Source organism: Bos indicus x Bos taurus, chromosome 5 (genome assembly GCF_003369695.1).
Source record: "Bos indicus x Bos taurus breed Angus x Brahman F1 hybrid chromosome 5, Bos_hybrid_MaternalHap_v2.0, whole genome shotgun sequence".
NCBI lineage: Eukaryota > Metazoa > Chordata > Mammalia > Artiodactyla > Bovidae > Bos > Bos indicus x Bos taurus.
Window position 1 is genome coordinate 26480322 of NC_040080.1, and position 144179 is coordinate 26624500.

A 144179-nucleotide genomic window follows, 5' to 3' on the forward strand; every position below is an offset into this window, starting at 1 on the left:
TAAAAAACTTGATTAGATGTTCCTTAAGGTCCTTTTTAAGTATAACTGCTTGATGATTCGGATTCATTTCTATGTGAACAAAATCCATTATGCCGTGTACAGATCACTGACAAGGTTTTAGAAATCTCCACTCAATTCCCTACAGTCAGTCAGTTCAGTCGCTCAGTCATGTCCAACTCTTTGTGACCCCATAGACTACAGCACACCAACCTTCTCTGTCCATCACCATTCCTGGAGCTTGCTCAAACTCATGTCCACCCAATTGGTGATGCCATCCAAGCATCTCATCCTCTGTTGCCCACTTCTCCTCCTGCCTTCAGTCTTGCACAGCATCAGGGTCTTTTCCAGTGAGTCAGTTCTTTGCATCAGGTGGTCAAAGTATTGTAGCATCAGCTTCAGCATCACTCCTTCTGATGAATATTCAGGACTGATTTCCTTTAGGATTGACTGGTTTGATCTCCTTGCATTCCAAGGGACTCTCAAGAGTCTTCTCCAACACCACAGTTCAAAAGCATCAATTCTTTGGCACTCAGCCTTCTTTATGGTCCAACTCCCACATCCACTGACTAGACATTGACATTGACATCCATTGACTAGATAGACCTTTGTTGGCAAAGTAACCTCTCTGCTTTTTAATATGCTGTCTAGGTTGGTCAGTTTCCTACAGATACCTCAAACTCATTTTATGCAAGCATGTTTGCATCGTTTTCACTATCCTGGTCCCCCATCCTCCTGTATTTCTTTCTTTAGATGAGTGGCATTAACAGTCAGTTTGTTGCTTGAATCAGAAACCTGGTGATGATCTTGAACTCTTTTTCCTTTGTCACCACCACATCCAATTAGTATAGCTTAGTATTAAATATATGGGCTTCCATGTTGGACTCTAAGAATCCAAGTCCTAATTGTGGGGAAAATGGGCAAGCAGCTTGGCTTCTCTCTGTTTCACTTTCCTTATGTACAAAATGAAGACAAGAATAATTCCTAGATCATAGAGAGGTTGTGAGAGTTACGTGAGATTATTCAGTCCCAGTGGAAATCCAATAGTTTCTTATTATTCTGCTTTTGAATCTCTGATGTTTTTCCCATATCCCACCCACATTTTTCTACCCTAACCTCAGATCTCCTTATCTTTTATAAAAAGTTAATTTATTTATCTTTCATTGCTCTGAGTCTCCATTTCTGGGCATGAGTTTTCTCTAGTTGGGTTGAGCTGAGGCTGCGTTTTGTTGCAGTTCACTGGTTTCTCGTTGCAGTGGCTTTTCTTGTTGTGGCTCCCAGGCTCTAGGCTCGTGGACTCAGTAGTTGTGGCAGACAGGTTTAATTGCTCTGCAGCATGCTGGATCTTCCTGGACCAGGGGTTGAACCTGTGTCCCCTGCATTGGCAGGTTTAGTCTTAAGCACTGGACCACCAGGGAAGTCTGGATCTCATTATCTCTTACCAATACTCACTTACACATAGTGACTATCCTGAGCTAACTTTTGTCTGCCCCTACCAATTGATCCTCTACATTTTTGGACTGAGTGTTCTTTTTGAAACACAAATCTGTCATGTTATTCTGCCCTCGAATCTTGTGCTCCAAACAACTGCTCTTGTCAAAAGTCCAAATGACTTGCAGTTTTCAGAATAATCTGTGCTGTTTTGTACTTTTCCATGTTGCTTATGCTACTTCCCAACGTTACCTGAAATGCTCCTGCTTCTGCCCTTTGTCTAACAGATATCTGTTCTTCTTTAGACAAAAAATGTCCATAATGACATTTGGGGTCCCACGTGCATTTCTAGAGTCTTGCTACTTCTTATGAAGAGTTGGATCCAGTTTCCCCTCTTCACATCTAGACAGGGTTCTCTGATTACTTCAACAAACAGAAAGCAGTAGAAGCGATGCTGTGCAGCCCCTGGCTAGGTCACAAAAGATGATATTGTTTCTGCCTGGCTTTATGTCTTTCTGGGGATACTTGCCATAGGCCACCAGCCATCAAGTTTCAAAGAAGCCCAAAGAAGCCCATGTAGAAAGACATGGAGAAGCCCAGTAACTGGAATGCTCCTTCTGTACATGGATGTAACTATATGTATTTGTGTATAATTGCATTGTGTCCTACTCTTTGTGACTCCATGGACTATAGCCTGCCAGGCTCCTCTGTCCATGGGATTTCGCAGGCAAGAATGCTGGGGTGGGTTGCCATTTCCTTCTCCAGAGGATCTTCCCAACCTAGGGACTAAGCCCATGTCTCCTGCTTGGCAGGCAGATTCTTTACCACTGAGCCACCTGGGAAGCAAGTATATGTATATGTATAATGTGTGCGCAGTGTCTTCAGTTGTGTCTGATTCTGTGACCCTATGGACCACAGCCCACCAGGCTCCTCTGTCCTTGGGACTCTCCAGGCAAGAATACTGGGGTGGGTTGCCATGCCTTCCTCTAGGGAATCTTCCTGACTCAAGGATTGAATCTGCATCTCCTGTGGCTCCTGCACTTCAGGCAGATTCTTTATCACTGAGCCACCAGGGAAGCCCATATGAATATATATACATACATGTATAGGTGGAGATGCAGTTCTCCACAAACATTTCTGTTTTCATGGACCACATATTCTCTATAATCTTATGGCCACAGGTAGAAAATAAAGATCCTGTAATAAAATAGGTATCTTCAATGAGGCAAATACCCTTTTAGCTAGACTAACTCATTAATGTGAAAAATCATTTATGATGTAGCATGGATTAGCAAAGAAAGCTGGAAGGAGAGAAGTCCTTGGATTTTTTGCACCTGCTCATCTAGCCAGTGAACTTCATGGACAGTTATGCATGTAAGCTTCTTGGTAATTTAAGCCTTCTCTTGTGTGCTGCATACGGTGATCTGGGCCAGCCGTCTGGGATGTGACTCCTGCTTTGAGAGTAATGATAAAGTTTCTAGCACTCAGTGTTGTTGTGGGAGGCAGACTGTTGTGGGAGGCAGACTGTCGTGGAAGTGTTATTATTAATGAGCATTACTACTGGACAGCTTGAATGAGGGGATAATTTATTCTCTGTGAACTTCTAATTGCAGTAAAATGGTTCATTCACTGCCACACTTGTCCATCTTGTTTGTTCCCGTCTTTCAGGCATGGTTGGCTGCAAAGAAATAAGGCAGAACTGTATAAGCTGCACGAAGACAGAAGTCTGCATTTCTGGAGATACTGTAGAAACCAGTCAGGAAGGTTTAACCCATGTGAGTGAGGCATGGGAATGCATTAGGAAGCATTCTGTTATGCTCAAGGGGGCCCTCATCAATTCAGGGAAATTAAGGCACTTACTCTGTGCAATGCATCCTAACCCAAAATGGAAGTTCAAGTTGTCCAGTAGTAATGCTCATTAATAATAACACTTCCACAACAGTCTGCCTCCCACAACAACACTGAGTGCTAGAAACTTTATCATTACTCTCAAAGCAGGAGTCACATCCCAGATGGCCGGCCCAGATCACTGTATGCAGCACACAAGAGAAGGCATAAATTACCAAGAAGCTTACATGTGTTCCTGTCCATGAAGTTCACTGGCTAGACAAGCGGGTACAAAAAAATCCAGGGGCTTCTCTCCTTCCAGCTTTCTCTGCTAATCCATGCTACATCATAAATGATTTTTCACATTAATGAGTTAATCTAGCTAAAAAAGGGTATTTGCCTCATTGAAGATACCTATTTTATTACATGGGAAATCAGTGTCTTCAGATGATGTCTTACTGCTCTGGCTTCTAAAGCTCACCCTTCCTCTCCGGCATTTCTGACAGAGAGCTCTTTCTCTTCCTTAAAAATTCAGCATGAGAATTCAGCATAAGAATTCAAAATTCTCTTGACTCTCATTTTTTTTCCAGAGATGGCTTTGGGAAAATTAAAACTGTCCATAATGATGGTGCGTGTGCTTTCTTGATAGTTTCTTCGATGTTCTGGTGACTTCCCCCTGCTTCTTGCCAAATTTCTGCCTCCCACTGATTCCATTTTTTTGCCTTCTTTTATCCCTGTTAGCAGTGTTGCCTTGCTCTTAGCATCAGTGTCTTCAAATGTGCTTCTGACTTGCTGCTACCACTGTAAAAGACACTTGTCATCAGCTATTGACTCGATACTGTGTTTAGACAAGGTTTGGTCACTTGTAATTTAGCAGGCTTAAGTATTATAACAACCTGATTCCCAGCCAGTACATGGATTCAAACGTGTCTAAGATGGATGACAGATTAAAGTTTGGGTGCTGATAGGGGACTGGAATGCAAAAGTAGGAAGTCAAGAAACACCTGGAATAACAGGCAAATTTGGCCTTGGAATATGGAATGAAGCAGGGCAAAGACTAATAGAGTTTTGCCAAGAAAATGCACTGGTCATAGTAAACACCCTCTTCCAACAACACAAGAGTAGACTCTACACATGGACATCACCAGATGGTCAACACTGAAATCAGATTGATTATATTCTTTGCAGCCAAAGATGGAGAAACTCTATACAGTCAACAAAAACAAGATCAGGAGCTGACTGTGGCTCAGACCATGAATTCCTTATTGCCAAATTCAGACTGAAATTGAAGAAAGTAGGCAAAACCACTAGACCATTCAGGTATGACCTAAATCAAATCCCTTATGATTATACAGTGAAAGTGAGAAATAGATTTAAGAGTCTAGATCTGATAGATAGAGCGCCTGATGAACTATGGAATGAGGTTCATGACATTGTACAGGAGACAGGGATCAAGACCATCCCCATGGAAAAGAAATGCAAAAAAGCAAAATGGCTGTTGGGAGAGGCCTTACAAATAGCTGTGAAAAGAAGAGAAGCGAAAAGCAAAGGAGAAAAGGAAAGATATAAGCATCTGAATGCAGAGTTCCAAAGAATAGCAAGAAGAGATAAGAAAGCCTTCCTCAGTGATCAATGCAATGAAATAGAGTAAAACAACAGAATGGGAAAGACTAGAGATCTCTTCAAGAAAATTAGAGATACGAAGGGAACATTTCATGCAAAGATGGGCTCATTAAAGGACAGAAATGGTGTGGACCTAACAGAAGCAGAAGATATTAAGAAGAGGTGGCAAGAATACACAGAAGAACTGTACAAAAAAGATCTTCACAACCCAGATAATCATGATGGTGTGAACACTCATCTAGAGCCAGACATCCTGGAATGTGAAGTCAAGTGGGCCTTAGAAAGCATCACTGTGAACAAAGCTAGTGGATGTGATGGAATTCCAGTTGAGCTATTTCAAATCCTGAAGGATGATGCTGTGAAAGTGCTGCACTCAATATGCCAGCAAATTTGGAAAACTCAGCAGTGGCCACAGGACTGGAAAAGGTCAGTTTTCATTCCAATCCCAAAGAAAGGCAATGCCAAAGAATGTTCAAACTACTGCACAATTGAAATCATCTCACATGCTAGTAACATAATGCTCAAAATTCTCCAAGTCAGGCTTCAGCAATACGTGAACTATGAACTTTCTGATGTTCAAGCTGGTTTTACAAAAGGCAGAGGAACCAGAGATCAAATTGCCAACATCTGCTGGATCATGGAAAAAGCAAGAGAGTTCCAGAAAAACATCTATTTCTGCTTTATTGACTATGCCAAAGCCTTTGACTGTGTGGATCACAATCAACTGTGGAAAATTCTTCAAGAGATGGGAATACCAGACTACCTGATCTGCCTCTTGAGAAATCTGTATGCAGGTCAGGAAGCAACAGTTAGAACGGGACATGGAACAACAGACAGGTTCCAAATAGGAAAAGGAGTACGTCAAGGCTGTATATTGTCACCCTGCTTATTTAACTTATATGCAGAATACATCATGAGAAATGCTGGACTGGAAGAAACACAAGCTGGAATCAAGATTTCTGGGAGAAATCTCAATAACCTCAGATATGCAGATGACACCACCCTTATGGCAGAAAGTGAAGAGGAACTCAAAAGCCTCTTGATGAAGGTGAAAGTGGAGAGTGAAAAAGTTGGCTTAAAGCTCAACATTCAGAAAACGAAGATCATGGCATCTGGTCCCATCACTTCATGGGAAATAGATGGGGAAACAGTGGAAATAGTGTCAGACTTTATTTTTCTGGGCTCCAAAATCACTGCAGATGATAACTGCAGCCATGAAATTAAAAGACGCTTACTCCTTGGAAGGAAAGTTATGACCAACCTAGATAGCATATTCAAAAGCAGAGACATTACTTTGCCAACAAAGGTTCGTCTAGTCAAGGCTATGGTTTTTCCTGTGGTCACGTATGGATGTGAGAGTTGGACTGTCAAGAAGGCTGAGCACCGAAGAATTGATGCTTTTGAACTGTGGTGTTGGAGAAGACTCTTGAGAGTTCCTTGGACTGCAAGGGGATCCAACCAGTCCATTCTGAAGGAGATCAGCCCTGGGATTTCTTTGGAAGGAATGATGCTGAAGCTGAAACTCCAGTCCTTTGGCCACCTCATGCGAAGAGTTGACTCATGGGAAAAGACTCTGATGCTGGGAGGGATTGGGGGCAGGAGGAGAAGGGGACGACAGAGGATGAGATGGCTGGATGGCATCACTGACTCGATGGACGTGAGTCTGAGTGAACTCCAGGAGTTGGTGATGGACAGGGAGGCCTGGCGTGCTGCGATTCATGTGGTCGCAAAGAGTCGGACACAACTGAGGGACTGAACTGAACTGACCTGAAGGTCTCTGAGTAGACTTGTGACAATGTATCACTTGGGGAAAAGATCTTGGCTGTCAAATAGTATCGATTAGACCATAGACAATGGATGCTAGACCATAGACCATAGTCCACCTCAGTTGAACACACAGCCGGATAGAGGGAGGAAGATAGATACGGAGAGAGAGAATGAGTTTGTGTATGTATGAGAGACAGATAGGCAGAGTGAGACAGAGAGACTGGGTCTTGTCATCACAGTGCTCCGTTATCTTTGACACTTTTACTAAATTTACTGGAGGAATCCCAGGAATGTCCATATAGAGGCTAAGGAAGTGGAGACTAGTTGGCCTAAGGTTCCATCTTGATCTAACAATGACTGTCAATTGAGGAACAGACAGCTTAAATGATAGATTAAGGAAAACTCCAAAAGGATCCCTACAACAATTTCCACAGAGCCTGAAATTCTGCCCTTAGAGTCATGCCTTTGGATTTAAGCAGAAGAGCAATAATTATTCACAAAAGAGAGGGAGGGGCAGTCCCTGGGGTTAAGAGTTGATGTTGTTTGCATCCAACACTTACTGATGGAAGAAGTCCTATTCTTTTGTGCTGGGACAGAAGATACTGAAATGCCTTGGGCCAAGGCACTGTCTTCCCTGGAATTGCCCTGATAATATATAAAAATCTATTGTAGGCAACAACTCTAGTGAGGGGCAGTTCCATATAAAGGGCTTGCCTCTGGAGTTTGTAATCAGGCTCCCTAGGTCCAAATTTTCACTCAGTCCATGCTGCTTGTACAACCTTTGTAAAGTTATTAACTCCTCTGTGTTTCATGTTTTGTATTTGTAAAATGGGATTTACCATTGTACTTTCAGAGTATTTATTGTGATGACCAAATGCTTGTGCACATGCTCAGTCGCTTCAGTCCTGTCTGATTCTTTGTGATCCTTTGGATGGAAGCCTTCCAAGCTTCTCTGTCCATGAGATTCTCCAGGCAGGAATTCTGGAATGGGTTGCCATGCCCTCCTCCAGGGGATCATCCCAACCTAGGGATCGAACCCACCTCTCTTATATCTCCTGCATTGGCAGGTAGGTTCTTTACCACTAACGCTACCTGGGAAGCTAATGATTAAATGAATTAATATTAAAAAACACACACACAAACACAACAGAGCCTTGTATTTAGCAGTACTACAGGAGTCTTCACCATTATTAATAATATTTTGGAGGGTAAATTTGCTTTCCTTAACCTGTTCTTTCCTAAGGCCTTTGGAATTGACTATAGCACATCTGGGGGCATTTTGTTGCAAAGGGAAGGAAAGGATGTTTTGAACCCAAGACCCTCTTTCTCAACCCCAGGGTGTTCAGTCTGGGGGTGTCTTTTCAGTGCAGTGCTCCTAAAAGCCTAAGATCCACACAAAGACAGTGGCTGGCTCCATAGAGGGAGCTAAGGGCTGGGGAAGAGATGTTAGAACAATGCTGTTCTGGGTAACCATTCTGTCAGAGTCTCTAACCCCAGTGGGGCTTCCCAGGTGGCTCCATGGTAAAGAATCTGTCTGCCAATACAGGAGACATGAGTTCAATCCCTGGGTTAGGAAGATCCCTTGGAGAAGGAAATGGCAACACAATCCAGTATTCCTGCTTGGAAAATCCCATAGATAGAGGAGCCTGGAGGGCTACAGTCCACGGGGTCACAAAAGAGTTGGACACGACTTAGCTACTAAACAACAGCGGACCCTTATGTGGTCTTTCCTTTCATTCTTGTTCCCTTTGGGATGATGTGGAGAGTGTTTCACCCAAGTGGCTGGGAATCATCTGCTGTTGGTGACTATTATGAGTGTCTTTTGTAGAAGGGGCTGGCACTTTAAAAACAGACAGACCAAGTGCACATCTTGAGACATCCACTATCTCTGTGACTCGATTATTCGCAATGTCTCAGAGCTGCAATGTCTCCTGTACGAAACGGGCTTGCCAAAATGTGTCTATTTCCCAGGGCGGTGCCAACCAAATGTGATGATACATGTGACAGCAGCTTGTAAACTGTAAAGGGTGACACAGATATGAGTTGTTATTATGAGTGGTTCCTCTAATTTCCCTGTTCTCTACAAGCAGACCTGAATGTTAGCAGCACCTGCGTGCTGTCATCACTCAGCTGTTGATTTCATTTAAGGACCTTGTTTATAAGTCTGTGGCTGGTGATTGTATGTCAGCTTTTCTAGCAGTGGTGATGGGCTATGCCCACCACCGGACTGGTTCAAGGTGCTAAGGCTGAAGCTGTTTTGTCATACAGCAAAGGGATCCTGTGGTTTTTAGGAGTCTCCCTCCTTCAATTTGTAAATCATGTAATATTAATAGGAAGCATTTTGGAATCATGAGCTGTTTTTTGGTGATACTGTTACTCTGATAGTCGATAAAACACTTTCAGAAACCAAGAGAATTAGATTTTGGCCAGGGTGGAATGAATGCTATAAATCAAGATTACCTAAAAGGGATATGAGGAAGTATTAAGCTGAGTCCAAGAGATAATGAGGGGAGGGACTTCCCTGGTAGTCCAGTGGCTAAGACTTAAGGGGCCCAGATTCAATCCCTGGCAGGGCAACTAGACTCCACATACCGCAACTAAAAATCTGGCATGATGCAACTAAAAACATCACGGGTGAAGCAACTAATACCTGATTGATTAATTAATTAACAATTAATTAATAAAAAAGAGAGAGACAATGAGGGGAAATATCCAAGAAGCTTGAAAAAGTTCACCAGCTTCCAGGAGCAGATTTCTAACTGTTATCTAAAAAGTCACTCTGATGGGAACATTTTCACTGGCAGATTCACATCATAAGACAGTGGTTTTCTTAATTTTGTATACAGTTCAATGCAGGGACTTTTGGCTGCATTGGATTGAAGTGTTACAAGAAGAAAAGAAAGAGGAAAGAGATGTAGCTGTCAGTTGTGGACAGTCAGCTGTTGTCAGATGTGTGCTCTGCAGGTCACAGGAAACATTTTCAAGTACCTCATCTTTCAGGTCTCGGTGGTGGACAGAAATAAAGCACAGACGGTGATTCTTAGGAAAGACTTCATCTTCCCGATGTTTTACAGCTGAAAAATGGAGCAAACGAGTGTCTGAGTTCAGACCCTTGGCAACAAGTGACTGGGAGTCAGTGCAACACTGCGGGGACACAGAACTTTGCCTGCCACTGAGCATATTACTGGAGAAATACTGTACAGAACCCAGCAGGCTTCTGCAAACAACACATCCCTTTAAGTTAATTGGTGTTATAGAGAAGCTGAAATGCTCTGCTTATTTACAAAGCTACAGATTTATGTAAAGCAAAACCAATTACACTTAATGCCTAAACTATTCCAGGTGCTCAGTGATAATGTTGCTAAGCACTAGACAAGAAACTAGTGTGTGAATGCCTCCTGTTTCCAATGCAAGTGTGTGTAGTCCCTGCAATTTAGCTAATCACGAGTGTCATCCCCAGTGTGAGAATTCTAAGCTCTTTTGGTGTTTGCTTGGGGTCATCTTTATAATTCTGTAGATCTTTTTTTATCGCTAATGACGAGTGAAAGCATAATGAGCACTTTTTCCTATCATGATGTAGAAATTAAGGAGACAAAGGCAAATTTGGGAGGGGTGGACAACAAAATAAAGCAAACCCTATTTCTAACAGTGAGAGGGACTGTTGGAGCTTCTGACTTGTTCTGAGATGAGGTGTGTTTAAAGGTTTTTTGATCTTTGGAGCATTGATTAAACCCAAATCACAAACTCAGCATTTAACCTTTTACAACAAAGAAATTTTCTAAGGCAGATCAGGGATCGGCCTCACTGTTTCATCAGAGAACAAATGCCAAAAAAAAAAAAAAGAAGGATTCGAAAAAGTTACAGGGCAAGAATTTTTGTCTGTAAGGGTTTGTCTTTTCACTGTCCTCAGAACAAACAAATGAAAAATAGTTTGAGTAAGAGAAACACCTGGTGCTTTACAGCTGCTCTTTTGCAATTAAAAATGCATATCACACCTCATCAAGATGTATAAATCTTTTATTCTGCAGATCTAAAATGTTTTAGATATACACAAGGGAGGTGCTTTAATTGAAGAATCATTTCCAATCAACTGATAAAACCCACCTCTCCTATCCAGCTTGAACTGTCCCAGAAAAGAGTGGTGCTCAGATTTTAGAGAGCATAAGAATGATTTGGGTGGGTTTGTCAGAACTGCCAATTCCTGGGAAAAGTTTTGCCTTAAAGCAGTCTGTGGTTGGGACCAGAAAGATCTGCCTAAAACTGGGGGTCCTCACAAAATGTTGATAAACACTGCTACAAAGATTTGGGACCCTAGTTGTATTTTTTTAATGAATTTTTTCACATTTATTTGCTTATAATGGTAAAATCTCTTTTGGAAAACAGTTTTCTGAATGCATCTGAACTGGTACCAGTGGAGACCAGGTTAGGGAATCTCTTTAAGTATCTTTGATTTGATCACTTGCCCTTTCCCCAACACTCATTTAACCTCCTTAATTTTCTTCTTTTCTTTAATCTAAATAATTCCACCACTTATATTTATTTTACAATTTCTTCAGTATGTGAATATTCACTTTTGGGCGAAGGATCTCTATTTTAGTAATGCTGTTTTTTAAAAAATTTTTTTTAAGATTTTTTTTTTAATGTGGACCATTTTTTAAAAGTCTTTATTAAATTTGTTACAATATTGCTTGTGTTTTGGCTTTTTGGCTGTGGCTGGGATCTTACTTAGCTCCTCAACCAGGGATCAAAGCTGCACCCCCTGCAATGGAAGGCAAAGTCTTAATCACTGGACCCAGTAATGCTGCTGTTTAATTCAGAGAAAGTTTCCTTCACTCATAACTTGATAGTGTAAGAGCAAGATGAAGTACAGTAAAACTATATAGGCTTATTATTTATGTATAATATATAGGTTATTTGTGTTTAGATTTGTTATTTACTCTGACATAAACTGTGTCTGATTATTATGCCTGGCATGTAATAAGGGCTCAATAAATGTACTGAAGGGAAGTATATTGACATACTATTATTTCAATTCTAAGGACTTAAAACTATGACAACTAAGAAGTGTCATATACATTGCTTTAAACGGCTGAACCATTAAAGTACACAGATAGCGTCCATAAGGCCACTCTCATACCAATACATATTAGCTCTTAAACTAAAAGGCATAGCGTCCAGCTGAAGAAGACAGTGAATACTCCGCTCATATGATGGGTTGAGTCGAATAGTTTCACAGGGCTGTTTCCTAAAGATCAATACTTGAAGAAAATTCCAGTGTACTGCCGTAAAATTTCAAAGACTTTTCCTGGAGGGGAAGGGTTTCTTTGAGATTACTTCCACTGGTGTTCTGGGCATTAAAATGATTTAGATTACAATACCTAAAAAAGAAAGAAAGAAAGGTTTTTTTTTAAGGCCAGATGTAGATGACTTGATAAATCATTTGCTTTCTCCCCGTGCTTGTCTCTCTTTTATTACAGTCCCGTAGATACTGGCACAACGGTGATGATTATTTAAGAGCCCTGCTCCCCAGAAGAGTCTGGATAAAACGACAAAGGGAGTTTTAGGACATGTGACCGTGTCTCACAAGGACCTTTAGGTGGTGCTGTTTTACAGTCTTCCATGAGTCTGATGGTGAGAAACGTGGAAGTCCGGAATTATCAACTTTGTACATTTAATGGCGGCAGGATTGGAAAGATTTACTTCAGTCGTGTCCGACTCTCTGTAACCTTACGGTCTGTAGTCCACTAGGCTCCTCTGTCCATGAGATTTCTCAGGCAAGAATCCTGGAGTGGGTTGCCATTTCCTTCTCCAGGGGATCTTCCTGACCCAAGGATCGAACTCATGTCTCTATGTCTCCTGCATTGGCAGGTGGGTTCTTTACCACTAATGCCACTTTAGAGTGGTCAGATGCACTAGGGGTTTTTAAATTTAGCGCTGAGACTGTGTGGAAAACACCACTATTGAAGAAGAAATCTACAAATGTGTTTCTAAACTGTGTCCCCTTATCCCTGACTTATGCAAAATCTGGATTCCCCATCTTCTAAATGCCAGACAGTAAGCCAGGGCCTGGTACTCACCCTAACTTACCAAATTCTCACTACAACCTGGGAAGGATGGAACCATTCCCATTTCATAGGCAAAAAAGACTGATGTTTTAAGAGGTTACATAACTTGCTTAGGTTCACAGGAGTAAGAGTTGACAGAGCTTGGGTTTGAAACCAGAACTCTCTGAGTCCTGACCGTTTTCCTCTATAGCATGCTGCCTCTGAAGACCAATTGTTTCTTCAACATTTCGAAGAGGCTCTAGGAGGAGAGGAATTTCAGGCTGTTTTATTCACTGCTGTATGCTACTGCTTTGACCAGTGCCTGGTACATGTTGTTGTTTAGTCGTTAAGTCATGCTCGATCCTTTTAGGAACCCATGGACCGTAGCCAGCCAGGCTCCTGTCTATGGGATTTCCCAGGCAAGAATATTGGAGTGGGCTGCCATTTCCTCCTCCAGGGTACATATCAGATGTCCAATAAATATTGGTTGAATGAACAAATGAATAAGAACCATAAGTTCAATTTTATCAAAGACACATAAGTCTCCGAGGTTAGGCTTTTTTTTAAATTTGTGAAGGTTTCTGATGCTAACTTTGCCTTCTTTCCCTTCTCAATATTGCTAAAAATACCTGTAAGAAAAGGATATGCTTTGAATAACTAGTCCTTTGTCTCTGATTTAGGTCTCTTTTGCTAATTGTTACAGGTTATGTAACAAAAGATTACTGGTATCATTAACAAATTAAGCACAATGATATTAACTTTATGTGTTTTACAATATTAGAGGGATGATGGTGTCAAGTTGTAATAATAATTACCCTTCTATTTTCCCCGGCTATAAACATGTGTGCGTGCACTCTAAGTCAGTTCAGTCATGTCCAACTCTGCGACCCCATGGACTGTAGCCTGCCAGGCTCCTCTGTCCATGGGATTCTCCAGGCAAGAATACTGGAGTGGGTTACCATGCCTTCCTCCAGGGGATCTTCTCAACCCAGGGACTGATCCCGTGTCTTTAATGTCTCCTGCATTGGCAGGGGAGTTCTTTACCACTAGTGCCATCTGGGAAGCCCAATAAACATCTATAATATCCTTTATTAATGTCTTAGCATCTGATGTAGGATGCATATTTATATTAAGGTCTATAGCAATATTCCTATAATACTTTCCAGCAAGGGAAAACATTTCATCCACCTACTTCCTTCAGCCCCAACCTGGAGAGCCTCAGGTGTTTGTCACTATTTCAGATGTGATTGATCAGATCAGATCAGTCGCTCAGTGGTGTCCGACTCTTTGCAACCCCATGAATCACAGCACGCCAGGCCTCCCTGTCCATCACCAACTCCTGGAGTTCACTCAGACTCACATCCATCGAGTCAGTGATGCCATCCAGCCATCTCATCCTCTATCATCCCCTTCTCCTCATGCCCCCAATCCCTACCAGAATCAGAGTCTTTTCTAATGAGTCAACTCTTCGCATGAGGTGGCCAAAGTACTGGAGTTTCAGCTTCAGCATCATTCCTTCCAAAGAAATCCCAGGGCTGATCTCCTTCAGAATGGACTGGTTGGATCTCCTTGCAGTCCAAGGGACTCTCAAGAGTCTTCTCCAACACCACAGTTCAAAAGCATCAATTCTTTGGTGCTCAGCCTTCTTCACAGTCCAACTCTCACACCCATACATGACCACAGGAAAAACCATAGCCTTGACTAGACGAATCTTTGTTGGCAAAGTAATGTCTCTGCTTTTGAATATGCTGTCTAGGTTGGTCATAATTTCCCTTCCAAGGAGTAAGCGTCTTTTAATTTCATGGCTGCAGTCACCATCTGTAGTGATTTTGGAGCCCAGAAAAATAAAGTCTGACACTATTTCCACTGTTTCCCCATCTATTTCCCATAAAGTGGTGGGACCAGATGCCATGATCTTCATTTTCTGAATGTTGAGCTTTAAGCCAATTTTTTCACTCTCCACTTTCACTTTCATCAAGAGGCTTTTGAGTTCCTCTTCACTTTCTGCCATAAGGGTGGTGTCATCTGCATATCTGAGGTTATTGAGATTTCTCCCGGCAATCTTGATTCCAGCTTGTGTTTCTTCCAGTCCAGTGTTTCTCATGATGTACTCTGCATATAAGTTAAATAAACAGGGTGGCAATATACAGCCTTGACGAACTCCTTTTCCTATTTGGAACCAGTCTGTTGTTCCATGTCCAGTTCTAACTGTTGCTTCCTGACCTGCATACAAATTTCTCAAGAGGCAGATCAGGTGGTCTGGTATTGCCATCGCTTGAAGAATTTTCCACAGTTGATTGTGATCCACACAGTCAAAGGCTTTGGCATAGTCAATAAAGCAGAAATAGATGTGATTGAAGAGGACTCTAATACAGACAGAGGCAGGAAACTGTTTGCTTTTGTTTCTTCTTAGACATGGAAGGTACACCTGGTCTGGCACTCTGGAATATTCCTAACTATACTTAGCTAGGGCTTCCCTGCTATCTCAGAGATAAAGAATTCCCCTGCCAATGCAGAAGATACGGGTTCGATCTCCTCGGGTTGGGAAGATCCTCTGTAGAGGGAAATAGCAACCCACTCCAGTATTCTTGCCTGGGAAATCCCACAAACTGAGGAGCCTGGTGGGCTATAGTCCATGGAATTGCAAGAGTTGGACATGACTTAGCAACTAAACAGCAGCATACCCAGTTAAGTGATTTTCCACTGACCTCAACAAGATTAGTTTGGTTCTAGGACTTACACCAGGATTGTAGCACAGTAATATAAACTTGATGGTGGGGTGCCCTTGTATGCTAACACAGACCTAATTCCACTTGTATGTTAGTGAGGGTGCTGTTTCATCTTTAATCCACTGGCCTCAGGATCTTTGGGACAAGAATAGCTTGGGACCCTCCTTGATACTTGGGACTGACATTGATAGATTTATCACCAATATCTGGCTCTGACCAGATATACCTTTGGGTTTGGTAAGAGCTAGATTGTGTTTGGAAGTGTATTGAGATAAAACATCATCTCTTTCATAAATAATGTTTCAATAATACCATCCCTGGGACATCTGTGTTTTCTCCTGTTTCCATCCTTATTGTTTGTTGTTGTTTAGTTGCTAAGTCATGTCTGATCCTTTTGGGACCCCGTGAACTGTAGCCCACCAGGCTCCTCTGTCCATAGGACTGTCCAGGCAAGAATACTAGAGTAGGTTGCCATTTCCTACTCCAGGGGGTCTTTCTGACCCAGGGATTGAACCCTTGTCTCCTTTTTGGCAGGTGGGTTCTTTACCACCAAGCCACTAGGGAAGTCCCTTATTTTTTGCCAGTGTTAGACAGAAGCAATCAGTATAGAAATAAGCTGGAATCCTGCACTTCTCATTGCAGACACTGATCTAATCACTTATATTCCATACCGTTTCTCGCTTAATGCTTTTGGTTTGGCCTCTCCAGTCCCAACTGGGAATAGATACCCAAGGCAATGTGTTCCTTTGAACTAATGTAGTTGGTTCTAGCTATTTAATCTCTATGGGCAAATATCTCAGACTCTCCTTTCTTCTGAAATGGGACAAGCATTGTTTTCTTGTGGAGGCTGATCAACAGGTGGTGCTGAGTACAGTTACTTGAGCTGAAGGAACAGTCTCCATCCCCATAGAGTTAAGGGGTCATCAGAGCAGGAAGAGGGCTCCTCCATGGCACTTAGAAGCAGCACAATTGGGACGACCCGGAGGGAGGGTATGGGGAGGGAGGAGGGAGGAGGGTTCAGGATGGGGAACACAGGTATACCTGTGGCGGATTCATTTCGATATTTGGCAAAACTAATACAATATTGTAAAGTTTAAAAATAAAATAAAAGAAAAAAAAAAGAAGAAGAAGCAGCACAATTTACTCAATTAGGTTTTCACTTCAGTGTTCTCATGTATTCAGTTCAGTTCAGTCACTGAGTCATGTCCATGGACTGACACTCAGTCGCTCTTTGTGACCCCATGAACTGCAGCACACCAGGCTTCCCTGTCCATCACCAACTCCCGGAGCTTGCTCAAACTTAGGTCCATTGAGTTGGTGATGCCATCCAATCATCTCATCCTCTGTTGTCCCCTTCTCCTCCTGCCTTTAATCTTCCCCAGCATCAGGATCTTTTCCAGTGAGTCAGTTCTTCACATCAGGTGGCCAAGGTACTGGAGTTTCAGCTTCAGCATCAGTCCTTCCAATGAATATTCAGGACTGATTTCCTTTAGGATGGACTGGTTTGATCTCCTTGCAGTCCAAGGGACTCTCAAGAGTCTTCTCCAACACCACAGTTCTCATGTATAGAGTGATAAGATCAGAGAGGTGGACAAACATGCTGCTTAAGACAGAAATGCTCAACATATGGAAAATCAATTTCTTCTCATCCTGGTTTGTTTCATCCTCTCTTTGTTTCCTTCCCTCATAAAGGATGCAAGATAAAATAAAGTATACAGGAGATGGAGAAGATTTGGTAAGAATCCGATTTCTTTCTAAATAAGCCCTACATTGGGGTTTCCTCGATGGCTCAGTGGTAAAGACTCTACCTGCAATGCAGGAGCTGCAGGAGACATACCTGGGGTTGGGAAGATCCCTGGAGGAGGGTATGGCAACTCACTTCAGTATTCTTGCCTGGAGAATCCCATGGACAGAGGAGTCTGGCAGGCTATAGTCCATAGTGTTGCAAAGAGTCGGACATGACTGAAGTGACTTAGCACACATGCACAAGCCCAGCCTACATTATCTCTTAGTCCTTTTCATCTCTGGTTCCTCCGATCTCTGGTGCTTTGTATATTTTTATTCCTGCCTCCTTCTCTGAACCCTGCTCTAGCATCTCTCACTTTATAGTAACTTACTTGCTCAACAATCACAGAAGAATAATCACACTTAAATATTTTGAGTGCTAGATGCTAGCTCCATGTAGACCAGTACTTTGCTTTCTGCAATTTTATTTTTCAAGTGCTTGGAACAATGCTTAACACATTGGTTGAATGAATGGATGAATGAATAAATGTGTGAGTCAGTCCCAGAGCTAATAGAGTTTTGGTTCTCATGCTAGTGCTACCTGAATTTAGCCCACAGTCATGGTCATCTTGGCCATATCTCAGTATGAGTCTAGGTGAAAAATAAACAGGAGGAAGAAGAGAGCATAAAGCAACACATGAGGCCATCATTATTATTATTATTGCTAACATTTTTGAGTATTTACTTATCCTCACAATAGCCTTATGGCACAGTTACCATTCTTATGGTTTCCTTTTGACGAAGAAGAAACTGAGGCTTGGCAAGGTTAAGCAACTTGCCAAGGTTTGTGCAGCTAAGCTGTAGGACTGGATTCAACTGGGCTGAATCTAAAGATTGTTTTTTTTTTTTTCAACTTTATTGACATATATTTTTTAAATTAAGATATAGTTGCTTTACAATGTTGTGTTAGTTTCTGCAGTACAAAAAAGTGAATCAGCTATATGTATATATATATATATCCCCTCCCACCCCAACCCGTGCCACCCCTCAAGGTCATCACAGAGCACTGGGCTGAGCTCCCTGTGCTATACAACAGGTTCCCACTATCTATCTATTCTACACATGGTGGTGTATATAAGTAAATTCCATTCTCTCGATTCAACCTGCCCTTGCCTTCCTCACCGTGTGTCTGCGTGTCCATTCTCTATGTCTGTCTCTATTCTTGCCCTGCAAATAGGTTCATCTCTACCGTTTTTCTAGATTCCACATTTATGTGTTAAGATACGATTTTGTTTCTCTTTCTGACTTACTGCACTCTGTATGACAAACTTGAGGTCCGTGCGCATCTCGACAAATGACCCAAACTACTTTTTGAAACACAGGTCAAATCTTACAGTGGGAGAGTACGTGAAATTGAGACACAACACAGGTTTGTGAGAATTAGCTGATGGGCGGCACTCATGTATTTGGAGGCAGTGGCCAGAGGGGAAAGAAGCCTTGCCTTCAGTTTCAGTTTTTATTGCCGACTCTGTTTTGCTGCAAAGACGGGCACATTGCTGTTGAATCCTTCTGCAAGAATCTGACTTTCTAATGAGGTAGTCGATCTAAGAACCAGGCAGGCATTTTTAAGGAGATTTTACAGTACAGAGGGTCACTTTGATAACATATACTTTGGAAGGTAAGAAATTTTAAAATTCAGGAGGCCCTTAAGACTTTTAATTTTTGTTTGTTTTTTTATTTTTGTCATTAATTCTGTCTCGCCTGAGGTCTCAGTGCTTCTCTTCTGCTGGATCATAGGCCCCATGATAGTGAGGGCATAGGTGGCATGGAACATTGACTGATACTGACTTCATGTCCTTCTGATTTACCACATCCCATGACTGAGGTTCCAAAAGAGATTTATTAGAGGAATAAAAGAATGATTCAGGCAAGGAATAAGTGGCACTAGACAGGAGACTAAATGACTAAATAGATAAATGAATGGAATGAAGTGAGGAAAATAGACATATTTAGTTCCTGCAACATGGCAGACATTGTCCTTGGTCTTTTATCAAAATTCATCTCCCCAAAAAGCCCACAAAAGTTTGCAATTATTGTCCTTATTTTACATGTGTGAAGACAGAGGCTCAGAGAGGTGAGGCACTTTGCTCAAAAGCACACAGCCATCCAAGAAGACATCACTGAGAGAGAGAGACAGGCTGGCAATGGATGGATGGTAGATGATACATATTAAGCCACTTGAATGGTCTCAGGTGACTGGCTAAATGATTTTGCACAGTTTGTTATTGACCTTGAAATGGTCACTGCTGATTTAAAGGCCTGAATGGAATCCAAATCTTAAGCCTCATTAGATTTCTAGCTATTTGTTTAATGATATTTGCTTTTAATGATAATGACTCATTCATTCTTATTATCGATATGGTTATTTCTAATTCTAAAATGGCACTGTATGTTGGAGGAAAAATATCTTGCTTTAGAATTGAGCAAAGAACTTTTTATTATAAGGACTGATGGAAAAAGTGAAGTCTAAATGGAAATTTTTTGCTCTGAATATCTGTTAAATTTCTCTAATATGCTAATTTGTCCAGTCATGGAATACAAGATTCCCATTGGCTCAGTGATGGCTCCCAGATCAATATTTCATGGACTCAGAAATTGTTCATCTTACCACACACTTACTTACCTTTGTGAAACACTCCAGAATCCCAGGACGTTCAACAATGTTAATGATGCCAAGAAGAAGAAGAAGTTTTCTAAATTGCCTTTGTTTAATGTGTTTGGAAACCAATTGCCTGTTTGGAACAAATGTAATTGTTATTCAACTGCAGAGTTGTAAGTTTCTGTGAATATTTTATCATTCCACAATTCATAGAGTTTTATTCGCTTGAATAATATCTACAGAGCAAAAAAGCACATCTGAAACTCAGAGTCAAAATTCATTTAATTCTGTAATTAACAGTAAAATAATAAGCAAAGCATGCCAAATGTTTTGAAGGTCAAAAAACTTGATTTCTATAGCACAATATAGGTATCAGAAGAACCTGATTATGCTTCTAATTTGCAAGAATCACATTTTTAATTTATTCTTATATGTTTAATATATAGAGCAGTGCTTGGCACCCCCACAAGGATTGTTTGGTAAAATATATTGAATGTATGAAAAATATTTGTCATCACCAGATAGCCCATTGCATGTACTAATTGTAAGGTTGTGAATGTGAAAGTCACTCACTTGTGTCTGACTCTGTGATCCCATGGACTGTAGCCTGCCAAGCTCCTCTGTCCACGGACTTCTTCAGCCAAGAATACAGGAGTGGGTAGCCATTCCCTTCTTCTGGGGATCTTCCCAACCCAGGGATCGAACCCAGGTCTCCTGAACTGTAGGTGGATTCTTTACTGTCTGAGCCAGCAGGGAAGCCCAAGAATACTGGAGTGGGTAGACTATCCCTTCTCCAGGGGATCTTCTCAACCCAGGGATTGAACTAGGATCTCCTGCATTGCAGGAGGATTCTTTACCAGCTAAGCTACCAGGGAAGCCCAATTGTAAGGTTAGTGAGATAATACATGTAGATACCAGATGTTACTTTGATAACTGAGATAGGATAAATCCAGTGTTACTTTAATACCACAGACCCTATTGGTCATATTGCAGTCTGTGGTTCATGTGAAGATTTTCTTTTAACCTGATGAGAATTCCTCAATTTAATACCCTTAAGTAAGGAATCTTCACCTCCTTCTGATGTCACATTGAGTATGTGCTGTGCTGTGCTAAGTTGCTTCAGTCATGTTTGACTCTGTAACCCCACGGACAGAGGAGCCTGGCAGACTACAGTCCATGGGATCGCAGAGTCAGACTGTGGTCCTCCAGGTTCCTTTGTCCATGGAATTCTTCAGGCAAGAATACTGGAGTGGGTTGCCATTTCCTCCTCCAGGGGATCTTCCCGATGCAGGGAACAAACCCGCATCTCTTATATCTCCTGCACTGGCAGGCAGGTGCTTTACCACTAGCATTATCTGGGAAGCCCCAAACTGAGTATATAGGAAATTAATTAGAGTTCAAGGTCATTGCTTTTACTATGCTATGGCACCCCACTCCAGTACTCTTGCCTGGAAAAACCCATGGATGGAGGAGCCTGGTAGGCTGCAATCCATGGGGTCGCTAAGAGTCGGACACGACTGAGTGTCTTCACTTTCAATTTGCACTTTCATGCATTGGAGAAGGAAATGGCAACCCACTCCAGTGTTCTTGCCTGGAGAATCTCAGAGACGGGGGAGCCTGGTGGGCTGCCGTCTATGGGGTCGCACAGAGTCGGACACGACTGAAGCGACTTAGCAGCAGCAGGAGTAAGTTGTGACTTTTGCTTTGGATCTTTGCTAGAACTCTCTTTTCATACCTAAATCTATATATCTATATCCCTATTATCACTATGACTTACACACACACTCAATTTTTCTTCAGTGGTGTTTAAATTTAATATTGAATATGTTCTATGAAATATGATGTATTCTATCATATACATTATACATGTAGCACTTATTTTTATGCACTACTTTTAAAAACAGCAGTAGGATCTTAGTAGTAATAATATATCATAGATATATAGTATTATGGAAGTTTAAAAGATTACTTAAAAGGCAAAATCTATCTTCAGAGAGAGAGTTTAAATTCAATTGCAGTTCTGAATGGGCAAAATAGTCAGTTCAGTTCAGTCACTCAGTCATGTTCGACTATTTGCGACTCCATGGACAGCAGCATGCCAGACTTCCCTGTCCATCACCAACTCCCAGAACTTGCTCAAACTTAGGTCCATCCAGTCAGTGATGCCATTCAACCATCTCATCCTCTGTTGTTCCCTTCTCCTCCTGCCTTCAATCTTTCCCAGGATCAGGGTCTTTTCCAATGAGTCAGTTCTTCCCATCAGGTGGCCACCTCGCAAAATATTATGCAGTATGAGACCAGGAAGAGATCATCTATGAATAATCAGCTCCTACACTGGGTGGTGAGCAATCCATCTACGTTCCAACTGACTTGATGTTCAGTGTCATCTCTGGCACATAGGTTACAGGTTGCTTCCTTAACTAGTATATGGTTTTTGGCCTCTCTCTTGACAGTGTATACTTTTAAATGGGGTTTGAATTAAATGCTTTGTTCAAGGTTGATAGTCAGCAAGTGCACAAGCATGACAGCTGTGAAGAATTGTGCCATTTCCCACTTAAAGCTGCTGCTCTTCTGTCATTTAACTTCCCAATGACTATTATTATGGATCAACCATGAAAATTATCTTGTGTCCATTATAGTCTAGGACCTATAATGAAATCTGGTATTGAGTTTAAAGCTATTTTGTAAGTTCTACTTCCCCATTTTATTAATTTGTGTTCCATTACAATAGAAATTTATGGTTTTATTGCTACATTGGCATGCTGCCTTTATCTGATATTTAGGAGAAGTTTCACTGAATGTCTGTGTCTGTCTATTGGGTATTTTGTAACCCTTTTAATGCATGTGTGTGTGTGTGTGTTTAGAAACTAAACATTTGATTGTACCTGAATGGGGGAGTCAGGGTAGAGGTCAAGGTAAGTTGAGATAGCATCACACTTACTTTCAGGAAGAACTAAACCATCCTGCTAAGCCTATTCAAACAGTCCCATTTCCTTATTTCTCGCGAATTAATATCCCAATCATATTTCTGTCCTTTTCATTTCACATCAGCACTTTGCATGTCATGCGATTATACCATTTTATCACCGTGTTTCTCTGGCTAGAGTAAGAGGAGTTTGCACAGAGTAGGCAAAGCCTCAGAATTAACATGACATTAATTCTTCTTGGAGCATGAATTTTACTCCGTAATAAGTAATTGAAAAGACTATCTTTATTCCATAACAAAGTCAGATGAGGGAGAAGAATATAAATTTTGTAAGATCTTTAAAGGTAAAACATAATATTTCTAAGAAATTGTGCAATTACAGCAAATACCAGACTATCAGGGCTTCCTAGATGGCGCTAATGGTAAAGAATCTGCCTGCCAGTACAGGAGAGATAAGAGACAGGGGTTTGATCCCTGGGATCCCTGGGTCAGGAAGATCCCCTGGAGGAGGAAGGGCATGGGAACCTACTCCAGTATTCTTGCCTGGAGAATCCCATGGACAGAGGTGCCTGGCGGGCTATAGTTCATAAGGTCACAAAGAGTTCGACACAACTGAGAGACTGAGCATGCACACACGCGCCCGGTGTGGGGTTAGTGTGCGTGCATCTCTCTCATTGGGGGTGCTGGGGTGGGCACACAAGAGAAACAGTGTCACCTGGTATTATATGCATGGGGCTGACAGGAGGATGTAGTACTTGAAAAGTTAGAGAAAGGCAGTGGAAATTTGCAAATAACACAAGATATTTTGTGACTGGAATTATTTAAAAAATAAAAGAGAACCACACCACCTAGTCAAGCTCCTGATAATACTCCTTTATTCTTTTAAAATTTTTATTGGGGTATAGTTGATTTACAATGTTTCTTAGCTTCTGCTGAACAGGAAAGTGAATCGGTTATACATATGCATGTATCTACTCGTTTTTTAGATTCTCTTCCTAAACAGGCCATTATAGAGTATTGAGTAGAGTTCCCTGTGCTATACAGTAGGTTCTTATTACTTTTCCATTTTATATATAGGAGTATTCTTTCTAAAATATGATTTTTAATGTTCATCTTTCTTCCTAATGCTGATCTCATTCTGGTTCCATAGTTTTGCCTTTCCTTCTCTAGGGGATCTTCCCAACTCTGAGATGGAACCCGGGTCTCCTGCATTGCAGGCAGATTCTTTACCATCTGAGCCCCCAGGGAAGCCTTTGATTGTGTAGCTAATTTACATGGTGTGCTTCAAGGTCAAGAAAACCATCACCTGAATTGATTACATGGAGCAAGCACTAGCATCAAGTTGGAGAGAGAGATTCTTTGTGAAGCTTAACTTTGCTTTATATATGAGATTACATGTCTATGTATGCTCTTTAGAGCTGCTTCTAAGTCACTTCAATTGTGTCCAACTCTGTGCACCCCATAGACGGTAGCCCACCAGGCTCCCCCGTCCCTGGGATTCTCCAGGCAAGAACACTGGAGTGGGTTGCTATTTCCTTCTCCAATGCGTGAAAGTGAAGTTGCTCAGTCGTGTCTGACTCTTAGAGACCTCATGGACTGCAGCCTACCAAGCTCCTCCATCCATGTCCATGGGATTTTCCAGGCAAGAGTACTGGAGTGGGGTGCCATTGCCTTCTCCTCTTTAGAGCTAGCATTGCCTATAGAAAGATATAGAAAAAAATATAGAAAAGCATTGCTAGAATCAGAGAGACTTTTGAAGTCTATTATTTAATAGTTTGATTGTTGAGGATTTGCCCAAATGCATGGCTTCAGCCTTGGTTTCTCCTCTCTAAAATGATAGCAGTACCCCCTCTCACTGAGCTGGTATGAAAAGAAAAAGAGATAATAGATGTTGAGGGTTGGACACAGAGAGGGTAACCCCATAAGCATTAGGCTATCCTTTCTTGCGCCTCACTTGAGAGGTGCTCATACAAACTCATGGAGCCTGAGCCTGATCTTGAGCCCATCTCCTGTCAGATATTTCTTCATGTTCTGTGTGCCTTTTTTTTTTTTTATCATTATCCCAGGACTGGTTGTAAAATGTTCCATTTAACATTGTCAGTTGACTCAGCTCTTAGGTACTATAACTTTATTTTAGTAGCTTATAAACTTTTATTGTCGTAATTCACATTTGTGCCATTTTTCATCTGACATTTCTAGTAGCTGATTGAAATCAGGAGCATCCTTGCAAAAGGAGACAAAGTGAAGGCTTTAGGTCTCGAATGGGACTAACGAGACTTCTCTAGGTCTTAGCTGGGGTGGACAGGAAGGTTAACAACATGAGAAAAAAATAGCCACGTGAAGAGTCTGGGGGATGACAAAGTGCTGTTTGTTAATGCTGCCAGTTAAGCCTTGGTGACGTATTTTGATATTGTAACCAGCTTGTTAGTAATGAGTGTTAGACTACTGACTAGAAGAACACTCACAAAATATTTGGCATTATTCACCATCCCCCTATATCATCTCTCACTCAGCTAGATTTAATTGTTCATTTGAAAATCATTTAAGAAATTTTTATGTACCAGGAAATGGGCATTCCATCGCTTAAGCAAAGGAGCTCATGGATTAGTAACATGAAACATACAAACAGATACACCACATACCTTGTTTTATTGCACTTCACAGATCTTGCATTTTTTACAAACTGAAGGTTTGTGGCAACTCTTGTCAAGCAAGACTACCGGTGCCATTTTTCCAACAGATTTTTTTTTTTTTTTGGCCACACTATGTGGTATGTGGGATCTTAGTTCCCCAACCATGGGAACTACGGGCCCCCAGCCGTGGAAATGCAGAGTCCTAACCAGTGGACTACCAGGAAACTTCCCCCAAACAGAATCCTTTTTAAATTAAGGTATATACATTGTTTTTTTTAGACATATGTTACTGGGCACTTAGCAGACTTACAGTGTAAACATGTTTTATGCTATACCATCTTAATAGACAATATAGTATCTTAATATACAATGTCTTTTATACATACTGTTTTAATAGACTGTATAGTGTAAACAGCACTTTTATATACACTGGGAAAGGAAAAAAATTCACATGACTTGCTTTATTGCTATATTTGCTTTACAAACCTACAGTGTCTCTGAGGTATGCCAGTAATTATTCTCGAACATTTGACTTTATAGGCACTAAATAAAATGTTTCTGTTTATCTTAAATTATCATGGTCATTTTAGAGATAAAAGGACCATAGACTTATCTAAACTAGTTCTTGTATTTTATTAATGAAAAGATGAAGGCACAGAGAGGTAAAGGGAAACTTCACTCAGTAGAACCCTCCTTTTCTTTTTTATTTTGAGCTTTTTATTTCTCTTTTTCTTAAATATTTATTTGTTTGACTGCATCGGTCTTAGTTGTGGCCTGCGGGTTTAGTTGCCCTGCAGCCTGTGGGATCTTACTTCTCTAACTAGGGATCAAATCTGTGCCCCATGCATTGCAAGGCAGATTCTTAACCACTGGACCAGGAGGGAATTTCCAGAACCTTCATTTCTTACTCTTAAAACTGTACAACTACAGCTCCCTATTGGTGCTAATATAATGATTAATTATGATTTTCCTTAGCATCTTGTCAACAGTCTAAAAACATCTGGACAGCAGTCTTTGCAATAGCTTGCTTCAAATAACATCCAAAATATCTAAGATGGTATCTCCACCTAAATCCTGGGATTGATATTCAACTTATTATGAGACTTAAAATAATTTACACTAAATTTAAGGTTTTAGGAATGGGCTTGAGAAATACATATAGTGACCCACACATGCTATGATGCTGTAAACAGCACAAAACTACTGATGTGAAAAAAAATACTTTATTCCTATTGCATCTTATGCCCTGTGATGTGAAGCCTAACATTTCATGTAATGCCTTTGTGTCTTGAGGGTCACAGAGCCCTAAAGGCCTGACCACAAATTTCCCTGCTTCATCAGATATGTTCCCCACCCAGGGGGATAGTGTCCCCTCAGGCTAGTTCACTATCAGCCAGACCAGCTACACTCCAACTGGTCCTCAACAGATTTCACTTCTCACCAGTCCTTCAACATTATTCAGCCCAGCAGTCACATCCTCGTATGGGAAGCAGAGATCACATCACTGTTTGTTGCTATAAGTCTGTTCCTCACAGACCCTGCTTGTATGCTCTCTTGCTGGGTGCAGCCCCATAGGGCCGGGCACAGCATGCTCTTGTACCCTAACATGAGCACGGGTGATGGGATAAACTGCCTTCAGTCCCATCTGCCCACGTGTTCATCTTATGCTATTTAGGCAGCAGGATCCCTCTCTCACTAACATCGTGAATAGGAGGTGACTGGGATATGCCCCCATCCCAGAAATCAAGGTCAGTCCTAGACAGAAAGATGGTATTTGTTGTTGAGCTAATGCACAGTTACTGGGGTTTTTTTTGGTGATGTTTGGGGAAGCCCTTCCATATACCCCTCTAGCCAGTACCCAGCACCAGGTACCTCTGCTTCTAAACTATTATATCAGGGAGTGGAACTTGCATAAACCATCAGGCAAGAAGTAATGGGGGCACAGCACAGTCAGGGGACATTGCATCCCAGAAGTGTAGTCTTCAGAAGTATTATAGGTGAACAAGAGTTCTGGGAGCACCCGAAAGTCAAGTATGCTTGAGACTGAAGGTTATAATCACACTGTATGATCAGAGTGTTGAAGAACTAGAAAATGGGGGTAGAGAACGTTCTCATGTCAGTCTGCTTCTCGTCGTAACTTGGGTTTTAATGGGGATCTTTAACAAAAGACTTTGGCAAAAATATGGAATGTGACTGTACTGTGCTCAGTTGTTTCAGTCATGTTCAACTCTTTGCAACACCATGGACTGTAGCCAGCCAGGATCCTCTGTTCATGGGATTCTCCAGGCAGGGATACTGGAGTGGGGTTGCCATGCCCTCCTCCAGAAGATCTTCCTGACCCAGGGATTGAACTCATGTCTCTCATGTCTCCTGCACTGGCAGTCAGGTTCTTTATCACTAGCGCCACCTGGGAATGTGACTGGAGGTAAGGAAATCCATATACATTCTCAGTTAGTAGATACTGCCTCTCAGTAAATCTGTTCCTTGAGCTTTCCTCAGTAAATCTGTTCCTCAGTAAATCAGATTGTAAAGACTCTGCTTGCAATGCAGGAGACCCAGTATCAATCCCTGGGTAGGGAAGATCCCCTGGAGAAGGAAATGGCAACCCACTCCAGTACTCTTGCTTGGAGAATGCCATGGACACAGGAGCCTGGTGGGCTACAGTCCATGGGTTCACAAAGAGTCAGACACAATTGAGTGAGTAACACACTTTCACTGAGATGAGTAAATAGAAAAAAATCCATATGAGGGAAGAAATGTGATGATAATACATATTATTACTGTTGTTTACAAAATACCCCAACACAAAATAACAAAGGTTAAAAAAATAATGATAAAATGAGAAACTCATACAGCAAATGTAAAAATAAAATAGCGGAAAAATTAATTTCAGGAAAAACTGAATTCAAAGGCAAAACCATGTCAAAGGGACATCGAGGATCTTTTTATATTGATAAAAAGCTCAATTCAAATTGCAGCTATGTAAATGAAATATAACAAGGTAATGAAACATAAAAAAAATCTGTTGGAAATGCAAAGAAGAACACAGATAGATAAATAATTCTGCTGAATGATTACATCATAGTTTGATTCATTTTTTGATAGAGTAGGCAAAAAGGAAAATAATGTAGAGAATTAGAATAATGTAATTGGCACTTTGCTGTACACCTGAAATTAATGCAATACCGTAAATCAACTATACTTCAATAAAAAGGAATAATATGATTGGTAAGAGTTTAATTAAGATTACAATATTGTTGAGTACAAAGAAAAATGTTAGAGGACTTATAGAAGTTTAGATAACATTAATGACAAACCAAATTCCTGTAAATTGAAGATTCTGCTCCTAAATAACTAGCTGGTGAAAAAGGAAATGAAATTTACAATCACAATGTATTTAGAACATAAAGAAAATGAGAAAATTGCATTTACAAATTTAAGCATACAGATTTAAATCCTATTAAGAGACATTTAAAGGCACACTGTTTTCACTTTTAGAGTAAGAATAAGCATACATGAATTAAACACTGAACATGAAAAATCAGAAAATAAAACAAATCTAAGGAAAGTAGGAGAGGAAGGAAATAGAATAGAAAGTCAATATCTTAAAGTATATTAAACAGTTCTAAGAGCTGATTCATTGCAGGAAAATGTAACAACAACAACAAAAAACTTGACAAATCCAATCAAAATATACAACAAAAGAATCAGACGATATAACAGTGTTAAGTTATGAGTATGCTAGGTTAGTGTCAAAAAATGTTCTGGAAACAGGATGATTATCTAGGAAAACGTTATTTGCCAAAATAGAACCTAGAAGAATTGAAAAATCTTAATGGCAAGAAATAGCAGGGAAAGAAACATTGCAAAGAATGATACTCAAAGACACATTAGGTCTGAATGTACCTTTTCATTTTCATGGAAGAAGTGTCTTTCCTCTGGATCTTACAGAGCAAAAGATCATCAAGTATTGATGCTACTGAGGATTGTTTATCCCATGTAGTTAAGATGATTTAATATTGAAAAATCTATTAATTAAATATACTGTAATGTCAGGAGCAGTAAGAAAAATCAAAAGGTGATCTCAAGAACTGCTTAAGAAGCATTCAATAAAATTTAGCCTGCTTCATTTAAATCTTAGAGAACAAGAAACAGAAATGTTCTTATGATAACATCCTTTAAGATTCTCTTTATAAACCTATAAATATGCTTAATAGAAAATTAAGAAAAATTCCTATTAAGGTTATGAGAAAGATAAAATGTGACTGTATTCTGGTATTAACATTGCCCTGAAGTTCTGTGTCCTGATGAGGATGCAAAGCAGAGGAGTTAATATTGAAAATAAGGATGAAAATTATATTTATCTTAAGATTAGAGAATTCAGCTGTAAACTTAAAAGGATCAACTAAAATGCCCTCATAAATTTACTAAGAAAGTTTAAGAAGTTAGATGCAAGATGAAGACATAAACATTAATAATCTCCCTATATAATAGTGATTATCTCAGTGAGTTGTAATGAGGGAAAATGATTCAGTTCATAACAGCAAAAAGAAAAAGAGCATAAAATGCCAACAATAACTCTAAGAAATGTTCAGGATATATGCAAAGAAAAATTCTTACTAAACTGAATTTTTGAACACTAATAAATTAAAAATGTTACACATTTAGATGGAACACTAATTATAGTAAAAACTTTCTCTCCTAAAATTTGCTATTGACTTCAACTTATTTTTTTAAATAACAGGATTTGGGTAAAACTAATAAAATGACTTCAAAATTCATATGGAGGTATAAACCATAAGGAATATAATTTTTACATTTATTATATTTTTATAAGTGAATCACCACAAGAAGTATGATTAGTAATACCTGATATGCACTGCATGCATGCATGATTAGTTGCTCAGTCGAGTCCGAATCTTTGCAACCCCATGGACTGTAGCCTGTCAGGCTCCTCTGTTCATGGGATTTTTCAGGCAAGAATACTGGAGTGGGTTGCCATTTTCTCCTCCGGGGATCTTCCTGACCTAGGGATCGAACCTGCATCTCCTGTGTCTCCTGAATTTTTAGGCAGGTTCTTTACCCATTGAGCCACTGGATGCATTATATATCATAAAACCATATAATTAAAAAGAGAGTGATACTAAGCTAAACTCAAGAGGGATTGGAAAGGAACAAGATGGAAAGAGATCCTTGAAACAATGCTAAGACCACCTGAGAACTAAGTCTAGTTCATTTATCCTATAGTTGTGGAATATTTTTGATTTAACTAACTTTTCTCAATATATATCAAATTATGTTGTGAAACTTGTTTATTTGAATCAAGTGTTATCTTCACTTAATACAAAAATTAAGTCCACATGAATAAGTCTATTCTACTAGAATTCCATAGGGCTTCCCTGGTAGCTCAGTGGTAAAGAATCTGCCTGCAATGCAGGAGACCCAGGTTGGGTTCACATCCCCTGGAGTAAGAAATGGCAACCAGCTCCAGTATTCTTGCCTGGAAAATCCCATGGACAGTGGAGCCTGGCGGGCTACAGTCCATGGGGTTGCAAAGAGTTGGACACGACTGGAGTGACTGAGCATGCAAAATTCCATAACCATAGATAAATGTGATGAAGTTAATCACAATGAAAAAGGTTGATAGATTTGATTATTAGTATATATCAACAAAACACATGTAAAACACTCATCTATAAAATTAAATGTTTAGTTAAAACTGGGAAAATATTAGCAATAAATGGCAATGATATAATAATATCCCTTAAGTTTAAAGAACATGGAAAGCAATAAGAAAAAACACAGATAGACTAAAAGAAAAATGGGCAAAGAACATGATATGTCATTTTATGAAGAAAAAGAGCAATGTTCCTCACATTAAAAATTTCAATTTCCTGTTCTTAAAAATACAAATTAAAGTAACAATGGAATATAATTTTTTGCTAATCAGATTGATGAAGATTAAAATAGTAATATGCTCAGGGCTGAAATTAATACATTGAGACAAGTATTATCCTACCACACTGGTGGCATAATTGATTAGCCTTTTAGAAAACAATTTGGCTTTACTTCTCAAGAGTCTTTAAAATATTTAACTTCATTGAAAGAGCAATCACATTTCCAAGATTCTAGTCTAAGGGGACAATCCTTATCTCATGTACTTTAAGATTATATAAAATATGCACACCTTAATAATATTTATAGCATTAGAAAATGGGAAAAATCTAAACATTCCTTAAGAAGGAAAAGGCAAAGTAATATATATTATACATGTATATGATATATATTAAAATTAAATCAATATATATCCCTATCCACGCAATAAAACATATCAAGTAATTGTTAAAAGTAAGCTTTCTTTTTTCTTTCAGAGAAGAATTTCAAATGACATTGGACTATCTCTCAATAATTTTAAGGAAAGAACAAAAGGCAGGTACTTGATACAAATCTGTTTATTGAGCTTTCAGCAGGATTAATTCAGGCACTAATTTTGTTTAAAATAAATAACCATAGGGCTTCCCTGGTGGCTCAGTGGTAAAGAATTTGCCTGCCAGTTCAAGAGAAATGGGTTTGATCCCTGCTCTGGGAAGATCCCACATGCTGTGGAGAAATGAAGCCTGAGTGCCACAACTATTAAGCCTGTGCTCTAGAGCATGGGAACCACAACTACTGAGCCCATGGCCACAGCTTTTTCTCCATTCCTTTATACTTTGAATTTATTTCATCATATATGGCAGAATAATAATATTGTAAAACATATATGGGCACCTTTATGGGAGAAAAATATTTTTAAACCACGTCATCAAACATACTTTTGAGGGTATTTGACTTCTAAAAATTGTTTCTGTTTTATTATAAAAGACCAAAAATGGCTGGTTTTCCACTACAATCAACTCTTTTTCAGCAGTCAAAGTCTGGATGATGGCCTCGATATTGTAAGTTGCAAGTTATGTGCTATTTATGAACCTGTCCTAAGATTTTATTTTGGAAATTATAATACCCCAAGTGACAATAACCAGTCGAGTCTGAACCCTTCAGTGACATTTCATTATATTCTGTATTGAAATCCTAGATTTACCCAATGCCTCAGGTATACATGACATTATTTTAAGTGCTAAAGCATATTGGGTATTTTTTAAATTTTATTTATTTTTTAATTGGGGGAAAATAGCTTTACAATTTTGTGTTGGTTTCTGCAGTACAACACACACTAAATATAATATATATATATATATATAATGACAAGCATATTGTTTTTGATTTAAGGCAGATTTCAACTATCTCTTTTTGGAGGAAGAGGTAGTATTTTCTCTTTTTACTAACATTTCATTCTGAATGTTATGGAGCTGTGAAAATATTTAAAATTTTTTACTTAAGTATAGTTGATTTACAATGCTGTATTAATTACCGATGTAGAGCAAAGTGATTCAGTTGTACATGTAAATATACACTGTTTTTAAAATATTCTTTTTCATTATGATTTATCGTAGGATATTGAGCATAGTTTTCTGTGCCATACAACAGGACTTGCTGCTTACCCATTCCACATATAAAAGCCTACATCTGCTAACCCCAATCTCCCGCTCAATTCCTCCCCTAAGCCCTCTCCTCCTTGGCAGCCAGAAGTCTGTTCTCTATGTCCATGATTCTGTTTCTGTTTCATAGATTCATTTGTGTCATATTTCAGATTCCACATAAGTAATTTTATATGGTATTTATCTTTCTTTCTGACTTACTTCATTTAGTATGATAATCTCTATTTACATCCATGTTGTTCCAAAAGGCATTATTTCATTCTTTTGTATGACTAAGTGATATTTCATTCTATCACACACAGATGTTCAGTAATTACTGCCAGCTTCCCTGGTGCCTCAGATGATAAGAATCCACCTGCAATGCAGGAGACCTGGCTTCGATACTTGGGTCAGGAAGATCCCCTGGAGAAGGGAACAACATGGGAACCCACTCCAGTATTCTTGCCTGGAGAATTCCATGGACAGAGGAGCCTGGTGGGCTACAGTCCATGTGGTCACAAAGAGTCAGACATGACTGAGTGACTCATACACACAATATTTCATTATATATATATATATATATATATATATATATATATATATATACCACATCTTCTTTATCCATTCATCTGTCAATGAACATTTAGGTTGTTTCCATGTCTTGGCTATTGTGAACAGCGCTGCTATGAACATAGGGGCGCATCCATCTTTTTGAATTACAGTTTTGTCTGGGTATGTATCCAGGAGTGGGATCGCTGGATCATGTGGCAATTTTATTTTTAGTTTTCTGAGGAATCTCCACACTGTTTTCCATAGTGGCTGCACCAACTAACATTCTCATCAACAGTGCAGGAGGGTTCCCTTTTCTCTACCCTGCCTCCAGCATTTATTATTTGTGGACTTTTTAATGATGGCCATTCTGACTGGTGTGAGGTGGTACTTCATTGTAGTTTTGATTTGCGTCTCTCTAACAATTAGCAGTGTTGAACATCTTTTCAAGTAACTATTGGCCATCTGTACATCTTCTTTGGAGAAATGTCTATTTAGATCTCCTGCCCAATTTTGGATAGGGTTGTTTATTTTGTTGCTGAGTTGTATGAACTGCTTATATATTTTGGAAATTAAGCCCTTGTCGATCATATCATTTGCAAATATTTTCTCCCATTCTGTAGGTTGTATTTTCATTTTGTTTAGGGTTTCCTCTAGGTGTGCAAAAGCTTGTAAGTTTGATTAGGTCCTATTTGTTTATTTTTGTCTTTATTTAAAAGTCAAAAGATCAGGAGATCAGTCCTGGGAGTTCATTGGAAGGACTGCTGTTGAAGCTGAAACTCCAATACTTTGACCACCTCATGCGAGGAGCTGACTCATTTGAAAAGACCCTGTTGCTGGGAAAGATTGAGGGCAGGAGGAGAAGGGGACGACAGAGGATAAGATGGCTGGATGGCATCACCGACTTGATGGACATGGGTTTGGGTAGACTCCGGGAGTTGGTGATGGACAGGGAGGCCTGGTGTGCCGCGATTCATAGGGTCAGAAAGAGTCGGACATGACTGAGCGACTGAACTGAACTGAACTGAAAAGTCAAAAACCTTCCAGGGACGGGGGAGCCTGTTGGGCTGCTGTCTATGGGGTCACACAGAGTCGGACACAACTGAAGTGACTTAGCAGCAGCAGCAGCAATGCCTTTTGAAATTTTTCAAGGACTTCAGTTGGGCACAGGGAGCAATTATTTCCTTCAAACTTTGTTAGATTTTTAAAAACTTATTTTATAATGGGAATGGTTTAGCAAACATCCAAAATGGTTGAGGCAAAACTGAAATGGGTTTTACACCTTACTTTATTTTAGGCACATCTATCACTTCACTGTCTGCTTTTGGCTTTGGAGCCAAGAAGTAGGCAATTAAAAAGATGTAACCATCATTCTCCAGGGTGTATGTGCTTCTGCATCTCGAGAAATAAACCCTATGCAGTAAAAAGAGCTTTCCAATCAGGAATCCACCACTATAGGGTCTGGGCAACTTGTATAGCTTTCTGAGCTCATTTCCTTCTTATCCGTGATGGGGCTACAAATACCTACCCCCAAAGAATTGTTGTGAAGATTTAATGAAATAATATCCTTGTGAAATGCATGTAGCAAGGTCTGCATATAACTGACACTTAATAAATGTTAATTTCTTTCCTTCCTCCTTTCAGTAACCTGATTTAAATGCTTCATTTGAGATTCATAGCTCTCCTACCTGAGTTAATTTTTAAAACACATTAATTTTCATGATACCTGAAGGAAATAATACCTAACAACTATATTCTAACTTTGGCTTTTCTACCATTTTTTTCATATTTATCTAATAACTACTCAAATTATTATTACCCTCAATTTAAAGACAAGGAAACAGAGGCACAGAGAGGCTGAACTGTTTGCCTAAAGTCATGTAAAGGAGATAAAATAAGTATTTGTTGAATGAAGGGGTGGTTGGAGCTTGGGTCCTGAATCTATACATGCTCAATACTTTTTTCTCATAACAATGCCTGCATGGAGACTTAAATTTGCATTTCTACTTCTTGGGAATTGTGGATAAAAATGAAATCAGCTTGCTGTTTCCAGGAAGGGACACAGTGTCTTTCAAAACTGTAGAGAAATCTCTATGCATCGTTCACTTGAACTGCAGAACAGGCCTGGGTACTATTTGGGATAACAAGCTTTCTTAGAAGGGTGAGTTCATTCTTTTGAAGAGCATTGGGAGGTAAAAACCCATCAAGATAGTGTGTTCTCATGATGATTTCAATGAATTATCATGGAAATGAGTTTTAGAAAAGAGGTAATGCTTTGTGATAATAGCCCGATAATGCCATTAGCTATGAACTGTAATTGTAATAGCATTAGTCAAATGAATATATCTGATATTAATTTGAGTGTCAAATATTTCTATAAGATTCTTCTTGTTAATTAAACATCAGCCTTGGTATTATTAATTCAGTATCTAGCCAGTACTTGCACATAGTAGGAACCTAATATGTTTTTGTGGACTGATTTAATAAATCCATCTCTAAGTGGAGCTATTTCAAAGAGTGAAGTATTGAGTTTAAATAACATCATGCTTATAGCAGGAACTGATTTTTGTCCCAAATCTGCCTGCTTGTACAGTCTGTTCACTCATTTGCAGCTTCAATTAGCTAATGGTGCAGACATTAATTTCAGAATTTGAGAAGAAAGCTTTCTCACTTTTTTGCATATTTATAAGAAAATAGCCTATAAGATTTACCCCAGAGTACTTAAAGTCATGAATAGAGTTTGTGCCTTTCTCCCTGTGTCTTGTGGTCTTTGCTGCTGCTGCTGCTAAATCGCTTCAGTTGTGTCTGACTCTGTGCGACCCCATAGATGGAAGCCCACCAGGCTCCCCTGTCCCTGGGATTCTCCAGGCAAGAACACTGGAGTGGGTTGCCAGTTGTGGTCTTTAGACCATTTTAAAATCTACTGGACAGTTTCATGACTGCCTTGAGCACCTGAATATTACTGGGTAGAATCATGCTTTAGGAGGTTTGAAATTGCCCTTCATGGTCACCAGTGTCAACTACACCTTCAACACTACCGCCCATCTTAACACTTTTCTTCTTTTTTTTGTTTATTTTTGGCTGTGCTGGGTCTTCATTGACACACATGGGCTTTCTCTAGTTGTGGTGCATGGGCTTCTCATTGTGGTGGTGTCTCTTGTTGCAGAGCACAGGTTCTAGGCACATGGGCTCAGTAATTGTGGTGCATGGACTTAGATGCCCTGTGGCATGTGGAATCTGTCTGGACCAGGGACTGAACCTGTGTCCCCTGCATTGGTGGGCAGATTCTTAACCACTGGGCCACCAGGGAAGTCCAACACTTCTCTTCTAAATCATCTTTTCTAGCTCTCGAAATAACAGTCTCCTATCTCCCATTCTTCTCATTCTTCATTCTCATCCTATTTCCTTTTTGCTCTCAGGAATGGTTTGCTGCCTACTTTATGAAGAATGTTGGGATCCTTGAAAGGAAGATTCCCGTATATTTCTAATACGAGAACTACACATCTGCTTGCACCTGCACACCTACTCTCCTTTCTTCTGTTTCAGTAGAGGAAAGAAATATCCACCCTCTGATAAGAAGTCAATCTCCCTTTCTTTCGTTCATCTTTTTTTTTTTTTTTTTGCTCACATATATTTCTTTCTTTTTTAAAAACTTTTTATTTTTTATTGGAGTATAGCCCATTGGTAACGTTCAGATAATTTCAGGCGCACAACAAAGTGACTCAGCGATACGCATACGTGTATCCATTCTCCCCCATTATCTTGCATTTTTAATTTCTCCACTTGTACCAGATATTTTCATCTGTTAAACACGCTCAAGTATCTTTCAAGATTAACAAAAAGTATCTTGAACTCACATCTCAGTTTCCCAGATAAAACACAGGACCCATAGTTAAATCTGATTTTGAGAACAACCTTGAAATATTTTTTTAGAAGGAGCATGTCCTGAATATTGCACTGGTAACTTTATAAAGTGTAACTTATGCAAAGTACATCCATAATATTGCATGAGATATATGTATTCTAAAAAAATTTTAGTTTACTTGAAATTCAGATGTAACTGGGTGTCATGTATTTTTATCTGCTGAAGTTGGCAAATCTACTCACAGCTTCCTCCAGCCATCACTTTATTTTTTAAATCTTCAGAGAAAGTTCTTCAAAAGACACACAGATGTAGAGAACAGTCTTTTGGACTCTGTGGGAGAGGGAGAGGGTGGGATGATTTGGGGGATTGGCATGGAAACATGTATAATATTATATAAGAAACGAATCGCCAGTCCAGGTTTGATACAGGATCCTTGGGGCTGGTGCACTGGGATGACCTGGAGGGATGGTACGGGGAGGGAGGTGGGAGGGGGATTCAGGATGGGGAACACGTGTACGCCCATGCAGATTCATGTTGATGTGTGGCAGAACCAATACAATCAGATCAGATCAGATTAGTCTCTCAGTCGTGTCCTACTCTTTGCGACCCCATGAATTGCAGCACGCCAGGCCTCCCTGTCCATCACCAAATCCCGGAGTTCATTCAGACTCACGTCCATCGAGTCAGTGATGCCATCCAGCCATCTCATCCTCTGTCGTCCCCTTCTCCTCTTGCCCCCAATCCCTCCCAGCATCAGAGTCTTTTCCAATGAGTCAACTCTTCACACGAGGTGGCCAAAGTACTGGAGTTTCAGCTTTAGCATCATTCCTTCCAAAGAAATCCCAGGGCTGATCTCCTTCAGAATGGACTGGTTGGATCTCCTTGCAGTCCAAGGGACTCTGAAGAGTCTTCTCCAACACCACAATTCAAAAGCATCAATTCTTTGGTGCTCAGCCTTCTTCACAGTCCAACTCTCACATCCATACATGACCACAGGAAAAACCATAGCCTTGACTAGATGAACCAATACAATATTGTGAAGTAAAAAAAAAAAAAGAAAGTTGTTTTAAATGTGATTCATTTATTTCCTCACTTAGTAGATATTTTTGACCCCGCTCCAATCTGGTTTTCTTTCCCTTTTCACTGCTGAAATGACTCTTGCTACAGTTGTTAGGGATCATAATGTTGCAAATCTAAGAATACTTTCCATTCTTCATTCTATTATTTGATCTCACAGTAGCATTTTTTTATACATATACATATATTGTTTATATAAAATATAGGGAATATAAGGGAAAGGATTGCTCATTATCAAATGATGTTAATGACTATTTTGCTGCTGTTAAATAGAAATGTGTTCTATACAGATATTTAATATCTGACTTCATTTACTTCATCGAGCAGCATTTCTGAAACTAAAAGATTGATGAGTTTTCCAAGTTTTATACTTTCTATTTCTTCTTTTTTTGACCATTCTTTACATTACTTGTTTGAGCTATTTCACCCTCAGAGCATCTTTAGAATTTTCTTTTTCATTTCTTACTGATCCTTGTTTTTTGTTAGACGTTTTATTTTGTATTGGAGTATAGCCGATTATCAATGTGGTGATAGTTTCAGATCTCGCAGCAGCATTTAACACAATTTACCATTTCCTATTTTCAGTGAACACACAGCACGCAAACACATATGCATGCACATACACATACGTGGGTGAATGCATATATTTCCCCCTACCTCTCTGGCTGTCCTCTTCCTTCTCTAGCCGGCCATTTCTCCTCCACCCAACCTCTAATATCTAGCTCCTTCTCTCCTTTTCTTCTTATTCTTAATACTCACACTAGATAATTTTGTCCACTTCCTTGGATTCAAATGCTATTTTTTTGCCACAGATTTTCATATTTATATATCTAACCCAGATCCTTTTTCTGAGCTCCAAGTATTTCCCTTTGGATGTCTCATAGATAGGTCAAACTTAATGTGTTAAAAAATGAACAGGTGATAAGTTTTTCAACCTATCTGTCTTCCAATGTTCTCCATTTGGTATATAAAATCTTTGCCCACCCAGTTATCTCTTGGCAGAATCTGGAATACTTCCTTGACCCCACTTCTGTCTCCCGCATGCTACCACCTCCTAACTCAAAACCATCACTAAATACTGTTCACCCTACCTCTAAAATCAAGCTTACATTCATCCATTTCTCTCCATCTGCCTACTTTGTCACTAGTTCATCATTACTAGACTTGTCTGAGTTTTACTTCAGTTGAACCCATCCTGCTTCTCCCAAGCCATGCTTCTTTCCTTTTCAAATTACACTGCATCTGCAGTGATCTTAAAACACAAATGGATGTGACTTGCTTAATGCCTTTATAAATTCTTATGGCATACAGATTTTTTAAAATTAGAGGGAAACTGTTTTACAATGTTGTGTTGGTTTCTGCTGTACAACAAGGTGAATCAGTCATAAGTATACATAGATCCCCTCCATCTTAAGCCTCCCTCCCCACCCCATCCCATCCCTGTAGGTCATCACAGAGCACTGAGCTGAGCTTCCTGTGCTGTACATCAGCTTCCCACTATCTGTTTTACACGTGGTAGTGTATATATGTCAATGCTACACTCTCAACTGTCCCACCCTATCCTTCCCCCACTATGTTCACAAGACCATTTTCTATGTCTCTGTCTGTTTCTATGTGTCTCTATTCCTGCCCTGTAAATAGGTTCATCAACACCATTTTTCTAGATTCCATATATATTGCATACAGCTTTTTTTAAAAAAAAATCTGTAAGCCAAAGTTCCTGCATGATTTTACTCCTACTTTCTTGACCTGACTTCACGTGATTCTCCCTGAATATTTTCAGGCTACTGATCTTCTCTGAGTTCCTCTGATGCACCAGGTGACTCCTTACTTCTAGGCTTTGATATATGCCCGCTTCCCTGGTGGCTCAGTGCTAAAGAATCCACCAATGCAAGAGATGTGGGTTCGACCCCTGGGTTGAGAAGATCCCTTGGAGAAAGGCATGGCTACCCACTCCAGTACTCTTGCCTGGAGAATTCCATGGACAGAGGAGCCTGGCAGGCTATTGTGCACGGGATCAAAAGGAGTTGGACATGACTGAGCAACTAACACTTTCACTTGTTATATATTCTCTGTACTAGAAATTCTTCACCCTTATGCTTACCAAGGCAAATACCATTCATCTTTCTAGAGTCAACTTCAACACTGCAGGCAGGAACACAGTTGTGTGTCTAACTCTATCTAGATGTGTAAGTTTGCCTTGCAAAGGGTGTACCACTAATGACATGGGTCCAGGAGGGCCAAGAAAAATCTCAGAACATAGCTTTATTTCATCTCATCCCAATCCAGTCCTAGAATTGAAGCTGACTAGGACACCTATGCTATGCATTTATGGAACATATTCTTTCCTGAAGAATTATAAAAGTGCCAGACTAGAACATCATATCCATGATAATCCTAGCCCACTTGGAAAATGCTGAGATCCCACTCAAATTACAATAACAACCACCCAACAACACAAATCATTATTTTTTGTGTGCTTTTACTGATTTGGTGCTTTATATCTATTTCCTCTGGTCGTCCAAGATATCTTAGAAGTTGTTAGTGACACCATTTTAGAGAAGGAGAAATTGAGACTCAGAAAAATTAAGTAATGTGCAGTCAGGAGTGCAAAATCCTTTCTTCTGTCCCTCTCGGTTCTTCTGGCTGGTCTAAGAATGAAACTGACCTGAGACAGATTGACAGGAGAAAATAAAGTTGAATCTTGGTCCTTACAAGGACCCCCCCCCCCCACACACACACACATGACAGGTTCAAAGAGAGAAAGATACAATGAGGTATATATGCCATCATGATGTAAGAAATGGGATAGGGACCTAGAGCTTCCAAAAAAGGAGGGTCATTCATAGGATGATAAGAAAGACAGCAGATGTTTGATAACTAGATGTCCGCCCTGCCATATAGATAAATATAATAACGTAATAGTGTAAGAATCTTGTGGCTTCCTAGGTGGCTCAGTGGTAAAGAATCTGCCTGCCATTGTGGGAGATGTGGGTTTGATCCCTGGGTCAGGAAGATCCCCTGGAGAAGGGAATGGCTACCCACGCCAGTATTTTTGCCTGGAGAATCCCGTGGACAGAGAAGTCTGGTGGGCTGAAGTCTAGAGGGTTGCAAAAAGTTGACACAACTGACAGACTGAACACATAGGCCTAGATAAATATAGACCTTTGGTAATTAGATGTTTGCCCTGCCATCTTAGATACAATGTATCTCTGATGAAAACTCTTTTTTTCTGGGGAAAACTTTCCAATTTAAATTTTTTTCTAGGAAGCTAAGGGAGAGGCAGTAGGGTTCCCACTGTCTTTCACTGAAAATAATCCACTTGCCAAAGGAACTCATCTTGAGACCTGTTCTGAACCCCTAGAGCTAAAAACTTCACAGCTTATTAAGGGCAGAGTTGAGTTTGAACTCAAGTGCTCTGACTCCAAATTCTGCCCTTTCTACCTCTCATGAGCCAACAGCACTGGATACTTGCGGTCCATGTTGGAAAGGTATTTTGAGCTTTGACCTGATACTGTTGTGAAAACTTAAGGTCTCAGGGCAATGCCGAGGGTCTCTGCAGAGCCAAACGTTGAGGATGTAGAATAAATTGTTTCTGGGACCTATAATCCCACTAGATGAGGGGGTCTCTGCACCTGATTCTGACTGAGGAAGAGCAGGGCCTGCTTGTGGAGCACTGGGGGCCTGCCATATTATCCATGGGAATGGGGGCACTAAACTACTTGACAATCAAATGAAGAATATGGCCTGGCTTCCCAGGTGGCACTAGTGGTAAAGAATCCGCCTGCCAATGCGGGAGATGCAGGGGGCACAGGTTCGATCCCTGGGTCAGGAAGATCCCCTGAGAAGGAAATGAAGCCCACTCCAGCATTCTTACCTAGAAAATCCCAGGGACAGAGGAGCCTGGCAGGCAACAGTTGGACACGACTTAGCGACTGAATAACAACATAGGTGAATTACTGCGTAGCGAGCCGCTTTTCCCCTCTGGGTCTGTCATTTCAAAACCCATATGAGGTTGGACCTTAGGCACTGACCTGAGTTTGAAGAAACCCATCTCTAAGAAAATAGGCGCGGACCTGTGAAATCCAGCTGAATAGCTTTCCAGATGCATAAATATTTCCTTCTTTCAAGTTTACTGCAACTGCAAATTCCCATTTCAAGAACAACTCAGTGATTCATGCCGACAAGGCTGTCAGTGGTCTCAGTCATCAGAGATATTTAAATGAGAATTTTAAAAGATCACAGTTTTATTTTAAAATGGCTCTTGATGGGCGTTAAATGGCTACGTTCTCTGCCCCTTTGCTGAACTCCGAAGAGGAAGGACTAAGAGGGACAGGAAGATGTATACCTTGACCTCTTGATTCTGCCCAATTATCCTTTTTTTCTCTGAGACATTCTGCTTTGGATCTTTCAATCACCTCCACGTCCGTAACTAAGATGTCACTTTTCACTGAATTCCCATTTTGTTATTTTTGTCAGAAGGTAAGCTTGTGCTCACGCATGTGAGAAAATTGATCTGGTTGCTAATGGCACAGAGTCGAAATAAGCAGTTTGACTGACTTCTTCACTCCCTTTTTATTAGCATTGCTACTTTTAGATAAACTATTCCTGAAATGATTAGTGTAGGAGGATGGGTTTAGTCTTGTATCTTCTCCTTTAAGGCACTTAGAGTTAGAGATCCCAGAAGCATCAGTTTTCTCACTTGTACTGAAAATGTCACTCTAACAGCTATCTGTCTGCACCGTCAAGTTTTGAGAAATCTTTTGAATTTACCGCATTCACACCATTCTCCATCATGGTGCTAAAAATGACTAATGCAGCTTGGAGACTGTGATAACTGATCATCTTTTCCAATCATACACTAACACTCACACACACACACTCACATACACACATGCTCTGCTGACATGAATCCTTAAAGATTTAAAATATCCTATATGCTAAATGGAATGTGGAGGCCTGTGGGATGCTTAAACATAGAGCTATAGAGTTCTTTTTCATGATGCTCAGTTCTGTCAAAGAAATTGGTCTGGTTGTTTGATTAAACAGACTGATCTTATTTCTAACTGAATGGGCCACTATGGCTTTATTCTATATTTAAAATAATCTCTAACATTAAAATGCTCAAATACATTATTTAACTTTATCTTCTCATCATCTCTGAGAACAGTGAAGTGCAGTGTTTCCTTTTTTTAAACATTCTTAACGAGATGGTGTCCTACCTGAAATCATGCAGATAGTCTAAGGATCACTCTCTTTTAGAGGCCCTAATTAGTCACCATAAGCCAGTTTAGGGTCACTAAAATCAAATCATCTAAATGAACTTCATTGCCTTTCTTGATGAATGCTAATCTGATGGCTAAAGTGACTGTCACAAACTCAGATGTATCTACTCCCAGAAAAAACTATGTGACAAAAGTCTGTGATGTCATTCTGGGAATGATGGAGAATCGTGTGGGCTCAATGATAGTAATTGGGTGATGAGGCGGCTGATTATATCCAAAAGGGGAGGATTAGTTGATTACCATTAACTTACAGTGAGGTCTCCAGGAATTTTCCACAAGGCTCTGCTTTTGGTCCTGTCCAATTCAACAATTTTATCAATTACCTGAAAGAAATCTAGAAACTTGCTTACTAAATTTGCCAGTGACACAAAGCTGGTAAAGAAGTAAAGACCAGAAATACACCAGATGACAGAATCAAGTTTTTAAACTGTCTGTTATTTAGAATGATGGGCTGACATTTATTAAGGATAAGAGATAAAGTCCTGCATTTAATTAGACAAAGAAATTGTGATAAGATGATTGGAACTGAACTGAGAGAAACTGCTAAAAATAAAAAAAGAAGCCTCAGGTTTTAATTGAATATAGGTGTGATGCAACTGCTGAAAAAGTAACTACAATCTCTGTTGGCATTCTATTAAAAAAAAAAATGCCAAGAGAGAGAGAGAGATTGAGAAGGTTGATAAAAGTAACATATCTATCTTGGATGTACCCATTTTGAGCCTGTGATTGAGTCTGGAAACCATATTTTAAGAACGATACTGACAAATTGTTATCTATCCATCAAGATAGAGGGGTTTTGATAATGAAAAATCAGGGAATCATGTACTATGAAAAAAATTGGAGTGGTTTGTCTATATATTAGAAGGGGGTCAAAATAGCTATCTTTATTGAATACTTATTAGGCATATTAACTACTTAATCCTCTAAGCAACATAATGAATTATTTTTTGTTGCTATTGACATGAAAACTGAAGACACACAGCTAGACTACCTGGATTGGAATCCGTGGAGTTTGGCTATAGAACCTACTCTTTTAACATTGTACATTATTGCCCCAAATATTTATTGAATGTTTTGAAGAGTTGCTATGTGGACAGAAAAACTAGGTTTATTCTGGGAAATATATTTATCAACAGATGGGTTACTTCTCAAAGTAGAGAACATTCCCTGGGTACTAGAAGAAGATTGTGCATCTTCTAGTTTTTGGTACAGTGTTAGATTAGATGACCTCTACAGTGACACCCAATTACAAGCTTCTAACTGATTAGGATATGACTTGATGCAATACAGTATTAGTATGAATAGAAACATATTTTAAATAAGTAAATTAAATGAATTAGCAGTAATTTAAATGACGTTCTAGAGACACAGAGATATATAATAGTCTTTTGGACTCTGTGGGAGAGGGAGAGGGTGGGATGATTTGGAAGAATGGCATTGAAACATGTATAATATCATATATGAAATGAATCGCCAGTCCAGGTTTGATGCAGGATACAGGATGCTTGGGGCTGGTGCACTGGGACAACCCAGAGGGATGGGATGGGGAGAGAGGAGGGAGGGGGGTTCGGGATGGGAAACACGTGTATACTGTGGCAGATTCATGTTGATGTATGGCAAAACCAATACAATATTGTAAAGTAATTAGCCTCCAATTAAAATAAATAAATTTATATTAAAAAATGATGTTCTTTTCAGTATAAGTTTAGAGACTGCTCCTCCCCTCTGCCTCACATTGCATGATGCTAAGATGTACTCATTGTGTTCTTGGTAGACCTCCTTTAATGGGCACCAAACTGCCAAAACTATATAAACTTTTGGGCTTTCATGGTGGCTCAGTGGTAAAGAATCAGCCTGCCACTGCAGGAAATGTGGTTCCATCCCTGATCCGGGAAGATGTCACATGCTGAAGAGCACCTAAGCCCATGTGCACAACTATTGAGCCTGAGCTCTAGAGCCAGGGAGCCACAACTACTGAGCCCTTGTGCTGCAACTACTGGAGTCCATGCACCCTGGAGCCCGTGTTCTGCCAGGAGAGAAGCCACTGCAATGAGAAGCCTGCCCACTGCAACTAGAGAGTAGACGCTTTGTCAACTTTATAAAATTGTTGTAATAGACCCAGTAATGTTATATAACAGATCCTACCATACAATGCAGATTCTCAGTAAAAATAGATTTTCAGTAAAATATATTTGCAAGAACAGTTGTGTGTAATAAGGAAATTGTCTGGCCTTTCTTCCTGGTTCCTGGGAGGTAAACTCTAAAATCTGTGAATTTCCCAAGTGACTGAAGTGTCTTTGTTATTCATGGTTGGCTCATTAAGCTCCACCTAATGGTTTTTGTTAATGGCATGACTCAGAATGGGAGCTGGCAAGCCTGGAAGACCAACCATAGGGTTAGAGGGTTGGGATTTTGAGCCACAGAGTGGGTATCAGCCCAGTCTCTGGGGAGAAAAGATAGGCTGAAGACTGAGTTCAACTACATGGCCAATGGTTCAGTCAATCCTGCCCACATAAGACAGAAGTGTTAGTTGCTCAGTCATGTCCAACTCTTTGTGAACCCAAGGACTGTAGCCCGCCAAGCTCCTCTGTTCATGGGACTCTCTAGGCAAGAATACTGGAGTGGGTAGCCATTCTCTTTTCCAGGGCATCTTCTGGACCCAAGGATCGAACCTGGGTCTTCTTGCATTGCAGGCAGATTCTTTACAGTCTGAGACACCAGGGAAGCCCCTACCTCAATTAAAAAAAACTCTGCATACTGAAGCTCAGGTAAGATCTCCTGGGTGAGAGTGCTCTGTGTATTGTCACATACTGATGTGCCAGTTGGGTACCACATCTCTGAGGGTGAAACAAGCTTTGTTTCTGGAACCATCCCAGACCTTGTTTCATGCATTTCTGCCTTTATCTCATTCCGATTTGTACTTTTTTGCTATAATAAAGCTGTAATCACAAGTATTGTGCTTCCTAGCAAATTATCAGTTCTGAGGGGGAGTTTGTGGGGAACCTCCACATTTATAGCCAGCTTGTCAAGAGATGTTTAGGTAGAGATTTTGGTAAGATTTTTCCAAGCTATCTTATAAAATCCTAATACTGGTGTTTTAGGCTTTGTTTACATTTAAAGACTCTGATCATCAGAGATCAAATTCTGTTGTTCACACTTGGTTATGACAGTTTGAATGTGAGCTCATAAGAACTGGAACCATGTCTCACATAATTCCACGTATTAATAACATAGAGCCTGGCACATGGTAATTACTGATTACATACTTTGGCTTAACTTTCTCAGTTAACTAAGAACAGGGTTTGATCTTAACAATCAAAGACTGTAGATTTGTTCCTTGAACTCTACTGTGCCTATCATTTAATTTATTACTCAATTTTATTGCTTCCCTACACCCCTGGAAATTTTGTGAGGATCTGTAAGTTAATTTTTCTTGGCATGGTATCTCTAGTACCCAATATGGTATCTGGAACAGAGTGGATCCTCATAAATATTTTTTGAATGGATACCTAGTGTTAAAAGGAGTTTCTCTTTCATACAATTTATTTTTTCCATAGTTGGAAGGTAGGTAAATTAAATTTATTTGTAAAGAATAGAATATTTGTTTACAATTTTAAAATGTATTTTATTTTTGAAAGGAGAGAACAATAAGCTTTCAGTATTTCCCATAAAATAAGCACAAGCAAATTTAATAAATTTTAAGCTGTATTAACATCTCAGAACAAATAAAGGAAAAAGTCTGTAGATTTAATATACAGGCAAAGACATTTTGTCATGACAGCTAATCTTTAATGTTATTCTGTTTGATTTTTCTACCAGTCCATGTAAGAGTAGTACTTTTTATGTAGCATGTGACTTTTTCAGATTGGTTGTTTCTTCTGACCAAAATCGGAGAAGGCAATGGCACCCTACTCCAGTACTCTTGCCTGGAAAATCCCATGGACAGAGGAGCCTGGTAGGCTGCAGTCCATGGGGTCGCAAAGAGTCGGACACGACTGAGCGACTTCACTTTCACCTTTCACTTTCATGCATTGGAGAAGGAAATGGCAACCCACTCCAGTGTTCTTGCCTGGAGAATCCTAGGACAAGGGTGCCTGGTGGGCTGCCGTCTATAGGGTCGCACAGAGTTGGACACGACTGAAGCGACTTAGCAGCAGCAGCACCTGGAGAGAGAGTTTGTGCATAACTAAGCTATTCTGATTCCTTGGAGGAACTAGAGAAATTTCTGTTAGAGTAAGTGACCAGTCCAGAGAAGGCAATGGCACCCCACTCCAGTACTCTTGCCTGGAAAATCCCATGGATGGAGGAGCCTGGTAGGCTGCAGTCCATGGGGTCGCTAAGAGTCGGGCATGACTGAGCGACTTCGCTTTCGCTTTCTGACCAAAATATCTATTGGGAAATTTTTCCAATTCAACTCACAATTTCTCTTTGGCTGAAGACTATATTTCTGGATAAAGGATCATCCAGATACCCCCATCCTCCTATATTTACACAGGACTTACCTTTTATGAGGGTTGTCTATGACCCATTATTGAATACAGCCCTGTTGAAAAACCTAATAAGAATATAATGACCAGTTTGTGTTAAAGTACAATAAAGAAAGACAGCAGACAGGGTCTCATGAGAAGTGACATTCTGTAATTACCTCCTCCTATCAAAAGAAAAACAATTCCCAGAAATTAATGAATACAGCAAGAGTCTATTTCCTATCTTAATTCTATCTTAATTGCAAAAGTGGATCAATTAAAAAAAAGACTACGCTGGCAAAGCCTCTCTTAAGGTTTTGTCTCTCAATTCTCTAGTCATCAAATCAATATATATATATAAGCAAACCATGGAACTATTTTTTACCTTCTGAGATGAGGTAGACCAACTCGAAAAGCAGTGCCCCCATGAAACAAGCAAATCCATTGATCAGTGTCAAGCAATTCATAAAGGTTCCTCTGATGGTACTTGGAACAAATCTGTGTATTACAGAGACTGAGAAGACAAAAGTTCAGAATTTAGAACATTATTCCTTTTTTTAAACTTTTGATTTTATATTGGAGTATAGCCAATTAGAAGTGTCATGATAGCTTTAGATGAATAGCAAAGGGACTCAGCCATACATATACATGCATCCATTCTCCTCTAAATCCCCCTCCCATCCAGGCTGCCACATAACATTGGGCCAAGTTCCCTGTGCTAACCAGTAGGTCCTTGTTGTTTATTTTAAATACAGGAGTTTGTATATATTGATCCCAAACTCCCTAACTATCCCTTCCCTCCATTCTTCCTCCCAGCAACCATAAATTCATAGAAAATTCTCTCTAAAGTAAAAGTATAGGTACTCTTCAAATCAGTATTGATCATACCTCCAAGAAAGTTTACTGATGCAGGTAAAACTTCTGTTGGGCGTTGTTAACATTGGGCTTCCCTTGTGGCCCGCCTGCAATGCGGGAGGCCTGGGTTTGATCCCTGGGTTGGGAAGATCCCCTGGAGAAGGGAAAGGCTACCCACTCCAGTATTCTGACCTGGAGAACTGCATGGACTGTATAGTCCATGGATTGCAAAGAGTCAGACATGACTGACAGACTTTCACTTCACTTTTGTTAACATTACTAGAGTAAGATATATTATGATGTTAAAAAATGCTTGCTCCTTGGAAGAAAAGTTATGACAAACCTAGACAGTGTATTAAAAAGCAGAGACATTACTTTGCTGACAAAGGTCCGTTGAGTCAAAGCTATGGTTTTTCCAGTAGTCATGTATGGATGTGAGAGTTGGACCATAAAGAAAGCTGAGTGCCAAAGAACTGATGCTTTTGAATTGTGGTGTTGGAGAGACTCTTGAAAGTCCCTTGGACTGCAAGGAGATCCAATCAGTCAATCCTAAAGGAAAACAGTCCTGAATATTCACTGGAAGGACTGATGCTGAAGCTGAAACTCCAAAACTTTGGCCACCTGATGCAAAGAATGGACTGACCCTGTTGCTGGGAAAGACTGAAGGCAGGAGAAGAAGGGGACGACAGAGGATGAGATGGTTGGATGGCATCACCAACTCGATGGATATGAGTTTGAGCAAGCTCCGGGAGTTGGTGATGGACAGGGAAGCCTGGAATGCTGCAGTCCATGGTGTCACAAAGAGTCAAACAGGACTGAGCGACTGAACTGAGCTGATGCAATGTTACAGTTTACAGATATCTACAAGAAATAAAATGTGGCAAAATACACTCCTATGTAGCTATAAGGAAAATTTAACTGCTAGGTGGTTGAGTGTCCCAAAATAGTCACCCAAGTTATACAGCAATTTGAATATTTCTTTTGGATTTTGGATTGAGCTAAGGCTTGTACTGGAGAGTATCACGCATGCATGCTAAGTTGCTTCAGTTGTATTAGACCCTTTGTGACCCCATGGACTGAAGTCTGCCAGGCTCCTCTGTCCACAGGATTCTCCAAATAAGAATACTGGAGTGGGTTTCTGTGCCTGCCTCTAGAGGATCTTCCTGACCTAGGGATTGATCCATCCTGTGCCTCTTACATCTCCTGCATTGGCAGGTGGATTCTTTACCACTAGCACCACCTGGGAAGACTTGTACTGGATAGTATCATGGTGATATCAGTAAATTCTATGATTCTGTTGTCCATATAAATCATTAGATTCCCCATGGAAAACTCAATCTATCATAGAAAACTAGCATGGCGGTGGACAGTGTGAGCTCTGACTTAGATAAGCTTATGATAAAATCCTGGGTCAGATGTTTATTACTTCTGTGATTTTAGGTTGTTGTTTAATCGCTAAGTCATGTCCAACTCTTTGCAACCCTATGGACTGTAGCCCGCCAGGCTCCTCTGTCCATGGGATTCTCCAGGCAAGAATACTGGAGTGGGTTGCTGTTTCTTTCTCCAGGTGATCTTTTCAACCCAGGGATCGAAGCCATGTCTCCTGCTTGGTAGGCAGATTCTATACTTAAACTTCTCAAGCCTCAGCCTTCTTCTCTATGAAATGGTAGTAAGATCATTCATTATGTACTTGTTGGAGGTGTATGACTGTTACTTGCTATGATGTATACAAGAACTGAATAAGGTTAGCTATTTGTAACAATATTAATTTTACCAAATCAAATATCCCCTATTTGTGCAAGGCACTGTGCAAATCCTTTTATATGCATTACAAAATTTGTTTTTTGGCTGCACCTCATGGTTTGTGGGATCCTAGTATGGCAACCCACTCCAGTGTTCTTGCCTGGAGAATCCCAGGGATGGGGGAGCCTGGTGGGCTGCTGTCTATGGGGTAGCACAGAGTCGGACACGACTGAAGTGACTTAGCATAGCATAGCATAGCATTCCTTCCTGTATTTATTTAACGTTTTCATTTTGCTTTCTCTGTGTTCTCCATGTGTTTTTATTTATCATTCAATAAACATTTAAAGGAATCTCTGTGCTTCAGATGTGCTGAAGTGCTAAGGCTGAGGGTGGGAGAAAGTATCAGTACATCCTCCCTGGATTTTGAACTCTGGGAGGGCAGAGAGCAGAGATATGCATAATACTAAGGGCAGCACTAACCAGGTGCTTAATATCACAAATATTGTTATTGGAGATTAAGGTAATGATGATGAGAAGTAAAATGCTGTGAAGAAAGGCTTCAAATATCGGCAGCAGGAGACGTGGGTTCCAGAGCTGTCTTGTGCCCTGCAAATTACCTGCAGGACTTTGAGGCCAAGCTTGCAAGTTTTCTCAGGAAGAGCCAAAGGAAAGTGCAAGAGAAACACTGAAGAGGCTTTGGGCAGGAATGACTCAGTTACAAAAAGGTTTTGGCTGGTGAACTTTCCTCTTTCTAAATACAAGGAGACAAACAATGGGCAGGAAGATGAAGTAGGATGATTTCTTTCAGTGAGAAAAAGCAGAACATTCGGGCCCATTATTACTTTGCTAGTTAATTATTAATCCCGTGCTTTTCTCTTGCTAGAACTTCTGGTGCGGTATATAATTCATGAGCACACTTTGCCAGCTCTCTGCCTGCTGGTTAATCTCTCTTTGGTGTCATTTTCCTCGTTTTGAAAATCTCTGGTTCCCTTTTATAGGACTTCACTTTTCAAGTCCTCCGATCTCCAATTTCAGGCATCTACTTGTGTGTTCTGATCTTTTTTGACTTCGGTGACCATCGACTTGATTTTTTTAGGTTCCATGATATTTCTTTTAGCATACTGTAGTATAGATGTAATCAACAAGTCTGCCACTATTCTAAAATCCTAATTTTACTGTGAAAAGTTTTAGTCGCTCAGTCGTGTCTGACTCTTTGCTACCTCATGGACTTTATAGCCCAACAGGCTCCTCTGTCCATGGAATTCTCCAGGCAAGAATACTTGGAAAGGTAGCCATTCCCTTCTCCAGGGGATCTTCCAGATCCAGGGATCGAACCTGAGTCACCAGCATTGCAGGCAGATTTTTTACTGCTTGAGCCACCAGGGAAGATCATTTTACTGTGAAGACATAGTGAAAAAATATACAGTGTACGGGAAAGCTGGTCTTGTTGCCAAAGAGCAAGTTGAAATGTGTCTCCAGGTGGAGACTGTAGTGTTTGCAGAGATGCCCCATCACAGTTTATGTGGAATCTACAAACTATAGAGCCATAACTACCTTCCTCAGGCAGCTGGTACTGGAGACTCATTCTTGGAAATTTCTTTTACTTCACTTGTTCTTAAACAGTTAAAATGTGTTTATTGCATTTGGTGAGGGGTTTGTTTTGAACATGTGGAGAAGTATGGCAGAACTAGAAAATGGAACTTTATGCTATTAACATTTTCAGATCATTATTCCTCCCTCATCTGTATAAAATCTTCAACTTTGAATTTCATGTTACCTGGTTAGATCACCTAATATTTCTTGTCTTTGCTATGAGCTGCCAATCTCTGTGACATTTTCTTATATTTTTCAAAGTCATCAGCTCCCCTCTCATGGTTACACTCTCTGGTTCCACTTCTGCCTTAATTCTTGGCAGTTTTTAAAAAATATATATTTTTTGATGTGTACTATTTCTGTCTTTATTGAATTTGTTATACAATATTGCTTCTGTTTTATTTTTATTTTGGGGGCTCAATACATGTGGGATTTTAGTCCCCCAGTGAACTCAACCCTCCTGAATTGGAAAGTGACGTCTTAACCACTGGACCTCCAGAGAAGTCCCCTGCAATTTTAACACATACATACATATAGATCATCTTTCCAACCTTCCATTCTGTCATATCTTGGTTTTTCAGTTCCATGGCCCCCTTTCCAATATCCTTGTCCCCGACTTGACCTTAGCCACTCACACCTATGGACACATGCTGAATCTTGTACCTCAGACCAGGGGTTGGTGAACTACCGTCAGGTAAGGTCCAGTTGCCACCTATTTATAAATAAAGTTTTATTGGGACACAGCCATGCCCATTCATTGTATATCATGTCTGACGGCTTATACATCACAATGACAGAGTTCAGTAGTTGCACCAGAAACGAGTGCAAAACCAAACCACTTACTATCTGAAAATTTTAAGAAAAAGTTTGTCAGCGCATGCCCCAGAGGAGTGATTGTCACTGATCTATAATCTCAACTTTGTGCACTGGCCTCTGACTACCACCTTCCATCTTCCCAGCTTACTCTCAATGACCCAACCATCAAAATGCCTGTCCTCCTTCAGGGATTCCACTCCATTACTCCTTTCCTTATTTTCACCTCTTTCATGCCCTACATGTTCTCACTACTCTTTTTATCCAAGCTAAGTTCCACAGTCAACTATTAGAATCATATTCTTCCACATTCCCTCATTTCTTTGCCTGTCTCTTTCCTTCTGGAAATTGACTGGCAAGACAATTCACTATCTGCTCCTAGATCCACGCAGTCTGACGTAGCTAGAGAAAACCACATAACCCTGCTGACCAATTCATTTAAAAATTTTTTATTTTATTTTATTTTTTTTATTTATTTGGCTGTGCCAGGTCTCAGCTTCAGCACAGTGGTGGTGGTTCAGTCTCTAAGTTGTGTCGACTCTTTGCGACCCCAAGGGCTGTAGCCTGCCAGACTCATCTGTCCACGGGATTTCCCAGGCAAGAATACTGGAGTAGGCTGCCATTTCCTTCTCCAGTTGTGGCATGCAGGAGTTTTTAGTTGTCGCATGTGAATTCTTAGTTGTGGCATGTGGGATCTAGTTTTCCAAACAAATGATTGAACCTGGGCCCCTCCTGGAGCAAAAAGAAGTTTGAGAGTTTGACCAGTTTATCTCTTCCTCATTCTTCCAACTGCATGAGACCCCTTGCATTTTCTTGCCAGACACACTCCCACCTGTGCATTTACATGCCACTTTTCCAGCAGTGATGTTTATTAAAAATATTTTAAACAGCTCACACTTAAGTCCACTATATCCCTGGAATATTAAATCTTTTATTTTTAAAAAATAAGAAGTGTACATGGGGAAGAGAAGAACTGGGATTAGAAACCAGGTGAATAGAAAAAGGAGAGATGAGACAGGACCAGATTTAAATTATATTTCAGAGTAAAGACTGACTTGCTGTTGGATTGGAGGTGAGAAGTAAGAAGAAAAAAGGGACTTTGGATGACTGGTGACAAAGACACCATACTGCTCCCACTATCAGATCTCTTGGTGTTCAAGTTGTGGGAGGTGTGGTTTTCTACTATGACCTGTGAGCCGGACATCTGTGCTTGAGCCCTGAGTCTTGGACTATTAATTTCCCTGAAGCATAGTAACAATAATAACAGCACACATGTGCTGTGCTGTGCTTAGTCACTCAATCGTGTCCAACTCTTTGCAACCTCGTGGACTGTAGCCCACCAGGCTCCTCTGTCCTTGGGAATTCTCCAGGCAAGAATACTGGAGTGAGTTGCCATGCCCTCCACCAGGGGATCTTCCCAACCCAAGGATCAAATCCAGATCTCCCCCACTGCAGGCAGATTCTTACCTGTCTGAGCCACCAGGGAAGCTGTACAATTGTTAATGGTGAGTGTGGTCTATCCTATATATTGTCTATGTACATACTGCTTTTTCCTTTACATGAAATACTTCACTTAGTCCTTACAACATCCCTTCCTCACTTTACAGATGATGAGAAAGGCTCAGAAATGCAGACTAATTTTGCCAAGGTCACACAACTAAGTCAGTGGCTGAACTGGGTTTGAATTCAGTTCCGTCGACTTTAAGATTCATGGATATTAACAACTATGCCATACTGCCTTCCAGAAGAATGATTCTTGATTTCATAGTTCAAAACACCCTCTCACATTTTATGTCATTTAATTCTCAGGAGTAGGTTTCATTCCCATTGACTGTTACACTGATGCTGTGATATGAGGAAGAATTATAAGTATTTCCATTTTAAAGGTCTAAAAGGTGAAGCTTAGTGGTTAAGTGGATTTTTAAGGTCACATGTGTAGTTAATAACAAGGCTGGAAATTAAAATGAAATCTTCTGCTCCCTGTCCCATGAGCTCTATAGAGGAAAAGTCAGTGGACTTAGTTGGACCTCAGTTTTCAGATGGGAAATCAGGGATGGATGGACTAAGTGCTTAATATGACATGATCTGCCTTTTTAACTCTCTGGTTAAAAGTATCTCACTGGCTTTCAAATGTTGAACCACAGTTGCTTAGCTGGCTGGGAATTTCCTAACTGTATTCACTCATCACCTTCATTGATTCCTTGATGACTCAAGCAGTAATGAGTTCAACTGCATTGCAGGAGACAGGAGATTCGGGTTTGATCCCTGGGTCAAGAAGATTCCCTGGAGGAGGAAATAGCAACCCACTCCAGTATTCTTGCTTGGAAAACCCCATGGACAGAGGAACCTGGCAAGCTATAGTCCACTGGGTCGCAAAAGAGCTGGACATGACTTAACAACTGAGCACATGAGCATTCACTCATCACCTTCATTCATTACCTATAAAATGTCAGCTGACTACTTCCAACAATTTTCTGGAAACATCAGGGAAGTCACAAACATTTGTGTGGTGACATTCTTTTATACTTTTTTTGTATTTCCTCTAGTGTCAAACAGTGATAGTCACATCTTAGAACCTCATAAAATTATTTATTCCATGTGAATGAAATGACTTAAAATTAGAAAAAAGAAGTCTAACATACATATATGGCTGTAATTACATTTAATTTTATTTTGATTTTTTTACAAGAATTACCTTGATGTCATATATATGTATATTTGCATATATATTAAATACATATATATATGTATATTGCTTTGAGGAATTTAAGAATAATTGAAGATAATAGAATAATTGAAGGTTTAGACAAGAGAATTAGTTAGAATTGTCATCTATGAATATTGCTCAAAAGGTTGAGTTGAGCAGATAGAATGGGAAAGACATTAGAGGCAGGAAGAGAGTCAGGAAGTTGTAAAAGTAATTTTGGTAAAGTATAATTGGCTTGAGTTACAATCAGGATTCTCTGTGTGGCGAACTTATAAGGAAGACAGAAATATAAGATGCAGTAGATCACACTGATAAGTATACACACACACACACTCACACATACATACTGCAGTTTTGTAAGAAGTCACTGAAATACTTTGATGAATTTTGAAGTGGCTAGTTTAATTAATATCAGCATCTAGATGATACAGAAAACCCTTGATACTTAATAAAGTTATTTTGAACCTGTCTTATGAAACATTAGTGACCACACTTAATTTAGTGTCATTTAATTTAAAGACACTGAGTTGTCTGGAAAACTGGCTTAAACTTTCATTTCATTTGCATGTTTATATACTCTCAACGTATGAAAAAGAAGAGAAGCGAAAAGCAAAGGAGAAAAGGAAAGATACAATCATCTGAATGCAGAGTTCCAAAGAATAGCAAGAAGCGATAAGAAAGCCTTCTTCAGTAATCAATGCAAAGAAATTGAGGAAAACAACAGAATGGGAAAGACTAGAGATCTCTTCAAGAAAATCAGAGATACCAAAGGAACATTTCATGCAAAGATGGGCTTTATAAAGGACAGAAATGGTATGGACCTAACAGAAGCAGAAGATATTAAAAAGAGATGGCAAGAATACACAGAAGAACTGTACAAAAAAGATCTTCACGACCCAGATAATCATCATGGTGTAATCACTCACCTAGAGCAAGGCATCCTGGAATGTAAAGTCAAGTGGGCCTTAGAAAGCATTACTATGAACAAAGCTAGTGCAGGTGATGGAATTCCAGTTGAGCTATTTCAAATCCTAAGAGATGATGCTGTGAAAGTACTGCACTCAATATGCCAGCAAATTTGGAAAACTCAGCAGTGGCCACAGGACTGGAAAAGGTCAGTTTTCATTCCAGTCCCAAAGAAAGGCAATGCCAAAGAATCCTCAAACTACCACACAATTGCACTCATCTCACATGCTAGTAAAGTAATGCTCAAATTTCTCCAAGCCAGGCTTCAGCAATATGTGAACCGTGAACTTCCTGATGTTCAAGCTGGTTTTAGAAAAGGCAGAGGAACCAGAGATCAAATTGCCAACATCTGCTGGATCATGAAAACGGCAAGAGAGTTCCAGAAAAAAATCTATTTCTGCTTTATTGACTATGCCAAAGCCTTTGACTGTGTGGATCACAATCAACTGTGGAAAATTCTAAAAGAGATGGGAATACCAGACCACCTGATCTGCCTCTTGAGAAATTTGTATGCAGGTCAGGAAGCAACAGTTAGAACTGGATATGGAACAACAGACTGGTTCCAAATAGGAAAAGGAGTACATCAAGGCTGTATATTGTCACCCTGTTTATTTAACCTATATGCAGAGTATAGGTTATATAAATAAAAATAATAAATCAAAATTGCTGGGAGAAATCTCAATAACCTCAGATATGCAGATGACACCACCCTTATGGCAGAAAGTGAAGAGGAACTCAAAAGACTCTTGATGAAAGTGAAAGAGGAGAGTGAAAAAGTTGGCTTAAAGCTCAACATTCAGAAAACGAAGATCATGGCATCCGGTCCCATCACTTCATGGGAAATAGATGGTGAAACAGTGGAAACAGTGTCAGACTTTATGTTTCTGGGTTCCAAAATCACTGCAGATGGTGACTGCAGCCATGAAATTAAAAGACACTTACTCCTTGGAAGGAAAGTTATGACCAACCTAGATAGCATATTCAAAAGCAGAGACATTACTTTGCCAACAAAGGTCCGTCTAGTCAAGGCTATGGTTTTTCCTGTGGTCACGTATGGATGTGACAGTTGGACTGTGAAGAAGGCTGAGCACCGAAGAATGATGCTTTTGAACTGTGGTGTTGGAGAAGACTCTTCAGAGTCCCTTGGACTGCAAGGAGATCCAACCAGTCCATTCTGAAGGAGATCAGCCCTGGGATTTCTTTGGAAGGAATGATGCTGAGGCTGAAACTCCAGTACTTTGGCCACCTCATGCGAAGAGTTGACTCATTGGAAAAGACTCTGATGCTGGGAGGGATTGGGGGCAAGAGGAGAAGGGGACGACAGAGGATGAGATGGCTGGATGGCATCACTGACTCGATGGACGTGAGTCTGAGTGAACTCTGGGAGTTGGTGATGGACAGGGAGGCCTGGCGTGCTGCGATTCATGGGGTCACGAAGAGTCGGACACGACTGAGCGACTGATCTGATCTGATCTGATACTCTCAATGTACACTACAATTGTCATTTTTGGAGGGAGTATATAAGTGAGTTTATGAATGAGAGGGACAGGGTGGGAAGAGGGCAGGGAGAAGATCAGAGGAAAGATTACATATCGGTCTTATCTTCTAAGTTTTAGCAGAATTTTCTCCTGTTTCTGACCAAATGATTGCTACCTTTAACCAGATTAGTAAATCTTCCATTCCATCCTATCAACTTCAGGTAGAATTAATCATTGTCTGTATGTGGTAAAAGAACAAAGAGAAACTGTAATTTCTTTTTAAATGAGGATGATGCATAAGCTTGTTGTGAAGCATTGTGGGAAATTTCTGGGGCAGGATCAGATTTCCAACCACCTGAGGCAATGAACTCCGAGTAAAGACTCAGTATGTTCCAACAGGAGGTGAAAAAAATTATTACTCACATGCTGGGTTGACCAGGGTTTCAGCCACTCTGAGTAAAACGTATTGAAGAACGAGGTGGGACCAGGCCATGGAGGAGACGGTGACAGCCTTGCCTGAAAGAAGTTGCTCCACTGGAGGGAAATGCTTTCTGTGTATTTCAAAGAAGCCAGCTACCAACACAGACAAGGCAGCACAAAGATTGCCAGCGACTGAAGAAGAATGCAAAGGAAAAAAAAAAATTTTTTAACAGTCAGTGAAATGGAATATCTCTTGCCATATCTATAAACAAGGATTTCACAGCCATCTATGATTCTGGCCCTCCAAATGGGAATTTCTCAACCCGGAGGGCCCCCAAAAGAAAGAACAATCCCTGTGATATAGCTGCCGACACGACATTCCTTACAGACAGGAGTGAGGGAGTGGGCAGCTGGGGATGTGAAAATGCAGGATTACTGGCCCCAGATAGCTGAGGTGCATGTGAAAGGAATGAATTCAGTGAGTCCAGATGCTTGCATCTTCCCAGACATGCATGTGTGCCTGCTAAGTCACATCAGTCATGTCTGACTCTTTGCAACTCCATGGACTGTAGCCTGCCAAGGGTCCTCTGTCCATGGGATTCTCCAGGCAAGAATACTGGAGTGGGCTGTCATGCCCTCTTCTCCCATACATAGAAGAGAGCTAAATTTCTTACTGTGAGATATCTGGTTTTCCTTAACTACCAGTAATCTTCGATGTTCAGACTATCTTCTCCCTTTGTTGCAAACTTCTATATAATCTGACTCCATCCCGCACCTCTCAGAGCAGTTTCTCAGGGCTACTTGAGATGCTGCCTCCCTGGCTTGAAGTCCTAAAAATTCTCATCGAATGGAACAGCTCTCTACTTTCAGGTTGTGAGCATATTTTTTCAGTCAACACCCCCGATCAGTGTAATATTTCTTACACACTGACACTAGAGGATGTATCCTCAACATTTTGTTATTGTTATTCTGGGGATGTCCAGATGTCAGCTGACTGTGTTGTGTGATTTTCCTATGCTTAGGCTTTGGTCTCTCAGAAATGGCTGCTAGAGTTCCCTGTTTACTGTTCAAGGTGGTTTTAGAAAAGGCAGAGGAACCAGAGATCAAATTGCCATTATCCGCTGGATCATGGAAAAAGCAAGAGAGTTCCAGAAAAACATCTATTTCTGCTTTATTGACTATGCCAAAGCCTTTGACTGTGTGGATCACAGTAAACTGTGGAAAATTCTTCAAGAGATGGGAATACCAGACTACCTGACCTGCCTCTAGAGAAACCTATATGCAGGTCAGGAAGCAACAGTTAGAACTGGACATGGAACAACAGACTGGTTCCAAATAGGAAAAGGAGTACGTCAAGGCTGTATATTGTCACCCTGTTTATTTAACCTATATGCAGAGTACATCATGAGAAACGCTGGGCTGGAAGAAGCACAAGCTGGAATCAAGATTGCTGGGAGAAATATCAATAACCTCAGATATGCAGATGACACCATCCTTATGGCAGAAAGTGAAAAAGAACTAAAGAGCCTCTTGATGAAAGTGAAAGAGGAGAGTGAAAAAGTTGGCTTAAAGCTCAACATTCACAAGATCATGGCATCTGGTCCCGTTACTTCATGGGAAATAGATGGTGAAATAGTGGAAACAGTGTCAGACTTTACTTTTTGGGGTTCCGAAATCACTGCAGATGGTGATTGCAGCCATGAAATTAAAAGACACTTACTCCTTGGAAGGAAAGTTATGACCAACCTAGATAGCATATTCAAAAGCAGAGACATCACTTTGCCAAAAAAGGTCCATCTAATCAAGGCCATGGTTTTTCCAGTGGTCATGTATGGATGTGAGAGTTGGACTGTGAAGAAAGCTGAGTGCCGAAGAATTGATGCTTTTGAACTGTGGTGTTGGAGAAGACTCTTGAGAGTGCCTTGGACTGCCAGGAGATCCAACCAGTCCATTCTAAAGGAGATCAGTCCTGGGTGTTCTTTGGAAGGACTGATGCTAAAGCTGAAACTCCAGTACTTTGGCCACCTGATGCGAAGAATTGACTCATTGGAAAAGACTCTGATGCTGGGAGGGATTGGGGGCAGGAGGAAAAGGGGACGACAGAGGATGAGATGGCTGGATGGCATCACTGACTTGATGGACATGAATCTGGGTGAACTCTGGGAGTTGGTGATGGACAGGGAGGCCTGGCATGCCACAATTCATGGGGTCGCAAAGAGTCGGACACGACTGAGCGACTGAAGTGAACTGAATTGAACTTACTGATTGACTATCCAGATGGCCTAAGCTATTTAACCTCACTATCATTTTCCTTGGCTCTGTGTGTGTGTGCTTAGTCTCTCAGTCATGTCTGACTCTGCAACCCATGGACTGTAGCCCACCAGACTCCCCTGTCCATGGGGATTCTCCAGGCAAGAATACTGGAGTTGGTTGCCATGCCCTGCTCCAGGGGATCCTCCCAACCCAGGATTGAACCCAGGTCTCCCACATTACAGGCACATTCTTTACCATCTGAGCCACCAGGGAAGCCCTTCCTTGACACTAAAAGGTGGTTATTTTGTAGGATGCCTATGAGATTTAAATAAGATCACATATAGGTAATATTGGGCTTCCTTGGTGGCTCAGAGGAAAAGAATCCACCCGCAATGCAGAAGATGCAGGTGACGTGGGTTCAATCCTTGGGTTGGGAAGATCCCCTGGAGAAGGGGATGGGAATCCACTCCAGTATTCTTGCCTAGAGAATCCCATGTACAGAGGAGCCTGGTGGGCTACATTCCATGGGGTGGCAAAAAGTTAGACATAACTGAAGTGACTGAGCATGCCCAAGTATTATTGTAACACTTCCTGGTAGCAACTAGTAGCAATTGTTGAAGCTAAGGCAATGATTTTGAGCTTTTATTCTGAGATAAAATACATTATTCTGAAAAAAAATTAAAATCTATGTCTGAATAAAAAATGATTTGGGAAAATTTAAAATAAATGATCTCTTCAAAAGATTGTAATTACTATTTTAAAAAAGGTTATGAAACAAACTGTAAGCATTATCAGTCCTTGGTTTTCTGACATTTTTCTAATCCTTGCAGAAAAAGTAAAGTAACTATTACAGAATTAAAGATTAGGAACTTTTTCTTAGGAAAAAATATTAAATGTAATTAAGTGGGTAGAGAGTATAAATGGAAGAAATTATTCAGATAGCAGTTCAACTCTTCTCTTATTTTTAAGGAATTACCTAGGACATTTTGGTTGAAAATGAGAAGAGATTTTGTTACAGTTTATATCTACTGTGAAAGTGCTGCACTCAATATGCCAGCAAATTTGGAAAACTCAGCAGTGGCCACAGGACTGGAAAAGGTCAGTTTTCATTCCAATCCCGAAGAAAGGCGATGCCAGAGAATGCTCAAACTACCACACAATTGCACTCATCTCACACACTAGTAAAGTAATGCTCAAAATTCTCCAAGCCAGGCTTCAGCAATACGTGGACCGTGAACTTCCTGATGTTCAAGCTGGTTTTAGAAAAGGCAGAGGGACCAGAGATCAAATTGCCAACATCCGCAGGATCATGGAAAAAGCAAGAGAGTTCCAGAAAAACATCTATTTCTGCTTTATTGACTATGCCAAAGCCTTTGACTGTGTGGATCACAATAAACTGTGGAAAATTCTGAAAGAGATGGGAATACCAGACCACTTGACCTGGCTCTTGAGAAACCTATATGCAGGTCAGGAAGCAACAGTTAGAACTGGATATGGAACAACAGACTGGTTCCAAATAGGAAAAGGAGGACGTCAAGGCTGTATATTGTCACCCTGTTTATTTAACCTATATGCAGAGTACATCATGAGAAACGCTGGGCTGGAAGAAGCCCAAGCTGGAATCAAGATTGCCGGGAGAAATATCAATAACCTCAGATATGCAGATGACACCACCCTTATGGCAAAAAGTGGAGAGGAACTAAAAAGCCTCTTGGTGAAAGAGGAGAGTGAAAAAGTTGGCTTAAAGCTCAACATTCAGAAAACGAAGATCATGGCATCTGGTCCCATCACTTCATGGGAAATAGATGGGGAAACAGTGGAAACAGTGTCAGACTTTATTTTTTGGGGGTTCCAAAATCACTGCAGATGGTGATTGCAGCCATGAAATTAAAAGACACTTACTCCTTGGAAGGAAAGTTATGACCAACCTAGATAGCATATTGAAAAGCAGAGACATTACTTTTTCAACAAAGGTCCATCTAGTCAAGGCTATGGTTTTTCCAGTGGTCATGTATGGATGTGAGAGTTGGACTGTGAAGAAAGCTGAGTGCCAAAGAATTGATGCTTTTGAACTGTGGTGTTGCAGAAGACTCTTGAGAGTCCCTTGGACTGCAAGGAGATCCAACCAGTCCATTCTAAAGGAGATCAGTCCTGGGTGTTCTTTGGAAGGACTGATGCTAAAGCTGAAACTCCAATACTTTGGCCACCTCCTGCGAAGAGTTGACTCATTAGAAAAGACTCTGATGCTAGGAGGGATTGGGGGCAGGAGCAGAAGGGGACGACAGAGGATGAGATGGCTGGATGGCATCACTGACTCGATGGACAAGAGTTTGGGTAAACTCCGGGGCTTGGTGCTGGACAGGGAGGCCTGGTGTGCTGCAATTCATGGGGTCGCAAAGAGTCGGACACAACTGAGCGACTGAACTGAACTGATATCTACTGCACCCATTTCATTTCTCAAGTTATCATTCATATTGCTGGACTTAATCCCATTGTTAGAGCAGAGGCAAACTTTAGCTTGATGGAATTTACTTGAAATTTAGAGATAGTCACCTTTTGCTAACTTGCATAAAATTTCAGATAAGCAAACTTTCAATTCAGAAAAATCAATCTAATGTTTAAATAGCTTAGTGTTTGTTTTAGTTGATAGAGAAACTGGTAGGTAAATTTTTTGATTGTATCTCAACATTTAAATGTATCCATAATGTCTGCTCTTTCTGAGACCTCAAAAAACAGAAGGTATAAAAAAGGAGGAAATCTGAATAACAGAAAATTTAAGGAATTTTAAAATATATTATTACTTTAAATTAGATTCCATGAGGGCCCGTTCGTAATGAAGTAGAGATTTTGGTTCTGTTAACAGCTCAGATTGAAAAAAAAGGAATTTTAATATTACCTATCTTAAAGATATGACTTCCCTGGTGGCTCAGAGGGTAAAGAATCAGCTTTTGATGCAGGAGACCTGGGTTTGATCCCTAGGTCAAAAGATCCCCTGGAGAAGGGAATAGCAACCCACTTCAGTATTCTTGCCTGGAAAATCCCATGGATGGAGGAGCCTGAAGGGCTACAGTCCATGGGGTTGCAGAGTTGGACACAACTGAGTGACTAACATGCATACACCTTGAAGATAAAATTCATCCCAGAATTTATCTATACTTGGCACACTAAAACTCACTAGAAAGAGACCTAAAATGTCAATTTGATTTAATATTTACTCTATTACTGCTATACATAAAGTTGTCTGTTAGGGCAGTTGGGGAGGTAAGATTAAAAAAAAAATTGTTCTCAGTTTTTGTAGACTTATAATGCTATTCTAAAAGGAGAAGAATTTACTTCCAGCTGGAAAAGTGAGAGAAATCCTTCTATGATTTAAAGAAAGAAAGACTGAACTTCCTTGGTGGTCCAGTGGTTAAGAATCCTGCCAATTCAGGAGACATGGTTCAATCCCTGGTCAGGGAAAATCTCACATGCCTCGGAGCAACTAAGCCCATGTGCCATAACTACTGAGCTCACGCTATAGAGCCTATGCTCTGCAACAAGAGAAGCCACCAAAATGAGAAGCCCTCAAAGTGCAACCAGAGTAGCCCCTGCTTGCTGCAACTAGAAAAAGCCTTCATGCAGCAATTAAGACCAAGTGCAGCCAATAAATAAATAAATACAAAAAAAGAAAGAAAGAAGGGTTTCAGTAGGAAGAGGCGAGGGCAGCATGAATGGCCTGAGCAAAAGCACAAAGTCATGAGAGTATCAGACAAATTTTCACAATGGTGAGAAACATGTTATTTAGGTGTCAGGGGAGAAGACAGATCGAGGTCAGATCATAAGAGGCATTTCATAAATTTTTAAGGAATTTTCAAATTACTCTGAAGAAAATGGAATCATTGAAGATATTAAACACAAGTGAAAAGATTAGAATTGGCATTTAGGATGATAACTCTAAGAGCCAGGTGCTGGTTGATAGAATGGGAGTGATACTGAAGATAGCTAGGAAGTTAAAGGCTAAAGTACGGGCTTCCCAGGTGGCACGAGATGTAAAGAATTCGTCTTCTAAGGCAAGAGACAGTCGTGGGTTTGATCTCTGGGTCGGGAGGATCCCCTGAAGAAGGAAATGGCACCCCACTCCAGTATTCTTGTCTGGAAAATTCCATGGACACAGGAGCCTGGTGGGCTACAGTCTGTGGGGTCACAAAGAGTTGGACATGACTGAGCAACTGTACAGAAACCGACCTATTTATTAAGTACAGAAAAATAAATTATTTCTTTGGTTTTGCAATGACATACATATTATTATTGTTTAAAAATGTTTTTTATAATCATATTATTCAACAATATTAGACAAATGACACCTAAAGATTTAAAAAAATGATTTGCCTCTGGGAATTATGACTGACTGAATGTAAAGAAAGCAACAGTTGGAGACTGTTACTTACTGTTAAAAAACTTTCAAAACTATTGATTTTCTCACCTACCATGCTTCCCTGAATCTAAGATTAACTTAGCTATATGAGGAAACATTCTTTCATACCACTGAGAAAGGAAAAAAATGCTGCCAATCTAGCATAATATGCAACCCAATTTCACACACACATACAATGGACTGAATTGTGTTCCTTCAAAATTCATACATTTGAAGCCATAACCTCCAAAGTCATTACTTGAAGACAGAGCCTTTAAAGAGGCGATTAAGGTTAAATGAGGTCGTAAGAGTGGGACAGTAGCCTAATATGGTGCTCAGTTGCTTCAGTCATGTTCAATACTTGCAATAGGGTGGACTGAAGCCTGCCAGGCTCCCCTGTCCATGGGATCTCCCAGGCAAGAATACTGGAGTGGGTTGTCATTTCCTTCTCCAGAGAATCTTCCCAACCAAGCAATCGAACCTGGGTCTCCTACACTGGCTGGCAAATTCTTTACTGCCTGAGCCACCAGGGAAGCTCTGTATGACTGTTATCTTTGTAAGAAGAAGAAAAGATACCATGTCTATACAGACACAGAGGAAAGGAAGGGTGAAGACAGCAAGAAATTGGCCATCTACAATCCAAGGATAGAGGACTTAGGGGAAATTAAACCTGCTAACACCTTCATCTTGGGTTTCTAGCCTCCAGAACTGTAAGAAATAAACTTGTTGTTAAAGCCACCTAGTGTATGATATCTTGTTCTGGTAGCACTAGCCAACTGATTACAAGTATGTTCAGGTATTACGTGAAAATTAAATTGTTCAAGAATTTCCTTGGCAGTCCAGTGGTTAAGACTTGGAGCTCCCCAATGCAGGAGGCATGGGTTCAATCCCTGGTTAGGGAACTAAGATCCTTCATGCAAAAAATTAAGTTGTTCAAATATTGTGCAATTAAATTGTAAGATATTCCCATGAACCTCAAAGAAAGGATCGAAGTAGATAGAATAGATTTTAAAATTTTCTTGGCTTTCTTATTTTAGAATTTGAATTCTCTGTGTATCTTCTACAGTACGTCTCATTCTAACTAATTTAGTATAATTTAGACAAAGATATCATGTCCACTCCCCCCCACCACCTTTTTTTTTTTGTTATCACCTGTTGTATATAAAAAGGCTTATATTGTATTTTATCCAGGAAATTTTATAGCTTTAGAGGCAATAGATTAGACAAGAGATGGGCAAATATTTTTTGTAAAAAACCAGCGGTAAGTATTTTTGGTTTTATGTGACAAAAGGCAACATTTTGAAGCTATGTAAGTATTATATAACAAGGAATAGAATACATTTTCTACAAATTTTTTATTGATCAGATTCAAACTAATAATGCTTTTTTGAGGGTATAATGTAATTTCACTTAATTGGTATTCAAAGTTATCATTTCTTATCAAATCAATTGCAAATGTTCATCAGTGAAAACAACTTTTAGCTTGTAGATAACGCAAAAGCAAATGGCAGGCCAGATTTGGCCCATGAGTTAGTGGTTGGCCAAATTTTGGTTGACTTGTCAGCTTTTATTGCCTACTGCTGAATTTTAGCTCTGACCTGATGAGAAATTGTAGCATTTTTTTACCTAAGCCTCTGCTGGCAGTATACAAGCATGAAATGTGAGAGAGCAGTCTCTTGGCTTTTTGCTCTGTCCTTGAAACTTAAAGTCTAGTCTTTGATCAACAGCATAGGAATCACCTGGCAGCTTGCTAGACAGAATTTCAAGCTCCATCCTAGAAGGTTTGATCAGACCTACATTCAACCAGATCCAAGAAGCTCTGAGACCTGTTCTAGGAAAATCCAACGAAAGACAGTTCTCCAAACAATTTCAAGCAAAGCACAAATATTTAGTTCATCTACCTAGATATTTTAGGGCAAAGCATATTTTACCTGAAACATCAAACTAACTGCATTTGCTTTTTATTTGCTACTGCACTCTGGCGCAGATGAAAAATGGCTTTTTAAAAAATTCAAAACAAAGCTGCATTCCAACCTAAATTAAATCTGCTCCAATTTTATTCTTAACACCTATGAGATCATAACTTGTCCAAAGCAGAGTGTAGTTTATCAGAAAGTACACATTTTAAACCTCTAGCAGATCTGTATTTACAAGATAAAGCACACGGTTCCAAAGGAGATCTTATATTCAGATAAATAATGCATGCTTTAATATTGGCTATGTCATTGAAGGGGCTTCACTGGTGGCTCAAATGATAAAGAATCTGCCTGCAATGCGGGAAACCTGGGTCTGACCCTGTGTCAAGAAGATCCCCTGGTGCAGGGACCGGCAACCCACCCCAGTATTCTTGCCTGGAGAATCCCATGGACAAAGGAGCCTGGTGGGCTATAGTCCATAGGATCACAAAGATTTGGACATGACTGAAGAGGCTGAACACACACATGGTTGTAGACAACTCTCTAAAAGTATTAAATCGCTTAGAGTTTATTCTATTATCCCACCATGTGATAATTTTTCAAATGAGACCACAATGAATTTTTTAAGTCAGAATTTATTCAAACATTTTGGTTGTACTTGCCGTTTCCTGTTGAAGCAAAATCTAACACTACAATATAAATATGTAAAGATGATTCAAACATTGGATAAATTTGCCTCACTGAGAAAACTATGGATTTTTTTTTAATGTGTCATTTAACGTATGAGTCTCTGATATGTAACACAACTGAAAGGATGAAACTCTACTGAGTCCTTGAGAAATTGTCCTCAGATCCATGATTTTGGCAAATTCCAAAAACAGGAAATTGGCTAATGTAAGAACACACTGATGTCCATAAAACACTCTTATAAAGATAGCTATGATTTTATCATCGTATATATTTCTGCCTTTGTGGAAGATCTTTCTCACCTGCTACTTGGCATATGTTTTTTGCTGTTTCTCCTGTTAGTGGTATGTTCCTGTGTTTGAATTGAGCTATCCATATTCTGTCTTTTGTTTCTCTTTAGACCACTGGGAACTCATTTCAGGAGGTTCAGCTTCAGTTTGTGTTTTAACTTCTGAATCTGGAACAGGTCATTCATTTGCATGGAGATCAGTTACACAAACATATCTGTAAGGCATAAAATATTGCTTCAGTTGACTTACTAGATGGTCTAATTTAGGGGTCCCCAACCTCAGAGATCTAATGTCTGATGATCTGAGATGGAATTGATATAACAAAAATAGAAACAAAGTGCACAATAAATGTAACACTCTTGAATCATTTGGAAACCATCCCCCTCCAACTCATGGAAAAATTATTTTCCCTGGAAAAAAACTATTTTCCTTCTGGTCTACTTTACCTCAAATTTAATTCCAGTGTTGATGTCAACTTTAAAAGTAAGAACCTAAGAACATCGATGTGCTTTTATTAAACAAATGAATAACTAAATGAATGAGTTATTCAGGCTAGATATTTGCATGTTACTTTTTTTAGTGTTTACAAAACTTCCTGCCAGGTATTTTGCAGAAGGTATACACCATGATGTTTCTTGGTGTCACAGTTCTGAAAACTATACTAGAGAAAAAGTAGTTTTGATGAAATAATCCTACTTTCAATGAAGGTAACTGGATCCCTGGCTTGGTTTTTAATTTGTCAAGCACTTTGATTCCAACCAAAAAGAAACTCTGTCAATTATTAGAACTAGTAGAAGGTACTACATATAAACTATATATAAACTAGTAGAAGGTATATATATAAAAAGGGACCAGCACCTTGGTTGTACCTGAATCATAAAGAACTTTGAATTAGGATTTGAATTTTCAAATTTTATTTTAAAGAGGAAGGCCTGGAAGATATTTGGATATACTTCATCTGCATTTCAATATCAATGTTACTTAAAAGCCAAGATAACAGCTACCTACTGCGTTGTGCACTTCTGCTTTGTATAAGGCTTAATAACAATCTAAATTAGGCTAATTTTAGTCAGATTAATACTGGTGTGTGTCAGCACTAGCTACTAAATGTCACATACTGGATTTTAACTAATGGTAGGAGAGGAAATACTCATGGTGTAAACATTTTTGAACTGAAAAAAGCTAAAACAAAGTGTATCAAACTATGACACAGGATACATCATAATATCACTGATTCTAGATTTTTGGTGTATTAAGGCTGACTTTTAAATAGATACATCTGTCTCATGTAATGTTAGGAAAATACAGTCTTGATGAAACACTCTGTGTGTATCAAACCTTTGTCGTCCAAGTTCTAAAAGATTTGGAGATTTTTTTTTATCATTGGTACGGTCATATACTTGTTAATTTCTTTAGCTGATAAACTCAAGAATGTCCTATCTTCAATCAGAAACCCCCTCTTTCCTTGCATTGTTATGAGCTAGATAAAGAAAAGCAAGCTCATTTTTTTTTCCTGTGTTAAATTTCTACTTTGACCAACCAAATGAGTTTTCTCTACCCCTCACTCTTCGCCTGGGCTGTTATTATCCTTGTCAAACCCTAGGCATCTCAGCTTTGGCACCATCTGCCTCCTTAAACATTACAGTCCTTGGACAGGGAGTGACTGACTGTGAAAGGGAGTGCTGCTGCTAAGCTGCTGCTAAGTCACTTCAGTCGTGTCTGACTCTGTGCAACCCCATAGACGGCAGCCCACCAGGCTCCCCTGTCCCTGGGATTCTCCAGGCAAGAACACTGGAGTGGGCTGCCATTTCCTTCTCCAATGCATGAAAGTCAAAAGTGAAAGTGAAGTCGCTCAGTCGTGTCTGACCCTCAGCGACCCCATGGACTGCAGCCTTCCAGGCTCCTCCATCCATGGGATTTTCCAGGCAAGAGTACTGGAGTAGGGTGACATTGCCTTCTCTGGAAAGGGAGTGGGGGAACCTTAAAGACCAACTCATTGTGATGGCAGAAGGATTTTTCATTTACTTCATAGCCTTGATTAGAAATAGCAGTAAGGATTCCAAATTAACACTGATAATGTCTATAATTTAAATGTTCAAAACAGCACTATTTACAACAGCCAGGACATGGAAGCAACCTAGATGGCCATTGACAGATGAATGGATAAAGAACATATGGTATATATATACAACGGAATACTGCTGCTGCTGCTGCTGCTGCTAAGTCGCTTCAGTCGTGTCCGACTCTGTGCAACCCAATAGACAACAGCCCACCAGACTCCCCCGTCCCTGGGATTCTCCAGGAAAGAACACTGGAGTGGGTTGCCATTTCCTCCTCCAATGCAAGAAAGTGAAAAGTGAAAGTGAAGTCGCTCAGTCGTGTCCGACTCTTAGCGATCCCATGGACTGCAGCCCACCAGGCCCCTCCATCCATGGGATTTTCCAGGCAAGAGTACTGGATTGGGGTGCCATTGCCTTCTCCAACAATGGAATACTACTCAACCATAAAAACAAATGAAATTGAATCAGTTGTGGTGATGTGAATGAACCTAGAGCCTGTCATACACAGTAAAGTAAGTGCGAAAGAAAAAAACAAATATTGTGTATTAATGTATATATATAGAATCTAGAAAAATGGTTCTGATTAATCTATTTGCAGGGCAGGAATAGAGGTACAAAAGTAGAAGACAGACGTGTGGACACAGTGGGGGAAGGAATGGGGGTGATGAATTGAGAGAGTGGCATCGACATATATACACTCCTGCTGCTGCTGCTGCTGCTGCTAAGTCGCTTCAGTCATGTCCAACTCTGTGTGACCCCAGAGATGGCAGCCCACCAGGCTCCCTCGTCCCTGGGATTCTCCAGGGAAGAACACTGGAGTGGGTTGCCATTTTCTTCTCCCATATATACACTACCATGTGTGAAACAGATATCTAGTAGGAAGCTGCTATATAGCACAGGGAGCTCAGCTTGGTGCTCTGTGATGACCTAGAGGGGTGGAATCAGGGTAGGAATCGGGGTATGGGAGGGAGACTCGAGAGAGAGTATATATGTATACATATGACTGATTCACGTTATTGTACAGCTGAAACTAACACAACATTGTAAAACAATTATACTCCAATAAAAAGGAACTATAGATAGCTAGTAAGTGGAATAATAATAACAAATAATAAAACAATGGCCTTACAATTAGAAGGTCTGAATTCAAATAAGACATTATTTTTGAGATCCTTGACCTAGTAAATCATGATTTATCATGAGATTAAGTGGGATATGCATAGGAAGGTGCCTAGGTTCAAATGAGGAATTCATAAATATTTGTTTGTTCATAATTTATATACTTACATACTTCACTCACATTTTCAAGGCACTTAGGTTCAAAGCGAAAGTGAATTTTAATGTTAGATTAATTCAGTTATGTAAATCACTATCAAAAAGTACTCTAGGTTTATGCTTCTATGTCCTGATAAAACTTATTAATCTTCCATAATCACAAGCAGGATATGGAAAACTTAAGCAAACATCTAGTTTAAAAGATACATATCATCACACCTCTTTATTTCCCCAGAGCAAAATATTATGCAAATAAGTGAGCAAGTATGTAAATGAACAAATGAATGGAGTCTGGCTTAGAAACAATTGAATTCAGTAATTTGTACTCAGAAGGATATAGCTCAGATGTTTTAGATGAATCTAGTTTTTTTCCTTTTCTTCCTGCCCACTAAGTCTGTTACCAACCTTCACAGGGAATATTTAGTTCATTAACATCAAATAATACATCAGATAATTCTAGCTAACTTTCCTCCCTCCAGAAAAACACATACACTTCTTTAAGAATAGACATGCTTTCAAATAGGTGAGACTGGAGAATTGTCCAAGAGAAAGTGCTCATATTTCAAGTGAATTTAAGATTTCTTATACTCAAGAAGGATTTTATTTTATTTTTTTGGCCACGCCATGTGGCTTGTAAGGTCTTAGTTCCCCAACCAGAGAATGTACCTGAGTCCTCACCTGGGCCCTCGTTAGTGAAAGCTAACCATTGGACTGCCAGGGAATTCACAGGAAGGATTTTAAAAAGTAGTTCTTTCATCCATATTGTATACCATATTTCTCTAAAGTAACCCAATTTTAAAATTTTTTTAGTAATAAAACATAATTCAGAAGCTTAGACTGAATTTTCATGATTTTGTACAGGACTGCCAAGAGTTTTGGCATTTTGTAATATAAATTTACCCCCACGTTGTTCTGCATTCATTATATTTTAATAGTACACTTGCTGAGGGTATGTACAAAGTCTTACTTTTCTTTTGTATCCTCAAATAGTGCTGGACATTCACTAAATACTGGTTTGGATTTCTATATTAGCAGACAAAAAAAAAAAAAAAAAGCAGTTTGTAAGATTTAAGGATTGTTAAAACCTATTAAGTTTTATAGTTTGTCTAAACCTATAACAATAAATAATGTCAGGGCTACTGGCTTACAGAATAAATCAAAAAATATTTAGTACTGAAGACCTCTACAATTGAAGATAAACTGAGTTTAGTCACTTTGAGTTCTTTCTAAAAACAAATCTATTCTGTGATGTGGTCTAGAGTGATCTTGTTGATGGCTCTGGTAAATAACAGGAGGCATATATGCTAAAATGTAACTTCTATAAACAGAGAAACAGCAAAAATATATATATGTAATAATGGGTTGCCAGAAGATTGTGTTGTCTTCACAGATCTCTACAAAGGAGGTTTTAAGAAAAACAACAGGAGCGCCGAAGAATAGATGCTTTTGAACTGTGGTGTTGGAGAAGACTCTTGAGAGTCCCTTGAACTGCAAGGAGATCCAACCAGTCCATCCTAAAGGAGATCAGTCCTGGGTGTTCATTGGAAGGACTGATCTTGAAGCTGATTCGAAGAGATGACTCATTTGAAAAGACCCTGATGCTGGGAAAGATTGAAGGCAGGAGGAGAAGGGGACAACGGAGGATGAGATGGTTGGATGGCATCGCCGACTCAATGGACATGGGTTTGGGTGAACTCCAGGAGTTGGTGATGGACAGGGAGGCCTGGTGTGCTGTAGTTCATGGGGTTGCAAAGAGTGGGACACGACTGAGCAACTGAAATGAACTGAACTGAACCAAGAGAAAAGAAACTTCCAGATGCCTGGCCTTGACTCTCATTGAAATTATTTCTCAAGTAGATGATAAGACATAATGTTGCCATTGCATGCTATTTCTTAAGAGTTTCAAACTTCCTCAGCTTTCTGTTTATCCTCACCAAACAATTAGACCTGCCTCTGCAAACTATGACTTAGTATTAGCTAATATTTGTAGAGCTTCCACACTGTGCCCCAACTGTGCTCTAGGCGCTATTATCACCTTGAATGATCTCAAAAGTTTTACAGAACAAAGGGTTCTAACATTTATCTCGGGTATGGCCCTCAATTAAAAAAGTGAACTAGAAGACAAAATTAAGTGGCTTTCCCAAGTCACCCAGGAACAGCTCAGCAGCAGAGCAGGGGCTGAGACCCCAGTCTCTGGTCATCAGATGAGCTTGGTTTTCCTATTTCTTATCTTCTTGTTCCATGGCAGTGCCTGGGGGACCACAGCAAGGCAGAGGAGAATGTCACCAGAATGCTCCTCCTCTCCCATTTCATTGGCAGAAATCTTACTTTACCCTCACTTTAAAAAATTGAGAGTAGACCGTATCAACAACAACAACATGGTAATAATATGAGGTCAGTGTTCAGTCGTGTCCAACTCTTTGCCGCCCTATGAACTGTAGCCCACCAGGCTCCTTTGTCCATGGAATTTTCCAGGCAAGAATGCTGTAGTGGGTTGCCATTTCCTCTCCAGGGTATCTGCCTGATCCAGGGATGGAATCTGTGTAAGATGTCCTACATTTTTTTCACTTTAAAAATTAAGAGGGGACCATAACAACAGCAAAGTAGCAATTATATGAGGTCAAGGATGTGTTAACCAATCTTATTGTCATAAATATTTTGCAATATAGAATAGTATCAATTTATAACATTGTGTACCTTAAACTCACACATTTGATGCTTTTGAATTATGGTGCTGGAGAAGACTCTTGAGAGTCCCTTGCACAGCAAGGAGATCAGTCAATCCTAAAGGAAATCAACCCTCAATATTCACTGTAGAGACTGATGCTGAAGCCAAAGCTCAATACTTTAGCCTCCCAATGTGAAGAGCCGACTGATTGGAGAAGACCCTGATGCTGGGAGAGACGGAGAGCAGGAGGAGAAGGGATGACAGAAGATGAGATGGTTGGATAACATGGCCGATTCAATAGACATGAGTTTGAGCAAACTCTGGAATATAGTGAAGGACAGGGAAGCCTGGTGTGCTCCAGTCTATGGGCTTGCAAAGAGTCGTACATGACTGAGAGACTGAATCTTTATTTTAAAAATGGAAGGATAATTCTTTAAGAATATGTAAATAGACACCCAAAGGAATACAGAGAATATACAAATATAAGTAGACCTTATTTGTACATGGGTTTCCTGGTAGCTCAGATGGTAAAGCGTCTGCCTACAATGCGGGAGACCTGGGTTTGATCCCTGGGTCGGGAAGATCCCCTGGAGAAGGAAATGGCAACCCACTCCAGTATTCGTGCCTGGAAAATCCCATGGACTGAGGAGCCTGGTAGGCTACAGTCCATGGGGTCCCAAATAGTCGGACACGACTGAGTGACTTCACTTTCTTTCTTATTTGTACATGAAATTTTAGATCCATGAAACTATTATGATTTTTAAAAAATTAAAATTTTAAATGAAGGACAGGGAAGCTTGGTGTGCTGCAGTCCATGAAATCCCAAAGAGTTGGACATGACTTAGCAACTGAACAACAATGTCAATTATATTTCAAGGTGGAAAAATTGTTTGAAAATTATTGTTGCGCACCTTACTATTGGAAAAAATACTGTACTGAAACTGAATCACAGTACTAACTTGTAATAATTTTTTTTTTTGCTGGTTCAGAAGTTAATTCCTCCCAAGTATTATTGCTTACCTGTGTTAATTTTTTAAAACATTCTCAGCATCAACTTAGGAGTAGAGACTGTTTTATATGAAGAAAGAGAGGCTATTTGGTGGCACTGAAAATTTCGCCTAGTCTTTATATCAGGTGTGTCTTCTGAGAAGCATAAAAAGATAGGAAGAAAATGGAACACTGATGTCCATGTAGAGACTTGAGAAACTGGACATCAATACTCTTGAATGTACCTTCTTCCTAATTTGTCAAAATCAGACTCTATTCCAGAGCACATAGCTAACTTAGAGTCTTGTACAGTGTTTCTTATTTTAGTATGGGATGGAGAGGGTGGGATGAATTGAGAGAGTAGCATGGAAACATACACTTTACCGTACGTAAAACAGACAGCCAGTGGGAATTTGCTGTGTGACACAGGGAGTTCAACCCAGTGCTCTGTGACCACCTACAGTGGTGTGGAAGGTGGCAAGGAGGATTAAGAGGGAGGAGACATATGTATACCTGTAGCTGATTCATGATGATGTATGGCAGAAATCAGCACAATATTGTAAAGTAATTACCCTCCAATTAAAAAAAAGTTACAAACCACTTACTAGAAATGGTAAGTTGTACTTACGAATGCATGCTGACAGAAAAGAGCCATCTCTCTTAGAGGGAAGCAGGCAGGTGCTGAAATATTCCATAAAAGGAGCCAGAATGAGTAACGGTAGGATACTGATGACATTCATGACTGAAACTGGCAGAAGCAATCCACGCAGATTAAGACTGGAATTCACGGTCTGCAGATAATATCCTGAAGGAATCTGCTTTTCAACAGGGAAAGAGCCATGCATTAAGACAGTGGTTTAAGACTTCCCTGGTGGTCCAGTGGTTAATACTCTGAGCTTCCAATGCAGGGGGTGTGTGCAGGCTTGGTCTCTGGTTGGGGAGCTAGGATCCCACGTGCCCCATGGTGAGGTCAAAATAAATGAATAAATAAATAAAATGATTTCAAAAAAGAAAAAAAAGACAGTAGTTTAACTTTAGAGGAAGATTCCTGTGGCAGATGCCTTGTCCCTTGCCTGTACTCTGTGACAGATAAGTTGGACATTCCCCATGTCTTTGAGGTCATGATTATGAGCTGACAAAGGTCAGTAGGAGCTCTGTTTAGTCTACTGACAATGCTATTGATTCTTTATGATGAATCTTTTGTCATCTAGTCTTCCTTCTTAATTTTCCTTGGAAAAGTAACAAAGACCCTAATTTTGTGCTTCAGATGACACATAAGAAATCAGGTAACAAATATTGCATATCAGCAAGTAAAGTTTTTGTTTTTCCCAACAATAAAGCAAAAGCCAGCAGAAAGTATTAAGACTTTCTTTTCACTCATAAACAATAGATTGTGGCTAGTATATCCTTTAAATAACATTGAGTTTGGTAGCAAAGTAAGTAAGAATGATTTTTCCCTAAGAAGAGGGGCCCAGTGTAGAAACCCATTACTTGATGTAGGCTATATTTATAGGCTCCCTGGATTGGGTCTCATTTTTAATATGTCAAGTAAAATGAGAAAAAAATAGAGAGAAAACAGACTTGTGTCTATACTCTCCTTTTAAACTAATTGTGAAGCACTAGCGGACCAAAAAGGGAATTCCATGAAAAACGTTGCACAATAAAGTAGAAGAAATTAAAAACAAACATACAAAAAAACCTACAACAACTAACAATACCTCTGCCTCACTGCAAACCCTCAACATAGTGTCAGAATTTCATTTTTAAAATAAATCCTAATACTAACTAAAACTCTGACATTAACCTGGAGTCTCTTCATGTGCTCCAAACCTTTTGTTAGGTTATAACTGTTAGGTCAGAACTAAAGCTCAGTGTCACAGGAAAGGTGTATCTTCTCACTTTTATAGTTCATAAGCTTTGTTGCAATAATCAGATCTTTGTCATTATCATTAGCAGCACAGGGTATTTCTTTAGTTCCCAGTGGCACACAAAGCTACTAATTGGCTTGGTCAGAAAGTCAATCCAAGTTTTGTCCTTAAGGGATGGAGTCTCCATATATATATATATATATATATTTTTTTTTTTTTTCTTACAGTGTGTGAACTTCATTAGGATTCCTGCTTTACCCCCATCCTGGGAGAGCAACCTGGCTCAAACATCCAGATGATAACTTCTTGTTTGAAACCTTCACTATCTCCTTCTCTAATTATCAGGTGGGCAACTTGAGAAGCATAAGGAGAAGCAGAGTCATAAGTCAGTACAGTTGCTAACAAGTCCACCGATTATAAAATGAGCCTTTTGCTCTGTTAACTGCCTCCATCCAGGGATGGACTACATTTTCACTGAGATTTTTTTTTGATCTATATAAAATATGTCCTGGTGATAATTTATCTTCCGATCTTGAATTTGACCCTTGGGATAGTAAACAGGATTGTTATAGTTGGTTAAAGACAGCAAGAGAGAAGGGAACATTAGCTAGTTCTGCCCTAGTTCCATCAAAATATTAAGTTCCTTCCTTAATCAGAGGAAAATGAATGATTTTTTTTTAAGAAAAAGTGCTGGCAGCAGAGCTCCTCTAAGACTGAGAGGCTCACAGCACAACTTGGAAGTTTCTGTTACTGATTTCAAATGAGAATTATTGTTAATAGGAATAAAGTTATTATCAGCATGAATCACAGACACAGAAACCTGTTAACTTAATAATGTGGCAAATGTATGATTAATCTTTAGTGAAGCAATATTCATATATTGCCTAATCTAAGAAAAGGCTCCGATGTCTTGAAAGCTTGAAATCATTTCTGCTTCTGCCTCAAGTTCTGAAATCATCTCCTTTTAAAATTTTAAATACTCTTATTTCATACAAGCCTCTGAGTATTCAGGAATAATTGCTGTCAATAGAGATTCATTTTCACCTCTGAATGGCCAGTAATGTCAAATGGCAACATCATCGGCTTTAATATCAACATATTTTAAATGTATGTCTTGGAACTGAAGGTCAATAATTGCTACTAAATTTAAAATATGGCATGCTATGATGTTTTATTCTTGGTGCTTTGATCTCCTTTATACTGGTGATTATTTCATCTGGAGGCAAAAATCTAACACCAGCCTATCCCAGGGGAAGTTTCACCTGCCTCCCTTGAGAAGTATATTCTAACCATTTTCTCTGGAGTTTCTGGTATAACATTACTGTATATGATTTTGGAACCTGTATAGTCTGTAGAGGGTTTTTTTTTTTTTTTAATTAATTTTTGGCTGCACCGCCTGGCATACAGAATCTTAGTTCCTTGACCAGGAATCAAACCCATGACTCCTGCAGTTGAAGCACAGAGTCTTAACCACTGGACTGCCCAGGGAGTTCATTGTACAGGGATTTTTAAAAATAAAATTTTATCTATTTACTTATTATATTTTTGGCTGCTCTGGGTCTTCGTTGCTTTGTTGCTTTTCTCTAGTTGCCACGAGCAGGGGCTACTTTCTAGGGGCGGTGCTCGGGCTTCTCATTGCACTGGCTTCTCTTGTTGTGGAGCATGGGCTCTAAGGCGCCCAGGCTTCAGCAGTGGAGGCACGTGGGCTCAGTAGCTGCGGCTCCTGGGCTCCAGAGAACAGGCTCAATAGTTGTGGTGCATGGGCTTAGTTGCCCTGGGGCATGTGGGATCTTCCCTGATCAGAGGTCGAATCCATGTCTCCTGCATTGGCAGGCAGATTCTTCACTACTGAACCATCAGGGAAGCCCTGTATAAGGGTTTTTAACCCAGATGCAAGAGAGGCATAGTTGGTAACAGCAAAGTGTGGGCGCTGATACCCGCCCTGGGTTGGGACAGCCATGCTGCCATATTGCTAGTAGGGCAACCAAGAGCAAACTGCAAGTCACTTAATGTCTCTGAGACTCAGATTTAGGATAACAAAATCAGTCCTGAGGCATGCTGTGGGGGTTGACTTAAGACACTGTGAAGTCAGCCTTTAGAGACTATGCCACATATAGGTGATCAATGATATTAGTGTTTGTTCTTTGCAACAGAGTAGGCATCTAGATTTGGTGATATGCTTAAAAATTAGTTTATCAAAGTTTATTATAATTTATGTCAAATTTTAAAATATATGACAGTTTGCAGAAAAGGGCTGAATTTAGTCAAAAGAAACAGTAGGAGTCACTACATTATGAGGGTAAGAATCAAAAATGTGTGCTATTTGCACAGAAGGTTCAAGGCCGCCCATGGGTCAGTTAGCAATTTTGTACTCAAGATTCATTTCTTCATTCTAAGATTTTTTATAATATTAATATTCATATATAGAGGTGGTATTTTTGTATTTTTGCACCATCTATTATTGTGGAGTCAAGAGAGAGGTTGAATCTACTAAATCAGCCTAGTTTTCATGCATTGTCTAGAACAAGGGTCAGCAAGCTTTTCTGTAAAAGGCCAGATAGACAATATTTCCATGTGTGGATTCTGTTGCAACTACTCAACTCTGCTGTTTGCATGCATAAACAGACATATTATTACAAACAAACATAAGACTGTTCCAATAAAACTGTATTTATGAACGCTGAATTTTTTTTTATTTTAAAAGAAGAGGCTTTTATTCTAGTTGCTGGCAGGATCCTTCTAAACAAGGAGAACTCCTATGCTTATTCTTTCCTAACAATTGTACTTTCTGTTTTTTTTAATCGAAATAGAGTTGATTTATAGCGTTGTGCTACTTTCAGGTATACAGCAAGTGATTCAATATATATACACTCAACATATGGGGGCTCTCCAATAGCTCAGTTGGTAAGGAATCTGCCTGCAATGCAAGAGACCTCAGTTCGATTCCTGGGTCAGGAAGATACGCTGAGAAGGGATAGGCTACCCACTCCAGTATTCTTGGGCTTCTCTTGTGGCTCAGCAGGTAAAGAATCTGCCTGTAATACGGGGGATCTGGGTTTGATCCCTGGGTTGGGAAGATCCTGTGGAGAAGGGAAAGGCTACCCACTCCAGTATTCTGGCCTGGAGAATTCCATGGACTATATAGTCCATGGGGTTGCAAAGAGTCAGACATGACTGAGCGACTTTCACTTCACTTCATCCTCTCTCTCTCTCTGTCTCTCTCTCTCTCTCTCTCTATGTATATATAGGATTAGCCGAAGTTCATTCAGGTTTTCCCATAAGATGTTATAAAAAACCCAAATGAACTTTTTGGCCAACCCAACACTTGTTCAGATTCTTTTCCCTTATAGGTTATTACAAAATACTGAATGTAGTTCCTTGTGTTAGGTAAGACCTTGTTGGTTATCTATAGTACTGCATGCATGCTAAGTCGCTTCAGCAGTGTCTGACTCTGTGTGACCCTATGGACTGTACCCTGCCTGGCTCCTCTGTCCATGGGATTTCCCAGGTAAGAATACTTGAGTGGGTTGCCATGCTCTCCTGTAGGAGATCTCCCTGAGCCAGGGATTGAACCCATGTCTCTTACATCTCCTGCACTGGCAGGCAGGTTCTTTACCACTAGCGCCACCCAGTAGAGTGTGTATGTTAATCCCAAGCTCCTAATTTATCCTTACTGCCCTTTCCCTTCGGTAATCATAAATTTGTTATTTGTTTTCTATGGACACCTCATTTTTAATTTCATACAATTTATAATTATAATTGTGCACCCAATTATAATTATAATGTGCTGCAAAATATTATTCTTTTTTTTATTTTTAAAAATCATATGAAAATGCAAAAACCTTCTTACCTTACAGGATATGTGAAAAAGGCAGTGAGCTGGATTTGGTTTGCAGGTAGTAATTTGCTGACCCCTGGTTTAGAGCAAGCGTTGTACTAAGAGTCAGAAGATAAGATTCTGCCTTTTCTTTCACTACTACTCACTGTTTGACCTACTTACCCCAAATCACTTAATTTTTTTCAAGTCTCAGTTTCCTCTTCAACAAATGAAGGAATTGAGTATTTTAATCTCTAAGATTTTTTTCTAGACCTATAGATCATAGAATCTACTATTCTATGATTTAACTCACTCATTAGCCATCTAATTCCAAGTTAGATGTTAGCAATGAAGAGTTTCAAATTTCTTCAAAGATTTTTATAATCATTTATATTTCTTCATAACTGAATCAGCCAATTTAGCTACTTGTTAACACCAATTTTTAAAGGCTTGGTCAAGGAGGAAAGCAAAGTTAATTTATCTCCAATTTTGTTGCTCAGATGCTCAGTCATGTCCGACTCTTTGTGACCCCATGGACTATATAGCCGACCAGGCTCCTCTGTCCATGGGATTCTCCAGGGAAGAATACTGGGGAGGGAGGCCATGTCCTTCTCCAGGGGAACTTCCTGACCCAGGGATCGAACTCTTTATCTCTTATATCTCCCACATTGGCAGGTGAATTCTTTACCAATAGCACCACCTGCAGAGAAGGCAATGGCACCCCACTCCAGTACTCTTGCCTAGAAAATCCCTTGGATGGAGGAGGCTGGTAGGCTGCAGACCATGGGGTCGCTAAGAGTCGGACACGACTGAAGTGACTTAGCAGCAGCACCACCTGAGAAGCCCGTAATTGCCCACAGATCTCATATTTTTCTGAGTTACTCACACGCCTTGGAAATTCTGTAAAGTATTGTCTGCCTTGTCTGCACCTACTGAAAGACACTTGCAGTTCTACAGGAAAAATGCCACACTCAGATCCTCCTCTGGAATGCTTATACCTGACTCCACTTAGTCCTTAAAAGCTAGAACCTGTAATGATTAGAAGCATTTATAGGTTAACATCCTAAAGAAATATATGGGAAGCACTTGTTGGGGTGAAAAGAAATGTCTACTTGTAATGTTATCATGCAATCATTTTACTGTTTCTGTGGGTAGTATTAGTTATCTTTCCTCACCTGCATAATGCACATTTTGTAGAGGAGCTGAAAAATAAAGAGTGGCAGAAGGTTGGAGAAAAATTTTACGTCTTCCACAAGGAGCTCTCTGCAGCGACCGCCATTTTTGTCCTTGGCATGGTCCAACCAGCTTGTCACACCTCCACCAAGGTGGCAATACTGCAGACAACATGTTTTCAGTACATTAACAAATACCCTAAATGTTGTCAGGGGGGAGCAACCTGCAAATAATTGGAAATATTACGTATTTAGTAAAGGAATATTTTTCAGTTTTCCAAAATATCTATCAGAAAGATAACAATGGTAAAGATGAAGGGCAGTAAAGTGAGAAGATTTTAGCACCCAAGGGGCTGAATTCAAAGGAACAAGCTTCTGACGAGGGTTCTGGCATCCTGGTGACCAGCCCAAGGTGGTGCCTGACAGCCGATGTGAAAAATGAAAAAGGTAAGATCAACGGGAGCATATTAAAAAGGGAAGAAAGATGACAAAATATAGCACCAAAGTAAAAGATTTCAGAATCTCTCAGAAGCCTCTAACTTTAACACATTAATGAATGAGACAACCTGAACTTTCTTTTACAGCCTTAACACAAAGAACTGGTACTATTTTTTTTTTTTTAATATAAATTGCCATATAAATAATCCTCACTTTCCTTGTCAGGTAGAAGGTGGTTTCTTATTTTGACATGTAGATGAAAGGAAATATATTCTCTGCTTTGGCTTTATCCTTGAATTTCAGACATAAGGTTAAACTTTGAACTCTTCAAATGACTTTATATATGTTAATAGTGTCACCAAAAGTTCAGATTAGATTAGCTGGCTTTTGACTTTTCCAGTAGTTTCCTCTGGGTTTATATGGCTGTTGCTTAGCATCAGAAGCATTTTATTGTTTTAGATATTTGCAATCACTTAACTGCTAGTGATTTGCAACCTCATTGTTGCTTCTTTTATAATCTTTCAAATTTCACCTTTTCATTGACTCCATTGCTGCTGCTACTGCTAACTCACTTCAGTCGTGTCCAACTCTGTGTGACCCATAGATGGCAGCCCACCAGGCTCCCCCATCCCTGGGATTCTCCAGGCAAGAACACTGGAGTGGGTTGCCATTTCCTTCTCCAATGCATGAAAGTGAAAAGTGAAAGTGAAGTCGCTCAGTCGTGTCCGACTCTGAGGGACCCCATAGACTGCAGCCTACCAGGCTCTTCCGTCCATGGGTTTTTCCAGGCAAGAGTACTGGAGTGGGGTGCCATTGCCTTCTCGATTGACTCTATTAGGACTTCCTAATCCAATGACAGATAACAGATCCTGGTTTAGTTAGCAGTTCAGAGGTGCCATCATGAATGTTACAATGTTTCATAGCACTGCCTTAGACCAGATAAACCCTGCCTCAAATTACAAAGACACCAAACCATGGTTGCAGGATAAACAGTGAAATAGATAGGAACATGCTTGAGTTTCTCCAAAGAAGGCTGCTTTAGAAACTCAGAGTATACAGTTTGATCATCATTTTAAATATGTTCAAGTTTCCCATAATAAAATTCTAGACGAAATGCATTGATTGTAACCAAGTTCATTTAAATGCCACAGCGTTGGTTTTCAGATTTAAATAAAGAATATTAATTTCTTTTTATGGCTATAGAGTGATGATATTGATTGGATCTGGTCTTTTCTTTAAGAGTTGTAATAGACCTATTATGTCAGTCTTTGATTAATTGAGGAAGCTGGGGGCCTGGTAATTGAATATGGAGCCTTTCACCTCTAAGTCACTGAATCAAATCCAGCCCAAATTGTTAGTGACCAAGAATGATTACAGCAGAGGCTCTTTGGCTGCCTCTGTGAAGTGTGTTGAGGTCACGTGGAAGTATGTCGGGATAATTGCTGACAGGAGACAGGCTCATATCTACTGTCACTCATGCCTTGTAGTCACTGTGGCCAGACTTGGATGAAAGGTCCCCAGAACTGAGAAGTCCAAAGGAGACAAGGTTTGTGTCCCTTAAAAATGAAATAATTGGGACATCTCTTTACTATTGGATGAAGAACTGCTCTATTAGGAAACTTTCTCAGCTATTTCAATTAGTTTACTTAAGGTTTTGGTAAGATGAGAACTAAAAATGTCTTGATGAACAGTCTAGAGACTGAATTTGAACAGGTCTGGGCTTGGAGACTTAACTTCCTGACATTTCCTTCTGATCCTGCTTCAGTTGCTCATCAACCTGTTCTCTGCTTAACTCGTGAAACAGTACCAAGTAGTCAGAAGGGTCATTACTGGCATTGATCCAACTTACTCTGTGCTTTCAAATAGGCTTTATTATTAAATGATAACTGTTTGAAGGATAAAAGATTATTTCCAGAGGTATTTTCCCTAATTTCCTTCCTATGTTTTAAATTCAGGACTTTATTGAATATAATGTTTTAAACTCACTATTTCTTCTTCACATAAACAAATCACTATGTCTCAAGGAAAATTGGGATCTGCTTTTATGTGTGATAAATTGATATCTCCAATCTTATTAAATAATTAATATTGCTATCTTATTATTTCTAAAGAAAGGGAGTTTGAATTAGTGCTTCTGAAATTAGCTGTGTTAAAAGATAAAAGTTTTTTTAAAAAATTTCTCAACTATAATAGTCAATATTTGTGAAGTATGATAAAATGAAATACCTAAGAAATAACATAAAAACAAAGATACAAAATATAAAACCTGATCATCTGATGATTAAATTCAACAGATATATGATGTAACTTTCCATAATACTTCTACTGTGTTTTCTCCCAGTGACTTTATTTTCTTTGCTACACCCTAGTAACAATTTATGATAAGCATTGCTTGATGGACCAAGTTTTCAGTAGCCTACCTTAAATACACACTTTGAAAAATGAATATATTTAGACAAGTAAAAGTGTATCTGATATGGTGATACGTAACAATGAAAACAAAATGATTAAGAACAAGAAATGATTAAGTATGAACAAGATCTAAAATTTTAGCTAGCTCTTCAAGTGTGCATCAGTTCAGTTCAGTCACTCAGTCGTGTCCTACTCTTTGCGACCACATGAATTGCAGCACGCCAGGCCTCCCTGTCCATCACCAACTCCCAGAGTTCACTCAAACTCACGTCCATCAAGTTGGTGACGCCATCCAGCCATCTCATCCTCTGTTGTTCCCTTCTCCTCCTGCCCCCAATCCCTCCCAGCATCAGAGTCTTTTCCAATGAGTCAACTCTTCGCATCAGGTGGCCAAAGTACTGGAGTTTCAGCTTCAGCATCATTCCTTCCAAAGAACACCCAGGGCTAATCTCCTTTAGAATGGACTGGTTGGATCTCTTTTCAGTCCAAGGGACTCTCAAGAGTCTTTTCTGACACCACAGTTCAAAAGCATCAATTTTCAGCTCTCAGCTTTCTTCACAGTCCAACTCTCACATCCATACATGACCACTGGAAAAACCATAGCCTTGACTAGACAGACCTTTGTTGGCAAAGTAATGTCTCTGCTTTTGAATATGCTATCTAGGTTGGTCATAACTTTCCTTCCAAGGAGTAAGCGTCTTTTAATTTCATGGCTGCAATCACTATCTGCAGTGATTGTGCATAAGTGATGCCCAACAAATATGAATGCCAACATTCATTCATTCATTCAACATATTTTATTACATACCTACTATGTTCCAGTAACTTTTATGGTCCTTAAGAATATAGTAGTGAAGAAGATCTATAGGTCCCTGAGAAGACACTAAACAAGCTGGGAAATATTAGGTGAGTTCAATGATGAAAACAAAGTGAAGTGATAAGATAGAAACTGTAGAAATAAGGTGTGCATGTCCATGCTCAGTCATGTCAGACTCTTTGTGATCCCATGACTGTAGACTGCCAAGCTCTTCCATTCATGGCATTTCCTAGGCAAGAATACTGGAGTGATTTGCCATTTCCTACTCCAGGACATCTTTTCAACCCAAGAGTCAAACCTTCATCTCCAGTGTCTCTTCCATTGACAAGTGGATTCTATACCACTGCTCTACCTGGGAAGCCTGGGGTAGGGTGTAGACAACACCTAAAGAGTTGAAATTTGAATTGAGAGTTGAATAGATTGGAAATAGGCAAAATGACCCAGAGGAAGCATATACCAAGCATGTCATGAAGTAGAAATTAGCTGGGAGAAGCTCAGAAACAGTAAAGGTCAATGAAGCTATAGTTCAGAATGATGGAAGGAAATAAGGTCTAAGAACTGGTCAGGGTCAGATTTTACAGGCCAAAGTAAGGAACCTGGAGTTTATTTTTCATGTTATGATAAACCTTTAAGAAATTTTACACAGAGTGGACATAAGATATGATGTAGGTTTTAAAAAAGTTACTCTGGAGCTCTGATAGTTGCATGCATAATGGATTTTACGGAATAAGAGACAAAGATGGAAGACAGTTAACAGGTAGTGATGACTTGACCAGAGACCAGGAAGAAGAGAAATGAACTGAATGGGATGTGTTTACATGTCAATGCCAAACCCCTAACTATGCCCCTCCCCAATCCTGCCTCCCTGGGAACCATAAATTCACTAAGTTTATAAATCTGTTTCAGTTTTATTAATGCCAAACCCCTAACTATGCCCCTCCTCAATCCTGCCTCCCTGGGAACCATAAATTCACTCTCTAAGTTTATTAGTCTGTTTCAGTTTTATAAATAAGTTCATTTGTATCTTTTTTTAGATTCATATAGGTGATACCATTATGATATTTGTCTTTCTCTTCTGATTTATTTCACTCAGTATATACTGACAATCACTAAGGCCATCCATGCTGCCATAAATGGCATTATTTCAGTCTTCTTAATGGCTGAGTTTTCATCACATATAATGTACACACTGCTATATTTAAAGTGGATAACCAAAAAGACCTACTGTACAGCACAGGGAACTCTACTCAATATTGTATAACTACCTAAATGGGAAAAGAATTTGAAAAAGAATAGATATATGTACAGCTAAATCACTTCACTGTACATCTGTAACACAACATTGTTAATTACCTATCACCTAATCACCTATACTTCAATATAAAATAAAAAATTAAAAAAAGAATGAGAAGTGTTTTTGAAGAATCAACAGGATATTTTGACATGGGGAGAGGGTGAAGAAATGAGAAGATTTGAAGATTCTACTTCTATTCCCCTTACATGAAGATGGAAAAGGCAAGCACATTTGCAGTTGGATGAATTAAGAGTTGAGGTTTGGTCATCTTAAATTTGAGATGACCCCTAGATAACCAAATGAAAATGGTGAATAGGAAGTCAGGAATGTGAGTTTCAAGATGAGGAGAGGTTAAATGAGATGGAGTGTTTGGTGTGGGTCACTTAAGGAAAGAGGGTAAAGAGAGAAGAATGGGGTCCTGGAATAAATTCCAGGGCTCTGTTCCAATACTTTGGCCATCTGATGTGAGGAGCTGACTCAAGACCCTGATGCTGGGAAAGACTGAGGGCAGGAAGAGAAGGGGACAACAGAGGACGAGATGGTTGGATGGCATCCATGGACATAAGTTTGAGCAAACTTTGAGAGATAGTAAAGGACAGGGAAACCTGGAATGCTGCAGTCCATGGGGTTAAAAAGAGTTGGACATAACTGAGTGACTGAACAACAACAACTCCATTAGGATACTATAAGAATGAGAAAAGGTGGCCAAGGAGAAAGAGTGGACAATGAACTAGATGGACTGTTAGTCAGAGGAAAGAGGAAGTAATAAACCTAATTGATAAGGTGGACTGAGAGGGAGCCAGTAAGGAGGCAGGAAAAGGAACTATGCTGTCATCTGTCTATGCAGAGGGAGCATCCATTATCCATTTAAACTGTAACTATCCCTGAGTGTCAGGAGGGAAGTCCCACTGAAAACATCTGTACCTAAACATCATACCACATTCTTGGATTAATCTATTAGGCTTAATAGGAAACTCAAGCCTTCTGTACAAATAATATTGTGTGTCGTGTAGACTCAGCCTTTAGAAAAATCCATTGTCATTATAATCCTCAAATAGCTTTTCTACACCAGGAGCAGAAACGGGAAGCTGGAAAAAAAACCTGAAATGAAAATGCAACTGAAACTTCAAGCTCCAGTTTAAATGTGCATGGCAAACACACCAGTGTGCACATTTTAAAATAAAACAGATGAGCTATTTTAAATGCTTATTGCCAAACTTAAAAGATGGTAACCATTACTATTAAAAAAAAAAAAAAAACTTTAGAAAGCAATTTTTTAATTCTTTGTACCTTTAAGTCCTTGGCTCTGATGGTCTGCTCCTCTGACCTTGATCTAATCATGAATATCTATGCTACTTAATTATAATAAAAAATCCTACATTGCACTCTAGATGGTAGATGCACTTTTTTTCCTTCTTCTTCTTCTTTGGTCACCTGCCAGTTCTCAAAATTACAGCAGTGGGAAGAAATGCAAATGAAGACTGTGCTTGACAGCTAAACATAATGGAATGCATGGTCCACATTTGAAAAGTTACCTTAAAATAAAAGGTAGCATATAAAAAATCATTTCTTTAAGGTCACCTATGGCTTTGAATTACAGCTTTGAGGAAGTTCCAATTTAGTCATCAGAGAGGAAGAAGCCAAAATAAGGATGATATACTTTTCTAAAGGGAAGACAGAGTTTTACTTCACCATAGTTGGGTGATTATATAACTTTGAAAAATAAAACAAAACAAAGCAAAACAACTCCAAAATATTCATTTTATAGAGTATTATGTAAAGTAAACCGCTGGTGAACATTTTGTAACTTTACCTGCAATGAATACAATTTTTTCTTGTAACTGGCCAAAGAAAGGTTACCTTATCACATGTTAAAATATATAGCATATGAACTACAGTAGTCTGGCAGTAAACCGAGCTGATTAAATTTGTATTACATGAAGAATTGTAGTTTTTTATTCAGATGAATATATACTTTCCAATAGGAGATTAGGAAGCAAATGGTTGGATGCTGAATAGTTATTTAGAAAATCTGAATGTAAAAATTATGTATAAGCTTCCCTGTTGGCTTAGTAAGTAAAGAATCTGCCTGCAATGCAGGAGACCCAGGTTTGATCCTTGGCTTGGGAAGAAGCCCTGGAGTAGGAAATGGCAACCTGCTCCAGTATTCTTGCCTGGAAAATTCCATGGACATAAGAGCCTGGTAGGCTGCAGTCCATGTGTTGCAAACAGTCAGACTCGACTGAGTGACTAACACATTCACAAAAGCAGAATTACTTGACAGTTACATACTCCAGAATATGCCAAAGTGGTCTTTTGACAAAAGTTTATACTTCCTTTACATTTTCCTCTTTTTTGCCTTTTGGGGCTGAGAGGATCTCTCAGACATCTTTTTGCATAATGAACCCATTCCACAGACTGGCAGGAGGCTGTATACTGCCCAGCTGTGACTGACAGAACACAGAGCTCTGAGAAACAAGGCAGAGACTTCCAGGGTAATGTTTCCCCTGTCTCACTGCCTCAGTATGTAGTGTAAAAAAAACAAGCTCTAGCCTGAGAAAAGTAAGATCTGGGTTCTGGTTCCACATCAGCCATTGCCTGTGACGTCTTGGCAACTCATTAAATTCAATGATGTCTCATCTTCTGCACTCAGTTTAACAATAATAAATGCTGAACATTTACTATATTCCAAGTATGTATACGACACAGGAATTTTCTTTTATAATTAAATGTATTTATTTTTAATTGAGGGCTTCCCTTGTGGTTCACCTGGTAAAGAATCTGCCTGAAGTGCCGGAGACCTGGGTTTGATCCCTGGGTTGGGAAGATCCCTTGGGAAAGGAAAAGGCTACCCACTCCAGTATTCTGGCCTGGAGAGTTCCATAGACTGTATAGTCCATGGGTTCACAGAGTCGGACACGACTGAGCGACTTTCACTGATTTTTAATTGAAGGAAAATTGCTTTACAGTATTGTGTTGGTTTCTGCCAAACTGACACACGAATTTTTAACTGTATTCAGAAATAGATCATTTCAACACAACGTGCTAGGTGGAAAAGTAAAGCTTGGGATGGTGCAAGAGCAGAAACAAAGCCCATGGAGTATAGTCTGTAAAAGGAAACCCTGTGCCCTTCTTGCCCACTTCACTGATACGGGGTGAAAGGAAGTACCAGTGGTGAATGTGCTTAATTTTTAAAAATATAACTTCTTGCATTGCTATTAGTGGTAGTTGTATAGATAAGGGGTATAAGTAGGGGTAACAGTGAAGGTACCACTGAAAGTAAAATATGTTAGAAATTAAGATCAGAGTTTTTTTAAACAAGAGAGATAATATGAAGAGAGTGGCTGATAAAAGGAAGAGAACAGAAATTACAGAAATGCAAGTGGTGGTATACAGGAAGGTGGCATCTCAAAGCAGTGGGAAAAATACACTTTTTAATAAGAGGCCGGATAATACGACAGTCATATGGAAAAAGATAAAATTGAGTTCACTCTTAAAACTTATTCTAATACAATTTCCAAATGGGTCACAGATATAAAGGTAAATATATATATATATATATATATATAGCCAAAAGAAATATGAATGAATTCTTTTATAATCTGGGAGTGAGGAAAACTTTTTCACCAAAGTTCAAAATCTAGAAACATAAAGAAGATAGGTAAATTTTATTTCAAACATAAACTATGCAAAAGACAAAGCAAAAAGACAAAAGTCTTGTGCGTGGAAGGGCTCTACCAGTGGCTCAAGGGCAAAGAATCCACCTGAAATGCAGGAGGTGTGGGTTCAATCCCTGGGTTGGGACGATCTCCTGGAGAAGGAAATGGCAACTCACTCTAGTATTCTTGCCTGGGAAATCCCATGGACAGAGGAGCCTGGTGGGCTACAGTCCACAGGGTCACAAAGAGTCAGACATGACTTAGCAACTCAACAACAGCAACCTTGTAGTGCTGTTCATCACAGCACTACTTACAGCAGTAGACCATGGAAGCAACCTAGATGTCCATCGACACATGAATGGATGAAGAAACTGTAGTACATATATAAAGTGGACTATTACTCAGCTACAAGAAGATATGAATTTGAGTCAGTTCTAATGCAGTGGATGAACCTGAAGCCTATTATAAAGAGTGAAGTAAGACAGAAATATTATATAGTAATGCATATATATGGAATCTATGGGCTTCCCAGGTGACACTAGTGGTAAAGAACCCACCTTGCCAATTCAGGAGACATAGGAGATGCGGGTTCAGTTCCTGGGTTGGGAGGATCCCCTGGAGGAGGGCATGGCAACCCACTCCAGTATTCTTGCTGGGTGAATCCTGTGGACAGAGAAGACTGGTGGGCTACAGTCCAGTCCACAGGGTCACTAATAGATGACCTGTTAGTTGTTTTTAAAAACAACTAATAGATCATCTTTGGAAGACACTGAAGTTCACCTCATTAATTTGAAAATCTAAAATTAAAGGGAAAGAATTAGACATTTATCTTTTTTTCCTTACACAAACTACTTCTGTGTAATGAAATAGTTATTGAGAATATATTTCAGCTAATAAAAGAGGAAGAAATATAAAATATCACCAACCTGCAACCCCCAATGGGATCATAGATTTAGACAAAAATTAACAATGGGTATTGACCCTGCAAAAGCAGATAATGAGACAGTGTGAGGTACCTAACATCATCTGTGAAGGAATTTTGCCAAAAATGAAAAATCTGAATCTGATCAAGGATCTATGTCTGTCAGACATTTTAGGGGAAATAAAAAGGGAAAACCTTTTGGATGACATTAAATGGATGAAATCAGCAAAATTCAGATTATGTGAAATGTTCAGATTTCTTAAGGAAAAAAATATAGAAAGGAGAGAAATAGAGAGGAAGGGGGAATATATATGGTTTAAGGGACATAGCTGCCATTTGGAATATATGGGCCTTATTTGGATTTCATTTGAATAAATTATAAAACAAAACAAAATAAACAGATTTTAAAAGGGAAACAGATTTTTTAACAGATACTTGATCATCTTAAGAAATTCTCTGTGTGTGTTAATGACATTGTGATTATATTTTTAAAGTATTGAGCATATAAATAGCTTCTTTTTATACACACACATATGAAGCACTGTGATATTTAGTTCTTGCTTCAGAACTACCAATAGGGATGGGGAAAAAGTGAGTAGAAATGAACTGAGAATTGTTGAAGCTGAGAGCTAGATAGAAGGGATCATATATGATTTTTTTCTACTTTTGTTTATGAAGTAAGTGACAGACTCTATAAATTCTGTGAGTTGAAAGTGAAATTATAGGGAACCTAAGAGGAAGAAGATGCATCAAGAAAACCATAAAAACAAACAAACAAAAAAATGTAAAGTGAGATTTACTTACATTTTTCTGACTGGTAAATCAGGTTATAGTGCATCATATAAAGAGTTATCAGAACCATAAGTGTAGACATAAAAGGAATAAGTAAAACCAGGGCCCAGGCCCCTGAGTATTGGATATAAGATATTCCCAGAAAGACCACAGTTGCATTCAGGTTCATGATTCAATAAAACCTGGGAATCAAAAACAAAAATAAAATTGCCATTGAGTAACTTCATATAATAATTGCTAATTCTTTTAATAAACATAAGCTATAAAGTAGTAGCATATGAGGCAAGCTAGATTTTGCAAATATTGTTTATTAGCTTTCTTTTTTCAAATTCCATTTTTTAAATTTTTATAAAAATTTTCAAGGTTCTTCTCCATCTATAGTTGTTACAAAACAGTGGCTCTATTCCCCATGTTGTACAAATACATCCTTGTAGCCTATCTTACATACAACAGTCTGTATGTCCCACTCCCCCAGCCTCTATATTCCCCCGCCCCATAACCACTAGTTCATTCTCTGCATCTGTGAGTCTGCTTCTCTTTTGTCATATTCACTAGTTTGTTGCATTTTTTAGATTCTATATATAAGTGAAATCATACAGTATTTGTCTTTCTCTATCTGACTTATTTCACTTGACAAAATACCCTCCAATTCCATCCATGTTGCTGCAAATGGCAAAATTTCTTTCTTTTTTATGCCAAGTAGTATTCCATTGTATGTATATACCACATCTCCTTTATTCATTCATCTGTTGATGGACACAGGCTGTTTCTATAACTTGGAAACTGTAAATAATGTTTCTATGAATATTGGGGTGCATGATTCTTTTCAAAATTAGTGGTTTGGTTTTTTTTTTTTTTTTTCAGATATATCTACCCAGAAGTGGAATTGCTGGGTTATATGGTAGTTCTGTTTGTGATTTTTTGAGAAATCTCCATGCTGTTTTCCACAGTGGCTGTACCAATTTACATTCCCACCCATAGTGCACAAGAGTTCCCTTTCTTCCACATTCCTACCAACATTTGTTATTTGTGTTCTGTTTGATGATAGATGTTCTGATGGGTGTGAAGTAATATTAATATCTCATTGTGGTTTTGATTTGCATTTCCTTGATGATTAGATATGTTGAGCATCTTTTCATATGCCTGTTGGCCATCTGCATCTTTGTTTATTAGCTTTCTTATTAAGTACATACTTATTAAGCAGGGTCTGGTTGCTTACTGCTCAAAAGCCAATAAAGAGGCAAAGTTGGTAGAAAGGAAAAATTGCTTTGTTTTGGGTGCCAGCAACTAGGGCAGGGGGCTTCCCTGCTGGCTCAGTTGGTAAAGAATCTGCCTGCAGTGCAGAAGACCTGGGTTTGATCCCTGGGTAGGGAAGATTACCTGGAGATGGAAACGGCAACCCACTCCAGTATTCTTGCCTGGGAATTCCCATAGACAGAGGAGTCTGGCAGGCTAAGTCCATGGGGTCACAAAGACCCCGGACACGACAACCAGGGAAGGGGGAGAGCAGACTCCTGTCCAAAGGCTGACTCCCCTCCACTGACAATCAGTGGTCAAGAGCTTTTATTGGCAGAAGAAGAGGGGTACATATAGAAACAGTACAGTGAGTCTGAGAGTCATCTTAAAAAATTGGTCATATGGTGGTCTGACCAATGTCATCTTGTCAAGTTAAGTTTTGAATATGTATGCACCCATGAAATGACCACCCCATTCAAAATCTTGAACATCTACTCTCCATAACTGACCTGGAAAAGTAATCAAATGTCAAGCATGGTCATGCCCAGCAAGCTGACTGACTATAATCTACTAATAGTGATTTATGTACCACCATGCAGGGGAGGTACAAAGTTAGAATTTTCTAGGACAATGGGATAGAGTCCCTTGGCTCTACCTCAGGTCATCTTTAATGCTTCTTCAAGCCGGACACTTGAACTGTGGCTGGTAATAACAAAGAGAAGCTGGAGCTGCAAGCAATGTTATAGTCCTTTTAATTTTTAAGAAACCCTGTTTCAAATGCTAAGTATTGCAGAGAAATCCATGAGGACTCCCTGAGACTCTTCAGTACACCACTGGGGAATGTAAACGGAATTACTTTAAAGAGGGTCAAGGAAAATTACAATTCTTCCAAGACTTACATCTTGTGAAATATAGTTATAAACCAAAGAATTATAGTGCTGAATATCTCTGTATAGGAAGAGATTTCACATAAAGTACTAAGTGTATTTTAACAAATGTCACCCGACCTATTTGATTGTGTAATTTTCTAAAAGAATTGCCCAGTACAATCACGTTTTATATATGTCTTTGTTGATCCATGGACAGGACAAGCCATAGATAATTAAGGGTAAAATTATATATGTATCAACTGTAAAAAAAATAAAAGAAATAAAAATCCACAGTCCTCAAACTCACCATTAAGACTCCTTTCATCTCATAGCTCACTAGCAAATTGAATATATAAAGCACCTCTCGCACAGAAAGTCAGAGAGCAAAGCACTAAAGCAAAATAAATACTAGTGATTAAGGAAAATTGAAAGCAGCAGTAAAAATATGTTTCTTTAGTCTACTTTTAAACACAGACTGGGAACTGCAAATAATTGGGAGTATATATAAATGGTAATTTTTTTTTTGGTCTTCATGATTCCACAGTGTTGAATACAAATAAAGGGGAAAAACCTTATCGCTGCAAAATTTAGCAAACCTTTTCAGATTAATAATTTTTAAAATTAGCCATAATTTATTTAGTAATAATTTTAATTTTTTTAATTTATTTTATTTTATTTTTAAACTTTACGTAATTGTGTTAGTTTTGCCAAATATCAAAATGAATCCATCACAGGTATACATGTGCTCCCCATCCTGAACCCTCCTTCCTCCTCCCTCCCCATACCATCCCTCTGGGTCGTCCCAGTGCAATAGCCCCAAGCATCCAGTATCATGCATTGAACCTGGACTGGCATCTCGTTTCATACATGATATTTCACATGTTTCAATGCCATTCTCCCAAATCTCCCACCCTCTCCCTCTCCCACAGAGTCCATAAGACTGTTCCATACATCAGTGTCTCTTTTGCTGTCTCATACACAGGGTTATTGTTATCATCTTTCTAAATTCCATATATATGCGTTAGTATACTGTATTGGTATTTTTCCTTCTGGCTTACTTCACTCTGTATAATAGGCTCCAGTTTCATCCACCTCATTAGAATGGATTCAAATGAATTCTTTTTAATGGCTGAGTAATACTCCATTGTGTATATGTACCACTGCTTTCTTATCCATTCATCTGCTGATGGACATCTAGGTTGCTTCCATGTCCTGGCTATTATAAACAGTGCTGCGATGAACACTGGGGTACACGTGTCTCTTTCCCTTCTGGTTTCCTCAGTGTGTATTCCCAGCAGTGGGATTGCTGGATCATAAGGCAGTTCTGTTTCCAGTTTTTTAAGGAATCTCCACACTGTTCTCCATAGTGGCTGTACTAGTTTGCATTCCCACCAACAGTGTAAGAGGGTTCCCTTTTCTCCACACCCTCTCCAACATTTATTATTTGTAGACTTTTGGATCGAAGCCATTCTGACTGGTGTGAAATGGTACCTCATAGTGGTCTTGATTTGCATTTCTCTGATAATGAGTGATGTTGAGCATCTTTTCATGTGTTTGTTAGCCATCTAACCTCGAATAACCAAAGCGATCTTGAGAAAGAAGAATGGAACTGGAGGAATCAACCTACCTGACTTCAGGCTCTACTACAAAGCCACAGTTATCAAGACAGCATGGTATTGGCACAAAGACAGAAATATAGATCTATAGAAAGCCCAGAGATAAATCCACGCACATATGGACACCTTATCTTTGACAAAGGAGGCAAGAATATACAATGGATTAAAGACAATCTCTTTAACAAGTGGTGCTGGGAAAACTGGTCAACCACTTGTAAAAGAATGAAACTAGAACACTTTCTAACACCATACACAAAAATAAACTCAAAATGGATTAAAGATCTAAACATAAGACCAGAAACTATAAAACTCCTAGAGGAGAACATAGGCAAAACACTCTCTGACATACATCACAGCAGGATCCTCTATGACCCACCTCCCAGAATATCGGAAATAAAAGCAAAAATAAACAAATGGGACCTAATTAACCTTAAAAGCTTCTGCACATCAAAGGAAACTATCAGCAAGGTGAAAAGACAGCCTTCAGAATGGGAGAAAATAATAGCAAATGAAGCAACTGACAAACAACTAATCTCAAAAATATACAAGCAACTCCTACAGCTCAACTCCAGAAAAATAAATGACCCAATCAAAAAATGGGCCAAAGAACTAAATAGACATTTCTCCAAAAAAGACATACAGATGGCTAACAAACATATTTAGTAATAATTTTTAAAGTCACTCAAATGTTTTGTCATTTTTTAGACTGACCAATTTTGACATGCTTCAGACTTATTTTAAGTGATTATAAGAGAAACAGTTTGAAATGGGCTTTCCATCCTACTTGAGAACATAATGAAAGAGGGGAGGAAAACTTCCAGGTCTCCCAAGTCTTAGTGGATAATTTTAAGAGTTCAGAGAGAATATGTTATTCTTCATGGAATGATACTGAGATAATTCACCAGGATTATGGTGGCTCTTCACCTGGATTTGTGGCTCTTCAATGGGTTAAAATTGAACTGTTTAGAAGAGTCAATGTAACAGTGGGGCGCTGATTTCATAGTGGATGCTGTTGTCAATCGGAGAAAGCGATGGCACCCCATGCCAGTACTCTTGCCTGGCAAAGCCCATGGGCGGAGGAGCCTGGTGGGCTGCAGTCCATGGGGTCTCGAAGAGTTGGACATGACTGAGCGACTTCCCTTTCACTTTTCACTTTCATGCATTGGAGAAGGAAATGGCAACCCACTCCAGTGTTCTTGTCTGGAGAATCCCAGGGACGGTGCAGCCTGGTGGGCTGCCGTCTATGGGGTCACACAGAGTTGGACACGACTGAAGTGACTTAGCAGCAGCAGCAGCTGTTGTCAGCCACTGCTTCTTTTAGCATGACCACTGGCCCACTGAAATACTTCAAAGAATAACCTAGCTGACATGAACTTGGAGAAAGAGAGACCAGAGGAAGTTTTGCAGTTTCTACTTAAAATTATTGGAGTATAGTTGATTAACAATGTTTGTGTTGGTTTCAAGTATACAGCATAGTGAATCAGTTAAATAGTACATATATTCATTTTTTTTCAGATTCTTTTCCCACATTGGGTTATTACAGAATACTGAGTAGAGTTCCCCATGCTGTACAATAGGTCCTTGTTGATTATCTATTATATAAATATAGTTCTGTGGGCTTCCCAGGTGGCTCAGTGTTAAAGAACCCACCTGCCAATGCAGGATCCAGATTCGAGCCTTGGGTCAGGGAGATCCCCTGGAGAAGGAAATGGCAACCCACTCCAGTATTCTTGCTTGGGAAATCCCATGAACAGAGGAGCCTGGAGGGCTACAGTCCATGGGATTGCAGAAGAATAGGACACGACTGAACAATTAAACAATAGTAATATAGTAGTATCTGTGTGTTCATCCCAAGCTCCTAATTTATCCCTCCCTGCTAAGTTTCTTCTCTTTAACCATAAGTTTGTTTCCAAAATTAGTGAGTCTGTTTTTGTTTTGTAAATAAATTCATTTATATAATTTTTTCCTACTTTTCATCTATAAGTATTTTTCAATAATGCTATTAAAGAAAAGACAGCTTAATAAAAGAAGATCATTAATTTTGGTGGACAGGCAGCAAAATTTAAATAAAAGGTTTATTTTTAATTAAGAAATTCAGGGGACTGCTTCATTCTCTTTCTTTGCTCTCCCTGCCTCTCACTCTTCTAACTTGCTCTCATTCCCTTTCTGTCTTTATTTCCCTTTCTTCTGTCAACATCCCAATTTTAACAGTTGTTAATGCTGTTGAAGAGAAAACCAGGCCCAAAATAATGTCACTTGGGCTAAAGTCCATGATACCAAACCTAGACTTAGATACATGACTTACTTGAAGTTTTGAGCCTCCCCAGAAATGTAATCAACCAGTCTGGAATTTTCTCGTCAGCATCAATGAAGTCATCTGTCTTGTGAACCTCTCCATCCCTCAGGAGAAAAAGCAGCAATCTATGTGGTGCAACCGTTGCCATTCCCTTCCCAATACCCACTCCCAAAAGAAGATATCCTGACCCCAAAATAATGCTTTCTTTTCTTTTTCTAATAGCTCCCATGCCCTATCCTTCTTCCTACAAAAGGCTTCCATTTCGTACAACCCCTCAAAGCACCATTCTGGTTGTTAGAAGAGATGCTCCCCAATTCATGAATGACCTGATAAAGCCCACTAGGTCTTCAAATTTACTCTGTTGCTTTTTTTAAAAAAAGGTGTATCATTTTCTCATTTTCTGAGTTTAAGATCTTTGAACCACTGCATGTTTATTGATGATAGTAAGTCACTATTGACGCACCTACAGGTTAAGAGCCACCACACAGGCCTTAAGAAAAAGCGGGAGGCTGCAGGATCAGTAAGAAATGTAAGAAATTTCTTTTTTTTTTTTTTTTCCTTTTTCTCAATATTTTTTAGTTTATCATTGTATGTCAGAGAGAAATTCTGAGTGTTTTCTGAATGCTGACAATTTTGGCAAAGATAACAGAGGAGGTGCCTGTTGTTACTACGTTGAGTGGGCACATTTGTTAAACTTGGCTGGAGCCCAGGCAAATAGAATTTTGGAAGGTCTAGTGGTTTTTTAATAGTTTAATAGTTTACAAGCTATTCCTCAGTATTCAACTTAGAAGATATTCTGAGTGCAAGCATACCTTGAAGATATCAATACTATGGGTCTGGTTTCAGACCACCAAGATATAACAGGGGGCATGAAGTTGCAAAAACTTTTTGGTTTTCCAGTGTATATAAAAGTTATAATGCATTGAATGTGCTATAGCATTATGCCTAAAAAAATAATATGCTTACCTTAATTTAAAAATATTTTATTGCTAAATAATACTAACCATCATCTGAGCCTTGAGTGCATGGTGGTAGTAACATCAAGGTTCACTGATCACAGATCACCATATTAAATAAAATAATAATAATGAAGTTTACATACTGTGAGAATTATCAGATGCTTCAGAGACACAAAGTCAGCAAAGGCTGTTGGAAAAAACGGCACCAATAGACTTGCTACACACAAGGCTGTCATTAACTTGCAATTTGTAAATTTTATGAAATTTACAATTCATAAAAATTTATAAATTTATGAACTTAAAAATTCTATTCCCTGTGAAGCACAATAAAGCAAAGCAATAAAAAGAGTTATGTCCATGTTAGTGAGTACTAATAAGAAATGAGTTCTAATAAGACTATGCCAAGAACTGTTTTGATTTTGTTAGCTGAAATGTATCTTGTAAATTATGATTTTACCATTGCAGAATTGTGTAATTTCATATTTTGTTTTTCTCCTAAAGGATTAGGTAGGATTTCTCAATCAGGTAGATTTCTGGAGTGGTAAAGAAAAACTGTTATGAATCATCAAAATTTTCTGAAGCATCTTCGTACAAAATAAGTGCTTCCATTAGTGTTTAGCTCTATTTCTTTTAAAAAATCCAGACCATGTGTGGAATTCTCTTTTCTTAAGTCTCTCGAACTGTTTTCAAAATTCTGAAGCACTTGGTAAAAATGCACATTCCCCAGCTATGCTCCCAGGAAATTCTGATCTGAGAAGTTGGAGGTAGGGACATGGGCAATGTTTTTTGTTTGTTTGTTTTGTTTTTTAATTAATTTTTATTGGCATATCATTACTTTACAATGTTGTGTTAATTACTACTGTACTGCAAAATGAATCAACCATACACATACATATACCCTCTCCCTTTTGAATTTCCTTTCCATTCAAGTCATCACACTGCATTAAGTAGAGTTTTGGGGAACATTTTTTAATAAAATCCTCAAATGATTCTTAAAATCAGGCAACACTGCTTGAGAGCAGTGGTTCTCAAACCTGACTACTTAGGCAGCTTAAAAAAAAAAGCCTCTGGTTCCCACCTCAAATTAACATGATCAGAATTTCTGGTGGCAGGGTCCAGGCATCAGTATTTTTAAGCTTTCCTGGACATCTAGGTTTGAGAATCACTTCTTTCAGACAATACTCTAATACTCCCTGGTGGCTTAGCTGGTAAAGAATCCACCTGAAATGCAGGAGACCCAGGTTTGATCCCTGGGTTGGGAAGATGCCCTGGAGAAGGGAATGGCAACCCACTCCAGTATTCTTGCCTGGAGAATCCCATGGACAGAAGAGTCTGGTGGGCTACAGTCCATGGGGTTACAAAGAGTCAGACACAACTAAGTGACTAACTTTCACTTTCTCTCAGACAATACTTTAGTAAAATATTACAACAGGTTTGAAAAAAAAGGCTGTGGGATAATGATTTTTTACCTCTAGTATTTTCCTAAGATAAAAAATATTAAATTTGAGCAAGTATTTTAAATCAGAACAGTTTAGTAGGAGACATATATTATGTAGAGTCAAACTGAGTACCAGATAGTCAAAATTTCAGGGATGGAATAATTCAGTCTCTAGACTTTTACAAGAAATTTACCAATATCCTATTTGAGCCTTTACAGCATGTAGAATTCACTCTGGTAACTGGTTCACAACAGACTATGATATGCAGACGGGATGCAAATTATCAGGTGAAGTAAGCAAAGATATGAGTGAGTGTTAGTCGCTCAGTCATGTCCGATTCTTTGCGATCTCATAAACTGTAGCCCACCAGGCTTCTCTGTCCATGGAATTCTCCAGGCAAGAATACTGGAGTGGGCTGCTATTCCCTTCTCCAGGGGATCTTCCCGACCCAGAGATAGAACCTAGGTCTCTTGCATTGTGGACAGATTCTGTACCATCTGAGCCACCAGGGAAACCCCAAGTAGAGACGTGAGGGAGCAAGATTTAAGTTTAACTGTGGTAGGATTTGAAATTACGGTCATGAACAGACTTAATTATTCACCATTCAGTTTGCTTCCGGAAAAGATTCTGCACAGGTGTATTTACTCATATGATCTCCAGTATGGTAACTCTTAATTGTACACCTCAGCGTTTGGAAAATACTGAAAGAGCCAGGTTCAGTTCTGGGTGATGGCACGAGCAGAAGTTGGCAGATTACTGTGCCTCTTGATTTCAGGGAGCTTAGCTTTATTCTTTCAATGAGGTACATATTTGAGGATAATCCAGTACCAGATGGTGATGTTGGCTGGGAGAGGTTTTCTCACCTACATTTGGCAGCTCCACTCGGAAGTGGTGCTTTCAGTGCCTGAGACTTCCAGTCTACACTATTTCACATGATCGTTAGGTGGTAGAGATGCAATGACACATCTCATTAAGGGTCCCGTAACTATGAACATCTGACATCTGTGCTGAAACCGGAACTGGATGCAACCTTCAAGTGGTTATGGATTCAAGTGGTATGTTGCTTTTTCAAAAGCCACTACTGAAATTCATTATATTAACTAGGCTTGTCATTTCTAGGGGCATTTTTGACTTGAAGAAATAGACGATAAATCAAGGAGCGGCTCATTTTAAAGATGACCTTCTCCTAAATGGCCTTCCTCTTTCCCAGAAGTTGGACAATGACTTTAGCTGATGACTTACTCGTCATTGAATAACATTGGTCATAGCTACCCTGATTTGAAAACCTATAATGTGCCCTGGTACTTTGCATAAAAACTCCACAACAGCCCTCCAAAGCATCCACATTCTGTGGCTGAGGGACCCGGGGCTTTGAGAGGTGAAGAAACTTGCTGAAAACCTAAGACACCTAAGTGACACAGCCGGGTTCCTGCCAGCTGCCTGGCTGCCCAGCAGGGGTTCTATCCATCTTGCCACCAACCCCTGCAGTATGTACAAGAATAGAATGAACATTCATTTCTATAAACTGCAACAAGCAGCTGTTCATAAAAGTTTTTCCATAGTTTAGTATTTGAACTGAGAAAGAAAAAACAACCATCTTCAGCCTTCAAGGAGCTTATTATTTCTACAGTCTTTCATCATGTTAAAGAATAACATTCTGATTCTTTATATCCCTTTCACAGAACCCTTAATTTAAAAAAAATGTTGCATTATGCCTTTATTGGAGATTTTAATGAAATCAGAAAATAATAAGTAACCCAATCTAAAGGTGTTCATCTTAAATGTGGCCTGGCTCCAGAAATTCATTTTCACCCTATTCCTCATCCCCCTTTCCAATGTCCTAAAGCACAAACCCATTGGGTGTCCCCTCCGTTTCCCCGAGGAAATATTTCATTCATATAATGTCTCCTTTGTAATCAACGCTGAGAAATGTCACTTTGATTAAACACAATTCTGAATGACTAAGACCACAGTACAATAAATTCTCCAGAGCTATCTTTCAGAACAACTGATTGCTCTCTAGTCTTAATCCTCCAGAGTCTTATTTAATCAAAATGATGTTGCTAATTAAGGATTAAAACCTCCGAATAGAATAAAAAAGAAAGATTTTTCTTTCTCCTTTGGGCAGGTCAAGGAGGCAGAATTGGCTGTAAGAAGTAGAGTTCCTTCCACCTTTGGTAAAATAGCATTATTCTCTTTCGTCTGGACTTAATCCAAAATAGGCCTGAGTGCTTTGTAATATTAATATAATATGGCAGGAGGGTGGAGAAAAGAAAAGGAAGGAAGAAAGAAAGACAGAAAGAAAAAAGGAAATGTCTCAGATAGCTACATGTAATAATACCTAAATAATATTTATTATAATTTTTTCATTTAATGCTTTAAATATGAGTTCTCTTTAGACATTTTGTCTGATCCTATTTCTGCTTTGCTTTTATCTATTGCTAACACTGGTGGAAAACGCAATATTTTAGAAAAATGTTGCTAACTCATTTCACAGAGAAGAGGAAGAAAGACAACATATCTCAGATATATCTGATATCCATTAATGAATGACAATAACAACAAAGTTCTCTACTAAGTGTTGAACTACATTTTCTTAAGATCAAAATTTCAATTTTTTTCTTGAATTTGCATTTGATAATTAAAATTGGTTCTTTAGAAACACATAACACTGTAAAAGAACTCACTGGGAGAGAAAGACTCATAGAAATGTGGTTTGATTTCTATGGACTAGAAATTCTGTCAGGTGCTGGGGGTGGAGTGAATGTGAAATAGAGATGTTGGTTGATGCTTTAATGGATATTTAAGAAGTAAAATTCTTCTTCCATCCTTCTCATCTTCTTGCTGAATTTATAATCCCTGCCGAATCAGTCTATTACAATGTAGACATAACTAAGAAAAACAAGTTATTGATTACTGCTATGTGCCATGTTCTCTACCAGCAATATACATATTATTACTTCTAAGAAAATCCAAGAAGAGGTATTATGATAACCCTTCAGAAATGGTTAAACTCATAAAGAATAAATGACATTACTAAGATCAGGCAATTGTGTAGAGCTGAGATTTCCACCAAGGCCTGTTTGACTCCAAAACCATCTTCTATTCAATACAACACACCATCTCACACTTGTTTATGTGGAGGACAAATTCATCAATGTGTTTCAAGAAGGTGCCATTAAGCTGTATTGGTCTATACCTGACTCGTAGGCTCCTGGGACTACTGGCTTAATCACTGTCACAGGTATTATCTCACTGTCATCCAGCCCAATCAATGGCAAAGGCTGAATGACTGCCATCAAAATGGACCCAGAGAGCAAACAATGAGAAATGCACAAAGGGAAAAGGATGTTATAAGCCTGTTTTCTCTCCTAGCTAGCTCTACTTCCCAGTTAAAAAGGGATGTTTGTTTCTGGGATCCACACTCCTGAAGGCTGTAAGCACCCAATGGACAGACTACAGCTCTGATTCCTCCTGTGCCGAGGCAGACGGCCAACAGTGCTACGTGAAACAGCCTTGTCTGCTCTTTTTTGGGTACGTTGTTAATCAGATGGTGAGTGCCCATGTAGAAATCCTCCAAGGGAAAGGAAGCCACAGATAATAAAGCAGTGCCCGTAGATGGAGAAAAAGAGAAATAAATATGCATAGACCACTGACTCACCAAAGCACACCAGAAATAAAGTTTTTCTTCTGAATGTAGCCTCGTCTTGTGATAGTCTTATTAAAATATTAATCATGGCAATTCTGGAGGCAATATAATTTTCCTAAAAGTAAATATTTCCCTCAATATGTGTTTTTAATGAATCCAGAGTCCTAGTTTATTTTTCCCTCAAACTCAAACCACCTCTCAGAATATATAAACAAATCATGTCCATTTGGGAGGAACTTTTTATTTTGTATTGGAGTATAACCGATTAACAATGTTCTGATAGTTTTAGGTGAATAGCAAAGGGACTCAGCCATACATATACACACACTGCTATGTTTAAAACAGATAATCAACAAGGACCTATTGTACGGCACATGCAACTCTGCTCAGTGTTATGTGGTAGCCCGTATGGGAGAAGGGTTTGGGGGAGAACAAATCAAGTCCATTTAAACAAAATTAAAACAATTCAGAAACACCTGATGTGAGATAATAAAGATGTCTGCACTCCCACCCCTCAGAGAAAACCATCTTTCACAACGGTTATTTGTTCTTAATCAATAGAGACAGAAAACGCTATGATCTTAAGCAACTCAGAAGCCTGTTAAAGAAAACTTTTGGTTTTTTTTTTTAACGTGAATTGCTTATTTTTTCTTTTTTAAATTTTTTGTTGGAGTATAGTTACTTTACAATATTGTGTTAGTTTCCACTGTATAGCAAAGTGAATCAGCTCTACGTCTACACATACATATACATATATCCCCTGTTTTTTTTAATTTCCTGATGTCCATCAACAGAGGAACGGATAAAGAACATGTGGTACACAATATACAATGGAGTATTACTCAGCCATAAAAAGGAATGAAGTTGGGTCATTTGTAGAGGCACATATGAACCTAGAGACTATCATACAGGGTGAAGTAAGTCAGAAAGAGAGAAACAAATACCGGATATCAACACATACATGTGGAATCTAGAAAAATGATATAGACGATCTTATCTACAAAGGTGATTGGCACTGATGTGTACGTACACTGCTATGTAGTCTGTTACCAAGTAAAAAAGAGTAAATCATGCTTAAATGCCTCCTCATCAGAAAATATTCCCTGATACAGAAGAGCAGGCTTGTCACTATCTAGTCTGTCCTGTCCACTCCCCCAGCTTTATTTTTCATCATTGTGCATTACCACCCAACAAAATAGCTATTTCTTGATTTTCTCGTGTCCCATTTGAGAAAGTTAGCTTCATAAGAAAAGAGACTGCCTTCTTCTCTATTACATTCCAGAATCTGGAACAATGCCTAGTAGTCAATGAGAAACATTTGTGGAATGGTGAATGAATATTTGCCATGCAGTGACTTAGTTTATGTTTCACAGAACTGAAGCAGTTTACAAGTTTGAATCACACGCTGATCGATTTAGTGAATGGTACTTGGCCATCTGATATAAATGTACATAGGCTGAGTATCTGCTACCCATCACTTCCTCATCATCTTCCCTCTCACCCAAAACTGCATTTCTGCTGCACTGGTTGGTTTTGATGAACTACCTTCCTAAGTTTCTCAGCTCAACTTGGAGTTAATTTCTGTCCTTCCCTCATATTTGTGCTCTTATTTAGTCGATGAGTTTTTTTGTTGTTGTTGTTTTATGCTCTTTCCTGAATTGATACTTCTCCATCAACTAGACCAGCATCCAGAGATTTTCTGTTTTCTCTAACCTCTCACTGTGATTGTTTATTGGAAGATTTCCCAAACGTGTTCATCTCATCTTCAGTAACTCCTTTGTGTCTAGAAGACCATGTTGAACTTCACAGTCTAAATTTCTAAACTGTTCATCAACTTGGTCTCTATACCTTATCAAACAAACTTGATATTTTACCAATATTGCTTGCAATCACTTTGCTCCCCAAATTTTAAGGATATATTTCTTTTTTTGTTATGTAAAGTAGCACAGGATAGTGTTAAATTCACTCATTTTTTTAGCAGGTAACCATAGCTCATAACATGGAAATCATGTATCAAATGCAATCTTAATTACTATATGACTAATTAAAAGATCACTTTTTTCATGAAAATGTTTCTCAGTTATTCTACATGAACTTCAAAACACCTTTTTAGCACATTTCATTTTAATTGTGAAGCAAATAAACATCACATTTCACATAGAATTTGTCACAAATTTGGGCTTGTGATAGGAAGGGGGAAAAGGAGGGCATTCTACAGAAGACAGACATTTGAAGAGATAATTAATATAAAATATAATCAATGCAATGATAAAGGTATCAAAGCAACTTCTAACACACAGAGACACACATACATACATACACACTTACTAGTATCCCTCAAATTATACAGAGAATAAAATAAATTGAAACAACATTCTAGGCTCATTTATTACACTTTATGCTAAAAACAAGGTGGGAATAATGTAAATCAAACATTCTAATAAAAATCCACTAAAATAAGTTGTAAAACAATCCAGTCAGAAGTGGACACTCACCTAGAAAATGCAGAAATAAGCAAATATGGACCAGCTTGTTTCTTCCTAGGCAGACATCAGCAAGCCAACCTGCAAACACCCGGGTAAGGATTGACGCTCCAATAAGACACAAGTTCAAAATGGCGGCCTGGTAATTGCCATAACCAAGCTTGACAGTACAGAAGGGAATCATATTGCAGACGACTTCAAAGAAAGTGAACCTCTCACACAGCTCTATTAGAAGTAAACAGATTCCAACCTGAATTTTTTTCACAGAGTATGAGGAAAACAAATAACCAATATGTCTTATGGTTTTCTCCTTCTCAATGCTGGGATTTAAAGGCACCCTCTCATCGGTGTTTTTAAAGCCTGTAACAGACATGACTACCCTCCTTGAATACTACTTAAGTTAGTGGTTTGAACTTGGTGATTTTTGCCCCCATCCCTCTTATGAAAAAATAAATAAGATCTTTGCTTTGAATTTCACAACTCCATGCTAAATTTCATAAGGCTTTTTTTGCACCTTAATGTTCATTTTGATGATCCAAGAGAACCTGAGAAGAGACATGAGTATTTAAACCATGGTAGCTCAGTGTGGCCAAATCCGATTTGTTTGTCTAATTACTTAGAGGCTAAATTAGGCTTTTCCTCTAAAATTTATACTGAATTACATGAATCCAGTTTCATACATGTGGAAACTCATCTGCCTCACACTGATAAAGGTTTAAATACGGAGGCAGAAGAAGCAGTTTTTCAGGAGAATTTGAGCACTAGATCAAGAAATAATTTGAGCCTAATAATTTCTGATACTTTAATTAAAACAAGCCAGAACAGTACCTAGAGATAAAGCGCGAAAGGAAATCTGTTTGGAGGGGGCAGGATACCTTATCATTATTACATTTCTTGTTATTTTTGGTTGGAATTCTGATAAGAAAGCTAATTAGGTAACAAAAGTGCTAGTACATTTAGGTAACAAGCAGAGTTTGCAAGAAAGTAATTTAAGTGCACTAATGAAAGGAGAAATTTTTAAACAAAAACCGTGTTCCTTTAAGTTGACCCCATGCTTGTAGAACAGCCTCTCAGAGGAAATCAGAATGAAAAGGCGCTATTTGATTCATTATTAGTCAGCAAGAGGGGTACAGCAGCTATCCTACACATGCTTTGGGGAATATTGACTCTGGTATCACCCTGACCCTCCAGCTGGGTGAATGGATGTTAACATTCTATTTTGGAAAGCAGGAGAGCACAAATTAAGCTAAAAAAGCAGCAGTAAAAAGATAACATTTTAACAGTTAGGAGTTTAGCAGAAGGACATAGGAAGACAAGGGAGTAGAATTATTGGGTCAAAGTCATAATAATTCAAAACATAGGGGGTGAGTACAGAAATGTTATTTTCATATTGGAGTCGAAAGCTGAAGACTGACAAAGACTTCTGACTGTGATTCTTTGACCTGAGAGATTGGGTGCAAAACTCTTTGTGTCGGCCTCCTCTAAGGGTCTGATTGGGATGGTGGCTATCTTCACCAGCTCAGCACTGCTTCTCCCCCTTTGGTTAACAATGCCTTGTTTTTCCTTTGTGTGGAGTAATCATGCAATTTCTTATCCAAACTTACACATATTTGTGAGCGAAAGTGATGCTATTTATAGTTATTCCTGAAAAACAGGTACACCCTGGGATTGTGTAGGGCAAACCCCAAAGTGTGGTCCTCCTTACCTTTGAGGAATGACTTCCTTCTATTCCACGAGATCCTGGTGGGGCTTTCTTCTTGCCAAGGGAGATCAGCATAGGTCTAAGATGGCTGTTTCGCTGTTTCTCCACAAGGAATTTTAGTCATAAGTGGACTGATAAGATTAGACCTGGTGGAAGCCGAGTCTGATGGTACTACCCAATAGGGATTGTCCATGTGCCCCTGATGGAGAGCTTAGGACTGTTCTGGTTCACATTCTTCAGGGAGACATGGTTAGTTTTTCCTTCTGTAAAGGATTCAATTTCTTTTCTTAAGACAAATCTTTATTATATTTGTTACCATACTGCTTCTGTTTCATGCTTTGATTCTTTAGAGTGCCATGTGGGGTCTTAGCTCCCTGACCAGGACTTAAACCCACACTCTCTGCACTGAAGGCAAAGTCTTAACCACTGGACCACCAGGGAAGTCCCAGGACTCAATTTACAATCAGTTTTGGTTTAAATTAGCCCCCTTTGATTTCTGTGGCTTACAAAGAACCCTCAGTGATACTGTTTTTTTTTTTCCCACCCCAGATGGAAGGGAAAGATCGTCCCCAGCCACTGGTTGATATATTAATACTTAGCCAGTACGTGACAAAGAACTCCTGCAGTGTGATTTCACAAGCAGGGTAGCACCACCTCTTACCGGGGCCTGGTGATGATTGTGTTTGAATTCTTTGGCTCCTGTGTGCATTCTTGCCCAAGGACATGACTCAGGTGGTGGGAACCTGTCATCAGGGGATGGTTACCAGGGAGTGTGCAGTGTGTGCTCTGTCACTAAGTTGTGTCTGACTCTTGGTGACCCCGTGGACGGTAGCCCACCAGACTCTTCAGTCCATGGGATTCTCCAGGTAAGAACCCTGGAGCAGGTTGCCATTCCTTCTCCAGGGATTGAATCCTTGTCTCCTGCATTGGCAGGTGGATTATTTACCACTGAACCACCTGGGCTTCCCCAAAGCAACAGTATTTGCTGAGTAAAGTTGAAACAATAGGAAAGCATTTCTCAATACTGAGCTCAGAATGAACTTAAAGGACAAGTCTCAACTCCACTTGAGAATAACACTTGGCCAGAAATACTGAATACTGTCGTTATGAATACACTTGAGTCCTTAAGTGGAAATTTAGGCATACTTTAGCTTTATACAATCCTATCCTAACACCAACACCCTCAGGCTTGTTTTCTGTCCTTCCCCCTCCACGCCACCCTTAATAAAGTGACATTGCCCCCCCCCCCCCATTATAGAAATAAGTACACACATTAGATACAATTTGGAAAATGTCTAAAAATAGAAGGAAAAAAACTGAATTTTTTGAAGCATTTCCTTTGATGTTGTCCCTTCATGGCTAGTTTTTATTAGCAAGGTTTAAATATTTCAGTTGTATAATTGTATACAATTATTGTATAATATGTTTTCTACCCCTTTTGTAGGTAATGTTATAAGCAGTTTAACATGCCATTGCAAACTCCTTGTAAACATGAATTTTTATGGTTGCATTAATAGACAGATGCATGGCTTACTTAACTATTCCTCCACTTGGGGTTAGTTACATTTGTCTCAAATCAGTTATGTCAATCTTTCTTTAACTCTGGACCCTGAGCCCACATTTAAAAGAGAAGGCACCTTATAAGCAAAAATTTAATGAATATTTGTGCATAAAAGTTCTCATTCCCTGACTACAACCTTAGGCTAGTTCTCAGAAATAACATCACTGGGTTAAAGTGTGGGAAAGTTTTTAGACATCTTGATATTTAATGTCAAATTATAATACAAATCAGGCATGTTTTGAAATTAAAGAGCCTGTATCATTTTTAGAATGCAAAATTTTACTTATCATATTTAGTAGAGGAAATTTATTATAATACATATTTAGTATATATATTATTTATATTATATATTTATAATATATATTATACATATAATACATATTTAATGTATCATATCTAATAGAGGAAATTAGTCAAAGGCCTATTTGATAACCTAATGACCACCCATGATTTTTACTGAGCACCCAGTGCCTGAATGTATCAGATTCCACAAGGGTTTCATTGGAAATGTACCAGAAATGTAAGCCCTACTTTTAAGGAGAATATTTTTAACAATTTTAAATTTTTAATAATTTAAAAAGCATTTCTATAAAATATCCCAAAGTTGATTATAAATTCTGAGAAAACTGTATTGTCTTTCAAAATGATTTTACAGTATGTTGGTGTAATAATTTCAAATTTGATATGTACTTATGGAATAATTTTTCATAAGTCCTCTCTAGGCGTTTAAAAATTTTTTTTAATTGAAGGATAATTGCTTTACAATGTTGTGTTAGAATAAGCATTTTTAAGGGAATGGTGGGAATGTAAATTGGTACAACCACTATGGAGGACAGTACAAAGTTGCCTTTAAAAAACTAAGAATAAACCTATCACATGACTCACCAATCCTACTACTGGATATATACCCTGGGAAAACCATAATTCAAAAAGACACATGTACCCCCAACGTTTATAGAAGTACTATTTACAGTAACCAAGACATCGAAGCAAATTAAATGTTCATTGACAGATGAATAAATAAAGCTGTGATATATATATGCATGTGTGGGTGCTAAGTTTCTTCTGAGACTCTATGGACTATAGCCCACCAGGCTCCTCTGTCCAGGGGAATCTCCAGGCAAGAATACTGGAGTGGGTTGCCATGCCCTCCTCCAGGGGATCTTCCTGACCCAGGAATGGGACCCAGTCTCTTGTATCTCCTGAATTGGCAAGCCAGTTGTTTATCAATAGTGCCACCTGGGAAGCCACATATGTATCTATTATATATATATATATATATATATATGTATATACACACACTACTACTACTACTACTACTACTACTAAGTCACTTCAGTCGTGTCCGACTCTGTGCGACCCCACAGACGGCAGCCCACCAGGCTCCTCCGTCCCTGGGATTCTTCAGGCAAGAACACTGGAGTGGGTTGCCATTTCCTTCTCCAATGCATGAAAGTGAAAAGTCAAAGTGAATTCATTCAGTTGTGTCCGACTCTTCCCTACCCCATGGACTGCAGACTACCAGGCTCCTCTGTCCATGGGATTTTTCAGGCAAGAGTACTGGAGTGGGTTGCCATTGCCTTCTCCGAGATATATATATATATATATATATATATATATATATATATATATATATAATACATATATGCACACACACACACAGTGAAATACTACTTGGCCATAAAAAACAAAAGTAATGCCATGTGCAGCAACATGAATGTAACCAGATATTACCATACTAAGTGAAGTAAGTCAGAAAGAGAAAGACAAATACCATATGATATCTCTCACATGCAGAATCTAAAATAAGATACAAATGAACTTATTTACAAGATAGAAACAAATTAATAGACATAAAAAACAATTTATGGTTACCAAAGGGCAAAGAGAGACGGATAAATTAGGTGTTTGAGATTAGCAGATACAAATTACTATATATGGGAGAAGGCAATGGCACCCCACTCCAGCACTCTTGCCTGGAAAATCCCATGGACAGAGGAGCCTGGTGGGCTGCCGTCTATGAGGTCGGGAAGAGGCGGACACGACTGAGCGACTTCACTTTCACTTTTCACTTTCATGCATTGGAGAAAGAAATGGCAACCCACTCCAGTGTTCTTGCCTGGAGAATCCCAGGGACGGGGGAGCCTGGTGGGCTGCCGTCTATGGGGTCGCACAGAGTTGGACACAACTGAAGCGACTTAGCAGCAGCAGCAGCATGCTTCAATAACAAATACTCCTTTGATTCTCAAAGATAGTTTTCTCTGTGTTCTTAAGACACTGTGTACATCTTTCTTAAAAAATAGTTTTTAATTAGTTTGCATTTTCTTCACTGACCGTGTGTTGAGAATAGGGGCAGTTTCGTGTTTATCTTTATACCTCACTGCCTAGAACAGTGCACGGAATGTTATTTCACTTTGTGTCTAGTGGCTAAGAGTGAGTATGACATACCAGACAGAAATAACATTTACTCATGCAGTTCTACAAGAAGTGCTGCTTATTTATTTGTTTTTTTAAAATCTGCTACCAGATCTTGACTCTAGTAATTGGGTAGAATACACTTGATGTCTATATATGAATACATGACTAGTTGACTTCCTGAGAGAATAAATGAAAAAACAGTTTAAGATGAGATATTCTTAGGATGTTTTGAAGGAAACAAAGGCATTGTTATGCACCTAATGAACCCTATCTGACCACTAGCAATATTTACTGAGCACCGGGTAGCTACCAGGTCCTGGGGAGCCCATGATGACAGAATAGCAAACTTGGCTGGGTAGGGGTAACCATACAGTGAGGAATATCAACAATTAAGCAAGAACTACACTCCAGAGAGTTATGTGCTGTGGTGGAAGAAGAAGAGAGTGCAGTAGAGCTTATAGCAATGCTAGCTGTCGGGGAGCAGGGGGGCAGGATATGTATGCATATGGTTGATTCACTTTGCTGTACAGCAGAAACTAACAACATTGTAAAGCAATTATACTCCAATAAAAAAAAAAGTCCACAGAAATATTTCCATGGAAGTGATACCTGTGCTTGAATCCCCTGCGTGCATGCTCAGTCGCTTGAGTTGTGTCCAACTCTTTCTGACTCTGTACTGTAGCCTGCCAGGCTCCTCTGTCCATGGGATTCTCCAGGCAAGAATACTGGAGTGGATTGCCATTTCCTCCTCCAGGGGATCGTCCCTGTTCAGGGATCCAACCGGTGTCTTCTGTGTCTCCTGCATTGCAGGTGGATTCTTTACCACTAGCACCATCTGGGAAGTCCTTGAAATCGCTTGAAAGTGAAAGTGAAGTTGCTCAGTCATGTCTGACTCTTTGCGACCACATAGACTGTAGCCTACCAGGCTCCTCTGTCCATGGGATTTTCCAGGCAATAGTACTGGAGTGGATTGCCATTTCCTTCTCCAGGGGATCTTCCCAACCCAGGGCTCCAAGCCGGGTCTCCCACATTGTAGACACAAGCTTTACCGTCTAAGCCACCAGGGAAGTCCTAACTGTCCTTAGAAGGATACAGTTCACCCTTGGGAAATGTATAAAATGAGGCTTGTTTCTAAGGTTGTATTACTTTTTGCTGTGCAGCAAAGTGAATCAGTTGTATATATATATATCTCCACTCTTCTTTAGATTCTTTCCCCATACGGTCATTACAAAGTATTGAGTAGAGTTCCTTGTGCTATACAGTAGGTCCTTGTTAGTTACCTATTTTATATATATTAATAGTAGTTTGTATATGTCAATCACAATCTCCCCATTTTCTTCACCGGCCATGTGTTGAGAATAGAGGCAGTTTCATATTTATCTTTATATGCCTTTTCCTAGAACAGTGCCTGGAATATTATTTCAGTTTGTGTCTAGTGGCTGAGAGTGGAAAAGAGTCTTCTCTCCCTTTTTCCCCTTGGTAACCATAAGTTTGCTTTCTACATCTGTGACTATTTTTGTTTTGTAAATAAGTTTATTTGTACTATTTTTTTAGATTCCACATATGTGATATATGATATTTATCTTTCCCTGTCTGACTTACCTCACTCAGTATGACAATCTCTAGGTACATCTTTGTCACTGCAAATGGCATTATTTCATTCTTATTTTATGACTGAGGAATATTCCATTGTATATATATACCACATCTTCTTTATCCATTCATCCATTGATAGACATTTAGATTGCTTCAATGTCTTGGCTATTGTAAACAGTGCTGCAATGAACATTGGGGTGCATGTATCTTTTTGAATTATGGTTTTCTCAAGGTATATGCCTAGGAGTGGGATTGCTGGATCATAGGATAGCTCTGTTTTTAGTTTTTTAAGGATTCAAAAGGCTTAGATTGGGGAGCTCCAAGGTCGGGGAGAAAAGAGTCAGGAAGCTAAGGGATAAGAAAAAATCTAGGTCATAAATGGCTTTATAATATTGAATTTGGACTGGGTCCTGAAGTCATCCCTCTTTTATATATTGAACCCATTGAATAGAACAAATTTCTACAATAACGCAGGATACAAAAGGCTAAAATCTTTCATACCAAATCATTTTTTTTCCACTCACGATCAGAAGTATGGACCCCAGTTAAGAGGTATTGACAAAACTCAGTAATTCCTAACTACTGCTTTTACTACTGCCACTACCTAAAATACTAGCATAGTAACCTAGGCAAAAATGAATGAAAAAAAGAAATGCCAGGATTTGCTAGAAAATTGAAGGTAGAGTCTTTAGTACTAATTGGATATGTATCCTGCCCGTGTTCTTGTCCGGAGAATCCCAGGGATGGGGGAGCCTGGTGGGCTGCCATCTATGGGGTCACACAGAGTCGGACACGACAGAAGCAACTTAGCAGCAGCAGCAGCAGCATGATGAAGTAAGAGTGTCAAGGAGGATGAGTACATTACATAGCAGACATTGCTGTGGATAGTCGTACTGTTCAACACTAAGGAACAGAAAAAAGTTAAGTGAAATTGAAAGTGGCTCAGTCATGTCCAACTTTTTGCAGCTCCATGGACTATACAGTCCATGGACTTCTCTAGGCCAGAATACTGGTGTGGGTAGCTTTTCCCTTCTTCAGGGGATCTTCCCAACCCAGGGATGGGACCCAGGTCTCCCGCATTGCAGGCGGATTCTTTGCCAGCTGAGCCACAGGGGAAGCTCAAGAATACTGGAGTGGGTATCCTATCCCTTCTCCAGCGGATCTTCCTGAGCCAGGAATCGAACCAGGGTATCTTGCATTGCAGGCAAATTCTTTACCAACTGAGCTATCAGGGAAGCCCACTAAGGAACAGAGCTGGAGTCAAACTATCTCTACCATTTGATATATTGGGGCACCTGCAGAATATCCAATCAATGATGAAACAGGGAAATGGAGTTCCCTTTGTGTATATGTGGGAAGAGTTACTTCCTGCTTTGAGTGGAAATGAAACATAACCCCAATGACATTTTGTAACGATGTTAAATATTCCAAAGCAAAAGTATTTCAGAACATTGCTGTTTAATCACCTCTACTGAATAATACATATATTTCATGGGAATTTATGGAGCACCATGTCATACCTTTGAAAAGCACCTAGAGAAGACTATAGGAGACTATAGCCTCTGCTAAACATATGCCAGGATGATAACCTTAAGAAAAAGTTAACATTTTTATTCAAGAAAGAAAATGGATTTGTTTTAGTTGTTTCAAAATTCATCACAAGATGTAATCTATTTTAAAATTTTAATTTTTTGAGTCACTATTTCTAAAATTTTGCCAAGTCTACTAAACAATTTGTTATTTTTAATACTAGATTATATCTTCACTAAAAGAAAAAAGGAAGCAGTTGAATCATGTACTATGTTATTCAGTATGAAGGTAAAACTAATTTCTTGTCATTCACCTCAGATTTGGGTTTTGCCAATTTTAGAGAAGATCTGTAGGAGGAAATTACTACTCTCTATGGTACTGACCTTGAAAACTTAAGATGTTGATGAATGTTAAGGCCCCCACTTAAAAAACATTAAAAACAGATTTTCTTTGGCCACGCCACAAGTCATGTGGAATCTCAGTTTCCCAACCTGAGGTTGAATCTATGCCTCCTACATTGGAAGTGCAGAGTCTTAACCACTGAACTGCCAGGGAAGTCCCAGCCCCCAGTTTTAATCTAATCATTTGCTTAGAGTACAGGTTTGGTCGTTAATAGACATGTTTTGAAAGAATGATGCCTTGCTTAAGGAAAGCATCTTACCATAGGGGGAAGAAGGATTGGAAATATAGATACAGGAGTAAGACTGGTGGCATCTGGTTTTTAAAATTTATAATTTTAGATAGACTGGCACCTAACATCAAAATTATACAGTCTTAAATCTGCAAGAGGGTATTTGTGCCCAGTGGACAGAAGAGCCTGGTGGGTTACAGTCCATGGGGAAGCAAGTGTCAGACACGACTTAGTTGCTAAACCACCACCATCACCTTGTTTTACAGTGTTTTACAACTGAAGGGGCTGAGAGGTGAAGTGATTTGTCTAAGCTTACTTAACTAATTGATAGCTTGTCCTGTGGTAAAATTCATGCCACTTTTTTGCCAATCCAATTTTATTTCTATAGCATTGTAGTTGGGTAAAATAATCTGTCTTAGAGCTCTGAAGGTTGAGTACCTTGAAAACTAGAAATTGACCCAAACCAATAAAGTTTATAGTTAATCAAGTTTATAACATTGTAGAAATGCTTTTAGACTCAGTTCTCTTGTTATCTACACACATTTGTACAATAAACTTAACTTCTCAGGACCTCGGTTTCCTTTCATGGTGACTAATGCCCTTGGATTACATGATATTTAAAGCCCTTTCTAGTTTTAGATCCTAATTTCCCTTGCTAAAGATCCTGGAAATTTACAAGAAATATATCCTTTTCACAGTAGTAATACAGTTGCCTTCCTATAAATTTTACTTTTCATATATGTAAACTCTGAACAGGGCATAAGTAAGATTTAACTATTTTAAAAGATGCAATTACCATGGTTATAGCTAGATTTCTATCTTTGTAGTACTGTCCCTGTGGATCCAATTTGAGAGGTGAGAAGGTAAAAAGCAAAGGAAGAGCTCCTCATCTCTCTCTCACTCCCTGGACCCCAGAGTTAGAAAATCGTCCCTGTCCTTTCAAAATTTATGCAGGACAAAAAACAGAAAATTTAAAAATATATGGTTATAAATAGCACTTTGATACTGATTTCATTGTTTCTTCAAACTCTGCAAATTTTATTCTCGGGACTTTATTCAAACACATGTAATTACCTAAGCTAAGCAGTTTTTCATACTTTCAAAGCTCTTGCGTTATTGCACCTGTATGACGGCTTTATAATTCAGTAGTAATTGAACAGCAATTATTTTTCATGATGCATGTACATTTTTATATCAGATTGTTGGCAGATATTCTTTATGATGATGTCGTTTTCACTAATGAGGAAATTAGAGCGAGTTATCTCATAGAGTTAGATGTCTTTTTCTGACTCATTTCCTAGCTCTTGACATGGATTTTAGAAAGTTGTATTGTGAAGCTACATATACAAATGGGAACAATGTTATTTCTGAACCCACAGAATCCAGGGGGTGGTGAGCTGTTTTATAAGGCTGGTAAGATCCTGCCTATCTTGTCCATGTGATAGACTGATATTAAACTTACATATATATCTACCTATATGTTTAGATTGTAAAAATTCCAAGAGAACAAAAATCAAACCTTTTAAGTTTTCACAGTGCTCTGCCCAAAGTGTGTGCTATGTGTGTGTGTGTGTGTGCTCAGTTGTGTCTGACTCTTTGCAACCCCATGGACTGTAGCCTCCCAGGCTCCTCTGTCCATGGCATTCTCCAGATAAGAATACTGAAGTGGGTTGCCATGCCCTCATCCAGGGGATCTTCCAGATCTGGAATTGAACCCACATCTCTTAAGTCTCCTGCATTGGCAGGCGGGTTCTTTACCACTACTGCCACCTGGGAAACCTCATTTTGATAATTCTAGAGCACAGTATGAAGAGAAGGAGTGGTGAGAGACAAGCAAGATGGGGCAAGATTGTGGAGGGTCTTGTTTCATGCTAGGTTTTATGCTGAACTCATGAGAAAGCCATGAAGTTTTCTAATTGTGGGTTGATGGAGTCAGAACTATATTCTAAACACGCAGAAGGATTATCCTTCCAGCGTCAATGGGAAGAATGGCTAGGAGGCCATAGAAACCGGCTAGCGAAAATGTAACCTGGGAGATAAGTGATCACAGCCTATTTGTGGGTGTTTTAATGAGGATGGAAGGCAGGGGTTAGTGAGTCATGAAGGAGGAAAACATGATGAAAATTTCTGACTGATTTAAATATAGATGATAGGGAAGGGGAAATCAATCTTGACTCCCAGGCTTCTGACTGGAGAGATTTCATAGCACTATTTGCTGAGACACAGATGCATGGGAGGGTTTTGAAGTAGGAGTGTATGTGGGGATGAGGAACATCATGGACTCAGTTTTGATATATTGCTTTTGAGAAGCCTGAGGAACATACTGAAATAGATGTCCAGAATATCCATATCTGAAGTTGAGGATACAACCTGGATCAGAAATACAAATTGAGTCACCTGCTTACTGATGATCAATAGAACCATGCTGCTGCTGCTGCTGCTGCTGCTGCTGTGTCGCTTCAGTTGTGTCCGACTCTGTGCGACCCCTGAGAGGGCAGCCCACCAGGCTCCCCCGTCCTTGGGATTCTCCAGGCAGGAACACTGGAGTGGGTTGCCATTTCTTTCTCCAATGCATGGAAGTGAAAAGTGAAAGAGAAGTCGCTCAGTCATGCCCGACTCTTAGTGACCCCATGGACTGCAGCCCACCAGGCTCCTCCATCCATGGGATTTTCCAGGCAAGAGTACCATAGCAGTGGTTGAAGCCATTCGAAGAGGGTGGGGAGAGTAAAACAAAGGCAAAACAAGGCCTGGTGGGGGATTTCAATATTTAAGTCAGAAAAAGAGTTGTGTATGTGGGAATGCAGGATGCAAAAGGGAGTGGTGGCCGGGGTGGGATTGCCTGGTAGATTTTAGGAGAACTGAATAGTCAAATAAAATGTATCTAAATAATTTAATAATAAATAAAGTATTGATATCTTTAGGCATCCCAGGTGGTTCAGTGGGGAAGAATCCACCTGCCAATGCAGGAGACGCAGTTTCAATCCCTTGGTCAGGAAGATCCCCTGGAAGAGGAAATGGCAACCCACCCCAGTGTTCTAGCCTGGAAAACTCCATGGACAGAGGAGTCTGGAGGGCTACAGTCCATGGGGTCGCAAAGAGTCAGACGTGACTGAGCAACTGAACACACACATACACATTGCTATCTTTGATGAGGGGCCAATTTCCTTGGCACACTAAATGCTGCACTGAACATGTTTTCAAAGTGCTCAGAGCATGTTCCTGGATTCTTATGTAAGATGCCTGTATGAAAGGGTGGGATTAATTCCCCTGAGTTGAGGAGACCATCAGATAACATTTGAACTGACCATGAAGAAAATGGGAATTTGCCTTATGGAAAAGGTGAGAAAGTGAATTCTATTTAGGGCAACAGTATGAACAAAATCCTGAAGCCTGGTAAACATAGAATATTTGGGTCCCTATGTGATTGGGTGTTCCTGACGGTCTCCCTTCTCCAGGCCTCCAAGTTTCCACTTGTGCACACCCCCCATCTATTGATCAAACTGACATAGAATCCAATTGGTAAGACAGCTTCAGAAACAGTTTTCAGAGGTCAATCTCCAGTGATACAGAACAAACTAAGCAAAAGGCCCAGAATGAACCAGAGAAAAAATAATACTGGAAATGGACAGGAAGAGATAAAGGGAATAAAGAAGTCTTAGGTATTTATGCCTATGGGCTTCCTCAGTGACTCAGTGGGTAAAGAATCTGCCTTGCAATGCGGGAGACACAGGTTCAGTCCCTGGGGCAGGAAGACACCCTGGAGGATGAAACGGCAACCCTCTCCAGTATTCTTGCCTGAAAAATCCCGTGGAGAGTGGAGGAGCCCAGAGGGCTACAGTCCTTGGGGTTGCAGAGTCAGACACAACTGAGCATACACTGATGCCTAACTGTACTCATTGTATGGAATGGGTCAGGGATACTGGTCCCAGAGAGATTATGGAAGTCGACTGCATCCCTGCCCCACCCAGGTCCCCACACACATTTGGGTGAATGAACGACATTTAATTGGAGTGGAAGATACAGAAGAAAAAGTTCATTTAGCTTGAATTTAAGTGTATGGTTGAAGTTCCCAAGAAACGTGAGGATATTCAGATATAGAAATTTGGACCTAGGACATAAGAATGTGAGCCATAATGAAGTTGACCTGGGAATCATCAATGTATAGATAATCATTAGAGCCAATAAAATAGATGAGTTCATAAGGGGTGTATAGCAAGATGAGAAGACCACCAAGGACTCAGTCCTGTGAGGATTTGACAATTCTGGATTAGATTTGATAATATATGGAAAATTGAGGTTATTCTAAATATTGGTAAGTATTTCAATATTTCTTTTTAAAAGAACATCTACCACTCAGAGGAATAAAGATTGTTTCAGTCTTTATTTGCCTCCATTTTTACTCTTTTTAACAACACCATAAAAAAAAAACCACACTGGTTATTTGGATTGACTCATTTCATTTTATCTTTTAATTTTCAGGTTCCTTTTTTGGGGGATTTTACTTATAGCCATACCCAGTTAATCTGCTTTTTTAAAAAAAACTACTTTGTGCCTTGCTCTGGCCATCTCTACTAAGAGAAATCAGCAACTATTTCCTGAATCTCTTTGTGCGGTGCTGATGGTCTTCATTTAACACCCAGAGAGCACAGAACATTTAGCTGTTGCCTTCCCTTACATTTGCAATTCATACTCTGTGTCAATTCATGTGGTTGATATTATAAAAATCATTTTAAACCTAGTTTAACTTTTCTTTTTTAACGTTTGGCTTATTCATAATTTTATGAGCTATAAATTTTATTGCATTGTGAATTGCCTTTCCCATCTGCAGATAACTCTGAGGAAGCCCTTGGAGAAATTGCTTAGGATGTGGTAAAAAAATGAAAAGAAAGGGACTTCTGTTGTGATGTGGTGTTAGGCCAAAATGTATCCTTGAGTAGAAAATGACGTGGGGGCAAGGATTTGGGCTCTCTCTGTAAATTCAGTTTTATTTGAAGGGTTCACTCTGCCTGAACAAGTAAATTCTGCCCACAACATGCAAAATGAAGATGAAATTGGATGCAATTGCATGGTTTACTGAAACAGTAGTTCTAATGAATCCATTTAAAGTCCTTGTGAGCAAAAATGTTATTGAGTGTGATTATTCAGATACTGTCAATAAGAATGAAAATAAGGAGAACATGCAAATTCTTATTTTTCTTGTGAAATGCCGATCGAGTCTTGGTATGGATTAAATCTGGGATTATTATGGCCATACCAAAAGGAGAAGGGAGCGGCAGAGGATGAGATGGTTGGATAGCATCACCAACTCAATGGATATGAAGTTGAGCAAACTTCGGGAGATAGTGGAGGATGAGGAAGTCTGGCGCACTGCAGTCCATGGGGTCGCAAAGAGTCAGACACGACTTAGCAACTAAACAATGACAACAACCAGATATTTACTGAATGTTTGAGGATTCCCACAACCACATTTTATTATTAAGGCAAAGCTTAAATATGCAGAAGAAAAATTATTATGTTGATTATTTTCATGTTGGGTTTATTTATACTGACAAACACTAAATGACTGTGAGGATATTAAAGAACAGCTATAATGAATTGGGGGTTCAAGTCCTTCTGGCTTGTTGATTCAGCACAAATAAAGTTTTATTTATTCACTAGCTATTTAAAACTACTTTGCTTATATCTCCAATAGTGTGAAATATTTTCCTAGAGAGTTTGGAGAGGTCCACTATCAGAGTGTTAGGAAGTAGAAGGTACTGCATTTGAGTACTGTTTGTTGGAATTAAACTTCACTTTTAAAATTTTGCTGCCTGGAATACATATTTTTACTATGTCCATGTACACCAAACATGTCCTCATGGAAGGGCCTTTTCCTCAGCCCTTTCCTCTGTCTAAATAGAAGGATTTTCTCCCAGGTAACCACATATCCGTCTTCTTCACCTCCATCAAGACTTTGCTCAGTTACCATTTTCTCAATTAGGCCTACACTGAGCTTCCTCTTTAAAATTGCTCACTGACTCCCCACTGGACTGGCTTCCCTGGTGGCTCAGTGGCAAAGAATCTGCCTGCTAATGCAGAAGATGCAGCAGGTTGGATCCCTGAGTTGGGAAGATCCCCTGGAGGAGGACATGGCAACCCACTCCAGTATTCTAGCCTGGAGAATCCCATGGGCAGAGGAGCCTGGCGAGCTACAGTCCATGGGGTCTCAAAGAGTTGGACATGACTAGCACACACTTTAAACTCTGGGAACCGGCTTGTCCTGCTTTGCCTGGAACTTTCCTTGTTTTAACACTGCAAGTCCCACATCCCAAAAACCTCCTCCTCTAGTACCCCTTACTCTGTCCAAGTTGTTAATTTATGTGTATATGTATGTATGTATCCATCCATCTTCATATACACCACACACACACATGTACATATACACGCTTAGTTGAATGTTTCCCTATAGAAGAATTGTTACAACAGCAGGACTTTTCACAGTCGCCCCCTCTCCCCCATCCCCACAGAAACATCCAAAGGTCTCAAAGCAGTGCTCATTAAATACTCATTAAATGAATGAAAAAAATTTATATGTCAAGGCAGATTAGTAAAAATTAGAATAGAAAGGCCATGCTGATGTCCCAACTATCAAATTAGTGTTTTGATTTTTATCATTTTTCTCACTGATGCTGCTGCTGCTGCTAACTCACTTCAGTCGTGTCTGACTCTGTGTGACCCCATAGATGGCAGCCCACCAGGCTGTTCTGTCCCTGGGATTTTCCAGGCAAGACTACTGGAGTGGGTTGCCATTTCCTTCTCCTTTCTCACTCATACTTACAGGTAAATGCTGCATGACTCAGAGATTGCAAATGGCAGGAAAGGTAATGCCTTATATCCTGGTCATTTGAATGGGAAATTGAGATTTAAGTAATGAAAATATTTATTCATATCAGAATTGTGCTGCTGGATGATAAGATTGGATAGTAACTTTCAGCTATGCTTCAGTCCGTTAGAGAGAGACACTGATAGAAAATAAAGAGGAGGCAATGGTGAGCCTGAAAGAACATTCTAGAACTTGGCATCTTTTTTTGAAAGAAGGCAAGGGTACAAGCAGATTCAGATTCAAATTCAGTCTACCAAAACGTGCGTGGGTGCTTTTACATGTTGTATATAGATATATGTATCTGACGGAAAAAAAATCCCAAACCAAAAGCCAAATATAACAGACCTGGTGCTGTGCTTAGTCACTCAATCATGTCCTACTCTTTGTGCCCCCATGGATTGTGACCCACCAGGATCCTCTGTCCATGGGATTCTCCAGGCAAGAATCCTGGAGTGTGTTGCCATTTCCTTCTCCAAGGGATCTTCCCAACCCAGGGATCGAACTTAAGTCTCCTACACTGCAGGCAGATTCTTTACCGTTTGAGCCACCAGGAAAGCCCAAGAATACTGGTGTGGATTCTTTACCAGCTGAGCTACCAGGGAAGCCTATAATAGATCTGGATGTGTTTAAATGACATTAAACCAATATCTTAAGTAGAAATGAGGATATTAGCCCAGGAAAATGGCACTGTTTACAGAATCACTCAGGTACTCAAGATGAGTCCCTACAAGTCTTTATAATGGTTTCTTTCAGCCTATGCCCTGACTGATGGCTAAGTCTTGTTACCTTCCATTATCCCTCCTTCTCCTTTCTCATTTAAGCTTCTGAGTTTTTGGAGAGTTGTCTCCTCTTCCCTAGCCTTTACATCCAATCACACGACTGCACTTGTTTTATTTTCAGATACTTTCCAGCTTGTCTCCTCTTTTCTACCCTCAGTGTCCCTTATTTGGTGTTCCCTCCTGATCCCTTGCCATAATTATTGTAAAAGACTCTCTCCACTTTAGTGATACTACAATTCCTTCTCTATCCAGTTGCCATAATCCTCTATTTACTGTGTCACTCTCCCGAATAAAGCACTCACTCCTTGGGAAGACTCGGTGCTCACCATCCTCTGACCTCTGTTTTTCATTCTTCAGCAACTCTTTCTGCTTCATCAACATCAAACTACCCATGTGTGTATGCTCAGTTGCTTCAGTCATGTCTGACTTTGCAGCCCCATGGACTGTAGCCCACCTGGCTCCTCTGTCCATGGGATTCTCCAATCAAGAATATTGGAGTGGGTTGCCATGCCCTCCTCCAGGGGAATCTTCCTGATTTGGGGATCGAACCCTCGAACCCTCTCTCAAGTCTCTTGCATAGGCAGGCAAGTTCTTTACCACTAGTACCCCCTGGGAAACCCATCAATATTTCCCACCACAACTCTGGCCTTAATTTATTTTGGCCCATGCTGTGTCCTCTTTCATGAATACTATCCTCTCCAGTTGGCTAAGTTTTATCTGTATTTCAAGATTTATGTCAAATTTCCTGTCCTCTCAGAAGCTGTACCCACGTTTCAGTCCATGGAAGGTGACATGTCCTGTCTCTGTGCTGCTCCAGCACTGTGCTTCAAGATATCACATTACCATTATCTATTTTTATCTCTTTTCCCCATTTTGTCCTTCCATCTTGCAGATATGGATGAAGTCTTATTCCTTTTCAGATTGACAGCATCCAGCAAAGTACTTGGTGATGAAACAACTGCTTGTTGAAAGAGTGAATAAATGAATGAATGAATGCTTATATGGCTTCACTGTTACCAGCACTGAATTGATGTTCACACTCAAGTCATTTATTATTGGTCAGCAAAGGACTTCCTTTAAACTCTTTTTTCAAGGTATCTCTTTTGTTTCTCTTATGGAGAACCCTCTTTTCCTTCGACACCTGACAAATGAGTCACACCTCAACTGTAATGAAATTTTCCTTCCACTGCCAATTCTCTGTTCCTGATGGAAGGATCCATGTTAAAACTTTTTATTTTATTCCCTTCAGACTATTGTAATGGTCTTTTGGCTGATGTCCCAGCACTTATAATTAACAGACTTCAGTTGGTATGAAATGTTGCTGCTGGAATCCAACCCAACACTGGATCAAATAAGCACAAAGCTCTGGTTTTCGTGTTGTCAAAATTAGAGATGGAAAATTATTATTAGTTCCACATAGACTTTGATCCTCTGGGGAGTTAAGGCAAAATTGCTCCCCTCTGGTGTTTTGTCCACTGAGCTTAAGTGAATCAAGCAACAGGTTTTCTGCTATTTCCCTTGGGAGATTCTTTCACTGTCAAATAGAAGTGATTAAAAAAAAAAAAAAGAAGGGGAAAAAAAGAAGGAAAAAAACCTCTTCCACTTATATTAGGTTTTCTTGACTGCTTTCTTTCTAGCCTTTGCTCAGTGGAATTCCGAAGCATCTATACCTGATGGAGTGTATCCTTTTGGCCGAAAGGTTTATTTTCTTCTGTGATGCTAGTTGAAGGCATTGCCTTTATAATGACCCATTTAATCCCAGTCACTTGGAAATGAGTTAAATACTACCTCCTTCACACAATCTAAATTGGTTTAACATCTTTCAGTGCAAGTTATTTGTGTAATTTCCTGCCCATGCTAACGTATACATCTCAATCTGACTACATAGACTTCAGGTCTAAACAAATGATGTCAGGGGCCCAGGAGCGAATTACTGTATTGATCTATTAAATAGACCTAAAATGCTTGTTTGGATTTGGAAGTCATTTGCAATCAGTAGCATTTTAGTGAAAAGCTGAGACTGTGAATGACTTAGTAGGAGGAGGCAAAGCCACATTGTCTAACTACCCTAGGGACTGGTATTCCAACAAGTTTTCCCAAAGCATTCCACTACTGACAGGATTTGCTATGAGACGTGATGTCAGTTTCTCCATTAAATGCATCCTTTTTATTAGATTATGGTATGAAGGAGGAAGAAAATTTCCTCCACCCTTCTCGGTTCTTCTAATTGGTCTAAGAATTAAATTGACATAAAACAGATTAATAGGAGAAAATCTGTCAAAAGTTTAATAACATTTATACCTAAGAGGAACTTCCCAGGTGGCTCAGTGGTAAAGAATCTTCTTGCCAAACTGGAGACGCAGGTTTGATCTGTGGGTTGGGGACATCTCCTGGAGAAGGAAATGGCAACCCACTCCAGTATTCTTGTTTGAAAAATCCCATGGATAGAGGAGCCTGGCAATCCAAAGGGTTGCTAATGGACACGACTTAGCGACTAAACAACTACAAACAGCAACAATACCTGAGAAAGACTCAAGAAACCTGAGTAACTCACCAAAGAGGCAGAAGTGCTTAGTCACTCAGTCCTATCCAACTCTTTGTGACCCTTTGGTCTGCAGCCTGTAGGTTCCTCTCTGTCACTGGGATTTTTCAGAAAAGAATGCTGGAGTGGGTTGCCATTTTCCTCTTCCAGGGGATCTTCCTGACCCAGGGATCAAACCCGTGTCTCCTGCACAGCAAGCAGATTCTTTACCAGCAAACTTCAGTTTTGGGGTAAACTTAAATACTATCTTCAGTTAAAGACAAAAGAAGATGTTGGGAGTAGTGGGATTTCAAAGGGGAGGAAGGCAATTGACATGGATATGGAAAAGTAAGCATTTGATAAACAAATGTTCCATGGGCCACTCAGAGACTGTGGGACACAGAGAGGAATTTTAACAGACTTTGCTATGTTCCTCCCTGTCTCCACACTGACTTCATATTATAGTGATCTAAGCAGATCCTCCCTTCCTGGAATGTGTCCTCTGCATTCTTTTAGGCACTTAGGGGGAAGGTCAACAGTTCTTCTTGAGTTTTTTGGGTCTTCAGTTCAGTTCAGTAGCTCATTCGTGTCTGACTATTTGCGACCTCATGAATCTCAGCACGCCAGGCCTCTCTGTCCATCACCAACTCCTGGAGTTCACTGAGACTCACGTCCATCGAGTCAGTGATGCCATCCAGCCATCTCATCCTCTGTCATCCCCTTCTCCTCCTGCCCCCAATCCCTCCCAGCATCAGAGTCTTTTCCAATGAGTCAACCCTTCGCATGAGGTATACTTCGCCAAAGTACTAGAGTTTCAGCCTCAGCATCATTCCTTCCAAAGAAATTCCAGGGCTGATCTCCTTTAGAATGGACTGGTTGGATCTCGTTGCAGTTTGGGGTCTTAAAATTAATCAAATTAAAATTATTCCTGATGCCAGAGCTATGCAATTTGGGGTGGCAAATTTTGCTCCCATACAGTGAGTGGACATAGGGGAAATTTCTCTCATTCTACCTCTTCACAAATACATACTGCATTCATTAGGAAGGATTTTAATAGTGAAGAAAGCTTGCTGGGATCTGAAGCCAGATGGACTTCCATTCAAATGCTGATTCTTCTACCTTCTAGCTGCAGAATGTTTAAAAAGTTGTTTGCCTTTCTAAATCTCTGATTTCTCATTTATAAATTAAGAATAGGAATATGATACTCATATAATTGCTGTGGGGATAAAATGAAATAAAGTATGTAATATGTTGGCATATGGTAGATGCTCAGTGAAATTCCCCTTCTCTTTTTATAAGAAGAATATTCTACTACATAAATCAATGAGGGTGTGTTGGAAAACGTAGGTAAATATCTGGTATGAATTTAGTTTGCATTCCGTGGAGATAGGAAATCAAGGTGTACTTTATGTTTAGTTATTAATAAAGTGCCACAAAGACATTGAATAAAAAATTCCATGTTAGTCCAAGATACTACTACCACTGCTAGTGTTTTTATCCACTTAGTGATAGGTCACATCCCTTAATAGCTCTTTCTTGACCTATAAAACACTTTAAACTTTTTTTTTTCCAAAGCATCTTTCTATATCCTCAAATATTATTTGGGACACCTCAGTCTTGCCTACTTGTGTCAATATTAAGTAAATGTATCATACTAAGAAGTTCTTTCTTTCTTTTTTTTTTTGAGGTGTGATTTTTTTAAAATTTTATTTTATTTTTAAACTTTACATAATTGTATTAGTTTTGCCAAATATCAAAATGAATCCATCACAGGTATACACGTGTTCCCCATCCTGAACCCTCCTCCCTCCTCCCTCCCCATACCATCCCTCTGGGTCATCCCAGTGCACTAGCCCCAAGCATCCAGTATCATGCATTGAACCTGGACTGGCATCTCGTTTCATACATGATATTTTACATGTTTCAATGCCATTCTCCCAAATCTCCCCACCCTCTCCCTCTCCCACAGAGTCCATAAGACTGTTCCATACATCAGTGTCTCTTTTGCTGTCTCGTACACAGGGTTATTGTTATCATCTTTCTAAATTCCATATATATGCGTTAGTATACTGTATTGGTGTTTTTCCTTCTGGCTTACTTCATTCTGTATAATAGGCTCCAGTTTCATCCACCTCATTAGAATGGATTCAAATGAATTCTTTTTAATGGCTGAGTAATACTCCATTGTGTATATGTACCACAGCTTTCTTATCCATTCATCTGCTGATGGACATCCAGGTTGCTTCCATGTCCTGGCTATTATAAACAGTGCTGCGATGAACATTGGGGTACACGCGTCTCTTTCCCTTCTGGTTTCCTCAGTGTGTATGCCCAGCAGTGGGATTGCTGGATCATAAGGCAGTTCTATTTCCAGTTTTTTAAGGAATCTCCACACTATTCTCCATAGTGGCTGTACTAGTTTGCATTCCCACCAACAGTGTAAGAGGGTTCCCTTTTCTCCACACCCTCTCCAACATTTATTATTTGTAGACTTTTGGATCGAAGCCATTCTGACTGGTGTGAAATGGTACCTCATAGTGGTCTTGATTTGCATTTCTCTGATAATGAGTGATGTTGAGCATCTTTTCATGTGTTTGTTAGTCATCTGTATGTCTTCTTTGGAGAAATGTCTATTTAGTTCTTTGGCCCATTTTTTGATTGGGTCATTTATTTTTCTGGAGTTGAGCTGTAGGAGTTGCTTGTATATTTTCGAGATTAGTTGTTTGTCAGTTGCTTCATTTGCTATTATTTTCTCCCATTCTGAAGGCTGTCTTTTCACCTTGCTGATAGTTTCCTTTGATGTGCAGAAGCTTTTAAGGTTAATTAGGTCCCATTTGTTTATTTTTGCTTTTATTTCCGATATTCTGGGAGGTGGGTCATAGAGGATCCTGCTGTGATGTATGTCAGAGAGTGTTTTGCCTATGTTCTCCTCTAGGAGTTTTATAGTTTCTGGTCTTATGTTTAGATCTTTAATCCATTTTGAGTTTATTTTTGTGTATGGTGTTAGAAAGTGTTCTAGTTTCTTTCTTTTATAAGTGGTTGACCAGTTTTCCCAGCACCACTTGTTAAAGAGATTGTCTTTAATCCATTGTATATTGCTGTGCTGGGTCTTCGTTGCTCTATATAGGCTTTCTCTAGTTGTGACAGGTGGGGACTACTCTCTAATTGTGGTGTGTGGGCTTCTCACTGCAGTATCTTCTTTTGCTGCGAAGCACAGGTTCTGGGCAAGCAGGCTCAGCAGTTGTGGTATGTGGGCTTAGTTATTCCACAGTAGGTGGGGTATTTCCAGACCAGGGGTCAAACCCGTGTCCCCTCCATTGGCAGGTGGATTCTTAACCACTGGGACCACTAGGTAAATCCCCAAATTTATTCATATTCTGGAAATTTTTTTTCTTCCTCTTGTTTACAATCAATTGATTAATAATATTAATGAACTTCTTAGAGCAAGCAAAGTATGATGTGTGTATTTGTGTGTATGTTGGGGGTGGGCAGGAGTGTTGAGCAAAAACTGAAAGAAGCTTTATGTCATTGAATAGATCCAGTCTCTCAAGCTTCCATCTTCTTCCAGGCTAACTTTTGAGGTTCCAAACCTTTATCATTTGTCTTGTATTACTGTACATTCTCCTTTGTTGCCTATGTATCAATAACAAAGGCCGTAGAGTCTTTGGATGTAGATGTGATATGAGGGTTGAGCAGGAGGGTGCCTGCCTCACACCACCAGGTGGATTTCTTGCTAGTCCTGGTTAAACCTGTAGGAAACATGCAGGAAGACTGGGTGCTGCATGGCTTGCAGTCTTGAGCAGATCAGCTGTAAAAAGTCTGGTGTTGAAAAGTGTTTCTTGATTGTCTTTCAAGCTATGGTATGATTCTGTAAAAATAATCTTTTTTTTTGCTCTCTGATTTTTAAAAAAATTCTTTGTCATCTTAGCATTTAAGTTGTATATTATATTTTGAGAGATTTTCCAACTTTTAAAAACAACTCTATGAGAGAGATCAAAATCAAACCTAGTTGAAAAAAATAGTTCTGAAAGGCAGATGTTTAACTTATTTGTATCCAAAGCTAGGCTCTGGTCCCATTAAAAGAAGGGCCAGAGCAGTGTTGATTTGGTTGTGTGTGTGTTCAGTTGCTCAGTTGTGTCCGACTCTTTGCAATCCCATGAACTATAACCCACCAGGCTCTACTACCCATGGAATTTCCCAGACAAGAATACTGGGGCAGGTTACCATTTCTTCCTCCAGGGGGTCTTTCTGACCCAGGGATCAAACTGATGTCTTCTGCATCTCATGCATTGCAGGTGGATTCTTTACAACTGAGCACCGGTTATTTTTAAACAAATCTGCATTACTATCAAAGAGACCTTACTCCAGGTATGCAAAATCAAGTAGCATTAATTCATTAGTGTTATCTTTACCAACTATATTCAAGAGCATAATTCAAACTAGGAAGTAACTGAAACAGACAACAGATATTTAAACCAATCAGTGCAGATTCATGCTTAGAGGAGATAAATCTAAATCTTCTCTGTCTTCTTAATTTTTATAATACAGACACAGCACATAGCTTAGGGCATGGGTATCTCCATTAACATTAACACCTTTGGACTTTGAAGAAATCTTTGAGTTTGCACTTTAAAGAAAAATCGAAAGCCACCTAATTTTCACCAACAGGAGAATAAATAAATAGCTTGTATTACATTCACATATGACCACTGAAGAGTAGGTAAACTGAGTGAACTAGAGCTACACTTATTAACAAAGGAAAATCTCAGAAATATGCAGATGTATGAGAAAACATTCAAAACCATACATCCAGGATGGCAGCATGCCTCTAAGGGTTAAAAACTAAAAAATTAGTAATTGCTGTGGATACACACATAGGAATGGGGATGATAAACAGTAAATTCACAACAGAGGTTATCTCTAGGGAGAGAGTGAAGAGAATGGAATTAGGTAGACGTTGATATGGGGCGCTACACCTCTATCTGCAATATTACATTACTCCCTTTCTTTGCCATCGGAATAGAACTTTCACCTGAGTTTAAAAGGGCACGTGGTTGTCTAGCTAGAGATTATGTTTTCCACTCTTGCAGCGGTTGCATAGTCATGTGACTAAATTCTTGCCGTGGTAGTGTGACTAGAATTGGTGTGTGTTATTTTGTCACTTCCTTAGAGGAGATTGCTTGTTTTTTCCCTTCTCCTTTTCTGCATGCTGGAATATGGTGCAATAACTGCTAATCTGGTCTAAACTGGAGAACATGTATGGTACTCTGGGGGTAGGTATCATGGGCCTTGGGGCAGTGGTCTCGTGTGATGTATATAACAGTAATTCATAACTTTCACTCCTTTGTCTTACTGTGTAAATACCCAATGGTTCATCCATGGTCTTATTGATAGACATTAAGATCACTTCTTTTGGGGGGCTGTAAAGAATATTATTATACAATTTTCCTTACCTTACAGGTTAGAGTTTCTCTATGGTATTTTCTGTCTTAGTCCGTTTGGGCCACTATAACAACAACAACAAAAATACAGTAAACTGACTGGCTTATAAACATTCATTTCTCACTGTTCTGAGGCCCAAGATCAAGGTAGCAAGAGATGACTGATGAAGTGGCATATGAAGAACCACTCCTAGATGGCCGTGTTTTCTCTATGTTCTCACATGGCAGATGGGATAAGGATAAGAAGTATGCCAAGGCTGTATATTGTACCTTGCTTATTTAACTTATATGCAGAGTACATAATGCAAAATGCCAGGCTGGATGAAGCACAGGCCAGAATCAAGATTGCTGGGAGAAATATCAATAACCTCAGATGCACAGATGACACCACCCTTATGGCAGAAAGTGAAGAATAACTAAAGACCCTCTTGATGAAAGTGAAAGAAGAGAGTGAAAAAGCTGGCTTAAAACTCAACATTCAGATAACTAAGATCATAGCATCTAGTCCTATCACTTATGGCAAATAGATGGGGAAACAATGGAAACAGTGAGAGATTTTATTTTGGGGGACTCCAAAATCACTGTAGATGGTGACTGCAGCCATGAAATTAAAAGACACTTGCTCCTTGGAAGAAAAGCTATGACAAACCTAGACAGCATATTAAAAAGCAGAGACGTTACTTTGCCAATGAAGGTCCATCTACTCAAAGCTATGGTTTTTCCAATAGTCATGTATGGATGTGAGAGTTGGACTGTAAAGAAAGCTGAGTGCCTAAGAGCTGATGCTTTTGAACTATGGTGTTGGAGAAGACTCTCGAGAGTCCCTTGGACTGCAAGGAGATCCAACCAGTCCATCCTAAAGGAAATCAGTCCTGAATATTCATTGGAAGGACTGATGCTGAAGCTGAAACTCCAATACTTTGGCCACCTGATGCAAAATACTGACTCATTTGAAAAGACCCTGGTTCTGGGAAGCATTGAAGGCAGGAGGAGAAGGGGGCAACAGAGGATGAGAAGGTTAGATGGCATCACGGACTTGATGGACATGAGTTTGAGCAAGCTTTGGAAGTTGGTGATGGACAGGGAAGTGTGGTGTGCTACAGTTCATGGGGTCACAAAGAGTCAGACATGACTGAGTGACTGAATTGAATTGAACTGAATCCCTGAGTGCTCCACCCTCATGACCGAATCACCTCTCAAAGACCCCCAACTCCTAATCTTAGGGGTTGGGCTTTCATCATACATTTCATACATTTTTGAGGGGGGGGGGGACAAAAACATTCAGTCCACAGCATAGGAATTAAATTGCTGAATCAGAGCATATCTGTATGTTCTATTTTCCTTAGTACAATCTGGATAAACTTCTTTCCAAATGGCTGTAACAAGTTAAACCTACAATATGTTAGAGTTTCACCTTGTTTTGATTGAATTTTAATTAAAAATTTTTAATATCATTGTTCTAATTTTTACAATGTTAATTACTCATTTCTCACTGTGACTTTAATTTGTATTTTCTTGATTACCAGTAAGAACAGGCATCTTCTCATATGCTTAGGGCTATTTGTGTTGCCTTGGCCAAAAAATGCCCATTTACATTTTTGCTTATTTCTCTTTTGTGTTATCTTTTTCTTACTGATTCTACATACAAATCCTTTGTTAAGAATATGGCAAAAGTCTCCCGCTTTGTGGTCTTTCAATGAATGGAAGTTTTTAGTTTCAATGTAGTGATGTACCTATCTTTAACTGTATGGTATGCCAGTTTTATTCTAGTTTAAGAAATTCTCTGCTCTCAGACTGTAAAGATATTATATACATTATTCCATAATATCTATAGTTTTCACTTTTCATATTTAAAAATTCTACAACTAGCAACTGATTTCTGGATATGATCTAGGTTAAAAAGAAAATATTCAATTTCCTTGTAGATAACCAATTTTTCTAGACCCATTGAATAATTATTACTCAGGTTACTGACCTCAAATTTCTGCTCAGTATTATTTGTGTGGGACTATTTTAGGGCTCTTTGCTCTTTTTCATTATTCTGTTTACCTAGTCCAATTCATATGCCACATCGTCATATTAGAACTTTAATAAAAATGTTGGACAAATCTCCCACTCCTCCTTGCTCTTTTTATCCAAGATTATCTTGGGGAGTCCTATTTTTTTGGTTGATAGATCTTAACTTCAGAAAAATTTCATGTTTTTCCATTGTGTTTGTGCATTCTCTTGTTTTTGTCAATTAATCTAGGAGAGAATTTTGGCTTTAGTTCTTTATTTGTTTTTCAGTTGACTTAAACAATTCTTTTATGTGAGTTTCCCATAAGCTTAACTTTTAAGCTTTCTTGTTTTCTATCTAGAGTTGCCCTTCTGGTTCAAAATTAAACAAGGAAGGAAAAGAGGTCCTCGGTGAAGAATTGTTTAAAAAAGAAGCGAAAGAGTTTTTGTTGTGGCTCAAAGGAAAAATGCATACATTCAGAAAAAAATACCTTAGATGGAAACAATGAAAGTGAAAGTCATAAAGGGTAAGCATGAGAACAAACCTTGTACCTGAACTTGAAGAACGAAGCGGCGGTTGGGGGGATGGGGTTGGGGGGGGTGGATGGGGGGGCGGTGAGAGGGTGGAGGCCAGGCTCGCTACCAGCTGGCCCAGGCTGGCTTAGGATGGCTCCACTGCTTTCTGGAGCATTCCCTGAGGGAGACAGCAGAGGATCCAGAGGTAAATATTGAGGGTGGGAAAGAATGAGTTCATTATGTAAATAATAGTTTCAAGCCAGATGTTCAGAACTAGTATACCTTCCTTGCCTCAGGCGGTAGTACAATGCATTTTGAGAGAGTTTTCATATCCTCAGGGGCCTTGCTATCAAATTCCAAAATTACTCCCTCTCCTCAGACAGCTTCCTTCACAACTGCTGAAAAAAAAGAAACTATTAGAAAGGTCTCACGTTGAGGAAATTTCGGTAAAGTGTGTTACATGCAAACAGGAAGGGAGCAAGAATTAAACAATTCGGATAATTACTGTCCTGAATGCTGGCTTGTGTAGAAAAGAAGAGATTCTGCTTTTCAGTGTTTATACTGAAGTACATAGAGTGAAAAAAAAAAAAAGAATTTCATGGAGCTAATTTAAAAAAAAAAAAACAAAAGAAAAAACGAAGCAGGCTTTTAGCCACTCAGATCCTATAAAAATCAAAAGGACGGATGTGACTTAAACTTGTTTTACTGAAGCAAATTTTCACAACCTGACATTTCAATTGAGCTATGGGGTACTGAAATAATCCCATAGGTATATAAAATCAGATACTACATCTGCATGTAAGTATTCTGCTCAGGGATTTGGAGTTCCCAACTGACAACCTGGGAAAACCAAATTACTTATACTTGCTCAAATAGTCCCTAATTAGCCCTTCTGACCCTCTTGTATACTACTAAATGGCCCGTTATAGAACGTTAAAATGGAATTCTTTCCATTAAAAATGATTTCCTTGCTAGTGAACATGATCTAGGTTTAATGGACAGTGTTGGTTACCACCAGGATGCCCTAATGCACAGTGAATGCCTTCCAGAGCAATGGGATGGGAATGGGCATTAGGCTGTCTGGTTCAGTCAGTGAGCTGACAGAGGCAGGAGCCTTCCTACAGTGGTCCAAATATTGCTTATGTGCTTAGCTTGTTCTGGGTCTATGACTTTTTAATCTAAAGAGCTGAAAACTCTAATGAGAAATTGTGTAACGAGCCTGAAAATGATCAGTTTAAAGAGACTTTTAGATCACCTCTTCAGGTCAGTTTCTGAGTTTTATTTGATTAGTGGGACAAACAGGCTGATGCGGTGGGAACTTCTTCTGAGATTCTGGCATACTCCATCCTCAGTTCCCTGGACATCCATACAGTGCCTCACACAGTAGGTGTCCAATGACTGTTAGATCAATGCTGTACAATGCTTCTGAGAGGCCTATAATTAAAATTTTTGAAATGTGCACTTAAGAAATCAATAAACACATATTTATTGATTACCTATATGTGCCCAGTATTGTGTCTGGCCAGCTTTAAGGAAAATTTAAAAGATGCATTAGAAATAGAGACACAGAACAAATGTTGGGATGCCAAGGGGGAAGGAGAGGTGGGCAGGATGAATTGAGAGACTGGGATTTCCATACAAACATTCTATTGATACTATGTATAAAAATAGGTAACTAACAGAGAATTTACTGTATAAGGGAACTCTACTTAGTGCTCTATGGTGACCTAAATGGGAAGGAAATCCAAAAAAGAGGGGATATATGTATGTGCGTATGCTAAGCTGCTTCAGTCGTGTCCATCTCTTTGCAACCCCATGGACTGTAGCTCGCCAGGCTCCTCTGTCCATAGAATTTTCCAGGCATGAATGCTGGAGTGGGTTGCCATATAAATAGCTACTTCACTTTACTGTACAGCAGAAACTAATACAACATTGTAAAGTAACTATATACCAATAAAAGTTAATAAAAATAAAAGATGCATTAAATGTTCTTCTAGGAGACAGATCATAAGGGAAACATTAAATAATGTCTCTGAAATTCTCATATTTACTCCCATCCACACCAGGAAGAAGTATCCTTTTTTGCTCAGCTGGTTTTGGAAATGAATATTGGGTAAGCTGAGAGTGGCTGAGTTACTTTACTTAAGAAGAGGGACAGAAATGTGCCGTGGAATTTGTTCTGGTCTCTAGGAGGTATCCAAGAGGATTCCAAGCCTTGTGAAAATTGCTCTGCTTTCTAGAGGGTGGAATGTGACCCTGCAACTTCAGAAGCACAATCATTTAATGATGTTTACAAAAGCATCCTGTCTACCCACAACAAGCTTTCCTGGTGGCTCAGTCAGTAAAGAATCCACCTGCAATGGAGGAGACTTGGAATCAATCCCTTGGTCAGGAAAATCCCCTGGAGAAGGAAGTGGCAAGCCCCTCCAGTATTCTTGCCCGAGAATTCCATGGACAGACAAGCCTGGCAGGCTACAGTCCATGAGGTCGCAAGAATTGGGAATAAGTTAGTGACTAAACACCACTGCTGCTGCTGCTAAGTCACTTCAGTCGTGTCCAACTTTGTGTGACCCCATAGATGGCAGCCACCAGGCTCCCCCATCCCTGGGATTCTCCAGGCAAGAACACTGGAATAGGTTGCCATTTCCTTCTCCAATGCCCACAATAGAGACATCAAAAGGTTCTAGGAATGAAATACATCGCTTTATAATCTAGAGCATGTTCAGTTTTTGGAAACCGTGTTTTGATGGTCTCCTTAATACCTTTCTTGTGTGGAGGTCCTTCTCCCAAATTTTAGCTTCTCTTTGGGCAAACTCCAGGAGATGGTTAGGGACAGGGAAGCCTGGCTTACTGAGTGACTGAACAACAATAACAACAACCAGTGAAGAGAGGTGGACGCACTCTGTGAGCTGTTTCTTGTCTCTCTAGACTGACTCACCGGGAACACCCGCAGGTCCTGCGTTTGTCTGTGTGGTATCCTCAGCGCTCCAGCCATAACAGATGGGCTCCAGAGGTGACTTTTTTTTTTTTTTTTTAATGAAGCAATAGAATTACAAAATACTAAATTTTTTTTTCAAAATTTAATGTTTTCCATAAAAATTGTTGGCAAAACCCCTTCTCCCTTCCCATCTAAATTCTTGGATTTTTACTTGCTTTTTTTCTTTTGGAATTTTTTCCCCATCATACCTAGAAACAACACAGATATATTCTGATATTGAGTAAAATAGCATATTACAATAGGTGGTACTATCCTTCGTTTTCCTGTTACTTTTAAAAGAGGGTTTGAAGATAGTGAACTACTTCAGTTCATTTTGGCTGTGACTAAGCTGGAATCAAGATTGCCCGGAGAAATATCAGTAACCTCAGATATGCAGATGATACCACCCTTATGGCAGAAAGTGAAGAGGAACTAAAAAGCCTCTTGATGAAAGTGAAAATGGAGAGTGAAAAAGTTGGCTTAAAGCTCAACATTCAGAAAACAAAGATCATGGCATCTGGTCCCATCACTTCATGGGAAATAGATGGGGAAACAGTGGAAACAGTGTCAGACTTTATTTTTTGGGGCTCCAAAATCACTGCAGATGGTGACTGCAGCCATGAAATTAAAAGACGCTTACTCCTTGGAAGGAAAGTTATGACCAACCTAGAGAGCATATTCAAAAGCAGAGACATTACTTTGCCAACAAAGGTTCATCTAGTCAAGGCTATGGTTTTTCCTGTGGTCATGTATGGATGTGAGAGTTGGACTGTGAAGAAGGCTGAGCACTGAAGAATTGATGATTTTGAACTGTGGTGTTGGAGAAGACTCTTGAGAGTCCCTTGGACTGCAAGGAGATCCAACCAGTCCATTCTGAAGGAGATCAGCCCTGGGATTTCTTTGGAAGGAATGATGCTAAAGCTGAAACTCCAGTACACTGGCCACCTCATGCGAAGAGTTGACTCATTGGAAAAGACTCTGATGCTGGGAGGGATTGGGGGCAGGAGGAGAAGTGGACGACAGAGGATGAGATGGCTGGATGGCATCACTGACTCAATGGACGTGAGTCTGGGTGAACTCCAGGAGTTGGTGATGGACCGGGAGGCCTGGCGTTCTGTGATTCATGGGGTTGCAAAGAGTCGGACATGACTGACAGACTGAACTGAACTGGTGACCAACCTAGACAGCATATTAAAAAGCAGAGATATTAGTTTGCCAAGAAAGGTCCATCTAGTCAAGGCTATTTTTTTCCAGTGGTCATGTATGGATGTGAGAGTTGGACTATAAAGAAAGCTGAGCGCCGAAGAATTGATGCTTTTGACCTGTGGTGTTGGAGAAGACTCTTGAGAGTCCCTTGGACTGCAAGGAGATCCAACCAGTCCATTCTAAAGGAGATCAGTCCTGAGTGTTCATTGGAAGGATTGATGTTGAAGCTGAAACTACAATATTGCGGCCACCTGATGTGAAGAGCTGACTCATTTGAAAAGACCCTGGTGCTGGGAAAGATTGAGGGCAGGAGGAGAAGGGAACGACAGAGGATGAGATGGTTGGATGGCATCACCGACTCGATGGACATGGGTTTGGGTGGACTCCAGGAGTTGGTGATGGACAGGGAGGCCTGGCGTGCTGTGGTTCATGGGGTCGCAAAGAGTCAGACATGACTGGGCAACTGAACTGAACTTAACATGACAACACACATTTGACAGGGAATAACATCATGTCCAGTGTCATGGGTATTAGTGTGCCCCTCCCTCTTCAGTGTTGGCTCCAAACCAGCCTTGCTTTTTAAGTTTGGGGGACAGGGGACATCCAATCAGCAGCAATCATCAAACCACAAATGGGATCTGTGTGTGTGTGTGTGATAGTTGCTCATTCAGTTCAGTTCAGTTGCTCAGTCGTGTCTGACTCTTTGTGACCCCATGAATTGCAGCACACCGGGCCTCCGCGTCCATCACCAACTCCCAGAGTCTTCTCAAACTCATGTCCATCGAGTCAGTGATGCCATCCAGCCATCTCATCCTCTGTCGTCCCCTTCTCCTCCTGCCCCCAATCCCTCCCAGCATCAGAGTCTTTTCCAACGAGTCAACTCTTCACATGAGGTGGCCAAAGTATTGGAATTTCAGCTTTAGCATCAGTCCTTCCAAAGAATACCCATGACTAATCTCATTTAGAATGGACTGGTTGGATCTCCTTGCAGTCCAAGGGACTCTCAACAGTCTTCTCCAACACCACAGTTCAAAAGCATCAATTCTTCAGCGCTCAGCTTTCTTTACAGTCCAACTCTCACATCCATACATGACCACAGGCAAAACCATAGCCTTGACTAGACAGACCTTTGTTGGCAAAGTAATGTCTCTGCTTTTCAATATGCTATCTAGGTTGGTCATAACTTTCCTTCCAAGGAGTAAGTGTCTTTTAATTTAATGGCTGCAGTCATCATCTGCAATGATTTTGGAGCTCAGAAAAACAAAGTCTGACACTGTTTCCCTATCTATTTCCCATGAAGTGATGGGACCAGATGCCATGATCTTTGTTTTCTGAATGTTGAGCTTTAAGCCAACTTTTTCACTCTCCATTTTCACTTTCATCAAGAGGATTTTTAGTTCCTCTTCACTTTCTGCCATAAGGGTGGTATCATCTGCATATCTGAGGTTATTGATATTTCTCCTGGCAATCTTGATTCTAGCTTGTGCTTATCCAGTCCAGTGTTTCTCATGATGTACTCTGCATAAAAGTTAAATAACCAGGATGACAATATACAGCCTTGATGTGCTCCTTTTCCTATTTGGAACCAATCTATTGTCCATGTCCAGTTCTAACTGTTGCTTCCTGACCTGCATATATGTTTCTCAAGAGGCAGGTCAGGTGGTCTGGTATTCCCATCTCTTTCAGAATTTTCCACAGTTTATTGTGATCCACACAGTCAAAGGCTTTGGCATAGTCAATAAAGCAGAAATAGATGTTTTTCTGGAACTCTCTTCGTTTTTCCATGATCCAGCGGGTGTTGGTAATTTGCTCTCTGGTTTCTCTGCCTTCTCTAAAACCAGCTTGAACATCTGGAAGTTCATGGTTCATGTATTGCTAAAGCCTGGCTTGGAGAATTTTGAGCATTACTTTACTAGCATGTGAGATGAGTGCAATTGTGTGGTAGTTTGAGCATTCTTTGGCATTGCCTTTCTTTGGGATTGGAATGAAAACTGACCTTTTCCAGTCCTGTGGCCACTGCTGTTTTCCACGTTTGCTGGCATATTGAGTGCAGCACTTTCACAGCATCATCTTCCAGGATTTGAAATAGCTCAACTGGAATTCCATCACTTCCACTAGTTTTGTTTGTAGTGATGCTTTCTCAGGCCCACTTGACTTCACACTCCAGGATGTCTGGCTCTAGGTGAGTGATCACACCATCGTCATTATCTGGGTCGTGAAGATCTTTTTTGTATAGTTCTTCTGTGTATTCTTGCCACCTCTTCTTAATATCTTCTGCTTCTGTTAGGTCCATACCATTTCTGTCCTTTATCGAATCCATCTTTGCATGAAATGTTTCCTTGGTATCTCTAATTTTCTTCAAGATATCTCTAGTCTTTCCCATTCTGTTGTTTTCCTCTATTTCTTTGCATTGATCACTGAGAAGGCTTTCTTATCTCTCCTTGCTATTCTTTGGAACTCTGCATTCAGATGCTTATATCTTTCCTTTTCTCCTTTGCCTTTCACTTCTCTTCTTTTCACAGCTATTTGTAAGGCCTCCCCAGACAGCCATTTTGCCTTTTTGCATTTCCTTTACATGGGGATGGTCTTGATCCCTGTCTCCTGTACAATGTCAAACTTCTGTCCATATTTCATCAGACACTCTGTCTATCAGATCTAGTCCCTTAAATCTATTTCTCACTTCCACTGTATAATCATAAGGGATTTAATTTAGGTCATATGAATGGTCTGGTGGTTTTCCCTACTTTCATCAATTTAAGTCTGAATTTGGCAATAAGGAGTTCATGATCTGAGCCACAGTCAGCTCCCAGTCTTGTTTTTGCTGACTGTATAGAGCTTCTCCATCTTTGGCTGCAGAAAATATAATCAATTTGATTTCGGTGTTGACCATCTGGTGATGTCCATGTGTAGAGTCTTCCCTTGCATTGTTGGAAGAGAGTGTTTGCTATGACCTGTGCGTTCTCTTAGCAAAATTTTATTAGACTTTGCCCTGCTTCATTCTGTATTCCAAGGCCAAATTTGCCTGTTACACCAGGTGTTTCTTGACTTCCTACTTTTGCATTCCAGTCCCCTATAATGAAAAAGACATCTTTTCGGGGTGTTAATTCTAAAAGGTCTTGTAGATCTTCATAGAACCATTCAACTTCAGCTTCTTCAGCATTACTGCTTGGGGCATGGACTTGGATTACTGTGATATTGAATGGTCAGTTGCTCAGTCGTGTCCAACTCTTTGTGACCCTGTGGACTATAGCCTACCAGGCTCCTCCATCCATGGGATTTTCCAAGCAAGAGTACTGGAGTGGGGTGCCATTGCCTTCTCCGAGTGCATCCTTATAAAACTGAATGTAACAAAAACCCAGGACGTTTTTGGAAGTGGTATGCTCTCTAGCAATTTTGTGTGAAGTGTTATACAAGTACTGTTTTATGAGTTATATAAAATGATATAAAAATAGGGAACAAATAAGAGGGAAAACTGTAGGAAAAGTTTCTAAACACAGGGTAGGAGGTTGAGAAAAATGGCCTGAGAATGGAGTGAGAAAACCCACAATGACTGAATCTTGTATGAGAGGGTTGAGGGTAGGGTAGAAAAGAGAGAAGTGGCTTTAAGTGGTGGATCTTGAACCCCCCAAAGAAGTTTTTCAGAAACTCCTGCTCTGTAATATGTAAAGTAACAAATCTTGTTTTTCAAGCAAACTTTCAGTAAAATTATCTCTCATCAAAGTTTTGGAGTCAAATTTGTTGAGATTTGCAAACAAGGCTTAGACTGGTCTTAAGATCTAGAACTGGTTGCATTCACATTTCAAGAATGTTGAAAGAAACATGGCACTAGATACCTAAGTTCTTATTTATATAGAATAAATATAATACTTGTTTTTGACACCAAAGTAGGACATATGGTCTGAAAAATAAACTGACTTAGTTGATTGATAGTTAAAATTTCTGAAATGTTTCAGAATTTGGGGCACCAATGTGTGACCAAAATTGCACTTGATAAACCCTAAGGAAAATTGAAAAAAATGCATTAAATATGGCTCTCTGAAATGATATCATAGGGATTAAATTATTTTAGAAAATTATATCAACTATCTTGGTTTGGGGATATCCCAGAAAACCCAAGCTATAGGCTCGGAAACTCTTGGCATGCTATCGAGAATGTGAAGTTGTAGGTCATGAAAAATTTTAATATAGCAACCACTTTCCCCCTAAGTTGAAATGGTAGAAATTTTATTTATGGAATTATATTTATGGGGCAGCTGGTGTGTGCCACCTGCCTGGCTAGGCCCTAGGCACATGCATAAATCATTACCATTGCCCTTCAGAAGAGCATGGTCAAATGGGAAAGAGAGAGACATGCAAACATATACGATAGTAGAATGGAATAAGCATCGTTGTAGCGGTAACTGCAAGTTTAGACAGATGGACCCTATCTTCCTGCTGAGCTGGGCTTTGCCTAATCAGATGGAGAGGCAAGAGTCCTTATGGCTGGACAGGGACAGAAGGTGGGGCCAAAGGACTTGTTGAGGATATTGACTAAATAAGAATGTACAGGAGATAGAAAAAAGATGCAGGAAAAAGGAGATATTTGTTGAATGGCATGAAGTCTGGCAGAGCTTTGAGGACTTAGCTGGTACCCACCATTGTGAGAGCTTTGTAGCTCTTCTCCCTATTTTCAACTTGAGCTCCAGTTATCAAGGGAATCTTCTATAAAATAGCACACATTTCTGCTTTCCTCTTAAAGATCTCCCAATGTTTGAGAAAATAGACCCCTCATTCTGGCTTTCAGAATTTTCTACAGTTTGGCCCCCACATACAATTTTGACTTCTAAAAACAGCATTTTAACATATTTCAGCCACATAACTGTCCCTACTCCACAAACACACTCAACTCAATCAAGCTTGACTCATTTGTTGTTTTAGTATCTTTTCTAAAAACATTGCTCATTGCTAAAAGCCCTTTTCAAATACTGCTCCTCTGTGACTCTGCCTGGTCCTCCTCCTTACTTACTTACTCCTACTTACTCTTATCTACAGTAGGATTTTCTTTTTTCTCTCATCTGAATACACATCGACATTAATGTCTATGGTGTCTTCTGTCTTAGAATTATTTATGTGTGTGTGTGCTAAGGCTCTTCAGTCATGTCCGACTCTGTGCAACCCTGTGGACTTTAGCCCGCCAGGCTCGTCTGTCTATGGAATTTTCACAGGCAAGAATACCAAGTGGGAAATTCTGTTGCCACTTCCTCCTTCAGGAGATTTTCCTGACCCAGGGATCAAACCTGCATCCCTTATATCTCCTGAACTGGCAGTCAGGTTACTTAGCACTAGCAGCACCTGGGAAGCTGCATTGATGTACATGTATGTTTTCAATCTCTTTGCTTGCAAGAGATTCAAGAAATTCTTATTGTATTCAATTTCAGGTCTTTCCTCTCACTCCTCTTACATCAACTAGCATAAAGTAAGGCCATAAATAATGATTACAAAGAAC

General features: G+C 39.5%; 1 protein-coding gene across 1 annotated transcript; it reads right to left on the reverse strand.

The window, feature by feature from the left end:
- Window positions 1-11875: 11875 nt before the first annotated feature.
- SLC15A5 (solute carrier family 15 member 5) lies at window positions 11876-107332 on the reverse strand. Its single transcript, XM_027543541.1, is given in 9 exon segments — window positions 11876-12023; window positions 19827-19935; window positions 48503-48631; window positions 58696-58884; window positions 75850-76036; window positions 82082-82302; window positions 92425-92594; window positions 104208-104441; window positions 106974-107332. Coding segments are annotated over 9 exon segments (1746 nt in total).
- Between the last annotated feature and the right edge of the window lie 36847 nt (window positions 107333-144179).